This window comes from Panthera uncia, chromosome E1 (genome assembly GCF_023721935.1).
Source record: "Panthera uncia isolate 11264 chromosome E1, Puncia_PCG_1.0, whole genome shotgun sequence".
Taxonomy (NCBI): Eukaryota; Metazoa; Chordata; class Mammalia; order Carnivora; family Felidae; genus Panthera; species Panthera uncia.
The window spans coordinates 17,202,559-17,316,841 of record NC_064814.1 but is presented as its reverse complement, the minus strand read 5'-3'; the positions used below and the strand labels follow the sequence as shown (position 1 = coordinate 17,316,841).

The following is a 114,283-nucleotide window of genomic DNA, read 5'->3' as shown; positions in this document are numbered from 1 at the left end:
CGTGACCTGAGCCAAGGTCGGATGCTCAACCGACAGCCACCCAGGTGCCCCAACTCTTTCCTTTTTACTTGGGAAAGTAAAAGCTTTTCCAGGCATCCCAATTAGAAGACTTATTTACATTTCATTGGTCAGAACTGGGTCACCTGGTCACTCGTAGGCCAGTCACTGTCTGAGGGGATGAGAATATCATGATTAATTTGTATCAAACACAGTTTATTCTTTGGGGCTTTAGTAGTGTCTTCTCTCTGAAATGGGTTCTATCAGGAAAGAAGGAGTCTTTCTAGAATCTGCCACATGTATATTGTCAAATACTGAAGGTTAACGTAAAACTAAACTTTCAAAAATTAGCACATTTATTTTTAAAACGCAAAATAAAATGTTAGATGGCATAATCTAGTGTTACAGTGTATTTTGTGTCTGCTTCTCATAGATAAAAGAAATCTTTAGACTTTTGTGTGCTGATTATGTTTGTGTTAATTATGCTGTCATTACTCGCTTGGCAAAAATTCCAAATATATGGACAACAGTGTAATTGACTCCAAATACTATGGCCCAGCACCAGCAACCATCAGCCTGTGAACATCTTGCTTTCTCCCCCTAACACCACCTTTCCATTCCAGTTTGAAGCAGATTATGGGTATCATTTCGTCTGTAAGGATTTCAGTTAAGTATCTTGTTAACCATTATCCCACCTAAAAACATTAATACTAGATGATATGAAGGAATTATTGACAATTTCCTTGGGAGTCTGATGATGGTATTATGGCTTTTTTTTTTTTTTAAACATCCTTATCTGAAAGAGACACATACTTAAATATTTTTGAGTGAAATTATACGATACCTGAAACATGCCTTAAAATTCTCCAGTTTAAAAAAAAGTGGTGGAATATAGATAAAAAAAAATATCTCTGAGTTGTTGGAGGTGGGTGATGGGTACATGGAGGTTCATTGTAATGCTTTTCTATTTTTGCATATGTTTGAGAATTTTCATAATAAAAAGTTTTTAAAAACAAATTCTTTTTTTTTTTTTTTTTTTTTTTTTTAATGTTTATTTATCCTTGAGAGAGAGCAGGAGAGGAGCAGAGAGAGAGGGAGACAGAGAAGCCAAAGCAGGCTCTGGGCTATCAGTGCAGAATACGATGCAGGGCTTGAACTCAGGAACTGTGAGACCATGACCTGAGCCCAAGTTGGATACTTAACTACCTGAGCCACCCAGGCACCCCAAAACCAATTCTTTAATGTCAAATATCCACTTGATTTTCAATTGTCTCATAATTTCATAAAATTGAAGTTGATTGTTAGGTCTTTTAGTCTCTCTTATCCCATAAATTTGAGCTCTCTCTCTGTTTTTCCTTTTTTAAGAAATTGGGCTGCTTATTTTACAGGCTTTGTCACTGTTTGGACCGTGCTTATTGCATCCCCATGAGGGTTTAACCTGTTCTTCTCTATATATAATTCCTGTAGAGTGGAAGTTGAATCCAGAGGCTTGATCAGTTTCAAGTTTAATTTGGGGGCGGGGGCGGGGAGACAAGATTTTTCCTAGGTTGTGTTCTCCCATCAGGAGGCAGTTAGGTCTGGTGGTTTCTTTTTTGGGGATGCTAGCAATCAATCGTTGATCAATGCTTAGGTCAGTCAGTTCATTAGAGGTGGCAAAATGGTGATATTCTGATTTTCTTACATCTTCATTCATTAGTTAGAATACTTCTGTAAGGAAAAACATCTCTTACTTGCTTAGAGGTATGAGAGAGGTAGGATAAATGCTGATTCGTCCCCTTTAAAGTTGTTCCTTTTGATGTTCAAATTGTCCTATCTTTAGCCAGTGGGAGCTTCTTCAAGTTGGCCTGGAGTCCTTTTGACATAACTTTAGTAGTGTTTGATAGCTTCCTTGGTATCTAATGTCTGATCTAGAAATTGTATATTTCAGAGTTTCTCCAAGAAACCCTGGTTCCTTTTAATGGAAAACAGTATTTGGATGCTGTACTCTGGGTACTAGGGGTACTGATAGTTAGAAAGTGGACTTTGTGTCTAGGCCTTTTCAGTGTTCACAACTAGTGTGTGTGTGTGTGTGTTTGCGTGTTTGTGTATGTATATGTTTTAATCAGCTTTATTGAGATATAATTTATCTTCAATAAATTTACCTATTTTAAATGTACAAATTATGCGTTTTAGGTAAATGGGTAACTACTACCAGAGTGACAATATAGAACATTTCCATCACACCAAAAAAGTCCCCTCTTGCCCTTTAGGACTGCAGGGGTTTTACTTAATCTCTTTTATCAGACATTTATATTCCCATTCCAAAATCCCAGTTCTCAGGACTATTGAGGGTGATGATAAAATTAGAAAGCCACATCTCACAACTGCTCATTTGTTTTATTTTACCTTAATTACATCAGTCTCAGAATTGCAATACCAATATGACCCCTGTATGTCTACTTAAAAGTTTAAATTTCATTTTTTGCAATTTGGGGTTCAATACTTAGTTTTAATATAACTAAGAATTTTTTAAGTTTTAAAACATTTTTCTAAAGCTCTCCGTTGTACTGCCAGGTCCCTTTATTTAGGTACCTTTTCCTTTTAGGGGCCTCAGCCTTCACAGGAGATTGTATTCCTGGTTTGACTGCTAAGGCATCTGCACTGATTGGCAACATAGAATGTTTACACTGCAGGTGAGGTAAGTAATATTTATGGAGGCTTTTCCAGATCACAGATGTCCAGCTGGAGTTCTACATCAGAATCCCCTGTGGAGCTTTTAAAAACCTGAATATATTTGAGCCCTATTCTTTCTGATAACAATCTCTGACCGTTGGGCCCACACAAGTATATTTTTAAAACCTACAGGTGATTTCTGATGCTCACTGCAGCAGCAGTTCCCATTAAATCTGTCCGAGAGCTGCACACTTGCATGGTATTGTTTTGATGTATTTTCCCTCCAATCCAATTATTTTTAATACATTTGTTTTTACCAAATACCCTTCTCACGTATTACACCACACCAATATCTATTGAAAGATGTTACTAAGAAATAGTCCTGTGAACTCATTGTTGATTTAGCCATAAGAGTGTTTTTGGAGGCATTTGTTTGCTGTTATACCACATCGTCCTGTAAGGAAGCATGGGAGAAATTTCTCTCAGATAATTGTGCTCCTCCTGAAGACCGGCCTGTTATTGTATGTGTTCTCTATTTATTCATCTTGTTCATTCAAAAAGGCTTTCTGAGCACCTGAGTCCCAGGGACTGTAAGTGTTAAGGACGTAGTGGTGAACAACACAGACAAGTCCCTTCCAGGGGTGGGCAGGTGGGGACAGATGCTAAGCAGGAGGCACATGGACAATTTCAGGTAATTTCAGATAGTGATAGTGTTGTAGGTAATAGAAAGAACAGGATGATGTGCCAAATCATGGCTGGGTAGTGTGTTTTGCATAGGTTGTCAGGGAAGCTCTGAGAACCTGACCTTCAAATTGAGGCTGAATGATACAAAGGGGTCAGGTGTGTGAAGATCTGGGGCGGTGGGACTAGCAAGAGCCAAGGCCCTTATGAGGGAAAAGGTGTGGAATGATCAAGGAGCAGAAAACAGGCCAGGGGAGCCGGGATAGATGAGCATAGGGGAGATGGGTAGAAGAGGTCAGAGAGGTGGCCAAGACCCACATCCCTTAGGGGCACTTGGGTGGCTTAGTCAGTTGAGCGTCCAACTCTTGATTTTGGCTCAGGTCATGATCTCATGGTTGGTGACTTTAAGCCCCCCATCAAGTAGCCTTATAATGTTTGCAAACCTTATGCGCACCTCTCTTTCTGCCCCCCTGCCTTCTGCCATTTATGTTTACTCTATGAATGTTCTTGAATCTTACACCCTTTCTCTGTGTTCAGGTTTCTTCTTCAAGTATACGGCGTACTTCTTTCACTGAGAACGTGATTGGAAAACCTCCTTCTCAGTCTTTGTCTTAAAATGCCTTCACTGTACCCTCAGTCTTGATTGCTATTTTGGCTAATGTAGTAGATTCTTTGGCTCTCTTGAGTGTCATCATGACCCTCCTATTTGGTGGCATCAGAAACCTAAAAAATTACAATGCCCTTACTGCCAGGGTGTGTGTGGTTGTGAATGTCTTCCATTTAGACACGCGTGCGTGGGATCTGGGAAGTAGAAGGGAAGGTGGTGGTTGTCGCTGAGAAGCAAATGTCTGCGGTGGCAGAACTCCACATCCCATGTCGAGCCTCCAGTTTCTGGGCCTGAGGCTGTTGTGGCAGGAGGCAACCAGGGTAACGGCAGCAGTAGCTCTCCAGTCTCCAGAATGTAAGAACATCTACAGTTAAGTTATTTAAGTTGAAGAGAGTTTAGCAGGGTTGCTAAAGGATACAAAATCAAGCAAACAAACAAACAAAAAAACTGTGTTCTGTATATCAACAGCATGAAATAAAATACAACTTACAGCATCAACATATCAAGTACCTAGGAATAAATAAGATGTGGAACAAAAGATGTGTAAGATGGGTATGCAGGAAATGATAAAATGTTAAGAGAATCCAAGAAGACAAAAGCAGTGAGATGCTTGTAATGTGCAAGACTCATTATTATAACAACGTTAATGCTCCCCAAATGGATCTATAAATTCAATCCAGTATCAATCAAAATCCCTCTAATGTTCAGGGTTTGTTTTTGTTTTTGTTTTCTTTAAGAAAATAACAAGCTGACTCTAAGATTTAATTGGAAATGCAAAAGGTCAAGAATAGCTAAGACATTCTTAAAAAGAACAAGATGGGAAAATTTGCTTTTCCAGTTATCAAAACTTATTTAGAAGAGTATGGTGGCAGGGCGCCTGAGCAGCTCGGTCGGTTAAGCGTCTGACTCTCGGCTTCAGCTCAGGTCACGATCTCACGGTTCGTGATTTCGAGCCCCGCATCGGGCTCTGCACTGACAGTGCAGAGCCTGCTTGGGATTCTCTCTCTCTCTGCCCCTCCCACAATCACTCAGTATCTCTCTCTCTCACAATAAATAAATAAACTTAAAAAAAAAAAAGTATATGGTACTAACGCAGGAGAGATAAGAAGAACAATGAAACAATCTGAAGCGCAGAAGGAAACGCACATTGTACATGGACATTTGATTGTGTGACAGAGACGATATAGCAGTTTGGTGGGCAGAGGACAGCTTTTCAGTGGATGGTGCTAGAGTTGGCTATGTTCGTGCACGGGAGGGATGAACTATGATGTCCACACCACACACATCTGGGTGGATGTAGACCAAAATATGAAAGTCAAAACGCTTTCAGAAAAACAGGCTAAGTAAGGGCCTCAAACAGGGATTTCATTAAAAAAAGAAATCCAAATGACCTATAAATATGGGAAAGTGTGTTCAACCTTATTAGTCTCAGGGAAACGCAAGTTAAAATCACAAAATGATATTACTAGATGGCCACAAGAATGGTTCAATTAAAATGACCTTGCGGGGCACCTGGGTGGCTCAGTCAATTGAGCATCTGACTCTTGGTTACTGTGTAGGTCATGACCCCAGGGTCATGGGATCGACCCACATCAGGCTCATGCTGAGCATGATGCCTCTTTGAGGTTCTCTCTCTCCCTCTGCCCCTCTCTCCCACTCATGCTCTCTAAATAAGTAAGTAAATTAATTAAAAAAATAAATAAATAATGACCCACATCGGACTCGTGCTGAGCATGATGCCTGCTAGAGGTTCTCTCTCTCCCTCAGCCCCTCTCCCCTGCTCACGCTCTCAAAATACATACATACATACATACATACATACATACATAAAATGACATCGTCTACCATTCAAGGGAATGGAAAGGTGATAGAAAGGTGATAGAACCACTTTGGAAAATATAATGGCATCATCTCCTTACATTGGGGATAAACATGGGGATGAATCCCATGACCCAGTCATTGTATTCCTATACATATTCAACATAGTTGCACGCACATGAAAGCAGCAGACATGTTGTTGCATAAGAGCAGTCACAGCTTCATTATTTGTAATAGCCCCAAGTTGACAACAGCCCAAATGTTTGTCAGCTGCAGAATAAATAAGTTACAGTATATTCAAACAATGGAGTACTATTTAGTAGTGAAATACACAATTAAAGCTGCATGCTGCAACTCACAAATCTCACAAATACAATGTTGGGCAGAAAAAAACCAGACACAAGAATGACTGCTCCATGATTCCATTTGTATTCAATGCAAAAACAGGCAGAACTAAAGACAGTATGGAAAAAGAACCAAAGTGAAGCTGAAATAGACCTGAAAACAAAGTAGCTATTGAAATGAAAGCTCAGTAGGTCTTTTCCTTTTCCTTTTCCTCTTCTTCCCTTCCTGAACAATTCAATCCGAAAGCCAGAACGTGTGTGGGGAGCGGGGGGGGGGGGGGGGGGTGGAGTGGGAAGCCACAGGAAGTCGCAGCTGGATGGGGAGGGAATTGTGAGGACTATGGAAGCATATAAGGTACACAAAGCACTTAATAGCAGCTGGACACTGGTATGGCAGTTATTGTTTTCACAAAGGAACTTTGGCGAGATGGCGTAGCCACCACCTCTGTATCTTGTGTCACATCCTCGGGGCCTCACCTCTGATTCCAGCTGCATCTGGGACTTCGTTCACTTTGTGTTGACAACTTCTCACTTCAAGCGTGCAACACATATCACTCATTTTCTGCCCTGGTGCTTTGCAGTGCCCTGCATGAGACGCCCATGGAAACCCACTTGGAATGTCCACATGCACAGCCTAGAGGTCGGGGAGGCATCCCCTCCTGGGACACCCCTCAGCCAATCAGGGATGGAAGTCAATGGATAACCGCTTCTTACTATCAGTCCTTAGGCAGACAGTTCTAAGAAACATCTTCTCATTGCTAAGAAGGTTCCAGTGAGATCAAGCCCCAGTTGCCCAACTCAACAGTACACCCTGGTACTGGCTTTTCCTCCAGTACCTGATGCTTGCGTCACCTCCCAGATAAATTATTTGCACAGAAGGCCTTATCTCAGGCTCTGCTTTCATGGCTAGCTCAGGAAAAGACAGGGTATCAGAAGGCCCTAGAGAGCAGTGCTGGGAAGCTGAATTACTCCTTGGATGGATGGCAACATGTGATGTTGGAAGGGGATGGTGATAACACTTGCACGCCATAGCCTCCCAATTACTTTACAATTACTAAGACCTTCCCCTGCAGTGGGAAAGGGGACAGAGGTAGAAAGTGAAGCACTAGGCTCTTCCATGGTTTTAGCACTTGAAAGGCACAGGGCAATCGTAATTATATGGATTGTGGACTTGGTTGGCTTCTACTAAGTGCTTTAAAAGCTTTGCAAGGAGAAAATGAGAGGCTGTCGATTCAGGGCATGCTGTGAAACCCAGAGGCATTCTGGACTTCAAAACTTCAGAAGGTCTTAACTGGATCAAATCCAATTCCCAGTAAGGTTTCTAGCTTGCTGGCCCCTCCCCGCCCTGAGTTGACTTTCCCTCCTCTGAAATGTTTCACTGTACCTGCTCTCTCGCTCCCAGCGCCTGGGGTCACCTGACATATAGGCTACCTGCACCCAAGTCCTTATCTCAGGCTCTGCTTTAGGAGGGAGCCCAAGACAGAAGAGGCCAATGGTGACTGAGTTGCCAAGTTTATGACCACAAAGACTTCAAGATTTCTAAGGGGAGCAGCCAACTGGTATGACTCAAGAGTAAGCATCATACCACAAAGAGGTAGCCTTTTAAAAATTCTTATTATATGCCTGACCCTGTTCCAAGCCCTTTACATTCATTACCTGAACTAATTCTCACAGTGGCTCCATGATGCAGGTATTTATTTGTCTCCCCCACCCCCCACTTTGCTCTCACCCCCCAGATGAAAAAAAACTGAACCCCATAACTTATCCAGAGTCACACAGTTAAGACATGACTGAGCCTGAATTCAGCTCAGTCTGTTTGACTCCTTACTCTCTTAGCCTCTGTGACATACTGATTTCCCCCAAATACAAATATCAGCAGAGAAAGGGCAGAAATTATGCTCATGAATCCTGCCTTATGACAATACAATCCTCTAGTCTGGACCTGTGTGCACAGTATCCCTTCCCACCCTAAGAGGCATTTCCATGGCCAGTGCTTCTGCTGATCTTTGCTAGGACTGAACTCCCAATTCAACCACCACTAAGCTGTGGGTGACCTTGTAAAATTACTTACCGCATCTGAGTCTAAGTTTCCTTACCTGTAAAAGCAAGTTCATAATATCGGCCTTACAGAATGTTATACAGTTAGTGTCTAATAACTGGTAGCTGTGCTTTTTCTAGTCAGAGGTCCACTGTTGGGAGCGATTAAGACAGAGGTTCAGGCAACACCCAGAAGAAGAGCAGAGCAGAAAAATTTTGGCCATGTTGTTTTGGTTGTCTACAAATGCCTTTTGGCTTTTATTGGATGTTACTAATAACTCCTAGGATGAGAGGCTTAAACTAGAAACCATTTTGTCCCCTGTAGGGGTCTGAATGGGTGGCTCCCCAAAAAGATTAAGTCCATGTCCTAACTCCTGAAACCTGTGAATGTCACCTAATTTGAAAAAAGGGTCTATGCAGCTATAATTGAGGATCTTGAGATGAGGCCATCCCAGATTATCCAGGGGGTTCCGAGATCCAATGACCAGTGTCCTTATAAAAGAAAGGCAAAGGACGAGCAGGCCATGTGAAGACAGAGGCAGAGACTAGAGAGATGTTGCCACAAGCCAAGGAACACCAGGAACCATGGGAAACTGAAGCAGACAAGCAGGATTCTCCCTTAGGGTCTTCAGAGGGAGCCCAGCCCTGCCGACACCTTGATTTTGGATTTCTGGTCTCCAGAACTATGAAAATAAATTTCTGTTGTTTTAAGCCACCAGTTTGTGGTAATTTGTTAAAACAGTCAAAATAATCCATTCTCCTTTCTCCCACACAACACTGTTCTCTCTACAGAATGCTGATGGGAAACATAAAGGTACGCCTTTGATATTAGCTAAGTCTTGAGGACTGAGGAAGTCCATGAAAATCAATATAAATGTTTTTGCAGCCTTCCAAAATCTGAGAGCAAACCAAAACAGCAATGGATAATAAATGTGTACTTGGTGTGTAACTATAGGGACTGTTTTCTTCAGACACATTTTCAAAGGCACCAATTTTTGTTTTAGAATTTAGACACGAAAAGCACAGTGGTCTAACCATTACTCTTTTTTTTTTTTTTTTTTTTTTTTTAGAGAGAGAGAGAGAAAGCATGGGAGGGACACGGAGAGAGAATCTTAATCAGGCTCCATGCCGAGTGGAGCCCCGGGGGAAACTCGATCTCACGACTGTGAGATCATGAGCTGAAATCAAGAGTCTGATGCTTAACCAACTGAGCCACCCAAGACGCCCCACAAGTACTCTTTTTTAATGATGTGGCAATGGGGAGAGAATGGTCCATGCCTAAAAATAGCAAAAGCATTTAAAATCTGTCACCAGTCAGGATCCCACCTGACAAAACTATTATCTGATGACAGGATTGGATGTACCCAAATAGGCCAAAGGAATAGTGTTTGATCATGAAAAATAGTAATTTATTTTAGGTAACCAGTGAGATATTTTTAAGTATCAGTCAAATTTGCTTTTTCTTCATGTAAATCAGCTTCATAAAAAGCATCTTACTCTGAGATGTAGCTTGTAGCTTTAAATGTCATCTTCTGATGAGCTCAGAATAGATAGACCCAGTTTTACAATCATTATAGGCTTCTGAAATATAAAAGAGAAAATAATTCAGTAAAACTAATGTATATATCCATAGAGTCTCTAAAAACCAACCACCACCACCCCTCAAAAAAAAAAAAAAATCTCATTTTAGTAGCTGGGTGGATTGACAGAACCAAGAATTAAGTGGGTTTTTTTCCTGGACTGTATACAAGCAATTTATTCTTTAAGATGGTTTAGGAGTACCCCCGTATCCTCCTCTCTGAGTTTTTTATACGTCACTATGTCACATCGTTCCCTCTTCCCTACCCACCCGTCTCCCGATGTCATTTGTTAGGAGCTGTGGTATTGGTTGCTACTGGTACCCTGGGTGTTCACGTTGCCCCCATCTACCCCGTCCTTGGGCTTCTAAAGCCCCAGAGTATGGTGGCCTCACAGGGACCGCGGTCTCATTTTGTTAGCATCTCTTATCCCAAACTGTGGCTCACCACGACCTCCAGGTGCCACCTCCTGGAACATGGGGGTAGCATAATGTATCTCCTGGGAGTGTCCAATTCCTGGGCAAAAGACAGGGAACAGAGTTACTAGGCCTGTCATCCGAATCTCTGATCACCATTTCGAGGGCAGGGTTTAGCCAGCTGCCCTCGAAATGGTGTGCAGCCTCTGGACTTTTCCCAGAGAGCACTCACCATCTTGGGCTGTGCGAACACACTGCCTTGGTTCCAAGCCTGGCACAGAGTCTATGGGAACGAGATAAATTGGGAGTCAGTGGTGTTTGCATAGTACAGAGCAGGTAATTTGCTTAGCGCCATGCCTGGGGATAAGGCCGGCCCTCAGTCAGTTGGCTGGGTTTATTCTCATCCTTACCAAGGCCCTGCCCTGGGTCTATTTACCATAAAGCAGTGTATGATGCCTGCATTAAGAGGGGGTCATAAGAGGCTCTGGAACACCCTGCGGATCATTCCGAATTGACATTAAAATATCTCCACGATACGTTGTGAAGTGAAAAAAATCAAGGCGTACGATGGCATGGCTATGACCTGCTACCATATGCATAGAGTATCTGTGGAAGGATTTTAAAAACTGATGGTTAAACCGGCAGGGTGGAACTGGAGGTCATGCGTCGGAGGGAGCCCTTGTATTCTATAACTTTTCTTCATTTTTTTTTTTTTTGCTACCCGTGTGTCTGTACAACCTTAAAAAAATTTTAAAAAGACGAAACCTGAAACCAACCAACCAAACCAATCAAAATACCCAACAAAGTTCTCTTACCTGCTTGAGTTTCACAGACATTTGCATATATTCCAATTTCCATGGGTGTATTTCCATTGTCTCTGGGTGCCTGATCTCTCATAGCTTTTCCTACGTAAATTGGTACAGAAACATTAAACCAATTCAGCCATATTTTTCTCATTTCCTCTGCCAAGGAGCCGAATCCCCCAAAGTTCCGAAACAAAGAATGACCCTGCTCCAATGGCCTACACTGTCATCCATTAAAGGAAAACCACGGGCTCAGCGAGGAATCCATATCACCCGCTTCTCCAAGCCAGAAGCCCTTCTGATTTATTTCCCTGGGTCTGCAAGGAACATCCTTTGCCCATCAGATTACGCAGATTACATTTGGGTTGGCCAGAGACACATTTTCTTTCCTTTGCTGAAAAAGAACAGTCTGTAAAAAGCTTTGTAATATCTGCAAGAGACAGTAAATTACCCAGCCGAGTTCTATTGAATCCTGGCCAGTAATCAAGAATGCTAATTCCACTTTTGCAAGACCCTGGGCTTTTGGTAAGAAGGGAAGACAGGTTGTAAAAAGGTATAAGATGTATACATTTTGACATCTAGTTTCAAGTTTTGTGTCAACTGAGTCCCTGACTTCTCTGACTTAAAACTCTCTAGAGGAGGCACAGGGGGAGGCACAGGTGGCTAACATGCATCACTTAGGTCTCTCCCTAGCTGTGACAGTATCTCCCCATTCTACAGGTCAGAACACTGAGGCTCCAGCAAGTGAAGGAGCCTGCCCAACGCCCCTCGGCTCACTGGTACGGAGACATCCTGGTTTTTTGTGCAAATCTTGATATTCCTCCATGCTTGTGGGCCAAGTGAAAAGGCCAAATTTCACAATCTTAAGTAGAGGTGGTCCCGAGAGGTGACTGGTGAAAAGCAGTGCCTGGGGCTTGATGCAGCACCTGAGGTGAGGCAGAGGCATGTTGCTCGAGTTCATCTTCAATTACGGAGCTTCCTCGGAGGGGCAGGGCCAGCAAGGAGGTGGACGATTACAAGGCAAAGCTCTTGCCTTTGCGGAGCTGGCGGTCGGGACCCACCACCTCATTTGCAGGGCCCAGTGCAATGCAAACATGCGGGGCCTTTTGTTAAAAAATTACTAAGATTTGTGTGCCCATGTTTACAGCAGCATTACTCACAATAGCCCAAAGGCGGAAGCAACCCAAGGCCCCACTGACAGATGAATGGATAAATTTAGCGGATATATGTATTTGTATCTACGTATGTATCTGTGATGGAATATTCTTCAGCTTTAGAAATGAAGGAAATTTCTGACACATGCCCAACATGGATGAATCTTGAGGACATTACGCTGAGTGAAATAAGCCTGTTACCAAAGGAGAGACACCCTAGGATTCCCTTAGATGAGGTCCCCAGAGTAGTCAATTCATAGAGGAAGAAAGGAGAACGCTGGTTGTCAGGGGCTGGGGTCGGGGGAGCTGAATGGGGAGGGTTGAATGGGGACAGGATTTCAGTGTTGCAAGATGAGAAAAGTTCCGTGCACGGATGCTGGTGATGGTTGTGGAGCAGTGGCAGTGTCCTTATACTCAACTGTATACTGAACAGTGGTTAAGATGGTAATGTTTATTTTTTTATGTGTATTTTACAATTTTTTAAAAATTTTTTAATGCTTATTCATTTTTGAGAGAGAGAGAGAGAGGGAGGGAGAGAGGGAGGGAGGGAGGGGCAGAGAGAGAGAGGGGGACAGAGGATCAGAAGCGGGCTCTCAGCTGACAGCAGCGAGCCCAGTGCGGGGCTTGTACTCACGAGCTGCGAGATCCTGACCTGAGCCGAAGTTGGATGCTCAACCCACTGAGCCATGCAGGCGCCCCCTTCGTCGTATCCCATTTTTAATTTTCCTTTCCCTTCCTCTTCACCTTCTCTCCTGTTCTCTGTATCCCACGCCCATGGAAAACCGTGAAAAGCTGCCAAAAGAACTTACCTGCTCTGTACTTTGGTAGTATCCAAAATGTCAGAATTGGGATTATTACCATTAGCACCAGCAATAATCCCAGAAGCAGTAGCTGCAGACAGAAAGGACAGCTGCCTCCTCCTGGAAGAAGATAGCGGTTCATTGGTTACCGCACAGCTTTCTTTTCCAATGACATTGAACTGTAGAGTGTTCTGGAAAGGGCAGTTTACAACCGTCTCCTAAATTAACTAATTTAATTGCCTCAGACCACTATGGACACCTGCAACTCTTGAGAGGTAGCTTGTTAGTCAGTGAAGTTGTTAAAGTCACAACCAAATACATCTTCCACAAGGGGTCGCACAAAGGAAGAGAAAAAACAGCACAGCCTTGAACCAGATTCCTGGCAACACTGTTAGAGTCATAAGGCTCAGAACAGCCTGGCCACTTATTGGGCAAAGCCCTTAGTCATGTTGGCATGATTTATGTCACCTAAACAGCTACCATTCATTATTAACTACACGCCAGATGCTGTGTTAAGCACTTTGCGTGCATTGCCTTATTTATCTCATTGATAGCACTCCCATTTTACAAATGAGTAAAGTAAGGCTCAGAGAGGATAGAGGACTTTCCTACAGTCACACAGCTAGTAAATGGAAGGGCTGTGGTTTGTAGGCAAAACCAGGACTCTGGAGCCTGAGTCCAACAGGCTGCCTCATCTGTTAGAACTTACCAAAGAGCAGGGTGTGGGCTCTGTTCTTCTGTGGATGAGGCTAAGTGAAGTGTTCAATGCCCAAGTGTGCCTACTGCCTTAGCTAACCTCATTTTTGTTCTACCCTCCTCCTACCTCGACAAGTGTCCCTTCATAAGGACCTGGAAAGCCAGGTTTGAATCTAGAATTCTCAGACTCCTCAGACTTCTGTGCCAGAATATGGCAGCATGAAGAGAGTCAGCCCTAGCCCCAGGCCCAGCCCAGCTTTCCACTCGGGCTCTGATGTGCACCCCAAGGGGCCTCACCTGCACGTGGATCCTCTAGCCTGCATGTCCAAATGCTATCCACACCCCCCAAAAGCAGCCCCCTACACTTGAGAATAGGGATGCTCCTATCCTTACCCTGGTACAATCTTGGGAGGATGAGCTGGGAACAAGACTTGTGTAGGCCCTGGAAGGAGGGTTCTGATCTGACTGGGTAGGGAATTCAGGTGCAGGTACCCAGAATATGGTTTAGGAAAGTGGAGATACAGGGTCCAGGTGGGCACTTTCTCATGTGCCCCTGGGCCCCTCGGCCTGTGGGAAGATACATGGCCAAGAAGCACCAAAGCAGTGCCTTCCAAAACACAGGACTGGGACAGGGGCCCTTCTCACCACAAGGGTGGTCCCAGAAGTCTAGACTCACCAAGCATTAGTAGTGGGCAAGAAACAGCCAAACGGGAGGGCACAGGCGTTAGAAGTCAATGAAAAAGCAGAAGGAAATCAAGACCGGGCTCCAAGCCCAAGAAAGATGCAAATTCTCATGTGCTAGCTTAGAACCTGGGCAGCGGGAGATCAAGGCAGGAAGCAGGGTCAAGTCAGGAAATCTCACTGCAAGGTTTCTTCCTGACCTAGCTTCTAGGCTTTTCATCTTCTTTTGGATGGCAGAAAGAAACCCCATCAGAATTTGTGTGGAACCTTCCAAAGGAAAGGCCTTTGGATGCATACAGCCAAAGTGGGAAGTGCGTGGGCAGGGGAGAGGCTGGCTGCAGTTTTTGGAAGCAAATCCAGAGCCTGTCAAAAGAGTTCAGGTAGCCCTTACCTGTCCAGGGATTGATGAAGACTGGTTGACTGTATTTTGTGTGGTCAGGCAATTTGTTTTCAGCTTTGCACCTATACTCTTCCCTTCCGCCAGTGCTTTTCTTGGTTAGGTTGAATTCAGCGGGCTCCCTTACGTACTTGGAAATGGCTGGTGATATGGCAGTATCTTTTTCAAAGAAAGTATAATTGATGGGCAGAGAGCCGTTGAATGAGATGCAATGCAGTATTATATGTTGGTCTGTTTCTATTTTAACGACGTTAACATTCAGCACTGGTGTAATCACTGGGTCTAGGCAAATGAAAGTATGTGTTAAAGGGATGAGCAGAATGGATTCACCCACTCAGTCCACCAGCATGGATTGAACCTCTATTCCTGACTGTGGACGCAAAGATAATGACACCCTTCTTGAGAAGCCAGGGAGCTTGCAGCCCAGTGGGAAAGACCGGTGGTATATGGTTAGCTCCACTCAGTGTGGCACAAGCTGGGTGCTGAGAACACCAGAGGGTGGAGGGTGTCTCTTACTTTGAGGAATCAAAGCACAAACTTGCCTTTCAGCAGAATTCTCCATCTGTTTATTGTTGACAACGAGTGTGATTCTGTCAAAGATCTAGTTCCAAGTATGAAGTTGAGAGGCGCTCTTAGTCCCAGTCTTTATAAGGCTACATTGTTTTTTTTTTAATCAAAGAAATCTAAAAATATAATCTTTTCTAACTGTATTTTTATTTATAGAATTCAGCTGAATGATTATCTTCTACTTCCTCCCACAAGCAGGAAGTAACTCTGATAGATTCAAGAGAACTTTTCAACAGGAAGTGTGTGGGTCTGCTTAACTTTGTCAGGGAAAACCCTGTGGTATGGGTATTTTGTGGGAGAATCCAGCTATATTATTTATTTAATAATTCAGTAAGAAAGCAGTATTATAGGAAAGGAAGTATAATTGTTGAGTATCTATCATGTACCAGGCTTGCTATTCACATTACCTCCTTTCACTTTGTAACAACAGTACTACAAGCAGGATAATATCATGCCCATTCTGCAGATGAACCAACTGTGATTCAGAGAGGTAAGAAACTCACACAGCTAGTAAACCAGCAGATCCAGGGCCAACTCTCAAACAGATTTTTTTTTTTTAACAATATCAGTTTGGCACAGAAACAATGACATACAAGGACCCAAGTATAAGTAAAATCAAGGAAAATGATTTAGTCTCCTTGCTCCACCCCTCCCTTGAGCAGAATCCCTGAAGCAACATCCTTGACAAGGCAGCACCTGGTTGGTGATGGTGGCCTCAGAGAGCAACTTTGGGAAGAGCACTGATAGGACATTCTTCCAATGGAACTGAAATCTATATCCTGTAGTGTTCAGGAAGGAGCAGTTGAAACAATTCATGAGAAATCAGGGTGCCTGGACTCCTCGCTGAGATGGGATGATCCAAACTGGACCAAGGACTGATATCTAAAGTGACTGGAAAGATGTAAACTTTCCTGAGAGTTTGTAAAAGGACTGGTAAAAGGGAGTCACAGCATCATAGTGATCAGAGTAAGGGGGTTGCTACTCTTCACTAACCCAGTTATATTTTTAAAAACTTCAAGGAGCCCTTTAAGACTCATTCAGCTGCCCCGTTTCCTTTAAGACTTGCCTAAAGCCTCCAGGCAGAAGTGCTTCCTCTTCTGCCTCCTCTCGTCTTTGGCCCATCCTCTTATATGATACACTTGGGTGTCTCATGGTCCCCTCAAGTGTAATCTGTTTGAAACTGAACTCTAGCTGATTTGCTAGTTAATGAAAAATCAGTAGGTAAACATATAACAAAATCCCATTCTTTAAGAAATGTTTTTATTTAGATATATATTCATTCATCCACCCATCCATTCATTCATTTACTTACTTTACCATGGTAAGAAGAGTTAACAGGAGATCTACTTTCTTAAATCTTTAAGTGCTCAATACAGTAGTATTAACTACAGGCACAATGTTGTACAGCAAGATCTGGAGAACTTACTCATCTTGCATATACCCATTGAACAGCTCTCCATTTCCCCCACCTCCCATTCTTTTAGTTTTCCCCATCTCAGTAAATGCCACACTCCTATCGTGGATCACATTAGATATCTGGAAATCATTTTGATTCCTTCCTCACCTTCACTGCTGTGAATCCAAATCCAATCATCAAACAAATCCTGCTGCTTCTTCCTCCAAAATATACCTGGAATCCATCCATGTCTGTGCGTCCTCACCATTGTTTGTCTCCTGGATGACTTCAAGAGCCTCCTAACCAGTCCCCAACTTCTCTTGCCCTGCCTCACCTAGAATGTACTTTGAAGATGATCAATTGGGTCATAGGCCCTGCCTGACTTGGCCCCTTCCCACTCTAGTCTCACCTGGGGTTACACTCCCCTCATTTGACCTTTGGCCATACCAGCCTCCTATCAGGTCCTTCCCAACCAGCCAAGTTCTTTCCCAAGTTGGAGCCCCTGAACAGGCTAGCGTCCCTTGACTAGAGCCCTCTTTCTCTGTCTCCTTGCATAGCTAACTCCTCATTCTTCAAGGCTCTACTTCAATGCCATCCCCTTTGAGAGGCCTTCCCTAACTACCCTACCTAAGTAGATCACTCCACCATGCCTTGCCTCACTCCATCACTGTGCCAGTTTCTTTTTTCTTCATAATAAGCAATGCCGTTTGTGATTATGAATCTGTTTGGGTACTTGGGTTTTGTGTCTCCCCAACAAGACTGTAAGCTCTACCAGAGCAGAAACTTAATGTATATCCAGGGTTTGGCACATTTGGGATATCATCAAATATTTGATGATTGAGTCAATAATTAGTGAATTTGTGTTCATGGCTCATATCCCTACTGGGCTGGGGACAAGAACATGTCTTAGGCATCACCGAAACCCCAGCAACACCCAATACCCAACACAATTACTTGCACAGGGTAAGCACTCAATAGATATCTACTAATTGGATCTAAATGGGGCTGAAACAGTCTTATAATCTATCAAAATAGTTCTACAGGACAGTGTAGTTACCATGACAAATTGCAGGAAACTTGTGCATTTACTTGGAAGGCAGGATGTGGGAAGACTTTATACATATCTGTGGGACAGAAGCTCAGGAAATGAAGACTTGGGGTTTTTTTTAATCAGCTGATTTAAGGCTTCAGCCATCAAGTTCATAAACCATCTAAAACTGGGCTTATTCCTTACAGGAGTGTAGGTCCCCGTTATTCAAATGGAGGAAACCCACACTAATAGTGGGTCTTGACATCTTTTCTCACACTGAATCTCAGTGATCTGAAGGACAATCGTATGTTTTCTCTGCCAAGTAAGTGCCTGCTCTCCTCACCCCATGCTGCCCACAATAGACTGAGATTCCCACCCAGAGTTAAAACCCATGTTAAATGGTATTTTACCATTTAACCCATTTTAATGATTGAGGGCTGGAGATATAGCAAAGGCGCATCTAAAGGGAATATGCAAAGTTGCACGGGAAGCCAGGGGTGCACAGGTTCCCCAACGCTCACCCCGTTGCTCTTTCTGCAGTACAAGGCGGCTCAGTCCAGCCTGGTGGCCTAGATGGACTATTATCAGCGGAGGGCCTGCCCTCACGTTATGTACCACATCCTAAGACCATGTTTGTAAGGATTTGCCCCTTCTTCACTCTTCTTCTACAATATGGCTTCTGTTCATTTTGGGTTCAAAACTGTCCTAAAATGGTTGGTTTTAACCTGGATCTCCTAAAAGCCTTATGCAGAGATTTGCATCTGTAATCTCATGAATATGTCTCAGGAAAAGTACCCATCACTATCATTCGATTGTTAAGACAGCTATAACCTAAAATGCTAAGAACCCTTGCACTAGAGCAATGGCGCTCAGTAGAACTTTCTGTAATGATGGAAACGTTCTGTCTGCACTAACAAAGCAGCCACCGGCCGGCTGTGGCTATTGAATACACTAAGGAATTGAGCTTTTTGCTTCATTTAGTTTTAATTAATTTGGATGTAAATGTAAATAACCACACGTGGCTAGTGGCTACTATGCTAGACAGCACAGACCTAGAGAATCACTCAAAGATTTGATCAGTGAGTCAGAGCTCTTATGTTTAGAAGCCTCCAGGTTCCATGCCCACATATTACCTGGAAACCCTCTCTCCCTCTCTCAGAAGTCCTTTATCAAGGTCACCTTTATAAATGAGACCATTAATGCTAGGTTGTGAGAGGCTTGGGTGGGAAGATGGGAGAGAAAAATATAGCAGTAATAAGATGTGGTTGGGCAGGAAGAGTGCTGGCTGGTGGGGCACCTGCTGGGTGGTCACTGCAAAGGGAAGAAGTTGGAAAAGACCTGGGGCTTTGAAGACCTTTGCCGCAGGGTCCAATACTGATTCTAAGTCTTCCTGCACCTTCAGAGAAACAGTGGTTTTTGCCTACGTGATGGGAATCCTAGAATAAAGCATCTAGAAAAGATCTCAACAATTTCCCAAATTGTTCACATAAGGTTTTTTGTCTAAGGCAATCAGGCTATCATTATTTGAAATAGCAATGAGTCTTTGGAAGAGGTATGCCGGATTGCCACGATGTCATTCCCCAAATACCAGCCGTGGCGGTTGGCCACCCTGCCTGCTATCTTCCACCCAGCCGAATACGACAGGCACATCTGTGGAAGCCCAGAAGGCGCAAACTGAGCGGTTGGTCATAAGACACCAACCTGGGGCGCCTGGGTGGCTCAGTCACTAAGCTCCCGACTCTTGATCTCACCTCAGGTCATGATCTCACCGTTTGGGAGATTGAGCCCTGCGTTGGGCTCAGCGCTGACATTGCAGAGCCTGCTTGGGATTCTCTCCCTCTCACCTTGCCCCTCCCCAACTCGCACCTTTGCATGAGCGCTCTTTCTCTCTCTTAAAATAAATAAGTAAACGTTAAAAAAAAAAAAAAAAAAAAGATCCCAACCTAAATGGGAGTACTTGCTTCAGTACAACGATCTGAGCCGCAGAGGGCTCACCAAAGATCCTGCCTTAATTCATTGGGCCCTATGCAAGATCAGCAAATATCTATCCCAATCCCAAGACCTCACTCTTAGGAGCTCTGTTAGGAATTGGGTCCCCCTTCTTCTGGTATTATGTTTTCAAAACTGACAGAAATAGGAAAGAAAAACTTATCTAGGAAGGAAAATTGGATCGACCATTTAACATTTCATATTAAGTCTGGCAACGATGACCCTATGTATTATAATAGCTTAAAGAAGTCTATTAATCATTAAAAAAAAAAAGTCTTCAGAAGAGCAAGCAAAATGGAATAAGAATAAAGATCTCAGTGACATACTTTCCAAGCCCTTGAGTGAGTATTCTCAGGAGAGCAGAGAGCCCATTCTAGGACAGGAAAGAATCCCACAAATCACAGCCCCCCCCCCCCCCCCCCCAGGGATGAGTCTCTACTTACCAACAAAGGTGAAGTTGAACTCATGACTGTATTTGATAACTGAACAGTTAGAAACTTGGACTTTGCATTTGTAGGGACCCAAATCATGGGCTTCTGAGACACTTAGGTTAAAAATCATGGGTTCACCTTTGCCTTCCTGGGTTCTCAGGTGCTTCTCATGCCGAAACAAAAGATAGGTGATCTGTAGTGATGGGTTCCGGCTGGAACAAATTAAAGACACATTTTGACCCCTTGTGACTGCATTTGTTTTTGAGTTCAAACTTGGAGAAAGGAGTTCTGGAAAACAGAGTAACACAAGAAAAAAGTCTTTGTTAATGTTGCTTAATAACTAAGTGGTAATCTGGCCACATTTTGTGGGTCAAGGGGTAGAGATGCTCGTTCCTGGAGAACTTTCTTGTTGGCACGGCCAGGCTGACCAGTGTGTGAGGAAAGCCTCAGCACCTACAGAGGCTCCTTCCAGTGACAGATGGGTGGCCTTGACCAGCTCTTCCGTGCTTGCTAGCTCTTCTGCTGGTGAGAGCTTGAAGTGGACACTCTAATTTTTCCTTCTTTCTTTTTTTAAATTTAAATCCTAGTGAGGGGGCGCCTGGGTGGCTCTGTCGGTTAAGCATCCGACTCTTGGTTTTCGGCTCAGGTCACGATCTCGCGGTTTCGTGAGTTCGAGCCTCACATTGGGCTCCAAGCTGACAGTGAGGAGCCTGCTTGGGATTCTCTGTCTCCCTCTCTGTCTCTGCCCCTCCCCCACTCGCACTATCTCTGCCTCTCTCAAAATGAATAAATTTTTAAAAATTTCATTCCAGTTACTTAACGCACAGTGTAATATTAGTTGCAGGTATACAGTTTGATAAAAGACACTCCCTTAAGACTGGCTGTGCTGACTTAGAGATATTAAAATTCCGGGGCGCCTGGGTGGTTCCGTCGGTTAAGAGTCTATACTCTTGATTTCAGCTCAAGTCATGAGCTAACGGTTCATAAGACCTAGCCCCTGTGCTGACAGCACAGACCCTGCTTGGGATTCTGTGACTCCCTCTCTCTCTGCCCCTCCTCCACTCTCCTTCTCTCTCTCTCTCTCTCACACTCTCTCTCTCTCAAAAATAAATAAACATTAAAAAAATTATTTTGAAATAAATATTAAAATTCTAGGTTCTCTGACCAAACATTATGTCTGGTGACCTTTTTGGACCACTATTTCTTTTAAATTTCTTATTTTGAAAAAAAAAATTATTTAAAATTTTTTTAAATATTTATTCATTTTTGAGAGAGGGAGAGAGACACAGAGAGAGAGAGACATAGAGAGAGACAGAGGGCAAGCAGGGGAGGGGCAGAGAGAGAGGGAGACACAGGCTCTGAGCCGTCAGCACAGAAATCCGACAAGGGGCTCAAACTCACAAACTGTGAGATCATGACCTGAGCCCAAGTCAGAGGCTTAACCGACTGAGCCCACCCAGGTCCCTCCCCGTTTTTTTTTTAATTAAAAAAAATTTTTTTAATGTCTATTTATTTTTGAGAGAGAGAGAGAGAGAGTGATAGTGAGGGGGAGACACAGACTCTGACACAGGCTCCAGGCTCTGAGCTGTCAGCACAGAGCCCGACACGGGGCTCAAACCCACGAACTGTGAGATCATGACCTGAGCTGAAGTTGGACGCTTAACCAACTGAGCCACCCAGGCGCCCCTATTTCTTATGTCTTTTTAAATCTGTAGATGTTTCCATCTTTTTGTTTCCCCCTGCAATTTATTTGTGGAAGATGGCAAGCTCTTTGTTCGATAGTGTTTTCCATGGTCTGGATTTTGTTGATCACATTCCCATGGTATCCTTTACCTTGGTCCTTTGTCCCTTGTCCCCTGAATTTAATAAAATTCAGATTAGCTTTTTTTTCTTTTAAGTTTTATTTATTTAAGTAATCTTTACACCCAATGTGGGCTTGAACTCATGACCTCAAGATCATGAGGCTCATGCTTTTCCTATTAAGCCAGCCAGGTGCCCCCAGATTAGCTTTTATTTAGCAAGAATGCATGAGGGTAGGGTGCACTTCCATTACGAAGCACATAATGTCTGGTCATCTCTCTTTTTGTTTCTTAGCCGGCTTTGACAATAATCACTTGGAAGCATTATTTCATTAGAGGTTGCAAAATGGTGATATACTAATTCATTCCTTTTCCATTTATTATCTGAAATAATTCTATAAAGAGAAACTTGCCCCCATCAACTATGGTTATATGGAGATACGGTTTGCATTGAAAAAGCAGGATAAATGCTTGATTCTCTTCCTTTATTGACTGGTTCTGAAAATAATGAGTTGGTTTCCTAGCATCTTGTAACAGGATATTTTTCTTTCACTGTTGTTATTTTTTTGTTTAAGAATCATTATGAACTTGGGGCACCTGGGTGGCTCAGTCAGTTAAGCGTCCAACTTCGGCTCAGGTCATGATCTCATGGTTTGTGAGTTCAAGCCCCACGTCAGGCTCTGTGCTGACAGCTCAGAGCCTGGAGCCTGCTTCGGATTCTGTGTCTCCCTCTCTCTCTGTCCCTCCCATGTTCATGCTCTGTCTCTCTCTGTGTCTCAATAATAAATAAATGTTAAAAATTTTTTTTAAAAAAGAATCATTATGAACTCATAGTTTACATATTTGATGTATTTCAATCCATTGCAATTATTTTTATTGTCCCATTTTTTGACCATGAGAAGCATCTCTATACCAGCTCCTGAGTCCTTTTTTGTTTTGTTTTTTGTTTGTTTGTTTTTAGGTAAGCTCTATATTCAATATGGGGCACAACACGGGGCTCAACACGGGGCTCAAACTCATGACCCCAAGATCAAGAGTCACATGCTCTACCAGCCAGGAGCCCCTCATGAGTCCTCTGACACTAGCTAGTAGTCTTTGATAGCTTGTATGTTTGTATTTTATTATTTTAAAATGCCAAGGAAAAAAGTAACCCTCATCAGAAAATCTAATGTAAAAGAATAACATTATTAAAGAATTAAATATTAGAAAAAGTTTTCATATCACTTGAGAAGAAAAGCTCTTCCAAATAAGACACAAAAATTGGAGCCACAAAGAAAAGACTGAAAAATTGACTCCCCTAAAACTTAAAGCTTTTCTATGGCAAAATTAAGACAACTGACAATCGAAAAGGAAATACTTAACATATAAATGAAAGCAAAGGATTTTTCATGTATATATATTTTCATATATGTATATATATAGATAGATAGATATGTCAATGGCAACTGAATAAGAAAAAGACAAACAAATGGACAAATAATATGAATAGGTAATTTCCAGAAGAATGAATGCAAAAGGCCATTAAATAATGCTAGGGCCATGGGACAGTTTGGGTAGAGGAGGAGTTTAGGCCCCTCAAAAATGTCATCAAGCTCCCTTGCCCTTTTTGATCTGGACAACTGACATTTTCTCAGCTTCTGTAAGCTCAGCTTCAAGATAAAGCCTCTCCTCTCCTTCCAACCAGACGGCTGTCCCTAAATTTCCTTTCCATAGAACTTCTGGAGCTTTCATGACCAATAAACATGAAGAAGATGCTCTGGCTCACAAGTGATGAGGTCAAAACAGCACTGAGATATTGTTTTTTACTCATCGGATTGGCACAAATTTAAAAACAGATTGTGTCCACTGTTGGAGAAGGCTGGGACACACTCACCCTGTGACTGGGTACCCGGTCTGCGTGTTAAGAAGGCAACTTAACAATTCAAATGTACATGCCCTTTGACCCAGCGATTTCACCTCCAGGATTTTATCCTCCAGAGATGCTCTCCCCCTCTCCTGTGTCCACAAAGGATGTTTTGTATGAGGATTTTCATTGCAGCATTGTTTACATTACAAAGAAAAAAATGGATAAATCAGTAAGGGGGGTGGTTACATGAACTATGGCTGAGTCACATTATGAAATGCCAAGCAGCCGTTGAAAAAAGAGAGGTGAGTCTACATCTACTGCTTACAAGGATTTCTGTGATGTATTGTCATCTAAAAATAGGACTGGGCCCCTGGGTGGTTCAGTTAAGCATCAAGACTCTCGATTTCAGCTCGGGTCATGATCTTGAGGGTCGTGAGTTTGAGTCCCACATGGGGTTCCGCGCTGACAGTGGAGAGCCTGCTTTGCGATTCTCTCTCTCCCTCTCTCTCTGCCCCTCCCCTGCTCTCTCTCTCTCTCTCTCTCTCTCTCTCTCTCAAGTAAATAAATAAACTTTAAAATAAATTAAAAAGGACACATCACAGCAGAGTTTGTTTCCTATGGTACCAAATAGAGAATGACTGTTGATAAGTGGTTGCTTCTGGAAATGGAGAATTGGAGAGCACAACAGCACTTTCATATTTCATCTAGTCACAGCAGCATGGGCTGGCATTTAGCGACAGCTTACCACATACCAAGTTCTGTGCTAAGGGACATGGCTTGTCTCACCGAGTCCTCGTAAGAACCCTCCCAGGTAGGTGGTTTTATTATCCTCACATCACAGAGGTAAGAGATTAAGGGTCAGGTGGTTACATCAGACACCCAGCCTGCCTGCTGGAAAACGGTAGAAACCGGGGTTAGGACCACAACCCTGGCTGGTCTAGCTCCATGATGGTAAACCACCTCCCAATATATATTTTTATTTTGTTGCTTGAATTATTTTACAATGATTATGGGTTGATTTTCTAAATTAAAAAAAAAAAACAATAACAACAGAGAAAGAAAGAAACATTTCAGCGTAAAAGCAATCTCAACATTTAATCTCTGAACCTCAGCAAAGAGCCTTCAACTCCCTCCCTCCCATCATTTCCTTTTAAACTGTAGGTAACAGAAAAGGCTTGACTTTGGTTGTTCGTCTAAAAGCAAAGAAAGACTTATTCGTGAATGGTCGTGCTGAAAGCTGACCATCTCCACTTGTCGGTGAAAAGAGTTTTGGTAAAAGAGAGAAGGAAGTAAATGAAACTTACTGTTCCTCCATTCACAATCCAGGGCAGCTCTTTGAACTGAGAGAGAGAAAAGGAACATGAGAAAACTCTTTTTCCACATCACGTTTTGGTTTAGAGACACAAGCTTCAAAATGGCAAATGAGCCATACATGCGAGAGAAGAAAAAAATGCCCTAAAAGAACAGTTTGTTGAAACAGCTCCAGAAGAAATTAGGGAGGAGGACACAGAAGGCATGATGACCCCATACTGATGAGTCATTTAGGGAACTTCCTCTTTTTTGACAACGTAAAAGAAACTGGAGGTGCCTAGACAAGTTTGAAACAAAATATGATTGGTTGGTTTGACCGACCTGTGTTCCCCCAATGAGTTCTTGTACGAAGAGACTGGTGGTTCATGGGTTCAAGCCCCATGTCAGACTCTGTGCTGACAGCTCAGAGCTGGGAGCCTGCTTCAAATTCTGTGTCTCCCCTTCTCTCTGTCCGTCCTCCACTCACACTCTGTCTCTCTCTCAAAAATAAACATTAAAAAAAATAAAAAAAAAAAAGAAATGCCTTGTATTAAATATTATATTAAATGCTGGTTCTTAGGCCCCACTCCAGACTTACTCGGAATAAAACCTGGGACTCTGAATTGTAACAAGGGCCCCCAGCAGTCTCTGAGTCTCTACGTTACAACCCGGAGAGGCTTGTGATTCACTTCTACTCCATCTAGAATTCTCCTGGCTCTGTGAAATGCATGCAGAAGTAGAGTCACATAGCGGCACCTGGGCGGCTCAGCCAGTTAAGCATCTGACTCTTGATATCAGCTCAGGTGGTGACCTCGGGGTCATGGGATCGAGCCCAGGGCAGGTTCCGCACTGAACATAGAGCCTGCTTGAGATTCTCTCTCTCCCTCTCTCTCTGCCCCTCCCCTGCTCAAGCTCGCTCTCTCAAAATAAATAAATAAAAACTTAAACAAAAGAAGTAAAGCCACATATTCCAGTGTCACCAGTCTGAAGTGGGGAGTAGGAAGTGTGAGGGGCTTCCCAAGTGGAGGGAGCTGTGATCTGGCCAGGCCACTTTGGTGGTGATTTCTTTTGCCACTCTAAGGCCTGCCCTATAGGTCTCCCGCTTTTCTGTGGACAGGGGCTCTCTCCGGGGGAAGTCAGTTTCCTCCCCAGGTACATGTCCTTCTGGGACATCGTCCAACCTACTGTGTGCATTCAGTCCAGGTGCTCTTTGCTTGGCCTCCCCACGTCCCATCCTGTGGTGGTGAGTCATTCTGGGTCTCACACCTAGCCAGCCCTGGGGGACTGAGCAAAGCCAGGGTCTGCCACCTGGCCACTGTCTGGAAGCAAATCATTAGTTAACTCTCAGTGCATAGAAGGCCCTTATTCCCTTCTGATAGTAAAAGTTGCTTTTGGGGGGCACTTGGGGGGCTCAGCCGGTTAAGCACCCGACTCTTGATTTCAGCTCAGGTCATGATCTCATGGTTCGCGAGTTCGAGTCCGACGTTGGGCTCTGCACTGACAGTGCAGAGCTTGCTTAGGATTCTCTCTCCCTCTCTCTCTCTGCCCCTTCCCTCCCCGTCTCTCTCAAAATAAGTAAACTTTTTTAAAAAGTTGCTTTTGGGACACCTGGGTGGATCAGTCAGTTAAGCGTCCAACTTTGGCTCAGGTCATGATCTTGCAGTTCGTGAGTTTGAGCCCCGTATCAGACTCCCTGCTGCCAGCACAGAGCCTACTTTGGGTCCTCTCTCCCCTTCTCTCTGCCCCTCCCTTGCTGGCACATTTTCTTTCTTAAAAGTAAATAACCATTGAAAAAAATTTTTTTTCAGTTGCTTTTTGGGCACCTCTTGTAAAAAACACAACAGTGATTGATGGTGATTTTCTTTTTTTTTTTTTAATGTTAATTTATTTTTTGAGAGAGAGAGAGAGAGGGAGAGTGAGGGGGAGACACAGACTCTGACACAGGCTCCAGGCTCCGAGCTGTCAGCACAGAGCCCAACACGGGGCTCCAACTCCCAAACTGTGAGATCATGACCTGAACCAAAGTCGGATGCGCCACCCAGGCGCCCCAGTGGTGATTTTCATGCTGGGATAGTGGTGGTAATTTCTCTTGCTGAAGAGAGGGAGGGAAGGAACCTCACAAGTTTAATCTCTGGTGGGATGATCCTTCTCCATGTCAGAACTGTTGCCAAAGGAAATTGGAGGTTTTGCAGGCATGGCCGGTTTGACACTTTCCCCACCAGTATCTCCTGCATCCTTGCCTGGGTGGTGGGCGGGGCCAGTCCCTGAGGACTTTCATGCCCAGGAGGACTGGGGGGCAGGGGCAGGGGTACATTCAGAAGAGCTGACGTGTCTAGAACATTTTCCCTGTATGAAACTCAGCTGGGTCAGGAAACTTGCAGACCGCAGCTCGGATGCTTAGAGAGCAGAGGAAGTGCTACTAACAGCTGTTGGTAAGTACTGATTGGTAGGGGTGCGTTGGCGAGGCCCCATAAGAGGAAAGTAATTTGTCAAAGGTTACACAAATATATCAAGAGGGAAGTCTCAAATGGAAAGAGAAAAATCCATCCATGGACTTGTCATGCTTACTAATAGTAAAGTCAGTCTATTCCTCTTACCTGAGAACTTTACACTGATAATCTCATTCAATCCTTACAAAATCTCTGTGAGGTATGCGGAGGTATTACAAATATTTAACAACCAAAAAAAAAAAAAAAAAAAACCTACACCCCCCCCCCCAAAAGATTTAACAACCTACGGAGTAATGTAAATAATTATTAACTCAATGCACAGATCAAAAATTTTAAAACACACTCCCCCTTATTCTAAGTAAACTAAGCCATGTGATACAAAGCTACTTAAGAAGTGATATACATATTTCTGCAAATTGTTAATCAAATCATTCTCATATTGTCCAAAATTTGGTTGATGTTTAGAAATGGTTGGTGCAGTCTTTTGATACAGGGCTCACTGTCGGGGATGATCTGATGTGGGGAAGTGCCTTAAACTTTTCCAATGAATTCTTTTAAATAGATAGCCATGGAGTAATGTGTAGTCTCAATAGAGAATTCCTCTTCCCATCAAGGATATTGCTCATGATGTTAAATCTTCAACCCCTGATGACCAATAATAATTACAACTTTTTATTTATTTATTTAAAATGATTATTTATTTTTGAGAGAGAGAAAGAAAGAAACAGAGAAGAAATGGGCAAAAGACATGAACAGACACTTTTCCAAAGAAGACATCAGATGGCTAACAGACACATGAAAGGATGTTCAACATCATTCATTCTCAGGGAAATACAAATCAAAACCACAATGAGATACCACCTCACACCTGTCAGAATGGCTAACATTAACACCTCAGGAAACAAAGATGTTGGTGAGGATGTAGAGAAAGGGGAACACTTTTGCACTGCTGGTGGGAATGCAAACTGGTTCAGCCACTTTGGAAAACAGTATGGAGGTTCCTCAAAAAATTAAAAATAAGGGCTCCTGGGTGGCTTAGTTTGTTAAGCATCTGACTTCGGCTCTGGTCATGATCTCACAAGAGTTCGAGCCCTGCATCAAGCTCCATGCTGACAGCTCAGAGCTGGAAGCCTGCTTTGGATTCTGTGTCTCCATCTCACTCTTCCCCTCCCCCACTTGTGCTCTGTCTCTCTCTGTCTCTGTCTTTCTCAAAAATAAGTAAATATTAAACAAAATTTTTAAAATTAAAACTAGAACTACCCTATGACCCAGCAATTGCACTATTAGGTATTTATCCAAAGGATACAAAAATGCTGATTTGAAGGGGCACCTGCACCTCCATGTTTAGAGAAGCACTATCAACAATAGTCAAATTATGGAAAGAGCCCAAATGTCCATCGACTGACAAATGGATAAAGAAGATATGGTACATATATACAATGGAATACTACTCAGAGATGAAAAAGAATGAAATCTTGCCATTTGTAACAACATGGATGGCATTAGAGGGTATTATACTAAGTGAAATAAGTCTGTCAGAGAAAGACAGATATCATATGATTTCACTCATGTGGAATTTGAGAAACACAACGGATGAACATAAGGGAAGGGAAGGAAAAATACAATAAAAACAGAGAGGGAGGAGGCAAATCATAAGAGACTGTTAAATGCAGAGAACAAACTGAGGGTTCCTGGAGGGGTGTTGGGTGGGGGGTGGGTTAAATGGGTGATGGGAATTAAGGAGCACTTAATTGGGATGTGCACTGGGTGTTATATGTAAGTGATGAATCACTAAATTCTACTCCTGAAACCATTATTACACTATATGTTAACCAACTTGGATTTAAATAACAATAATAATAATAATAATAATAATAACTCAACTCTAGAATATTGTCGGGTGGAGATGAAGTGCCATGGAGAGAAAAAGGCCTCATGGAATCTAATTTCTGAGCGGATTGTTAGGTTGGTGTAACTATTCTCTAAGAAACTGTAATGTTGGATACATGTCATACAGCATTTGTCAAAACCCACAGAAGTGCCCAACACCAAGAGTGACCTTTAACATAAATAAAGGACTATAGTTGATGATAATATATGGGTATTGGTTCATCAATTGTAACAAATGTACTACACTAACGCAAAATGTTAATAATAAGGGAGACTATGGAGTTGGAGGCAGGGTGCGTGTATTAAACTCTATGTACTACCTGCTCAGTTATTCTGTAAATTTAACACTGGACTAAATAAATCAAGTCTTAAAAAAAAAAAAAAAAAGAAACATGCTATCTATATACTGTATGTAAATGAAAGCATTTAAAAAATTCAAAAAAAATGATAAAACTACATATTAAATTGTGTTAAAAATTCTGACAGCATTTTGTGAATATCCTCACTTGCTGTATAGACACAATTTTGATTTGAAAATTTCCAGAATTTTTATCTGTGTGAAGTAGATTTAAGGTATTCTTTTTTTTTTTTTTTTTAATTCAAATTCAAGTTAGTTAGCATACAGTGTAGTCTTGGCTTCAGGAGTAGAACCCAGTGATTCATCTCTTATATATGACACCCAGAGCTCATCCCAAAAAGTTCATTCCTTAATGCACATCACCCATTTAACCCATCCCCCACCCAACACCCCTCCAGGAACCCTCAGTTTGTTCTCTGCATTTAACAGTCTCTTATGGTTTGCCTCCTCCCTCTCTGTTTTTATCGTATTTTTCCTTCCCTTCCCCTATGTTCATCTGTTGTGTTTCTCAAATTCCACATATGAGTGAAATCACATGATGTCTTTCTCTGAATGACTTATTTCACTTAGCATAATACCCTCTAGTTCCATTCATGTTGTTGCAAATGGCAAGATTTCATTCTTTTTCATCTCTGAGTAGTATTCCATTGTATATATGTACCGTATCTTCTTTATCCATTTGTCAGTCAATGGACATTCGGGCTCTTTCCATAATTTGACTATTGTTGATAGTGCTGCTCTAAACATGGAGGTGCAGGTGCCCCTTCAAATCAGCATTTTTGTATCCTTTGGATAAATACCTAATAGTGCAATTGCTGGGTTGTAGGGTAGTCCTAGTCTTAATTTTTTGAGGAACCTCCATACTGTTGTCCAGAGCGGCTACACCAGTTTGCATTCCCACAATGAGATACCACCTCACACCTGTCAGATGTAAGGTATTCTTTTCATTATTTTGCTCACTGACATTGTAGAATTTATTAGAGCAATGAGCTTTGCCAGCATATGATTACCATTCCGATTAAATATATTTAGTATTTTCAACTTTTCACATTACAGCTGCTGAACCCCATTTATTCACAACCTCTGAAGGCTATCCATGTTTTTTGTTACGATAATCCAATTGTTTTTCATCGCACAAGCAGAAACTGTTTACTGTATTTTGTACTTTTCTTGCACAGTGTAAAAAGATACTCTGGGCTGGGCCCTATAGCAGATGTTCTGGGCTGCAATTCGTTATCTGTTTCGTATCTTATTTGTTCCCACGGATTCTGTATTCGATTGACTAGTGCTCCCCAGACTTCATATCTGTCCAGAACCTTAGAATATGGGCTTACTCGGAAGTGAGGTCTTTGCAGATGTAGTCAGTCAAAATGCAGTCGTACTGGTGTCCTTACAAGAAGGAGGCTTTGTGATTCTTCACAGCGGCAGGGTCTGGCAGGGGCTCTGGTAATTTTGTCTGTTTTCCAGTTTTCCTGCATCCAGGATGGCCTGGGCTGCTGCTGAGAAGGCAGCCCCATCCCTGGGTGCAAGAATGATTTCAACTGACCCCCTAACCCCTCCCAGGGAAGGGGCTGCTGAAGATTCTGGGGTGGGTAGGAGGAGTTCACAAGGCCAGATGCAGGCCTTGCCCTCCTTCTCCTGATTCTTCTTGGACTTTCTTCCATCTGTCCGCAGCTGGGAGCAAGCGACTTTGGTGTCCATGCCTGGACTGAGCTGGTGACCTCCCAGTTGTGGGGGTCACCACTCAGGAACTGCATCATGTGACTGAATTCACCAGGGTCTGCCTCTGAATTTGCTGCACACTCATCTAGAGTCTCTCGAGAACCCATGGGGAGGATCTAGCATGTACTGAGCTCTTGCTAGCCAGGGGTCGGTCCATCAGATGGACCAGCTCCCTGCGTCCACGTAACACTGTGAGTTGTTCTGTTTCGAGAAGGGAAAAACCATTCGGGAACAGACGGATCTAAGTCTGCAGCTGGTCGAGGCAGATCTGGGGTACTAACCAAGGTGCCTGGCCATACCTAGCTATGGTAGATTGTAGTAAGAAGACTAAACCACATCTCCCTCCTCCCCTACCTACGATCACTGGGGAACACAGGCCCATCCTCAACAGAAAACTTACTTCAGCAAATGTCAAAACATTTATCTTCTTGGAAGAAAGTTGAAGGGGCTTCTACCACACCTGCTAGCATCAGAATCCCTGCATCCAGAGCTGTGTCGTATAGACCTAGAAATTTCCCTCTCGATCTACACGTGTGCCAAGTGTAGGCACAGGGCATCCCTGCAGTTTTGCTTGTAATCGTGAAAAACTACAGACACTTAAGCGCCCATCGATTGGAAACTAGTTATTTAAATGATAGGCATTCCTTACAATGGTATGTTTTTTGACATCCTGTTCTTTTAAACAGTTTTGCTGAGATATACACACCATAAAATTTAAAGTGCACAGTTTGGGGGTTTTTAGTATACCCACAAAGCTGTGCAACTATCACCACAATCTAACTTTAGAACGTTTTGGGGGCACCTGGGTGGATCAGTAGGTTAAGCGTCAGACTCTTGGTTTTGGCTCAGGTCATGTTCCCAGGATTGTGGGATCGAGCCCTGTGTAGGACTGAGTGTGGAGCCTGCTTAAGATTCTCTCTCTCTCTCTGCCCCTTCCCCATTCACACCCTCTCTCTCTAAATAAATAATAAAATGAGAATAATTATCGTTAAAAAAAAGAGTATTTTTATTACCCCAAAAATGATTCCCATACATAATGAGATCTTTTGGAGACATTTTTAAAAAATAAGGTGATTCTGTATGTATATAAATGAAAATATATTCATAATGGGCAAAAGGTGAAAAAAAAGCACATTGCAAAAATGTATAATATTATCCAGCGGTGCCTGGGTGGCTCAGTCAGTTAAACATCCCACTCTTGGTTTTGGCTCAGGTCATGATCTCATCATTCATGAGTTCAAGCTCCACGTTGGGCTCGGCACTCATAGCACAGAGCCTGCTTGGGATTTTCTCTATCTCGCTGTCTGTCCCACTCGTGGACAAATACTCTCTCCCTCTCTTTCTCTCTCAAAATAAATAAATAAACATTTTAATTTACATAAATTCTTTTTTAAGTTTATTTATTTATTTTGAGAGAGAGAGAGAGAGCACGAGCAGGGGACAGGCAGAGAGAGGGAGAGAGAGGGAATCCCAAGCAGGCTCTGCACTGTCAGAGCAGAGCCCAGCATGGTGGGGCTTGATCTCAAGAACTGTGAGATCATGACCTGAGCCAAAACCAAAAGTCAGACACCTAACTGACTGAGCCACCCAGGTGCCCCAATAAATAAACATTTTTAAAAATAAAATAAAAACTAGCAGTACCTGGGTGGCTCAGTTGGTTAAGCATCCGACTTCAGCTCAGGTCATGATCTTGCAGTTCATGAGTTCCAGCCCCATGTCAGGCTCTGTGCTCATGCTCTCTCTCTCTCTCTCTCTCTCTCTCTCTCTCAAAAATAAACATTAAAAAAAAATTAAATTAAAAATAAATAAAATAACATGGTAAAAATGGTAAATTAAAAAAAGTTATCCTATTTATTTATTATAGTATGTATACTTACATATATATCTTTTTTTAAAGTTTATTTATTTTGAGAGAGAGAGAGAGAGAGAGAACACAAGCGGTGGAGGGGCAGAGAGAGAGAAAGTGGGGGAGAAAGAATCCCAAGCAGGGATTTTGTCAGTGCAGAGCCCAATGCAGGGCCTGAACTCATGAACAGCAAGCTCATGACCTAAGCTGAAACTGAGTTGGACGCTTAACCTACTGAGCCACCCAGGCATCCCTATGCTATATTTTTTAGAAATACTTAAAAAAAAAAAAAAAAAAAGATTAACGTTTATTTTTGAGAGAGAGAGAGAGACAGAGACAGAGACAGAGACAGAGCATGAGTGGGGGAGGGGCAGAGAGAGAGGGAGACACAGAATCCGAAGCAAGCTCTGGGCTCTGAGCTGTCCGCACAGAGCCCCACACGGGGGCTTGAACTCACAAACCCAACCGTGAAATCACGACCTGAGCTGAAGTTGGACGCTCAGCCACCTGACCCACCCAGGGGCCGCTATGCTATATTTTAATATAATTTTTTACATCAATGATATGTTTAGAAACAAATAATAGCCAAGAGTGACATAAGTACTGGAGGTGTCCATTGATAACGAAGTGCTTAGAAGAAGCTACTGCTGATAAATGTGAAGGTAAAAGAAACGATTTTTGTGCCTAACCTAATCTTCCATTAGATGGCGCCATTGTCAAAGGTCTGTAGTTTGAAATGGGCAGGGGAAGGACAGGTGGCACCCATTAACTGTTTCTGCCTGCAACCACGTTGTTTTTGTTATTGCTTGCTTTTCTTTTAAGGCACAGGGTGGGGCTGGGGGTGGGGGAACAAGTTAAATCTCCCTTCAGCTGTGTCCTACTATTTCAAGCCAGAGGGGTCAATGAAATGAATGCTTATTGAAGGAATTTAGTCATTAGAAGAAAAATACAGTCAGATGCATGTAAAGACTGACAACTAGGAACGAGTTACTTTCCCTCGGTCCTGTAAAAAATTCACTACTGATAGCCTGATTATCAGAAGTGCAAAGGGCTGTTTGCTCCTTTGGAATTTTCCGTAAATCTGGGCAGACTGGGGATTTCTACTCTTTCACCATCAACAGCCCCTCCATTATTTTCATTCCACAAATCTCATTAGTGGGATGATTTTATCCCAAACGGCATTAGCTAAATGTTAATGATTTTTCTATTTTGTATTTATGTGTGTATGGATTTGATTGATTAAAGTTTCTAATGGACAGGGAACAACCTTGCCAAGATGATACAGTTCCAGCTAAAAACAGGACGAACTTGAACTGGGTGGTAAGAACAAAAGCCCTTGGGTTGGCCCCTGACCAGCCATGGCACCGTGGGTGAGTTACTGTTAGCTGCACTGACGTAGGACCGGGCCACAGTGCATGTAAAATCATTTAGTGCACTATGATAAAGGGCAGTTACTATTACTGGGTTTTTACTCAGCGTGTGTCACTTCATCCACAGGCAGCCTTCCTCTACCTGTGGTTCTGGCGGCGCAGCTTGGAGGGGCAGCAGGCAAGAGACCAACCCTGGAGCTGGGAATGTGTTTGCAGAGAACCAGCGGAAGGGTAAAGTCCTCCTGCCGATTATCCCTGGCTGGCTTCCTCGTGATTTATCGCTATGGAAACTGAGCTCTTTTCCTCTTCGCTGGCGGCTGCTTGGGGGCTTGCTCAGAGCTCAGAAGTTCCTTCCTCTTTCCTGTTGCAGAAATGCCACAGTGACCGTTGTCCAAGAACTTCAGCTCACACCTGAAGAGCTGGATCTTGGGAAAAACAATCTCATTTGATTCCCCAGGGGTTGTGGGGGCCTTCTGGGTAAGCGGAGGCCCGAGAACAATGCAGCCTCCGGGGCTGAACCAGGCCCCCGCTTTTCCCCTTCCTTCAGCTTTCCTAGCTGCGTTTAAAAAATGGACTTTCAGGCAGTCGCAGGTAGTATTGTGTTAACGGCAGAAAACTTAAACTCAAAGTCCCTTTGTGTGGGCAGAGCCTTTCTACAAGGGCCAGGCAGATGTGATCTATGGGCAGCGCAGGGTCTCTTCCACGGCAAGTGCCTACCCACTCGCGGAGACCCCCCCACCCCCAAGAGCAATCTGTTCTTGGAGGGTAAGGCTTTGCAGATGGAGGGCAGATGCGGAGGGAGGAGGGGGGAGAGGCAAATGCCTGGGTGATTGGTATTTAGAGGGCAGGCATCCTGTGTCATCACTTCCACATTTATGTGAGTTTCAGAGGTTGTCACCTGGTGCTTGGTGACAGCTGGCTCTGCTGGGGTGGGCCCAGCACTCAGGCCATTCTTCAGAAGCCAGCACCTGGCTCAGAGCACCCTGGCCCTGGTATCACACACACTGTGCCAGGTTCTTGATGTGAGGACACAGGGCAGGTGATGAGTGGGGACCCCAGAGACAGTGAAGGAAGTTCCCTGGCCAGGAAGGAGTTCTTGAGACACTGTCAGGCTCATCAGGCCCTTCTGTGGCTGCCCGGGTAAGTCATGGCCAACCTCAGGGGCCGTCTCTGTAAGCCAGCTTAAGGGATGGCATTTTGGCCTCATCTATGGGGGAGGAAGAGACTAAGGACACCGTACATTTATCCTTTCACTGTTCCAGAGGTCCACGTGAGGATAATTTTCTGGTGCAACTGATCATGAAATTATCTGGGAGGGAGACATCCCACTTAGGAGCTGGGGCATTTTAGTGCATCTCTAGAATAATGTTCAACCCCCCCCCCCCACCCGCTTTACCTCCTTGAACATCCACGATCTTTCCTAGGTCTCAAAATGTTTCTGTTCACTTTCCACCTAGAATGTCCCATTATTTGGAACATGTTTGTTCCTTGTCACCCTGGGAGAAGATTTCCGAGTTTTTTCCAGGTTGGAAGTAGCAGTGTGAACATTCATGTTTTATTTTTGTCAGTGGAGTGGCCTGGACCCCTAGATCCCAGGAGGGCCCCAGCATTAGGGAGAAGATGGTAACAGACGTGGTCTTGCCACATGCCTTCAGAGCAGCTCAGATCACCTCTTCCTTTTAGTACAAGAAAAGGAGCCTCTTGGAGGAGAGCATTCGGGTTCTCCCTGATTTGCTCTGTGCCGGTGGGACCAGCAGAAATGGAGGACCCTCGGGGCACCTGGGTGGCTCAGTCAGTGAAGCGTCCAACTCTTGCTTTCAGCTCAGGTCATCATCTCAAGGTTTTGTGGGTTCAAACCCCGAGCGGAGCCTGCTTGGGATGCTCCCTTTCTCTGCCCCTCCCCCACTCGCACTGTCTCTGTCTCAAAATGAATAATTAAACTTAAAAAAAAAAAAAAAAGAAATGGAAGGTTTTCACGTAATGCTCAGCTTCCCTGTCACCACCTGGCGTCACTCCACACAAGACCCAGGAGAACTGGAGGGTGGAAGGCCATAGCATATTTTCCTGGAGATTTGCTCAGTTTGTCGTTAATAGTTTGTTCCTTTTTATTGCTGAAGAATATTCCATAGTATGGATATACCGCTGCTTAACCATTCACCCATGGAAGGACATCTGGGCTAATTCCAGCTTTTTTTTGGAAAAGTTGGAATTATAAATAATTCCAGCACAGCTGCTGTGCACATTCATGTACAGATATTTGTGTGAACACATGCTTTTTTTTTTTTTTTTTTTTGAAAGAGAGAGAAAGAGAACACCAGCAGGGGAGAGACAGAGAGAGAGGAAGAGAGAGAACCCCATGCCCAGGCTTCATGCCCAGGGAGGAGCCTGATGCAGGAATTGATCTCACATCTGAGAGATCATGACCTGAGCTGAAATCAAGAGTCAGACACTTAATTGACTGAGTCACCCAGGTGTCCAACATGCTTTTTATTTCTCTGGGCAAATTGGTGTCTTTTTAAACAGCTCTCATTAGATCTCATGGTTCCTGAGATCCAGCTTGGGACTCTCTCTCCCTCTCTCTCTGCCCCTCCCCAGCTCATGCTGGCGCACGCATGCGCTCTCTCTCTCTCAAAATAAATAAACATTTGGGGTGCCTGGGTGGCTCAGTCGGTTGAGCGTCTGACTTCGGCTCAGGTCATGATCTCGCGGTCTGTGAGTTCGAGCCCCACATCGGGCTCTGTGCTGACAGCTTGGAGCCTGGAGCCTGTTTCGGATTCTGTGTCTCCCTCTCCCTTTGCCCCTCCCCTGCTCATGCTCTGTCTCTCTGTCTCTCTGTCAAAAATAAATAAACATAAAAAAAAATTAAAAATAAATAAATAAACATTAAAAAAGTAAACAGCCCTAATTAAAGCAGGTCATTGAGGTTTGTGAGGGATCCATTTAGAAAGCCCCATGTGTTCTCACATTCTCAATATTAGAAATGTTTACACGGGCTCCCAGCTTGGTCCTAAATCACATGAATCTCATGTCTGTCTATTAGCACTGTTTCCTGTGCATATTCTCATACCCTAACTTGGCTGGCTTTTTTATTTGTATGCATCTATTTATTTTAATTTTGTTTAATCGGGTAGTGAAGTTATAAAGAAACAGGAAACAGCAAGACAGTTGTATAGAACAAATTGAAGGATTACATCCTAGAATAACCTTGGTAAATAAATATTTTATACTCTGTGTTCTTCACCTTTTTCACACTCTGACCTCTTTGGTATTTGTTCAAAGCTGAAGATTTTCCTATTGTGGGGCATTTCAAGAAGTCCTGAAATGTTTTTCTTCTTCTTCTTCTCCTTCTCCTCCTCTTCCTCCTCCTCTTCCTCCTCCTTCTTCTTCTTTTGATTTTTTAAAACTAAAAAAAAAAATTGTTTTTCAACATTTATTTATTTTTGAGAGAGAGAGAGACAGAGTGCGAGCAGGGGAGGGGCAGAGAGAGAGAGGGAGACACAGAATCCAAAGCAGGCTCCAGGCTCTGAGCTGTCAGCACAAAGCCCAACTCAGGGCTTGAACCCATGAACCGTGAGATCATGACCTGAGCCGAAATTGGACGCTTAACCCACTGAGCCACCCAGGCACCCCTGAAATGCTTTTCTTCTAGAGGCATTTGTACAAGGAGTTCAGGCCTTGGAGTCAGGCATCCAACACTCCAACAGACTTGACCACTTAAACTGACTGTGGGACCTTGGGCAAGCATACTAACCTCTCTGAGAGTCTTGTTTGTCTCCTGAAAAACCCCTCTCCAAGTCAATTAGCAGAAACCCCTCTCCAAGTCAATTTAAAATAAGGCAGGGCTTCACTGGAGGTTGTTTGAAGGGGACTTAGAGGGGAGAATCCCACTTCCCAGAGAAAGCCCCAGTACCGAGGCCTTTCCCTCAAAATCAAGTCCAGGCCGGCCCTCTCAAAGTCAACCAATCAGTCTTGCTCTGCCTCTCTCACTCCCAGATGGGCTCCTTTCTTCTTGAGTTTTGTGTGGCACATCCAGAACTTTTGTTATTCTGCCACCCTTGCTGGCTTCACATGAGACTTGAGCTCTTGGGCTACATTTTGTTTTTGCTTTTGTTCCTGTCCTGCTTGCTGTTTGAGTGGTCAGACAGATCTGCTCAAGTTTCTACAATGAGGACACAGATGCATGTTCATTGTTGCATGGCCCTTCCTAGCATCCAGCCAGAACTGTGACTACCCCCCCTCCCCCGCCACAATCAACAGAGGCCACTTAACCACGTTCACAATGACAACAGCTTTCTTCTTTCCTTTCTCTTTGTGTTTAACTTTGGCAATCAGCAGGAACACTGCTCTGACCCACCAGGTGTTGGTTTTGACAAATATTTGCCTTCTTAGTAGCTTATTTATCAGTAAGATGAAGAGATGTTCAACAGGTACACGTTCCCCCTGGAGAGGAGAGTGGCTTACATGGCCGCTGAGTCCCCGGGGGAACTGGCCTGCACACTTGCTTTCTTGCTGGAGGCTGTGTTGCCCAACGTTGGCCCAGAGGGTACTCCACAGCCCTCTAGAAACATGCCCTCCCTCCCTCAGCTGTCTTTAAAAACCTTCCCAGGGGCGCCTGGGTGGCTCAGTGAGTCGAACGTCCGACTTTGGCTCAGGTCATGATCTCACGGTTCATGGGCTCAAGCCCTGCTTCGGGCTCTGTGCCTACAGCTCAGAGCCTGGAGCCTGCTTCAGTGGTCTCTGGGAACTAAGGTCAGAAGTTTAACTTTGTTTTTAATTTTTTTTAATGTTTATTCTTGAGAGAGAGAGAGAGAGAGAGTGACAGAGCATGAACGAGGGAGGGGCAGAGAGAGAAGGAGACACAGAATCCAAAGCAGGCTCCAGGCTCTGAGCTGTCAGCACAGAGCCCGATTCGGGGCTCGAACCCAGAACTGTGAGATTATGGCCGGAGCCGGTAAGTTGGCCGCTTAACTGACTGAGCCGCCCAGACGCTCCTGATTAAAAACTCTCCTGATTTAATTGTCCCACAAGTCGCAGATTGCACATACTTCTCCACAAGGGCTTCGGGACAGACCTGGCTAGATGTCTTGCTAAAATCGAGGAGCCCTGTACCTACAGGATTTTATGGTTTTGACAATCTAGTGACCCTGACAACAAAAGAAACCAGGTGCAACTGTCATGACTTATTTTTAGAAGAGCCTTGTCGGTTTCTGGGCATCTCCAACTCTTGCCTGGAAGCCGCAAGTGCTCTCTGCCGACTCCTGTAAGAGTTCTGATGTGATCTGCACCTGTCTGTTGTCGGTCCTTGCACTGGGCACTCCTCCTGTTCTGCCTACTTCATGACCCAGGCCGTGTCTAGCCCTTAACACCTGGCCTGACCCTTCCGGGGCGTGACCTTCACAGGCGGCTCTATCAGGCCTGGCCCAGACTCCCCATCCTCCACCCTTCCCTGAACTCTCAACAGCTGAGGTCTGGGCCCTCTCCCTAATTTCATTTATTTCAACAAGGACTTTATTGAAGCTCTATACACTTCTTGATTGAAGTGTGAGCCATCATAACTCACTAGGAAAAGATTGTAGGGGATGCATAGACACAACATGAAGTTTTTACATACCTAAGAAATAATCTGCTGGAGCTTTATGGAGGGTAGATGTCACGGCCCCTGTCATCTATGGTTTTAGGATTCCCTATCTCCCGCACCTTTTTTGTTTTTGTTTTTGAAGGAGAGAGAGAGACAGAGCATGAGCAGGGGAGGAGCAGAGAGAGTGGGAGACACAGAATTCGAAGCAGGCTCCAGGCTCTACGCTGTTAGCACAGAGCCCGATGCGGGGCTGGAACCCACGAACCGTGAGATCATGACCTGAGCCGAAGTCGGACGCTCAACCGACTGAGCCACCCAGGGGCCCCTCTCCCCCACCTTTTAAACTCAGGCCATTTTGGGGGTTTCAGGTTAGATACTGGAAGAGAACAAGGTTGCCCTTACACTTGCAACAAGGGGAGGCCCAGCCCAGGGATAGCACAAACCTGCCTGGCCAAAACAGTGGAGAGGGGAAACCTCTAAGAGGCAATGTGTTAGCAGGAGCTATTAGTTCCTGTCAAAGCAGGCGATGGAGGGATCTGCTGAGAACTGAGAACATCCTTGTGGCTCAGCTCACATCGTTCCCGGCTTCTGCTTTCTCCGCAGCTCCCCCAACCAGATTTCCTGTTCAGACCGAGGTGATGGTTGGTCATAAGAAGCCGACCTACACTTCTGCTGGCCCCATGAGAAAGGACGAAGCAACACATGCACACTGGACTGGGAGCCACCCCGGTTGGTAATGTTTTAACTATTTCTAAGTGCTTTTCTCTCTTAGATCCCCAGAGCCTATGTGTACAGAGAACAAACTGTAAAGGGATGCTTGTGAACAGCAGCCGTCAGCCAACATTCCTATCTCTCACCTTCTGTGTTTTCTGCTACTTCTCTTCAATCTCTAGTAGTAAAATATTAGGAGAAGGGTGGATTTCTAGAGCCTAATGCTGTGGGTTTAAGAAGACAGTTTGGAGAAATGGCTGCCACCTGTCCCCAGGCAAAATGAGGCTCTGGCACCCATCGAGATGGGAATCTACAGACACTGATGGGGTGACATGAGGAATGGGGACACCGTTCCTGCTGGAAAGTCCGCCAAAAGAGGGGACTACGTGCCATGAAAAATGTCCTTAAGTTATAGACAGTGGGCTTAAAAATAATCCCTGCATACAGGCAGCTGCCTGCTGAGTCCCACGTGCAGAGGAGGGAAACTGCCCAGACCTCCCCCTGATAGGAAGGGGCTCAGAGCTGGGAGCCCGAAGAAACTTGGGGCTCAGTTACAATCTCAGCCTCACTGCCGGTAAAGGGCTTGTTGGGGTTGAGCAGGGAACCTAATCAGTGTTTGTCAGACTGCTTTTCGAGTACATTTTGTATTTGCTCAACAGCCAACTTGAAAACAAACTTCTGGATCAAAACCTGATGATAAGCTGGAAACTGCCTGTACTTTAAACCGAAGTCACTCTTTGTATCTAAAATTCGTTCTACTGATCTCTAGATAAACCATGACCATTCCCCCCCCCCGCCCTGCCACCCCCCACCCCTGCCCCGCGCACACTCCCCAAGAGTTGTTCCTGGCAGGGTAATTTTTCCTTGAACTTAAGATAAACCGATTAGGGTTTCCTCTTATTTTAGTGAAGTTTACTGCGTCTTGGATAGAAAGGACAACAAAGGAGAGTGAAGACAAAAAAAAAAATATTCTCTTATTTATTATTGTTATTGTTACCACTGCTGCCTGGATGGTATTGAGAGTGATCACCCTCTAATGGAGCTATAGTTTGCTAGTACTTCTGGATTTGATCAAGGCACCTATGATATCGTCCTGAGGAAGCCTCACGTCCTCATGGAGATGGGTGGGATACATGACGGCAGAGGAAGGGGATTTGTAGCTTGCTGAACATTTATATCAAAAGAATTTTGATTAGGATCAGCCTGGGGCAAATCTGTAGAGTGCTGTAGGGTTGTATCTTCACTCCCCTACTGAGTATTTTTATTAATGACTTGGATGAGAACCCTGCTGACCTTCTGATAAAATCTGTGGATGATCCAGGGGCACCTGGGTGGCTCAGTCGGTGGAGCGTCTGACTCTTGATGTCGGCTCAGGTCATGATCAGGATGAAGCCCCGCGTCGGGCTCTGCACTGACAGTGAGGAGCCTGCTCGGGATTCTCTCTGTGGATGATTCAAAACTGGGAAGAAGGAGTCAGAGGATAGTCAATTGTCAAGAAGATGGATAAAGACCCTGGTTGTAGAAGTAGATATCGTTTTTCCGCTTAGACTGATGGGGAAAACCAGAGAGAAATATCCAGGGAAGACCACCTCTGGCCACCTCATTTTCTGTCTTCTGCGGGGAGCTTCTCCCAGCACGCCTGACTCTTTGTTGAACCGTCTGTTGATAAATCAGCCTCCCGACCCCTCGAGGGCAGGGCCAGGACTTTGTCTTTCCTGGTGTTTAGCAGGGTGCCTGCTTGGGATGAGGCCATCCCTCTGCAGGCACATCTTTGCTGTTTCATTAGGTGGGGACTCCTAGAAGACACTGCCCTCCTGGTCCTGGGCCGGGCCTGGAGCAGAGCATTTCTGACCCTCCCTCCCATCTGCAGCCCCACTTAGTGCCTGTTTTCCCTCATGTCCCTTCAATAACTTGAAAAAGAAACGCATGGGAAACTTCACTGCTTCAGCCCCCTGAACGTTCTAGCGTTTCTGCACCTGACTCTGGTTTGGCATAAGTGTTCCTGAAACAGAGGGGGTCCCGAGTGATGGTTGTCAGGTAAAATGCCGGATGCCCAGGTACATCTGAATTTCAGATAGCCCAAATCATTTTCTAGTCTGTCCTGTGCAATATGTGGGACGTACTCCTATTACAAAATGACTTGTTGCTCTTGTGAAATTCAGATGTAAGTCGGGGTCAGGCATTTTTATTTGCTAAAGCGGATCAGCCCTACCAGGGCGGCCTCTCAGGATGCCTGGCCCAGCTCATTTCCAACCCAAACCACCACTCACACAAGAGCATGCAGACCCTTCAAACCACCCCTCCCCCCCCATACACACACACGCTTCCTCCTTCACTCCGATGGGCTCCTCAGTCCCTGGTCTCCTCCATTGGGGCCTTGGGCCTGCACCCCGCTCGGGGCTGCATCTTGCCTCATCGGGCTAGGGGCAGACGCTGGCTTTCTATCAGCTCCCACTTAGTCTAGGTCAGCCTGAGGCCAGCCATGGAGAGCAAATCCGCTCCTGTGGCCCATGCATCGCCATCGTACATGATGACTCTTTACAACCCATCTGCCCTTCCAGCACATTCCCTCATTTAGCAAATATGTACGCAGGGCCTCCTACATCACAGGCATTGTGTTGACTGCAGGGACACTGCAGTGAGCCCAACAGACCCACATCTGTCCTCACAGAGCTGACAGCCTAATAGGGGCGACACCTCCTGAGGCTCACACAGGGACACCTGGGTGGCTCAGTCAGCCAAGCGTCTGACTTTGGCTCAGGTCATGATCTCGCGGTTTGTGAGTTCGAGCCCCGCGTCAGGCTCTGTGCCGACAGCCCAGAGCCTCGAGCCTACTTCGGATTCTGTGTCTCCCCCTCTCTCTGCCCTTTCCCTGCTTGCACTCTCTCTCTCTCAAATAAATAAACATTAGATAAAACTTTGTAAAAAATAACAGTTTGTGGAGATGTATTTCACACACCATACCATTTAACTTTTTATAGTGTACAATTCAGTGGTCTTTAGTCTATTGACAGAATTGTGCAACTATCATCGCACTCAACTTTTAGAACTTATTTTTTTAAGTAGGCTTCACGTCCGGCACAGAGCCCAATGCAGGGCTTGAACTCACAACCCTGAGATCAAGACCTGAGCAGAGACCAAGACTTGGATGCTTAACCAGCTGAACCACCCAGGTGCCCCACCTTTGAGAACTTTGTAATCCCTCCTACGAAGAACCCTCATACCCATTCAGAGTCACTCTTATTTCCCTTCACTCCCCCGGCCTTAGGAAACTACTAAGCTACTTCTCTCTAACTATAGATTTGCCTACTTTGGACATTTCATATAAATAGAATCATATACATGTGGCCTTTCATGTTTGGTTTCTTTCACTTACCATGATGTTTTCAAGGTTCATCCATACTGTAGCAGGTATCAATCCTTCATTCTTTTTTCTGCCAAATAATATTCTATTGTATGGATATATCACTTTTATTTATCCATTCGTCAGTTGATAGAAATTTGAGTTCCTCCTGCCTTTTAGGTATTATTCGTAATGCTGCTGTAAACGTCCACATACAAGTATTTGTGTAAGCGTGTTTTCATTTCCTTTGGGTGTATATACCTAAGAATGGAATTGCTGCTGGATAATATGGCAATTCTAGTTTTTAAGCTTTCCAACATGGATGTATCATTTTACAATCCCACCAGCAATGTCTGAGGGGTTCTAGTATTTCCATCCGCACCAACATTTATTAATGTCTGTCTTTTTTTTTTAATTTTGGTTTTACCCTTTTTATTTTATTATTAGTTTTTATTAAATGTTTATTGGGGCGCCTGGGTGGCTCAACCAGTTAAGCATCCAACTCTCGATTTCAGCTCAGGTCATGGTCTCACGGTTTGTGAGATCGAGCCCTGCATCAGGTTCTGCTTTCACAGTGCAGAGCCTGCTTGGGATTCTCTATCTCTCTCTGCCCCTCCCCCCATCTCTCCCGCCCCCACCCCCTTCTTACCCAACACCGCTCCTAGCTTTTCAGAAGAAGCACTTCCTGAGTTGTTGTTTTGTTTTGTTTTTTTTCCTTATTACAGCAGGCAGTTTTTTCCTGTGGTTAATGAATTGCTGTGTTACACATTTGTGTGATTTTCCTGGTATTTGGGCAGACGCACAGCATGTAGAAACCACTCTGTTCTCCTTCAATTCCCTTTACCGAAAAGAGGAAGAAGGGAACAGCACCGTAAGGAGAAATATAGTTTCTTAATTAGTTACCAAACAGCTAAAATAGTTTCTGGAACTTTTTTTTTTTTTTTTTTTGATTATGGAGTCCACTGAGGACAAAGAGCTAGAAAGGGAGAGATACGTGAGGGCCACACACATATAAAAAGCCACTGAACTGACTATTTTTTTAATGTTTATTTTTGAGAGAGAGAGAGCTTGCAAGCAGGAGAGGGGCAGAGGAAGAGGGGGACAGAGGATCTGACGCAGGCTCCGTGCTGACAGCAGAGAGCCCAACGTGGGGCTTGAATGCATGAACTGTGAGCTCATGACCCAAGCCGAAGTCTGATGCTTAACTGACTGAGCCACCCAGGCACCCCTTAATTGATGGGTTTTAAAAAGCGGAACTAGAAAACATTCCATTTATATATTTTTAATTTTGAATAAGACATTCAGACTGTACAGATAAAGAATAAGGAGCCTGATCATCTTTTCGATGGATAAAATAAATGAAGGAGAGTATACAGTCCAGTTCTTACATCATAGCTGGGGGAAGAGAGGAGGAAGAGATTGCTGGATAACTAGAAAGAGTGGGTCCCATAGAAAGAGACTAAGAGGGAGGCAGACCCATAGTGAGTGGGGGTGGGGAGGCTCTCCTGTGAAGGATCAGCCTCATGTTGACTTGGCTCCCGGGGGGCCTCAGCACAAGTCACCCTGTAGTATTGTCTGGGCCGGGGTGGTGGGGACAACAGTCATTCCAAATAATGTCCAGCACCCAAGGCACAGCTTTTATTTTAGACTTTAATTTCTTAGTTTGATTTTTAATAGGTAATACATTTACATGACTTTAAAACTAAAAAAGACACGAGGTTTCTAAAGAAAAGCACACCGGAAACTACAACAACATTGCTGTTTGTCAAGAGGTATGCTATGTCTGTGGGCCAGAATACTCTAAGACTAAAAGGTCACTTCTCCCCACAATGCTTTACAGGTTCAATACCTTCCAGTCAAAATCACAGAAGGCCTTTTTTTAGACAGAGATCAAAAAGTTGATTTTATTTTTTTATTAAAAAAAATTTTTTTTAAGTCTTTAATGTTTATTTGTGTTGAGAAAGAGACAGAAAGCAAGCAGAGGAAAGGCAGAGAGAGAGGGAGACCCAGAATCCGAAGCAGGCTCCAGGCTCTGAGCTATCAGCACAGAGCCCGATGCGGAGCTCGAACCCATGAGCTGTGAGATCATGACCTGAGCTGAAGTCGGAAGCTTAATCGACTGAGCCACCCAGGTGCCCCTGATTTTATTTTTTTAAGGATTTATTTATTTTGAGAGAGAGCACAAATGGGGGAGAGGCAGACAGAGAGGCAGAGAGAATCCTAAGCAGGCTCTGCACTGTCACCACAGAGCCTGATGCAGGACTTGAACTCACCAAGTGTGAGATCATGACCTGAGCCGAAGTCAGAGGCTTAACGACTGAGCCACAAAGGTGCCCAGAGAAATTGATTTTAAAATGCACAGGGAAGGACAGAGGGCCTAGAATAGCCCAAATTGAGACAGAGCAGCGATTGGACTCCAGTGCCCTCAACCCAGACCACAAAATCCAGCGTTCCTTGATAACTGAAACCCAGTGCCTCCTACTAGCATATCTTGCAGGAATGCGGAAAGAGGCTGCCTCCCAAAGGAGGGACTCCCCCACCAAGACTGGTGAAGACTGAACCAAACCAGTCTGCGCTAGAGTTGGGCCCCTGGCACTGAACTGTCACCGACTTTGCCCCTCATTATAATACTAAAAATCAAGCCTGGTGGAGATTTAACATGCCATTGAGACGTGCCATGCATGACAAAGCACGTTCTGTCCACTGCACCTGTGCGCCCAACTTCCTGTATCTCTCCCCACCTTTACCTGTTGCACCGCACTCCTTTCCTGCCTCAGCCTCTTTAAAAACTTTCCCCAGCCTTTGTTCAGAGACCCAGCATGAAGACCCTTTCCTCTGTGCTGTCTCCCTCTAGATCCGGCATAAACCGGAACTTCTAGTGAGGCCTCTAGAAAATCTCTGTTCCTTGGAGAGCCCAAGGACCGGAGTTGGTAACAGATAGGGAACAAGTGGAACTCTCATACCTCACTGGTGGGAATGTAAAATAGTATATAGCCACTTGGGAGAACAGTGTGGCAGTTTCTTAAAATGTTGAAACATACGCCTAGCATACAACCCAGGCATTCTACTCCTGGGTATTTGCCCAAGAGAAATCAAAGTGTGTGTCTGTACAAAAGCAGGTTCATAGCAGCTTTCTATGAGCTCAGAATTGGAAACAACTCAAATGTGCATTGATAAATAATGATTAAAAAAAACCTGATATATTCATGCAGTGGAATACTACTTGGCAATAAGAAGAAATTAATAATTGACTATGCTGATAAGAGAAGATAGACACCCCCCGCCACATATTACATACTGTATGATTCCATTTTTATAAAATTCTAAGAATACAAACTAACCTATAGTGACAGAAAGCAGGTGTTTGCAATGCGGAATGGTGCCTGTGGGGTGGATATTAGAGAGATTACATGTTCATTTATGTATTAGAGAGGTTAGCTCTTTGTCGATGATGTGAATTGCAAATATTTTTTCCAGTTTGTATTTTTTCTCTTGACTGACCTTTTTTGGGGGGGGGAGGGGCAAAGTAGAACTTTTTTTTTCATGGAGTATAATTTGTCAGTCTTATTTTATAACTTCTGGATTTTAAGTCCTACTTGAACCAGCCTTTGCCATTTTGAGGTCATGAGGAATTCTTTCACGTTTTCTTCTAGATCTTCTACGGTTTTGTTCATACCTTCAGAGGGTCAGTCCATTTGGAATTTATTCTGGTACATGGTGTGAGTTGGGGGATATAGTTTTTTCTGCTTTTCTTTTAAAGTATTGGGGCACCTGCCTGGCTCAGTCAATTAAGCATCCGACTCTCAGTTTCGGCTCAGGTCATGATCTCACTCACGTGTTCGTGGGTTCAAGCCCCATGTCGGGCTCTGAGCTGACATGTGGAAACTGCCTGGGATTCTCTCTCCCTCTCTCTCCTCCTCCCTTACTCACGTTGTCTCTGTCTTTCTCAAAATAAATAAATAAAAATTAAAAAAATAATAAAATAAACTATCAACACTTATTTTAGGTCGCCTGGCTGGCTCAGTCGTTTAAGTGTCTGACTTCGGCTCCAGTCCTGATCTCACAGTTTATGGGTTTGAGTCCCTCTTTGGGCTGTGTGAAGAGCCTGCTTCGGATCCTCTGTCTCCCTCTCTCTCTGCCCCTCCCCTGCTCACTCTCTCTTACTTTCTCTCAAAAATGAATAGACATTAAATCAATAAAATATTAGCATTTATTTTGAAAGGAAGCTTTATTTTCTCATGGTGTGCTAAAACTATTAGCATTGTATATGAAACAATGACTAAGTTTTAGAAGTTTACTTTGGAACTTAGGGGCATCGGGTGGGACATTTATCACCATTGCTTGAAAGTCACCTTGAGAAGCACAAGCTGGTTACTCCACAGTATACAAAAGTTATCTTTGAAGCCAACCTTTATTTGAGGATTCATGGTGTTTCTTTTTTTCTTGCCAAGTAGAAATTTGGTAGATGGGTGGGGCGCGGGGAGGGGGGGAGGGGGGGTTTCCAGTAGGTTGCTTAAGAAGAGAGTTTACAGTGGGGAGGGGGATAGAGGATACAAAACAACAAAAGTAAATAGCACAATAGAAAAAGTTCTGTTGTGTTACATTGTTCTTTCACAGCTCTTATCATCACTTCCATTGAACTGTAGATCAGAGAGAGGAATTGTTTTCTAGCTGGAAGCCATCCCTTCTTGGTATTTGCCCTGCAGCAGAGAAGTCTTTGGTTTCCATTGTCCCAGTTTGAACCTGACTTAGATTTACCCTGTGTCAGTATCAGAGAGTAGCATTTCAGAAACAACACTGCCCTCAGACCTCAAGGCAGTAATAGTCTAATTCAGACAATACTGTTAACTTGTTTTCATTCACCCGATCATCCACTCTATTAATGTTTTTTGACCAGACACTGTCCCTGCGATCATGCAGCCAGCCAGCCGTCCTGTCCACGTGGGTGAGAACAGGCCATTATCGCATACTGTAGAACATGTCTCAGCCAGGGAAGCCCAGGGGGGTGAGGAATGTAGACAGGGATGCGGAGAAAGGGTGGTTCAGTGTGGGAGAGACAGAGGAGAATTCTGGAAGAGTGGATACCTAAACTGAGTTACGACACCTGGGTAGGAATAGGTCGGAAAAGGAGAGGGGATGAGTACTCTAGGGAGGGGTATGGCAAAGGTAAAGGCCCAGACACGTGATGTGTTCTGGGAACTATAAATTCTAGCAACCAGAATATAGGGGCAAGGAGAGAATGGGTGACAGACCCGGCTGGAGAGGTAAGCAAGGGCCAGATTGTGGAGGATTATAAACTGACTTTCCCTGGAGAGCAGTGGGGAGCCATTCCAAGGTTTCAAGCAGGGGAGTGAAAGGACCTGATTTATGTCTCAGAAAGCTCCCTGTGGCCTGATATACTCTGATGTTTAAAGGCACAGGCTGGAGGGGAACCACCAGAAGGCATGGATACCGCAAAGAGCTGCCTTCCTTCATGCTGAAACCAACCGCAGAAGCCAGGGAGAGCCTCCTAGGTCCAGCAAGTTCCAAGCTGAGCTTTCCCCAAGGTGGCAGGTCTGTCTGGTGAACCTGCAATTTTCTGGAAAAGTCAGCCCTGTCCGATAGCATTGCCAGAAAAGGCAGGAGGTCCAAACTTATGCTGTGTAGACAGGCCCATTGGGTTTGGGGTGGCAGGGTGGGGGAAATGGCTCAGGAAAATCAAGAGATCTTGTTGGGTGTCCAAAGAGAGAAGTCCTTTGGGTAGAGGTTGGAAAGAGGGAAGAAGCCTCTCACCCTGCCGTGAGAAGGGGCTCTAAACCCAGGTGAGACAGGAGGGTCAGGAGCACTAAGGCAAATGTCACTTGTAACTTTAAAACAAAGAGTCTGCATTCAGCGGCCCCCTCAGGAAGGCCAGTCATTTCCTGAGGGGATATCGGGCCGCCCCATGCTTCATTGTTTCCAGTTTCCAGCAATGGCAGCCATTACCTGATCAGCACTATAGTCAGTCTCTGCTTGTGGTGCCAGAAGTTACTAGAGTGCTTTTCTCTACTTTCACAGGGCAGATTTATCTGTGCCACGAGGGAAGTGTCTTCTGCCCCAGGGGCATGGGCCAAAGGCAGAACTAACTGCCTGAAGTCTTTGCTCTCAGGATGCAGCTGGAGACAGCCCAAGACGGCAAGATGTGGCTCGGAGTGCTGCTGGCACTTATGCTTTGTGAGTTTTTATTCTCTTTCCACAGTCCTTAAACTTCATGAGAATCAAAGCTGAGGAAATGAACATATTTCTTCTGTCTTTTCCAGGTCCAGGCCTTGAAGGACAAGAAAACCGTAAGTTGTACAGTTTCTACCTAGCTTCACTGTGTCTTTTCAGGATTCTTAAAACTCACAACGAATTGCTTGGGTTTCATGTTTATAACAACTGAGAAAAATATTGAGAGCTAAAGTCTATTTCTTTCTGGCATTTTTAGAAGGCTTTTAGAATAAAATGCTTCTTCTAAGCCAAGTTCTAATCAGCGTGTTCTAGGAGTCGCATACATTTTCTCTAGAAACAAGTGCATTGCTATTTGTGAGGATTGGGGAAGTGATAAAAAAGGAGTGATTTCATTACTTGTTTTACCATAAATTTCTTAATTTCATATTCTCCCCTATGCCCCATTGTTTTTGTTCAAGTGAGACATAATCAATTTGTTAGATTCTTGAAGACAGAACATAAATTGTTGTTACGACTTTTCTTCTAAATGATCTGAAACATCCTGGATTTCACTTCCCATCGGCCTGGGAGGCTATGATAATTGTAATGTTTTGTGCTTGTGGACAGGAAGGGGGGTTGCTTCTGCCTATTTTGGAAGTCTGGTTTATCATCCACTTTAGAGCTAATTTTGAATCTTTAAGACAAGATCAGATGCTTGACGGGGTCTGAGGCTAAATGGAGGGAGAGCCCACAGAAGAGGATCCCCTTGTCGCTCGGCAAAAGAACGGGGTTGACTGGATTGCAGACAGTTGTATATTTCTTTGGAGATGATGTGCGCGGATGATGGTAGTTTGCTGAGCCCAGGCTTGGAGCAGTGGCTCTGGGATTGGCCAGTGAGGCTACTAACAAAGCCAGTCTGCTGGTCTCCTGTCCATGTGCTCTAGTGGGCATTTGACTCCCAGGGCAACTCATGGAGACAGGATATCCCTGATCTTTGTAAGCATCCTAATGGACCGATGATGTCTCTATGACTCCAAGAAATAACCAACTCGCCCAGGTGAGAGCCAGTTAGCAGGGCATTGGCACTAGAACTTTCACTGTGTAAAATATGGCTCTCCGTCTAGAGCCAGAGGCCCAACTCAGATCTTTTAAAAAAAAAAATTTTTTTTTAACGTTTATTTATTATTGAGAGACAGAGAGACACAGAGCATGAACAGGGGAGGGGTAGAGAGAGAGGGAGACACAGAATCTGAAGTTGGCTCCAGGCTCTGAGCTGTCAGCACAGAGCCCGACGCGGGGCTCGAACTCACAAACTTCGAGATCATGACCTGAGCCGAAGTCAGTGGCTCAACCAACTGAGTCACCCGGGCGCCCCCCAACTCAGATCTTTAAAGCCACTTTCACTTTGCCTCTTTGAGCCTTTTCTCCCCAATCTGTAGAATGGGGATGATAAGAGAATTGATCCCATAGAGTCTGTATGAGGATGAGATTAGATAAAAGGAAGTGACTTACCTGCATGGCATGCAATGACTGACAATGGTTTAGTATCTGGTCTTAGCCCTCCACAATCATGGCTCCTGCACTGCCCCTGTCTGTCCGTTGCTGTTCACATACCTCAGCTCTCGTCCACACCATGCCCTGCAAACATGCAGGTTGCTGGGCTTCTGCTTCCCAGGACCTCCAGTCTCTCCCACCTCCCTACCTCACATGGGAGGGTATCACTCCCTTCCCAGGGTTCCTGGAGAAAGGCCTCTGTATCCAGGGAAGACCTCAGAACCATAGGACTTGGAGCAGGGAGACTCTCCCACTGCTTCCTCAGGCCATCACCTTGTTTTACACTTGAGGAGACGGAGGCTCGGGGGCCATGAGGTACTTGTGTGTGGTCAATGCTGGGTGTTAGCAGAGTGAAGACTAGGACCGGGTCTCCTGTTCCTCAGGTCACCCAAGACCGTGCTGACCACACGTTTGACACGCATGACGCCTGCTTGCTCCACATTGCCTGCTCTGTGGTCGTACTGCTTGGTCAGCCTTGGCCCTTTGCCTTCCTTTCATCCCAGTCTCCCCCACTCAGCCCCAGCCCGCCTGCCTGCCTCAGGAGATGACCTCAGCTCCATCCTTCACCTAGAAAACACTGCTGTCTGCAGGGAACTCCCTCTAGTTCCCGCCCGGCCCTGTCTACAGGCTTATCTGTCTCCCCACCCATCCTCCCAGCTTCCCTCCCTGCTTCAGAGATGTCAGTCCCTGTGGCTGAACGGGGCCAGCCTGTCCACCTGGGCTCTGAGCCCATCGCTCATCCGCCCCGATCTCCCTCTACCATTTTTTTAAAAATATTTTTTTATGTTTATTTTTATTTTTGAGAGAGAGAGAGACACAGGGCACAAGTGGGAGAGGGGCAGAGAGAGCGAGACACAGATCCAGAGCAGGCTCCAGGCTCCGAGCTGTCAGGACAGAGCCCGAGAAGGGGCTCGAACCCACGGAATGCAAGATCACGACCTGAGCTGAAGTCAGACGCTCAACCGACTGAGCCACCCAGGTGCCCCTCGCTCTATCATTTATTTAGTCCACCACTCCACTTTTAGGATCTCTGTTTCCCACTCCGTTCGGGCTCTTTCTCCTCAGTCTACAAACACAAATGGTAGTTTTTGGTTTGTTTGTTTTTGTTTTTAGGAAAAAGAAAAAACACAAACAACACACCTCCCTTCATTATCTTGTGTCCCCCCCCCCCCCCCCCCCATGAATCCGCTCCCTTCCTCAAATTTCTGTCAAGGCTGCTTTATAACTGCAGTCTCTGCTTCCTCAGCTCTTAGCCTGCCCTCACTTAGTGCTCTGGTTTTAGCCCCCACACCCCGCTGCCACCAGAATCCTCTCATTACGGGCTCACCAAAGACCTTGTACTACCAAATGCCACGAACACTCCCGTCCCTCACCTTTCTGGACCCCTTTGCTGCCTTTGCACAAAGCCTCCTTCCTTGACCTTCTAGACTCTTCCTTGGTGTTCTCCCACCCCTCTGACAAACCCTCCGCCTCTATTATTAATGACAGTACATTCATAATGTGGTGCAAACATCTCCACTGTCTAGTTCCAGAATATTTTCATCACCCCAGAAAAAAAAGTCCTTTCTCATCCATTCAATATTCTCAAGTCTACCCCTTCCCCCAGTCTCACTGCACCTGCCCCACCACAGTCTTTGTAGATGCCAGCTTGCTCCACATTGCCTGCTCTGTGGTCGTACTCCTTGGTCAGCCTTGGCCCTTTCCCTTCCTTTTATCCCAGTCTCCCCCACTCAGCCCTGAACCATGGTCCAGGATGTTTATAGGCCTCTGGTCTCTCCCTCCAGCCCATAGTGATCTTTCTTTTTTTTACTTTATTTTTTTAAATTAAATTTTATTTTTTTAATGTTTATTTGTTTTTGAGAGAGAGAGACAGAGACAGAGCACGAACAGGGGAGGGGCAGAAAGAGAGAGGGAGACACAGGATCCAAAGCAGGTTCCAGGCTCTGAGCCATGAGCATAGAGCCCGATGCAGGGCTCGAGCTCATGAACTGTGAGATCATGACCTGAGCTGAAGTTGGATGCTTAACTCACTGAGCCACCCAGTCACCACCTATAGTGATCTTTCTAAAGCTCCAATGTCATTCTGTCACCCCAACCTCCCCCCACCCCCCGCCAAATACCCTTAGGCAGCTTGTCAGCACCCTAAGAAACACCCTCCATTCTGGCACCTCCTACCTAGCTTGCCTGGCACCCTCGGGCCCCACATTCTGGTTTCTGTAATTGTATGTGCCCAGAATACATTGATGTCTTGGTTCTAGGTAGTTTTGCCGTAAACATCTTTGCTATAAGCATTTTTGCTGCATAACTACTAGGCTGGAAGGTAGTTTTGTCATGCAAGGCTAAAAAAATAATTGGTTGACAGCTGGTTTTAACAACTGGTTGAGTTTGGTTTCATTTCTCCATTCACATGGTGCTCTGTTTTTATGTTCTATAAATCTTAGTCTTCATGATGGTCTATACAGTCGTGTAGAATTTTGAACCCACACTTCCCATAGAACTTTGGAACAGCTATCAATGGACATGTGACAATCTTCCAAGAACAAACAACAGGATAGGAGGCAATACACTTTCACAGTGTAGTACAAAACTCTGTTACAAATATGCGTCCTAGTATTTGGAAACTATACCTCTCTCTCTCTTTTACGTTTTTTTAAGGAGGCTCTACACCCAATGTGGGGCTTGAACTCATGACCCAGAGATTAAGAATTGGATGCTCTAGGGGCATCTGGGTGGCTCAGTGAGTTAAACATCCTACTTCGGCTCAGGTCATGATCCCAAGGTTCATGAGTTCGAGCCCCGCGTCTGGCTCTGTGCTGACAGCTCAGAGCCTGGAGCCTGCTTGGGATTCTGTGTCTCCATCTCTCTCTGTGCCCCTCCCCCACTTGCACTATCTCTCAAAAATAAACAAACGTTAAAAAAATTATTTAAAAAAAAAAAAGAGTTGGATGCTCTACCAACTGAGCCAGCCAGGCACCTCAAAACTATACCTCTCTTAATGAGGAAGAAGCTTTAGTAAAGAAAGAATGAGGAGACCCATCAATAAGCAAAAAAAAAAAAAAAAAAAGTATAACACTATGAACGAAAGACTTTGAAGACAAATACTTAGGTATAATCCACGAAATAAAATCAGTTATTTACATAGAATTGGCATGAATCTACACACATTTTAAATGTATTCAATTATTTTTTTATAATAGTTTTTCTGATTTTGTTGTTCATTTTTCATGTTTTGTTATGTCCTCTTACATGAATGTCCCTCTTTTCTTTTCCGTGATTTTATCTTTTATGGCCAAATGGCTTTAAGACAAATTAGTTATGTGTTGAAAATGTTTGCAGCAAAGATCCTTACCATGAAAATACCAAACATGTGACCTTTCATGCCCCTGTGCCCTGGAACATGCTGTTCTCCTGCCTGGAGCACCCACCACCCGTTCTTGGCCTGATTCAAGCTTTGGTTCAAGGGTCACTTCCTTCACACTTTCCTTGGCCTCCCTAGAGCCACCTTTTTTTTTTTTTTTTTTTTTTTTTATTTGGTGCTTAATTCATTGTACTTTGGTCATCTAGGTCCCCATCAGCCCATATGGTCTAGGACAGAGGGGATGATTTCTTACTCATCTTGTAATCCCAGCACCTGACATAGGTGCTCACTAAATGTTTCACTGAAGGAGACCCCAACTGAACTTGGAGATGCTTGAGATTCAGATGAGATGGGTCCGTGCATTCTCCGCTGAGCACCAAAGTTCATCAGGGGCTCCCTGCTAACCGGCTCCCTGTAATTTTCCTGACTACAATGGGGGGGCACCTTTCCTCCCCCCATTTCTGAGTCATTTCCATGTTGGCCAAGACACTGGCTGAGTCATGATGCCTCATCTTCCCAAGAAACGTGAGCATCCGCTCACGGGGAGCTCGAGGTACAAGGAAGCAGCCCCTTCTTTCAGGGTCTGGGCATTTGGCATGATGGTCCCTTATCTGGGCTGTGGTGACCTTGTTACCATGGATCCCCCTCCATCAGCCTTCATCTGTCCAGGTTGAAAAGATCTGACCTATTTAGGCTGCTGCCTAACCCCAATCGTTCATCACAATGGTTCGGTAAAGAAAGCCGTGGATCCTTTTCTCTAGAACAAATGCACACTTGCATCTACTCGAAGGTGGTTCGTGGGTCCCCTACCACCTACCCATGAGCCTCAGGAGGCCCAGGGAGCCCAGATGTGAACACTCACTCTGTTGCGTAAATAGTGAGACCTATACATGGTAATCCAGCTTGGCTCTTCCTGGACAGTTTATTCACAAAGAGGACAATGTTTTCAGTATTATCTTAATAATCAGGTAGAGATTTTTAAAGATTAGTTGAGTGGTGTACTACTGCTTAACAAATTACCCCGGAATTTAGTGGCTTGAGATAATGATTTATGGGGCACCTGGGTGGCTCAGTCAGTTAAGTCGACTCTTGATTTCTGCTCAGATCATGACCTCACGGTTCATGCGTTCATGCTCTGTCAGTGCAGAACCTGCTTGGGATTCTCTCTCTCCCTCTCTTTCTGCCCCTCCCCGGCTTGCATGAGCACACATGTATGCACTCTCTCTCTCTCTCTCTCTCAAAAATAAATAAACTTAAAAGATAACAATTTATTATCTCACACCTTCTGAGGGTCAGGAATCTGGGGAGCTCTGGCTCAGGGTCTGTCAGGAGATTGCCCATAAAATGCTATTCAGTATTACAATGATCTGAGGGCTTCTTTAAGGCCAGGGGATTTGCTTTTAAGCTCACTCATGTGGCTGTGGGCCTCTCTATCGGGATGCTCAGGGAGCAGCTGATTTTGCACAGAGTGAGTGATCCCCCAAAAAGGAAAGAGTGCTCAAGACAAAAGTTGCAAAGTCTTTTATAACCTAAACTCAGAAGGAGCGAACAAGCATGTCAATATTTTGGGGTCACAAGAGTAACCCTGGTATGATGTGGGAAGGGATAAAATGCACGTGTGAGGGGCGCCTGGGCAACTCGGTCAGTTGAGCATCGGACTTCGGCTCAGGTCATGATCTCATAGTTCGTGGGCTCGAGTCTTGTGTGGGGCTCTATGCTGACAGCTCGGGGCCTGGAGCCTGCTTCAGATTCTGTGTGTCCTTCTCTCTCTGCCCCTTCTGCACTCGCACTCTGTCTCTCTCTCTCAAAGATAAATCAACATTTCAAAAAATGCAGGTGTGAATAGCAGAGGGCAAGGCTCAATGGGCGGCAACTTGAAGGCTGGCTTCCACAAGGGTTGTGGTGGCGGTGGTGGTGTCGAAACTCTGTGCTGCTTTTGTTACATCATGTCAGTGAGGTTTTGTGTTTTGTCACAGAGCTGGGTTTCATAAATCTACAATAAACATATTGATCAATTTTGTAAAATGCTTTTCCTTCTTCCATCCTGCTGTCCTTTCTTTCTTTTTTTTTTTTTTACATTTTATTTATTTTTGATAGAGAGAGACTGAGCACAAGTAGGGGAGGGGTAGAGGGAGAGGGAGACACAGAATCCGAAGCAGGCTCCAGGCTCTGAGCTGTCGGCGCAGAACCTGAGGCGGGGCTCGAACCCACAAACTGCGAGATCGTGACCTGATGCTTTAGCCAAGTTTGCTTTGGGGCCCCTGTAAGATGGAAATGAACGAGGCCCGGTCAGTAGGAGGCCCACGCAGGGATGGTGCTGAGGCCGGAGGTTCCCGAGTAGAGAAGAACCGGGAATGCAGACGGTGAGCTCCAGGGGGGCAAAAACTGTGCCGATCTCACTCTTCCCTGAACCCCCCACTATTAGATACGGTGCCTGGCACAGAGAAGCCCCCTTAAATGTCTGCTGAGTGCCAAGGAAGAGGGAAGAGAATGTCAGCCAGGGCCAGGCATTGGGCAATACACACTCTGTCCCTTCAGGGCCCTCAGCCATCTTGGTTCAGTCATTACTCAAGACAGAAATAGGAGGGAAGGCAGGTACTAATGTTCCCACTTTATAGGAGGAGAAGTGGTAGCTGAGAGGGGTTAAGTAACTCCCAAGAGCACTCAGATAATGGCTGTGGAGACAGGGGTTTGGACCCAGACATGCCTGACTTGCTTTCTTCCTGTATCCGCCCAGGTCTGTGTCCCAGTCTAGGGCATGGCCAGCCACGGGTGTGTACTGATGACACAGTAGGCTGATGACACGAAGTAGCCTAACACGGCAGGGACGACTAACCCTGGGAGTCTGAAGAAGCCACTGTAATTAACCTGGGAAATCAAGAAATGGTTTTCTTTTGAAAAAATTCATTAGCCAAAGGAGTAGATATCGAGTTTCAGAGACCTCAAGACTCAAGTTGGGTTTTATATCTGTGACTGGCAGACAGAAACCTAGCTAACATTTCTCAAGCATTCATCTGTGCTAGGAACTGTGTTCCCAGTACTTAAACTTGGGCTCCCATTTACACTTACTATTGTTATGTCCATTGTGTGGATAAGCAAACTGAGGCTCAGAGAAGCTCAGGAATTTGCCAAAAGCCATACAGTTTGTGACCAGAGGTGGGATTTGGCCCAGGCAGTGCGGCTCTGCACGTACCTTCTTCTCCTGTTAGAATCACTGTACTAAACAGCATGGCTTAAAATGAGGAGGAGGTGATGAAGGAGTAGTGAGATGGCCTGTCCCTACCTGGAGGGGACCATATTAATGGATGGGAAACTTCTGTTCTGAGAGCTCACCCAGCAGGCTCCTCAGACCAGGAGCTGGTAAGGAATAGCAAAGACAAAAAAGGGAGTTCTAAAGATTAATGCTGCGGGAAACAACTTGCATTTTAAACAATCACCTCGTTTCATTTCATGGACTGATCAGATGCTGTTTTTTGTTAAATTAATTGCTCAGAAGAAAGGGACAGGTGTGGACAGTTGTATTCCTTTTAAAACCTGAGACATATTAGACACAAAGTCTAAAACTGTTCAGAAAGACTTGACTTTTAATAAAAGAGAGAGAAAGAAAGACAATTTTTGCCAGTCTCTCTGGCCAGCTAGCTAGCTAGCTAGCTATCCATTTTCTTATTTGAAAAATGATTTGGGACCGCTTATAAAAATTATGTGCTGTTGTTCATGAGGAGAACATAAATGAGGAAATCAGAGTGAAAGGTAAATAAAGGCAGGCCAAAGAAACTATGAGTCTTTAAACACACAGAAATTCATCCCAAAGTTTGCTAGAAGCAGAGGTGAAATTTTGGGTTAATGCTTCTTAGCAGTCAAAGCCAAAAGGAAAACAAGATCCATTAGAAAAATTTTGTGGGGGCGCCTGGGTGGCTCAGTCAGGTAAGCATCTGACTTTGACTCAAGTCATGATCGCGCGGTTTGTGAGTTTGATCCTCACATCGGGCTCTGTGCTGACAGCTCAGAGCCTGGAGCCTGCTTCAGATTCTGTGTCTCCCTCTCTCTCTGACCCCCCCCCCCCAGCTTATACTCTCTTTCTCTCAAAAATAAATAAACATTTAAAAAAAAAAAAAGAAAGAAAAATGTTGGAATTTACAAGATAGAAATGAATAAACACAGCTTTTCCTGATGTAGTTGAAGCACTATGTGAAATCCTGGACAACATCCCGTTGGCATCCTAGACTAGACAATATCGGGTTCCATAAGACAATTTCTTACCAGCATCTATCAGTTTCCTAGCTCTACCACAACGAAATACCACAGACTGGCTATCTTCAACAACAGAAATTAATTTTCTCACAGTTCTGGAGGCTAGAAGTCCAAGACTAAAATGTCAGCAGCTTTGGTTTCTTCTGAGGCCTCTCTCCTTGGCTCACAGATGGCCGCCTTCATATGGTCATCCCTCTGTGCACATGTCCGTGGTCTCTCTTTGTCCAAATTCCTTATAAGGACACCAGGCAGGTTGGATTAGGGCCCATTTTAATTTAATCACCTTTAAAGGCCTGATGGTCAAGCACAGTCACATTCTGAGGTACTAGGGGTTAGGTTTTGAATATATGAATGTTGTGTGTGGGAGGATGCAGTTCATTCCCTACTAACAGCGTCCCTTGGTAGAGGGCCAAAGCTTCATTCCATTAATACTAGTAAACGAGGGACCGTAGCAAAGTGGTCCAAGCATGCAGATTTCTGAGACCTTCCTCTGTCCAAGGATAAGGAGATTGGGGATATGTAAGGAGACTCAATAAATATACATTCATCATGGCCCATGAATATTTTTATTATCAAAGTATCTGCTAAGAATTGATCTTTAGGAGCCTTACCTAAGCCACAGGACCCTGTTTTGCTTGAATAACACCTGGTGTCTACAGCCCCACACTATTTCTGGCCCCTAAAGCCCTCATGGGCCACATAAACTTTAGGTAGGGTGCCAAACTCGATATATGAAGACCTACCTCTTAAGTAAAAGATCAGGAAAGAGTACGTAAGACTTTATCTTTGTATTTGCTTATAGATGTGTACAGACCATCTGGAAGAAACTAAATTCAGTGGTTATTTCTGCAAGGGGAGGTGGGAACTGGGTGGGCAGGACAAGAATGGGAATGAGACTTTACACTGTATCTTTTCCTTTTTTTGTTTTAATGTTATTTATTTTTGAGAGAGAGAGAGAACAGGTAGGGGAAAAAAAAGGGGGGGGGCGTGGAGATAGAGAATCCCAAGCAGGCTCCATACTGTCAACACAGAGCCCGATGAGGGGCTTAAACTCATGAACTATGAGATCATGACCCCAAATCAAGAGTTGGGCATTTAACTAGCTGAGCTACCCAGGTGCCCCTATCTTGTATCTTTTCTTCGTACAGAAAATACATTTTCTTTTTTGGGCCTCAAGTACACAGAATTGGATTGATTATAATCCCTGGCTCATAACATACTCTCATCTTTGATCTGTGCACAATTACCTTTTGTTTTATTTATATATGCATGCTTTTAATAACATAATGAATTCACGTGACCCCACCACCTAACCTGAAAATTAGAACATCACCAATACTATATCACCCCGTGTATTCCTAATCCTACCCTCCTCTTCCCTTCAGAAGTGACCACTACCCTGATTTTTTTTTTTTTTAATCTTAAGTAGGCTTCACGCCCATCGTGGGGCTTGAACTCACAACCTTGAGATCAAGAGTCACATGTTCTACCAACTGAGCCAGCCAGGTGCCCCCACTATCCTGATTTTTTAAATATTAGTTATATCCACCTTTTTTTTTTTTTTCCCCCATCCACTTTTCTAAACCTGCATTATTTCAAATGATCTATCTTTAGGCTCTTTGGGGTTTTTCACATAGACGTCATATCATCTGCCCTTGGGGATTTTGAAACATTTGACTGCACTATCCGCTCAGAAATGTACATAAAATGTTTATAATCTCAGGATTGTTTTATTCATACTTCATGGACATTGATGCGAAAGGAGGCTAACAAAGCATGGGAGACACAGTAGCTCTTAACCCCAAGTCCTGATGCTAGATAGATAGCCTCCACGGCTATCACATACCATCCTTGACTGTCTGGTCCCTGTAGGCACTGGGATCCCTGGACACTACACTGCAGAGGATGTGAGAATACCAATCTACTGCAATCTGATGTGGTGTAAAGGTCACCAGGATGATGTTTCTGAGATAACGGGTGTGTCTGCTCTCCTTCCCTTGGCATGTAGCCTTCACCATCAACTACATCCACATGAATATCCTGCCAGGACTGGAGGTGCAAAATGGGGAGAACCTGACCCTGCAGTGCGTCGTTGACATCAGCACCACCTCCCATGTCAAGCCTCAGCACTGGGTGCTGTTCTATAAGGATGATGTGCTGTTTCACAACGTCTCCTCCATGAAGAACACGGAGAGTTATTTTATTCCCCAAGCCCGGGTCTATGATGCAGGGACATATAAATGCACCGTGATTCTGAACAACAAGGAGAAAACCACATCGGAGTACCAGGTGTGGGTGAAAGGTGAGTCCCTGCCTTTGAACGTAGCTCAAGTGGATGCAGCATAGTGCACGCGGTAGCAGGAATAGAAATTGAATGGAGGCTAACACTGGACCTCCCTGCCCATCCGTCACCCTTGTCACTTCTCTGCCTGGCATTTTCCTAACCTGCAAATGTAGGCATTAGACATGCTCCCAATACGCCGGGCTGTTTCTTACCTCCTTGCCTTTGCGTACACTATATTCCCTCTCCTGGGAATACCCTTCTTCATCTTCTCCCTCCTTCAAGACTCAACTCAATCATCTCTTCTCTGACACTTTCCCAAGCAAAACCAATCTCCCCCAGGGTCCCGGTCCTTACAGCTCTTATGCAATCTGGACATTCCGTGGCATTTGTATAAAGGCCACAGGCCGAGTGTTCACATTGGATTCTGCAGTCGTTCTGCCTGGAGTCCGGTCTGGGCAAGTCCCTTAGCCTCTGTAAACTTTAAAATTCTCATCAGTGAAATGAAGATAATAATAATACCCAGCTCAGGGAGTGATTGCAAGGATTAAAAGTTACCTTCTAGATAAAGTGCTTAGTATAATTTCCAACACATAATTAAGTTCCCCCCAAATGGCAATTACTGTTTCACTCAATTGCAAATGTTTCTCTCACACCTGTCTGCTCTACTGTGAGATTCCCAAGGAAAGAGATGGTGTTCGGTCCGTTTTTGTATTTCAAACAAAGAATCTGGCTTATAGTAGGCACTCAGTAAATGATTGTGGAATAAATTAGGCAGATGAAAAAGGGGAAGTAGAAATGGATAGAAATGCAGAAGTGGGAGGGAAATCATGGGAAATTTGGGTTCTGAGATATAGGATTCCATCCAGTCACCCATTGCTTTGCTCCCTCAAGAAGCATTTCCCAAGGCTGCAAGTCAGGAACAAAAACCAGGTGCAAGACATGAAAATGCGTCGAGTCCAGCTCTGGTGGCGGTCACTGTCTGGTGGGGAAGAGAGACATTAAAAAAATAATTACGGTCTAATGGTCGTATGATCTGAGTGCCTTGGGAGCACAAAGATGAGAGGCAACAATTCTTCCTAGAGAAGTTAGGGATGGCTTCCTGGAGGAAGGGACTTTGAGTCCAGATACAGAAGATCATGGAGGAGTTTGCTTGATGGTGAAATGGACCAAGGGCAGAGAAATGGAAATGTCACATGAATGGAAGAGCAGAGGCTGAGAAAGAGCAGAGTATCCCAATAGAGTTGCTCTTCAGTGAAATACCCCAACCTTTGGAGTCTTCATTTCCTGTCTTTAAAATAGAGATCACTAGGTAGCAACACGTACCCTTGAAGGTTGTTTTGTTTTGAGGATTAAATGTGATAGCATCGAAGTGTGCTTAGTAACCAAGTATTGAATGAATGAATGAATGAATGAATGCCCATCATGTGTGAGGGGTTCAGCTGGGCCATCCTTAGAAAGGGATAACCCTTTCAGCATATAGGAAGCAGGAAGAACCAGCAGGCAAGTGTTCGGGGCATTTTCCTTTCATGAGCATACAATCTCTGGCCACATTTTTGGTCAGGCCTTTAGGCTTACTTGGGAGACTATGACATCACCCTCCCCCAGGCCAATTCCCCCATGGGTGTCCTTTGGACAGTCAGGGACATGGCTGGCTAGACATCCCTCAGAGTCGCCAGGGGCAACAGCCACAGGGATGCAGACCAGCCCTTCTAGTTTCCACTGAGGACAGGGCCTTGCCTGGCCAACAGCTCCCAGCACTGACTTCAGTGATAAGGAAAGATTGACAGGCTGAATTTGGGCAATGTCTGTTGAAAAGAAATGTGCTGGCAGGCTTTAGAAACTTAGGGTGATTTTTCTTAAAACTTGGATGGTTTAATGGATTGTTAGTGAATTGAACCCTGTGCTTCCTTGACAGCGACTGCCATAACGGTCGTTTCTGCATTTTGTGTGCTCACTTTTGTCATCAGAATAGTCATTCACTCTATTGTTACTTCCAATGATAAGAACTGTCACCTATCAGACCCTCATGGGGTAAACGGTTGTAAGTGCTTCACACACGTCATTTAAGCCCTGCAATAGCGCTGAGAGCTAAATGTGACCCTTTCCAGGTGCAGACACAGGCCCAGAGAGGTTGAATGGCATGTTCATGCCTTGAAGTTCCTCAGAGGCCAAGCTGGTTAGAACCAAGATCTCGTTGACTCCAAAGCTGGCCTCTCTAACTCTTAATTATTATTCAGGTCTTTGAGGTAGACCAGAGGCCATTCATTCATTCATTCATTCACTCAACATGTATTGAGTCCCACTCTGGGCTAGGCTGAGGAACCAACAATGAGTAAGATGTGATCCCTTCCCTTGGGGAGATCCGTGTGAAGCAGGGGAACACCTTTGTAAACAGCTGCCACCACAGGTGGAAATAGTGGTACGAACACAGTATAGGTCACCTTCCCAAGAGGACAGCCCATGATGTCCGAACTGGGTGCGTTGAAACAAAGATTCAGAAGAGTCATAAGCAACTAGGTGAAGTGGGCAAGGTTTAGGATACCAGCTAGTCTGTCTGACTCTTGAGGTGGACCTCATGACCACCAGACCACGGAGCCTGGACAAGACATCTAGTCTCAGCTAGACCATCCTAGCTCCCCCTCATCTGACCCTGGCTCACCACCTACTGTACCTCTCCCCGCCCCCCTTTCTTTGTTCTAGATGGCCCTCCCAAAAAGTCTATCGTATTCCTTGACACAAGCAGTCCCTGTGCACATGCACCCTGAAATCCCTGTCTTTAGCCCCCAACCTCATCTGTTCTTAGCCCCCACTTCATCTGTCCAAATAACAAATAGCCCCCACCTCATCTGTCCAAACAACAAATAACACCCTTCCTCCAAGATTACTCTCAGGCACTATTCCCTTCTAGCATCTTCTCTGATCCCTCAGGCAAAGAGGGCCTCCTTTTTTCCTGACTGCTTCATCACTCATTATCTCTACCACACATTCTAATGGTTAATTATTTTCAGCTTCACTTTGTGAACCAGGAGGCGACATGTCCTTCCTCTCTCCCACCTCCCACCCCAACTCCTGGCTTTGGAGTTAGACAGACCTGGAATCGAATCTCAGTTCTGCAACTTGCTGGCAAGGAGCTTTTGGATGAAACTTGGACCTCACTGAGCTTCACCTTCTTCAAAATAGGCATACTTTTATCTTTCATGTCCACCCTGGAGATTTATTATGAGAATTACATGGGGTCATGGATAAAAAGTCTAACCTAGGTTGTGGTTGGCAGTCAATAAATTATAACACCAACCACAGTAATGCCTATAGATATGGCTGTTTTGTTTTAATTGTATCAGTTGGCAAGACTTGTCTCCCCAGTGGGACTGTAAACTTTGAAAGCACCAACCCCATCTGAAACATATTTTATATTTTTCAAAGTAGCTGGTATAGCTCTGGGAACATACTTGCTCAGTAATCACCTGGTAGGTAGCCCTGGGGTTCTGGGAACAAAAGAGAAGACTCTCAGATGGGTCGATCACAGTGGTGCAGCCGAGGTAGGCTTGAATCACTAGATCAAACTGATACTAATGGACTTTCTCTTTCCCCAAAGGAGTGTCCAATCCCAGAGTGACACTGGACAAGAAAGAGGCAATAGAAGGTGGGGTCGTGACGGTCAATTGTTCTGTCCCAGAGGAAAATCCCCCAATATACTTCACAATTGAAAAACTCAAGCTAGATGCAAAAGGTTTCAAGCAAAAAAGAGAAAAAGTTTCTCAGAACCAGAATTTTATGGTGATGGAATTCACAGTGGAGGAACAGGACCACGTCATACTTTTCCAATGTCAAGCCAGGATCTTTTCTGGGACCAATGTGGAGATCTCTAAAGCCATCAGGAGTGAACTGGTCACCGTGACGGGTCAGAGTCCTACTCTCCTTTTCATCACTCTCTGGTTTGCTGGTTGGGATGGGGAGAAAGCCCAGAAATTGGGAAGGGGCTGGGGCCTTCTGACTGGGCTGCTGTTTTCAAGACTGTTCTTAACCACTTACAAGCCATGCTTTTCAAACTTTTTGACTGCGATATAGTTCAAAAAATTGTGTGTGTGTGTGTGTGTGTGTGTGTGTGTGTGCAAAATTTCCCAAGCAAAAGTTTCACAACTAATCCTTAATGTATGGAGCATTTTGTTATTTTCTATTCTATTCTATTTTGTTTTTTTAAAACACTGACCTTGACTCAGTGAAATGATGCATTGTGTGATTTGCAGTTTGGAAAACACGGCTTCAAGCCAATATGGGTCAGACACCAGGAAGTGGAGTCTGGAGGGGTTTGGGAGGGAAGGGGGTCCCTATCCCCAGCCTTCGCCTCCCACATTTGAGGAAGGACTCCCCTCTTCTACCCACCCTCCATCACCAAGATGTTGGACAAATAAGAAGCAGATGAGGTGGCCTGAGGAATGCTCTTCAGAGAGAAAGGAAATAGCAGAGGGAGGCCCGGGCGTGCGTGTCCAGGATGAAAAGAGCTCCAGCACAGGCAGCCTGTAGGATGGCACGAGGACTCGTGAGCAGGGGAGAGTCAAGGGAAGGCATATTCTAGCGCAGTAGCCTCGAGTCTTTTCTATAGGAGCCCCAAAGTTTGTCATGGATACCCTTCTGCTTTTGGTACCTCATTTCATTCCCACCCGTTGTGTGTGTATATATGTATACATATGATATTATGTATATATCATATTTTTCTGATTATAATACATGGTGTGGGTTAAATTTCCAGAATATATGGCACGGTATAAAGTATCAAGTGACAATCATTCATAGCACCAATACTTAGAGAATCACTTGTGTTGTCCTAGACTTGCTCTACTGTTATGTTCATGCACACACACAAAATTTTTGTTTGTTTTTCTTTGTTTTTACCAAAAATGTGACCTGTCAAACATAACTGTTTTGTAACTTTTCCTTAACTTAACGGTATGTCATAGACCTTTGTCCATATCAAGAAATATAGATCTACGTCCTTTTAGTGGCATCTCGGAATCCTATTATAGGATTACCTCATTTACCTAATTTACCCCATTTTTCTAATATAGACTTTTAGGTATTTTCCCAGCTTTTTTGCTCCCTCTTTTTTTTTTTTTTTTAAGAGGGAGGGTGAGAGAGCACCTGTGTGAGGGAGGAGAGGGGCAGAGGGAGAGAGAGAGAGAGAGAGAGAGAGAGAATCCCAAACTCAGTGTGGAGCCTGATGTGGGGCTTGATCCCACAACCCTGGGATCATGACCTCAGCCAGAATCAAGAGGCGGACGCTCAACTGACTGAGCCACCCAGGCACACTGTCCCCCTTACTCCCTGCCAACCCAGTTTTTTGCTACTAAAACAATCCTGCAATATACAGACTTATAGTTTGTATACTTCTGTGAGTATTTTTTTCATTGTTATTTATAAGGTTGATTCCTGGCAGTCAAATTGTTGATTCAAATGTTTTGTGCATTTTAAATATTGATATATATTGCCAAAGCACTCCTCAAAATGGTTGAACATTTCCATCAAAACTGATGCTACTGTTTATTTTCCCACATTCTTACTCTTACGTAGCATTATCAACATTTTCTTGTTTATGACGATCTGAGACACAGTGATATATCATTGTTCTTGTGATTTATATTTCTTTGGTCTTTACTGAGGTCAAGTATGTTCTTGGTGTTTATTGACTTATTACATTTCCCCCCATAAACTGCCTGTTTATATACACTTGGCCCATTTTTACTGTTTCTGATTGATTTGTTTGAGCCCTTTATAAGTTAAAGGCATTAGCTCTTTGTCAAGTACTATGCAAATATTTCCCTGAGTTTGTCATCTGTCTTTCTTTTATGCTCAGTTTTCAGGCAGAAGCGTTTCATCCTTATTGAATCAAATTTGTCCATCTTTTTCTTTTTTGGCATCTCAGTTTCATGATTCACACCTAAAGCTTATTAAAGATAATTAAAGGAAAAAATGCACGTATGTTTGCTCTTACTGTTCCTGTAGTTTAACTGTTTGCTTGTTTTTTTTTTTTCTGCGTTTAGATTTCTGGTGCATCTGGAGTTAATTAGGATGTAAGAAAAAAAAAAACCTTTAGTGATGATTACCCTTCTCCAGAGGACATTTGTTGAGTATCCTAAAAGATGCCCTCTCTTGTTTTTTAACTTCCATTCAGGGAAGTAGCCTATTTTTTTTTTTTTTAATTTTCATTTAAATTCTAGTTAGTTAACATCCAGTGCAATATTGGTTTCAGGAGTAGAATTCGCAATTCATCACATACATACAACGCCCAGTGCTCATCACAAGTGCCCTCCTTAGTACACATCACCCATGTAGCCCATCCCCCTCTCCCATCTCCCTTCTCTATTGTTAAGAGTCTCTTAAGATTTGCTTCTCCTCCCCTCTTTTTTTCCTTCCCATATGTTCATCTGTTTTGTTTCTTAAATTCTACATAGGAGTGGAATCATATGGTATTTGTCTTTCTCTGACTATTTCTCTTAGCATAATACTCTCTAGCTCCAGCCATGTAATTGCAAACAGCAAGATTTCATTCTTTTTGATGGCTGAGTAATATTCCGTGTGTGTGTGTGTGTGTGTGTGTGTGTGTGTGTGTATGCCACATCTTTTTTTCTTTAACATTTATTTATTTTGAGAGAGAGAGAGAGAGTGTATGTGTGCGTGAGCAGGAGAGGGGGAGAGAGACAGGGAGAGAAAGAATCTCAAGCAGGCTCTGCACTGTCAGCTCAGAGCCCATTATGGGGCTTGATCACACTAACTGTGAGATCATGACCTGAGCAGAAATCAAGAGTCAGACGCTTAACCAACTGAGCCACCCAGGTGCCCCTATATGCCACATCTTGTTTATCCATTCATCGTCGATGGACATTTGGGCTCTCTTCATAGTTTGGCTATTGTTGATAATGCTGCTATAAGCATTGGGGTGCATGTCATCCTTCAAAACTTTTTGTATCCTTTGGGTAAAATACGTAGTAGTACAATTGCTGGATCATAGGATGGTTCTATTTTTAATTTTTTGAGGAAACTCCATACTGTTCTCCAGAGTGGCTGTACCAGTTTGCATTCCCACCAACAGTACAAGAGGGTTCCCCTTTCTCCACATCCTCGCCAACATCTCTTGCCTGTGTTGTTAATTTTAGCCATTCTGGTAGGTGTGAGGTGGTATCTCATTGTGGTTTTGATATGTATTTCCCTGATGATGAGTGATATTGAGCATTTTTTCATGTGTCTGTTAGCCATCTGGATGTCTTCTTTGGACAACGTCTGTTCATGTCTTCTGCCCATTTCTTTTTTTTTTTCAACGTTTTTTTTTTTTTATTTTTGGGACAGAGAGAGACAGAGCATGAACGGAGGAGGGGCAGAGAGAGAGGGAGACACAGAATCGGAAACAGGCTCCAGGCTCCCAGCCATCAGCCCAGAGCCTGACGCGGGGCTCGAACTCACGGACCGCGAGATCGTGACCTGGCTGAAGTCGGACGCTTAACCGACTGCGCCACCCAGGCGCCCCTCTTCTGCCCATTTCTTAACTGGATTGTTTGTTATTTCGGTGTTGAGTTAGATAAATTCCTTACAAATTTTGGATATTTACGCTTTATCAGATATGTCATTTGCAAATATCTTCTCCAATTCTGTAGGCTGCCTTTTAGTTTTGTTGATTATTTCCTTCATTGTGCAGAAGGTTTTTATCTTGATAAGGTCCCAATAGTTCATTTTTTTGCTTTTGTTTCCTTTCATTCCCACGACGGCAGACTATTTTTTTTTTTTTTAACGATAGCTATTTATTGTGAAGTTAAATGACTTTGCAGTAAAAAGCTAGCAAATTAGGAGCACCTGAGTGGCTCAGTCAGTTAAGCGTCCGACTTTGGCTCAGGTCATGATCTTGCTGTTTGTGGGTTCGAGCCCTGCATCAGGCTCTGTGCTGACAGTTCAGAGCCTGGAGCCTGCCTCGGATTCTGTGTCTCCCTCTCTCTGCCCTTGCCCTGCTTGTGCTCTCTCTCTCAAAATAAGTAAACATTTTAAAAAAATTTTTTAAAAAGACAAGTGAATGAAAGTATATCACTCTAAATTCACTTTTGGCTTCATTTTGCATAGTTGGCAATCTGTGTGTGTACTCTAATGGTCTGCAATTTTTTTATTTGTTTGTGGAAGCAAAGGCTGATCCCTACTTCTCTTACCATCTCCTGATGATCCCACACCCTGGTATCTGACCAATATTTTATTAAAACCGTGTTTTTCAAGCTGCATGAGTCATGCAATCAATTTAGTCAGTCACAGCCAGCATTAAAAAAAAATAGAATAGACCAGAAATCAGTTTTGGGGGGGGAGGTGCATATCGTTATTTAAATATGCATTTCCATGAAATGGCACAGTTTACATCATTGTCACTTTAGAAAACTATGGAATATTTGTGCTGAAATGCCATGGTTCCATGAAACTATGTGAGAAGAGCCTAGAAAATCTTTAGTGGACAGGGGCAAGAGTCTGTTTCCAATGCTCTGAAGATTTTTGAGGTCATTTGAAGAGGATTCTGCAGATGAGATCTAGAGAAGGTGGTTTTGGCTTTGGGAAGGTCAAGGGAGATTGCAGCTAAGAAGGCTGAAGTTGCAAGAATGAGTGAGAAGCATCAGAGCAACTTAGGAGAAGGTTTTTAAGGGAAAAGATTGAATTTGTTTAATTAATAAGGAAGAATAGTGTTGGCAACAAAAAAGATCACAAAAGGGGAGGATGTAAATGCCTCTTCCGCTCACTCAGCTTTGAACCTGAGTCCAACCAGCTTGTCCTCTTCTTGTAGAATCCTTCTCTAATCCCAGATTCCACATCAGCCCCAAGGGAGTGATCACAGAAGGAGATCAGCTCAACATTAAGTGCACCATTCAAGTGACACACCTGGTGCAGTCATTTCCAGAAATCATAATCCAGAAGGACAAGGCGATTGTAGCACACAAGACGCATGGCAATGAGGCCACCTACTCAGTGATGGCCATGGTGGAGCATAATGGCAACTACACGTGCAAAGTGGAAGCCAGCCGGATATCCAAGGTCAGCAGCATCGTGGTCAACATAACAGGTAGGGCTGCTGCTGGAGGATGTGTGAATATGGTAGGCTCAAGCAGCCACTGTGCTGGAATCCAGAATGGCCAATGAGAGCGGATATTTCTGCTCCTGCTTGTCTGAATGAATGTACTCAGGTGGGGGCGTGGTGCTCAAGGGGAAAAGTCAATGCAGAGTCAGTAAGCAGTTAGCTGTGGTGGTTGAGGGTGCAAGTTCTGACATCAAATCCCAACACTGCCACCCACTACTTCAGTGACCTTAGGTGAATTACTCAGCTTCTCCTTGGCACAGCTCTATGAGATGGGGATAATGACAGCACTCACCTGTAGGACTGTCTCCGTGATGAAATGACATGACTCTGCTATAAACAGCCTCATACAGAATAAGCACTCTGTGTGAATGTTAGCCAGTGTGTCTGCTATTATATTTATCTTTCCTCTGTGCCAGGCACTATGCTAGATCCCAGACCCAGGTCCTAGGACTGGGTCAGGAGTGAGAAAGCATTAGCAAATTCAAGAACAATAGCAACAATTCCCTTTTGTTGAAAACTCTATGACTGGTTTACATACATTTGCATTTCACGCTCATAACAATGCTGTGAGATAGGGATCATGATTCTGGTTTTATGGGTGTGGAAATTGAGGCTGAGATGTTAGGTAACTCACCCAACGATTATAGGGTTACCAAGTGGCAGAACAAGAGTCACCCCAGGCCCATTTGACTTCCAAACCCATGCACTTAAAAGTTCTATTGGACTCCTTTCCCCCTTTCCTGGCTTTACTTCTCTCCATAGCACCTATTACCAAAAAAATATATTCTATCTCTTCCTGTTTATTGTATGTATCCAGGCACTGGAATGCAAGCCTATGAGACTAGGAACGTTACCCATTTTATCCAGTGCTATGTCCTTAACACCTAGAATAGAGCCTGGCACATAGTAGGACTTAAATACATATTTGTTGGATGAATGAATGAACATTGGACGACTGTGTTTCAGAGGGCAGAGAGAGTCAGCACTTCGTGGTTGCCATGTGAAGGTATTCATTCATTTCTTCATTTACTGAAAGCCTTCTACGTGTAAAGCACTGAGTGTAGTCACAGGGACAGTCCACAGTATCATAGGAAACTACCCAACTGGGTGATTGGCATATGTGTTGGATCCCACTGGTCTATAGTGTGTACTAATAATTTAGTTTATTATTGATAATGATAAATATCTTGATGGTACATGATATTTTTCGCCGATCAGACATGTATTATCTCATTAGAGAAAAGTTTTCAATTCAACATACATTGAGTACCATCCGCATGCTGGGCAACTTATTGGGGATAGACAGCTGCCTAAGGTCAGGCTTTGCTCCTGACAAACTCACAGGCATAAATAGACTATTTGAATGCAATGCAATGAGCAAGTACAACAAAGGGATGGACATACTACTGTGAGAGCAACAGGGACCATGTGGCGGACCAACTGACGGTTGCATCAGCCAGAGCAGCATCTTTACCCCTCGGGCCAGGCTACTTTGGGAAAGCATAAAGCATCATTGGACCCTAGGATACTACTGTTGTAGGTGATCACCTACCCCCAGAAGTCTGTATCGGGTGGGGTATACAAGCCATTCAGTAGATCAGTCTCCCTGGCCCAAGATAACAGAGTGTTACACACACCCTGCCCTTTCTGTCCTTTTAGCCTGAGTGCTCTGTGATCCTGAGCTCTGCCCTTTCCACCCAGAGCTAACTGAGCCACACCAGGGCTGGCAGGCAAGTACCCTCATGTTCAAGTTCCACCAGGCCTTTGGAAAGCTCTCCAGGCCCACTGATGCATCTCGTGATCCATGCCCCTGTTGCTATCAAGCTTCACTGTCAATGGCTCTATTGAGTGATGTTAGCAGCTCACAATAGATTTATGAAAATAGAAGTCATTGAATTAGTCATTTGTCTTTGGATAGAAAAGACACCTTCATCCCCCACTGTCTACCTTTTCAGACCTGTTCTGTCACCAGGTGTTGTAGGTCTTTCAGCTCTGTTCTGTCTTCTTGTCTCGGTAATCACACCCTAACACTGGCCCTCACACCAGGATTACCTATTGCAGGGGTTTCCTGGAGTATCTCTGTTCCAGTTCATTCTTCAACCAGCTATAGGAGAAGCCCTCCTAATATGACCCCTATTTGACATCACTGTTCATGAGCTTCAACCCTGAATGGTCATGATCCTTCACTTTGACCCCATCCCCTTCCCAATGTCCCTCCCACTCTCCCTGGGCCACTCTTTCCCCTCAGCCACTGAAAAACTCCTGTTGTCCTTAAAGACCAAACCCCAGATCTCCCTCGGGGGTTCCCCAGGACAGTTCCATGGTCACACCTTAGTTCCTATCACACTCGGTTTCCATCTTTATGTCAGCAGTCACTACAAAGGTCTAGAGTCTGCCATCACCACTTTGGGTAAGCTCTTGAAGGACCAGATCTGTGCCTCAATTCACCTTACATCATTGACACTTAGCACAGAGACTGGCACGTTGGAGGAGCTCAGTAAGTGTTCATTCAACAAGTGAATAAAAGACTAATTCTTATTAGTCTACGTGATGGTCCTGCTGGTCTGTTACATTACCTGCAAATGGACCATTTACAAATGGACTATTATTTCCTTACATTTCATTCCTACAGACCATCTTGCACCTACTTCTGAAAGATGGTTTCTATTTTTCACATTTTCGTTTACATATTTTTAAATAGTGAGTCATTTCTTTGGAATTTTTTTGCTAAGTGATTTTTTTCACATTTTTTGGTATCTGCCCACTGGGATTGTAAAGGCTTTTAGTATGTCAGTTTCTTTGGTTTCTTTTTCCCATTCCTAAACTAGAGCTTTTGATGGTGCTAGGAAAACAGATAAGTCAATGCTTATGTGGAAGGAAGGATGGAATGTGTCTTAATAAAACATAGATTAATTATTGGACTACCACCTTACTTGAAGTTTTATTTTATCCCCTTCTGAGGAAACTAGGAAGGCATTGGGGATTGATTTTGATGGAAATAACTCCTATAGATAGCTACTTAACATCAATGACAATGACAGTGTTGATTTGTACCTCCCAAAAACCTGTATGGCAGGTAAATTTAGAACCAAATGTAGAATTTGATTCCCTGACTCCTGGCTGCACTCTCAAGCCTCTAGCCCAAGAAGCTTTCCAAAGAGGGACTTTGGGTCTCAGTTCCTCTCTCAATATGAAGATAGTTTCAAAAATTACTGACTTCATCCTTCTGCATCACAGGGAATAATCTTGAAGCCAGTGTGCATTTGCTTACATGAAGGACCACTGCACAGTGGTTAAGTAGTTAATTAGTAATTTTCCAGTAGCTGAAATTAAAAACATAGTCCATGACTATGAAATCTTGATGTATTTCAGGGAATATTCAAATAAGATGACAAGACTTCTTAAAAGTCAACTTCTGTCTTTATTGCTATTGACATCCAACCTCAACTGTGGTGCTAGTGACTCCTTAAAGTGGCATAGAATGTTACAGCTTACAAAGTACGCAACCTCGGGTGTTATCTTCTCTGTGGGAAGTGCTGGAGGGATGGTGACCAGCTGCCACTTCTCCCCAACCTCATGCTCTCTGCATCAAGCCTGCACTTCATCCTTCTTGCTCCCAGTCCAGGCTCTCAGCCCCATCCATTCTCCCTCCAGATATCTCCCTATTAACACACATCTGATGTCATTCCCCCAAGCCAAACTCTCCATGGTTCCCATTGCCCCAGGATACAATTCACACTTGTTTAGATGGTTCTCAAGGTCCTTCAAGATCTATAGGTCTTCCTCTGGCCGCTTCTACTCCCACTAAGTTCCAGGACTTTCAGGTGCTCCAACTTCCTGCCAGGACTTGCATTGGCTCTTCTCTCTGCTTAGAACACTCCCTGTTTGCCTGGATAGTTCCTGTAAGAGTCCTTTCCTGATTCCCCGAGCCTAGGTTCAGCTATCCCCTCCATGGGCTCTCCTGCAGATAACCATGTCTGAATCACCCACTAAACGTAAGCACCTGGAAGTCAGGGACTTTTTTTTTTTCACAGCTATCTCTGATGCTAAGCAAGGTACCCAGTACAGAGAAAGTGTGTACTAAATACTTATGAAATAAAGCATATGAGTGAATGAATACCTGGGTGAATGCATGAATCATCACTGCTGCATTACACAGTGAAAAACTTTTCTAATTCATTTTTATGAAATAAATTGGATTAACAAGGGTAGAAAACCTGCCATTGCAATCCCAGGCAAAGAATGAACCCTAACTCTTGAATTGTGTGATTATTGGGTTTCATGAGAAGCTAAAGAGAAATTTCTGCAGCAAGTTTGGGGATTCGCTCTGACAAAAGCAGCTGGGTCAAGGGTCTCTCTGTTAAGAGGGCTGCGGGAGTGGTGCCCGGAAACGTCTCACCTCCTTCCACTCACTGGTCTTCCAGAGCTGTTTTCTAAGCCGAAGCTGGAATCTTCCACCACCCGCCTGGATCACGGTGAAAGCCTGAACCTGTGGTGCTCCATTCCAGGAGCACCTCCAGCCAACTTTACCATCCAGAAGGAAAACACGATTGTGTCACTGTCTCAAAATTTCACCAAGATAGCCTCAGAGAGGGACAGAGGGACATACACCTGCAATGCAGGCATTGGCAAGGTGGTCAAGAAAAGCAATGCAGTCCAGATAACTGTGTGTGGTGAGTACATCCTCGCTGGCTCAGAGAGTCTTGGGGTGGAATGAGAGAAAGGCAATTTATCACCAGCTGCCACCCTCTTCAGTCTGAAGGCAGATCAGACTGAGACAGGGTAACAACTTGGAGGTAAGAGGAAGCAGTGATATCAAGAGACCAAACAAGTGTGTATTCCTTCTTGGAGGACAGGAAAGAGGCGGTACAAAGAAAATGTTGGCAAAAATCAAGTTCATGGCTTTATTGTGGCTGCATGCTGTTGATGGGGCCGAGTTGGCAAGATTCTGGCTGCTGGAACAGGCACCCTCTAAAAGGTCAGGGAGGAAACACTGCTTACTCAACACTAAATTTTAGGATCTCAATTCCATATCCTGATCCATATCCTGGCTGACCAGCAGGGCTGGGACTCCTGGTGGGCCGAACATAGGTACCAGAACCACCTACGGCCGTGCTTCTCAGAGTGACTGTGCATGCAAAACCCAGTTAGAACACAGTTCCGGTTGGAGCCAGATTCCACATCTCTAACTAGATAGAGCCTTGGGGATGCTGGGTCCTAGACCACCCTCTGAGTAGAGGGGTCTAAGTGAATGGAGAGCTCTGGTCAAGCTGTCACAGGCTCTGTTGTTATTCAGTCACTGTCCTTCAGTTTACCCTGTGGCTGTGGTTTTAGCCAGCCAAGATTTTAGTCTCAACTCAACAAGGATTGTAGTCTATTGTCAACTCTCTCATCATGGAAATCCAAAGGAAATAATGCAAGAGACAAATGTGGGCCATTACATTTTCATTTTCTCTGTTGTTCTTGGAAGGAGGTCATTTCGTTTTATAAGCTTTATAAATAAGTGAACTTCTAAATAAGGACCTAGTAGAATTCTTGCTTCTTGGGGCGTGCAGTTTATGATCAGGAGAGGCTGAGGCACTGAGGATTTGTTTTCAAATAAAATCTGTTTGGTACTTGTTATATTTTTAATGCATTTCCTTATATCTTTTCTCAATATAACTGCCACAACATATGGATGTGTGTGCATGTGAGATGCATGGAAATATAAAAACGTATTTATTTATTTATTTATATTTTATTTTTGAGACAGAGAGAGACAGAGCATGAATGGGGGAGGGTCAGAGAGAGAGGGAGACACAGAATCTGAAACAGGCTCCAGGCTCTGAGCTGTCAGCACAGAGCCCGGCACGGGGCTCGAACTCACAGACCGTGAGATCATGACCTGAGCTGAAGTTGGCTGCTTAACCGACTGAGCCACCCAGGTGCCCCTATAAAAACGTATTTAGGGGGATGTCATGTTTTTCTTGAACTTGTGTCATCCTTTTTTATTGATAGCATTCATTTCCCCCCTCCGTCCTCATCTCACACACACACACACACACACACACACACACACACACATTACTTGCCAATCTTAAAGGAGTCCTATAAAGGTAGATAAGGCAGGTAGGCATTTAAAATTATAGTAAATGCGCCTAGGGGGGCGCCTAGGTGGCTCAGTTGGTTGAGCATCTGACTTTGGCTCAAGTCATGATCTCAAGGTTCATGAGTTCGAGCTTCACATTGGTTGTCTGCTGTCAGCACAGAACCCACTCCAGATCCTCTGTCTCCCTCTCTCTCTGCCCCTCCCCTGCTCATGCTGTCTCTCTCAAATAAATAAATAAACTTAAATAAAATAAAATAAATTATAGTAATGTTAGAGTTTGGAGAAGGACCCTCTTAGGCTGGATGTTTTGTTTCTGCTTTCAGTCGTCATTCAGGTTGTCTCTCTCTCTCTTTCGTTCTAGAAATGCTCTCCAAGCCCAGGATTTTTTATGACTCCGGCCCTGAGGTGATAAAAGGACAGACCATAGCAGTCAGTTGCCAGTCTGTAAATGGAACCGCACCTATTAGCTATCACCTTGTGAAAGCAAATAGCATTTTGGAGAGTTGTAACATGGACTCCAATGAGCCTGCAGTATTCAAAGACAAGCCAACAAAAGATGTAGAATACCAATGTATCGCAGATAATTGTCATTCCCATACTGAAATGATCAGTGAAGTTCTGCGGGTCAAGGTGATAGGTAAGTTGCATGATCTTGAGTTCAAGCCCCACATTGGTCTGTGTGCTGTCAACGCAGAGCCCACTTCAGATCCTCTGTCTCTCTTTTTCTGCTCCTCCCCCCTCATGCTCTTTTAAAAATAAATAAACATTAGAAGAAGAAGAAGAAGAAGAAGAAGAAGAAGAAGAAGAAGAAGAAGAAGAAAAGAAAAAGCTAATGCAGAATGCCAAGTGAAACTGTTGGTTTAAACTGGGTCAGCATTAGTGGCTAACATTTACTGACCCCGACTATGTGCCCAACCCTGTGTGAAGTGTTGTAGTAAATTATCCTCATTAATACTTACAGTAGCCATGAAAGGCCCATGATCATATTATCCTTGTTTTATGATGAGACAACTAAGGCTTAGGACAAACAGCTGGTGGGCAATGGGGCTGGGAATTAAGGCCAGGCAGCGTGGCTCCTGAAGCTGGCTTGCCACCACCCCTTTGTACTTTATCAGGAGAGATGCTGTCGAATCAGGCTGCACCCTCTGGGATCTGCCCTTGTGGTGGAACCCCACCCTCCCATCAGGGGCCTGGTCCTCCCTTTTTGTGAGAGCAGCAGCTCCGTGGTCTAGTGACGTACTGTACTCTTCAGGGAGGTGATTCATGGTCAGATGCCAGTGTGCTGACCAGTCAATTCTCACACCGATAGGAAGGTCTGCTTGGGAAGACAATTGAGGATCAAAATTTCAGTAATTAAACATGGAAAAGATATAGGGGAGGACATCGAGTTCTGCTTGGATCTGCTGGGAATGAGAGGCCGGCAGGACTTCCAGGTGGAAATGCCCAGGTCAAAATCCAGACCTGGAATTCAGGGGAGTAATTGGACTAGAGCTATATATTTAGGCATTAAATGCCACATGCTTACGTGTTAAATGCACAAACAGAAGCTATAATGTGCGCGAAATCACCAGAAAGGAGAATGGAGATGGAAAGCTGAGGACTGAATTTTGCAGAAAGTCCATATTTAAGGAGCAAAAGGAAGAAAAACTAGTGAAAAAAGAGGGAGTGACAGGTGGGAAGGTAAGAGAATCTGGGCAGTGAGACATCATCGAAGCCCCAGAAGAAGCTGGGTAGCAGTTGAGGCCACAGGTGGGAAGGTTAGATGGGAGCCTATGAAAGGCTGGATTTAATCTGCTGGAGACTCAGGGATGGGATAGTCAGGGGATTGGTGACCTTTGGGGTTTCTTCAAAACCAGAGATAGAGGGCAGTTTCCGAAGCAGAGGACTGAAAGTCAGATGTCAGGAGTAGCGAGAATGTGGGAAAACGAGGAAGTGAGAATGATTGGTTTAGAACATCTATAAAAGGAAAAGGAGAAAACCAAGAATAACTAAAGGTGGTGGATCAAGATTATTTGTTCATAAGATCTGGAAATGCCATGCATCTTTGTATGCACAGGGAGTGAAATCTCTCTCTCTCTCTCTCTCTCTCTCATACACACTCACACAGAATAAAAATCAACAGGACACAGAGGTTAATCATATCTTCAGGCTAAGTGTGGAGTGAGGGGACGTGTCCATAGCATCTTGTGTTTAAAAAACACGTGGGGACAGGAGGCATCAGTTGCTGCCCTTATGGGCTAAGGGGGAGGAGAGGCTCTGAAGAATGTGGGATTGATGGGGCAGGGAGGGTGGTGGGAATGAACTGAGTAAAAGGATCCCAGTCTTGGTCACAGTGCAGCAGCAGGACAGCCATGGGCAGTGCTGTGTCATGTTCATTCTCTTGTGACCCCCCTGTTCTCAGTGCTGTCCCTTTCTCTGCCTTTCAGCCCCCGTGGATGAGGTCAAGCTCACTATCCTGCTGAATGAAGAGGTGGAGTCTGGGAAGGAGGTTGTGCTTCGGTGCTCCGTGAATGATGCCTCTGGTCCCATCACCTACAGGTTTTACAGAGAGAAGGAGGGCAGTCCCTTCTACCAGATCATCTCAAATGATACCTACGCCATGTGGCACAAGGAGAAGGCTAGCAAGGAACATGAGGGACAATATTACTGCACAGCCTTCAACAGAGCCAACCTTGTTAAAAGCAATCCCCAAAGCAACATACTGACAGTCAGAGGTGAGTCAGGGTCTCAACAGTGAGATATAGTGTGGTTTCCAAGAGCAAAGCCAAAGTCTCACCCCTTGTAAGAGGAAATGGGTGGCTGTTTAGCTCATTTCACTGAGGGTTGAGAGACCAATGTTCTCAAGGTTCTTTTATTGCAAGTGACAGACATGCACCCAAATTAAATATAGAAGAGGAATTGGTTATTATAAAAATTAGAAATTTCTCATATAATCGTAACTCCAAATTCTTGGTAGAGAGATATCAACTGGCCTGTCTTGGGTCAAATGTCCACCCATGGACCACCTGTGGCCAAGAGGATTGGGTCATGCAGAAGGGACATAGTTTCAGGAACCCACCAATGTGGGTAGAGGTGGCTTCCTAGTGAAGGAGAAGGGATGAATAGACCCCCAAAAAGTAATCTACTTCAGTCCAATGGTCCTTTAAGACCATAGCTGTAGCAAAAAACAAACCAAAAAAAAAAAAAAAAAAAAACAACCCAAAAAACAAAAAACAACATTTCTGCACCAGCTATGAACACAAGAGTCCTTTGGAGGTAGATGCTCATGTAAGATGCTGGATACAAGGACTATAAAATTCAGTCTTATTTGTTGCTTAAATTTGATATTATTTCTTGCTGACAGAGCAAAAACCTGTGTGTGCGTGTGTGTGCGTGTGTGTGTGCGTGCACGTGTGTGTGTGTGTGTGTGCGTGTGTGTTTCTTTCTTCATTTCCAGTCTTTCTTGCCCCATGGAAGAAAGGACTTATTGCCGTGGTTGTCATCGGAGTGATAATTGCCACCTTGATACTTGGAGCCAGATGCTGTTTTCTGAAGAAAGCCAAGGGTAAGTACAATTCTTTCACTGCATTCTGGCAGGTCGCCCTGGCCAGGAAACTGGCCATGGATGTGAAATGCTTCAGCTTCATGGACAGCTGGTGCTCTGCCCCAGCGGGAACTGAGGAGACAATTGTTTTTCTCCTTGGGGGGGGGGGGGGGGCCCCTTGATAACCAAAGATTTGAGCTACAAAGCTTTTATTGCCCCTTGGATTTAGCTAGGCACACGTGAACGCAATGGTTCTTCTAGTTGGACAACCCAGAAAAGATGAATCTGGAAGATTGCATCTACATGTGATCAGAAGAAGCTGTTTCTGTGGATTTGGCCACACCTAGTCCTGCAGTTGGTAGAGTGGGTTGTGAGTGCTATGGAGACATGGAGACACGCCCCCCCCTCCCCCCCAACACACACACACTGAATGCCTCCCAATTAATCTGCCACTTGTGCCGTGATTTCTACCCTGTGCTTGAGGTTAACCATGCACGGAAGGGAAGCCAGGATCACCCACTGACCCTCAGAAATCAGAGTCAGCTAGCCTGAACTCAAGGAAAAGGGCACAGTCCCAGTAAATTCCGCAAAAATGTTTGCGGAGTAAGGCTACTACCTGGGATGGGTGGGGCAGATGGATGAGGTGGGGCCCTGGGCTTTTTCTGGAGCAAGAAAGTTGCCACCCTTCTGGGAAGACGGGCTCCAGAACCAACCCCTTCCTAAGGTTGACCCTGGCCTTGGTCTCAGGCCGGCTTGGAATTAAAAGCAGAAGGATTGACGTCACTTTTACTTTCTGAAATCTTCTTGAATCAAAGCGATAATTGCCTGTATATCTGGCTTATCTGGTTCCTTTATCATTATCTTCATCTCGATCACATTCCACTAAGGAAAATCGCTCCTGGCTAAAACAGTCAAAATGTCAGATTCCTGAAGGAAATGATGTGAAATCTCTCAGTATAAGAGCAAGAAAAGACCTACTTTGTTTATGTGTTTATTTTCTTCCCTTTTAAAGGCAGGAAGAGATTTGGCTTTCTTTTCTCTTTTTATGGGTATTCAGCCTTCAAGAAAGTCAAATATGGCCAAGATGAGTGTTCCTATCTGGTATGGACATGGATATTTTATACTGACTTTGGATTTTCTCTTTCTCTTTTAAAGCCAAGCAGACGCCAGTGGAGATGGCCAGGTCAGTATGCGTATTTGGAAGAGACGTGGGTGGCTCTGTAGACATGTGGAAACTGTAGGGAAATTCTGGTCATCAGGAATTTTTTCTTGGGAAACTCAGAAAAATAAGGTCTTAGGTGTGAGTAGTGGAGGTGTGCGTGCGTGCGTGTGTGTGTACGTGTGTGCATGCGTGTGTGTTTGTCTCCGTGGAAGATTGCCAATCGCCCTTCCCTGGGAAAGAATGGCCTTATTCTGAGGCCACGTCCTTCCGACACTCTTACCTGTCAAATCCCCTTTTCCTTATGAAATTATACTGACGGTAGAGGGAATTTTTAGAATTTACTTTCTTGGTAAAATAGAGTTGGCCTAAAAAAAAAATGGTTGTAATCATTTTACTGTTTTGAAACCTCAAATCCAAAAGTATGGAAATGATAGCTCTGATGGTTCTGGAGAAAAACAGTAGCACAGGCTGAAGAACTCAGAGGGGTGGGATTCGCCTGATAAAGGCTGCCTGCAGTTCAGGTTCCCTTGGCCCTGACATTTATTTTAACGGCAAAAAGTTTTTGTCAAATAATCTTAGAGCTGAAAACAATGTTAGCTTTCCACAGGAGAGGGTAAAGTTTTTGTAACTGCAGAAAACTCTTTAAAGAAGAAAAGAAAAAGAAAACTCTTCCTGGTTTTCTCATGATCTTTCCTTGGTTATTTTATTAGTTTGAAGTTAGAGCCAAAAAAAAGTCATCTATTCTTTACTTTTTAAATTTCATTTTAAGGCCAGCAGCGCCACTTCTGAACTCCAGCAATGAGAAGATGTTGTCAGATCCCGATACCGAAGCCAACAGACATTACGGTACGGTCTTGGTTTCCCCTAGTTGCTAAGCGTTTTCCCCAGCTGGCTACACACTCCCCTACTGGTCTTAGAAGCAGAATATGTAGGTAATGGGGTTCAAGTTGGAAGGGAAGCCCTGTCCTCAAGCAGGGGCACTTAATCCAATCAGTCATGGAAGGGTGAGTTGATAAATAAACCAAAAACTTCAGAAGACAGGCAGAACATTTTATCCTAATTTTACCACCTTCTAAACATCCCAGGGAATGTGGAGAATAATTGTAATGCCATGGGTACCTATCCTGGGTTATCTTCCAAAACTTTGAACAGTGCCCAAGTATAATCATTATCCTTTTGTTAGAGAAGAGACCAGTTACCAAATTAGGGCACTGGTAAAACATCTTCTCGGATGGAATTGTTTATTACAAGCACAAGACAGTTTCCTTTCAAACTTTGCCACAATTAATTAAAGTATTTCTCTGATAGTGGAGGCATTAAAAAAAAAATGTTACAATAAAGGAATGCATACTTAGAGGCTGAGTGAAAGCTTGAAAGTAAGCTCAGTAGGGTGGGGAGCCAATCCCTGGAGTTCTTAATCCCATTAAGTCTAGGAGAAAATTGCTCAAGCCTTTGAAGAAGGGTGCCAGCCACTTCCCAGAGGGGTGGTATAATTACATCACGCAAGACATCCTGTCCCAGACCACGTTGGGGGCAGTTTTCTTTATCAGCAGTTCTGAGAATAGAATTCTCATGTTCTTTTCTAATTGTGTTAAGTGTTTCACAAGAATGAGAATTTTAGGTAGGATATGCCTTTTACAGGGCATACTTGAGAAACATGTTTTAAGAATTGAGCAATTCTTATAGTACCAAACCAAACCTTTAAAAAGTCAATAAAACGGCCTGGTTGGCTCAATCGTAGAGCATGCAACTCTTAACCTCAGGGTCATGAGTTCAAGCCCCACATGGGACGTGGAACCTACTAATTAATAATCAAACAAACAAACAAATAAATGGAAGAAGCTGGGAAACTGTATTCCTGAAGGCCATCAAATAGAACAGGAACTAAAGAAAGCACAAAATGTGAGACAATCCTTACTAGACAGTGAATAAAACATTTGCAATAGCAAAAGTAATGGGCCAATAAAGAGAGAAATGGGCAAATATATCATTTAAGAAACTACATACAGAAACATTTGGTGAATATTTAGTAAAAAGTAATCCAGTGTTATAGAGAAAATACCTTTTTGTGGTTTAAGGGGGGGGGTTCTTTTGGTGATTTATACTATTTACACCTAAATACATAGACACTTTAAATTAAATGCTAAGAAGTATATTAAAATAGGATTTTCCCCCAAATTTCCAAAATGCAAGAAATACTCTAATTCTTATATTGTCTCTCCATGGATGATTTCACTTTATAAAATATTTTAATAATCACGATAAGTAATTAGTTTTAATACATAATGGAAAATCATATGTTCTTCAGAAGTATCATTTATAACACCCGTAAGAATTATTATTATGTTTTTATTCTTGAGAGAGCATGTAAGCAGGGGAGAGGGAGGGAGAGAGAGAATCCCAAGCAGGTTCTGCACTGTCCGCGTGGAGCCCTGTGCAGGGCTTGAACTCACAAACTGTGAGATCATGACTTGAGCTGAAATTAAGAGTCAGACACCTAACCGACTGAGCCACCCAGGTACCCTGAGAATTATTTTTAATAAAGAATAACTTGATTTTTAAAAATGTTAAAAAATTTTTTTACCCTGAGGTGGCAGCCTGAAGGTACCGTAATTTTTTAAACCGTGTTCTCATGCATTCAGTCCTCCGGTTGGAGCAGGCGAGTTTGCTACTTTCTGGTTATGGACCCCTTCCTTTAGAATTAAGCTTAACCTCGGGGCCCCCGGGTGGCTCAGTCGGTTAAGCGTTGGACTTCGGCTCGGGTCACAATCTGCTGATCTGTGAGTTAGAGCCCTGCACCTGGCTCTGGGCTGACAGCTCAGAGCCTGGAACCTGCTTCTGATTCTCTGTCTCCTTCTCTCTTTGCCCCTCCCCCACTCACACCCTGTCTCTCTCTCAGAAGTAATAAACAAACAAACAAAAAAGGAATTTAGCTTCATTTCTAATGAGGTTGCTCAACGTGAACAATTCTGAATTTTGAACAACCCATAGGCAGAAGTTTTCCTCCCATGGGATGGTAAGCGTGTTCCTGGTGTTAGAAAGAGACCGCACAGTGGGTGGGATGGGGCTGAAGGGGGACCAGAAGGGAATCCAGAATCAGATACGCTGCTGGTTGCCCGCTATACTGAAGAAGTTAGGCCTGACTTTGTTTCTTAGTGGCACTAAGTTGTTGTTGTTGTTGTTGTTGTTTTTTAATGTTTGTTTATTTTTGAGAGAGAGAGAGAGAAAGAGTGTGAGCTGGGGAGGGGCAGAGAGAGAGGTTAGACACAGAAACCAAAGCAGCCTCCAGGCTCCCAGCTCCCCACCCATCCCCATGTGGGGCTCAAACTCACAAACTGCGAGATCATGACCTGAGCTTAACCTGAGCACTTAACTGACTGAGTTACCCAGGTGCCCTGTGGCACTAAGTTTTTTAAACATTATATGAGAAGCTAGAATTGCCATTGCCATTCATCCTAATTGTTATTTTTCAACTAGGTTACAGTGAAGATGTTGGAAACCATGCAATGAAACCAGCAAATGAAAATAAAGGTAATTATCTAATTTAAAAAAGTTTTTTTCATTAGAAACTTTACGTTAAAAAAGACCCCTAGGGAAAGAGCTAAAACTGTTAAGGCCTGGGGATGTTTCCCCACCTCTCTCAGTGACCCTGTCCCTGGCCACTGTGTATAAATGGAGATGGCTGGTTGCTTTCTCCAAAGATGCTATCTTGTGTCCTTAATGGAAAGTAACCAAAATTCTAGTGGGAAAGAACTGGGTTATACCTAACAGGGAACTGGCTGATTCAGAATGGGTTACTGAGTATTGTAGAGGACCTCCTTTCTTTTGGCTGGTAGAAGCAGGGATGTTTTTTATTTTTATTTAGTTAGTTATTTTTCATGTTTATTTATTTTTGAGAGAGAGAGAGAGAGAGAGTGTGTGAGTGGAGGAGGGACAGAGAGAGAGGGAGACACAGGACGCGGGGCTTGAACTCACGGATCAGGAGATCATGACCTGAGCTGACGCTGGACGCTCAACCGACTGAGCCACCCAAGCGTCCCATGTATTTTATACATAACTTAAAAATATTATTTTGTGTCTCAATATTAATAAAAATAAAACATACACTATAAAAAAAATAAACTAGCATTGCTGCTAATTTTTAAAGACAATTAACAGTAGATTCCCTGCTACGGTTAAACCTCAGAAGGATTGGGCTAAATCGTAAATCGTTTCTCAAAATTCTTCCCCCCCACCCCGGGGCTCTATCACAGGAACTAAATCTAAAGAAGTAGGGTCGCCTGGGTGGCTTTGTTAGTCTGCCTCTTGATCTCAGTTCAGGTCTTGATCTCTGGGTCATGATTTCAGACTCTGAGCGGGATGTGAAGCCTACTTAAAAAAAAAAAAAAAAAATCTCAAAAAGTAAACACCTGTGTCCTTGACCACATATCGATGTTTTCAGTGCTGGCGAGAAACCCCAACTCTGAGGCTTCAAAAATAAAACAATAATGTAATTTTGAGTTGAGACAAACTAATTTACTGGATTTCACTCTAGCGGCCCAACTGCTCTCATTAACTTGTTTTCCTATGCGTGTGGCTCATACTGTCAGAGCATTTTTAGGCGGGGGACCCTGTTCCCCATTTCCTGAGATCCTTTCCATCTTGGAGATAGCTTTCTATGCCTGTGGCTGTGGAGGAGGCTCCTAGAGTTAGCTGCCATGGATGATACTGGCTGTTTTCTGTGTCTACTGAGCTTTTACAAATCCTTCCCCTGTAGAAACAATGGGGACCTGGGCCGGAGGGCCTTTCCATATCCTGGAGAAAGCAGGACTTGTGACTGTCTTCTCTAGCCCAAGATTTCTCACCTACTTAGAATGGCATTAGGCCTGTGTCTGGCTTCCTCCTCGAAATATGGAATGTTATAATCATTTGAGTGGAAATCTCTAAGGCAGGCTGAGGCTCCCCAAGGAGATTTTGTCTCACCGGTGCTGTGGTTCTTTTGAGCAGAGCCTCTGACCATGGACGTGGAATACACAGAGGTGCAAGTGACCCCATCTGAGCCTTACCAAGGTAAACACCATCCCTGGAGCGATTCCCCATGTTTTGCTCTCTGCTTGGGTGTAGACAACAGAGTGAGGTGTGCTATGACCCGGGGACAAGGGTCCCCTCAGTCGGTCAGAAGGGGGGTGGTCAGCAGACAGGCCTGTTAGACGTGCCTATGACAAGAGCAGTGACCCCCCCGCCTAGGCTTCTGAGGTGTAACATTTCATTAATTATTGTTTACCTACTACTAACCATGAGTAAGTTTTATTGAGCAACTACTAAGCGCTAAGAAATGTGTTTGGTGAGAGACTTTGAGGGCAGCCTTACCCCTGGGCGTTTGGACTTTCCTCCAGAGGTATGTTCCTTGCCCAAACCTAGCATCGTCCTGAAAAAGTTGCTTGCACACTGAGCTTGTGTAAATGAAATGCACGTTTCGAGGGCTTGCCTCTTTAAAGGCATGCTTGGGTAAAGGCTCTTGAAAGTACAGAGTACCCTGCTGTGTAAACAGTGGCACTAGCTTCACACTTTAGGTTTTGTTTTCATGCGTGTGGTTCTCTCAGGGGCGGGCTGGCCTGGAGGCCACTAGTTCTGGTTCTGTGCTGGTTGAGACTGACTCAGAGTGGGCTGGTCCATAGCAAATGCTAGAACAGCAATTTCAGTTGCTTTTGGTCCCACAAAAAACCATGCATACCTTCCTAGCTCTCCACCCTGGCTTTCCCACAGGCCCCTGCGCTCAAAGGAGCTCTCCAAAGCCTTCCTCCCCTCCTGGGAAGCTCATTAGGGCTATTGTCATGCACCCCCCCCCCCTTCCTGCTGAGGCTGAGGCCACTGCTGTGTCTATTCTGCCTGGCAAGCTGAGGGCCAGACCAGGCATTAGCCAGAGCCACACGGCAAGGGCATCCCTTTGTTACCTCTAGCTCCATGATTTGGGAAGAGTTTGGGGTTCTTTCTTTCTTCCCTTGCTTAGGTTCTGGGTACCATGTCAGCAGCTATGAGCACAGAATCTTTCGGTAAGGCAGTCCCCGAAGGCCCCTAGGCTGTGTGCCGCGCAGTGGGGCACTGACCCTACAGTCTGCATTCAGAATGGCCCCCTAGAGTTGGTACTCCCCGATCTGCACAAACGCTACACAGGGCGTCCCACTTCCAAGACTGGACTGGACCTGGGAATGGTGGGGGCCATGGCAGGCCTGAAATTCTCTTCTTCCTTATTTCATGGTGAAGTGGTTTGCCTGTTGGCAAGTTAAGGGCGGTGTTGGACCAACCCCTGTGCCAAGTAGCAAAGGTACGCGTGCAGCCCGCGGGGCCTCTGAGGTTCCCTTTGCAATTCTAGTCTCGGTGGAGCAGAAGGCCTTTAGACGCCTCTAAGCAGGAAATTGACAGGTTCCATGTGGCTGGTGCAGAGGACAGACTGAAAGCAGACAGGGATGGAGACAGAGAGGCCCGTGTGTTAACACCGGGCAACAAGGGATGGGGGCGGAGCCAAAGTGCTGGCAGTGGATGGGTTCCAGATCTATTTTAGAGACATCACAACACTGGATGAATTTTATGGCAAGGACCAGGGAGACGGAATCACTACATGTTGTGTGAGTGGACAACTGTGTGGATGGTCATGAGGTCTGAGACAGGGAGGAACAGCAGGTTCAGCTGGGTTAAGTATGAGATGCCCAAGAGGAGACAGCACAGGGCTCTGGTGCCCAGAACTGAGTATGGGTTGGCTCTGGCTACAGGGGCTGGAAGGGGGCTCCCCTCCAGCCTTCTCTGGTCCTGCCAACGCCTGATGCACATGCCCGTCTGTCACTTGGGCTCAGTCCTGTGAGTAACAGCTTACTTCCCTTTAAGGGGACTTCAAACTCAGAAGGAAAGAGGAACCATAACAGGAGGGCAGGGCTGCCCCAGGGTTTTGATGATGTGTAGAAAAACTCTGCTGTCCCCACTGACCCTCCAAACTCCACTGGGAGCTCAAGGAGACAGTCCTGAAGCTCCTCACAGAGGGCCAGGCCCTGCCCCTCCGGGGCTGCTAGTCAGCTCAGGGCAAGGTGGCTTCATGAGCGCTCTGCCCAGTGCCTGGGAGGCCTTGGATTTAAAGTAGCTGATGGAGAAAGGAAGCAGGGTTTCTCCTTGGAGAAGCATCCATTTTCCATTCTTTTGGAAATGTTTCCATGTTAGAGTATCTGGTTTTCTTTTTCTTGCTTGAAGGTCGGGGGCGGGGGGGGCTTTCGAGGGAAAAGAAGTCCCAGGACGGGGTGAGGAGGGAAGCTTTTCTTGACAAGCTGTGTGCAGGTAGCCAGCCAAGTGGTTACCTTTCCCCAGGTTGCTGTGGGGGCCTCGGGAGAGCTAAAATGAGTGCCTTGTGGGTGGAAATGGAGAGTTTCTAGAAGATTCAAGTTGAGCTTTCAGAACCCAGCCTCGTTGGTGCTAAGGGACAGCAAGGGTAGGGCAGTCCTGAAGTGGGTGGGTGAGGAAAGGGCTCTGTGGGTTCAAGGCCAGTGATGAGTAAACTTGATCTGGTCTTGGCCAATCCAGTTCCCTGTCCTCAAAGCTCCCTCTTCTACAGCTGGGGTGGAGGAGGGGCTGGGAACCCAGTCCAGCTCTGACTCTGACTGGGCAGTTGCCCAAGGAGTCACTCGGGGGATGGAAGCCGGGTGGGAAGGAACTCGTTAAACCGTTTTGTTGCTTGTTTGCTGTGAGGCTAATTGCTGGGAAAACCCCATGACGTTGAAGACTTCTCTTTCTCTGTTAACAGAGAAAAACAGGAGCCAAAATAAAGCACCATCCGGAAACATCCCTGACAGCAGAGACAAACAGCCTGCTGGCCTGGGTTAGTCATTAGCAGGCAGCTGCATTGCAGGGGAGGTGGTGGCGAGCGGCCGGGGTGGGGGTGGGGGTGGGGGTGGGGGGGCTCCCGCCCATCACCGAAGGGCAGAGCAGGGGGGCAGCGGGAGGAGCCGCTGGGGCAGCTGCAAGTGTAGCTGCTCAGCCAAGGACGGAAACCAACAAGCTGATCTGCAGTTATAAGGAGGAAGGGAGTCAAGCGTGACTCTTGAGTCCAGAGGCTGTTAGCGTGTCCCCAAGGTGGCCAGAGAGGTCTACCAGCAACTCTTGTGTTCCGGGGGGCGGTGGAGCTTACAAGGGTGTCCAGGCCCCCACGTTGGCCACCCAGCCCCCTCCCTCGATTCCTTCCCTGTGGCCCCCACTCCCATTGTGGGGCGGGGTCGGAGGAGGAGCTGGCAGAGACCCCAGAGCACCTATATTGCTTATCACAGCATTGTCTGTCCCATGGCCTGGGGCTTCTGAAAGCTCCAGTGTGGGTGTGATTTGCCTTTTCCCTCCCGCTTCAGCTTCAGCTTCAGCTTCCACCTTGTCCAGCAAACAATAGGTGTCAGGATCATACTGAAGGAGTGACTTCCCCGGGCCTGACATTGAGCAGAATCCCTTGGGAATGTGAGAGATTCCCCAGGAGATATGGGAAACCCTGGAGCTTCCCTCTACACCCCCAAATCTGGTGCCACGGAGGGAGCCTGGTATAAGCATCTCTGCTGGCCTCTTAGAGAATGGCAGGTGTCCGTTCTCTAAGCTGAGAGCACCTGGTATCTCAGTCACTCTAGTGAGTACCAACTCCTGTTTGGTGCCCTGGGCGGGGGCCCATATGAAGACTTGTGCGAGGCCCTGGCCACCCAAAATGTCCCAAGTTCACCTGCTGGAGTCTGAAACACCCCCTCAGGCTTCCTCCTGGTGCTCAGGTCCTGGCACGGGAACCACCGCCATTCAGTGTCTAATGAATGACCATGATTTCAGTTCTAAAATCTAAAACCTCAGGGAGCAAGCGGATTATGCCAAAGCCTTCCTGAGGCTCGGGGGACCTGAGATAGAGGCAGCCGCAAACTCATTGACTGGTGCCGTCACTATCTCGTGAAACCTTTACGGGTGCCTCCAGGTAACTGCATTGACTGGGAGGTGCACCAGACCCCTGGAGAAGCTCCGGGCCCATCAGGGGACAGGCAGTCGTGGGGACAAATAACATCAGCGTGGTTGTGGACAAGTGTCCCCAAACTGCCGTGGGATCACAGGGGACCTAGCAACTGCCCTGGGCCCTGAGAAGGGGTGCATGTGTTGGGGTGTATGCAGGTGTGTGAGGGTATGTGTACCCAAGTGCGGAAGCAAAGCCTGTCCTGAGACTCGGAGCATGAGGAGGAATGGGGCAAAGAGAAAGGGCCGGGCCAGCGGTGAAAGGGTACGTTCAGGGTCAGGGGGCATCCCTGGGGCCTAGGGAGTCAAGAGTATCTTGGTGCAGTTAGAGTCCGTGGGCATGCCCCAGCCACCTGCCACCAAGAAAAATCACATGGCGCTGAGCATGGTGGCAGGAAGCATCTTACCCGGTCTGGGGCTTCATTTCCGGATCTGTAGAAAGAGAATGTTGGCCTCATGGCGTGAGCCACCTTTCTACAATGAGGCTTCCTTGTCCTTTGTGCAGGTGAGAGGAGGTGGGGGAAGAAGTGGGGTCCCATCCTGTTTCCCGAGGGTTCGTGGGTGTGTATGTATGTGCATGCTGTGTGTATACACCCTCTATGATTCATACAATGCATGTAGATACACTACGAGTGTGTGTACAAGTGTGTGTATACACAACCTGTACACCTACTTCAACTTAAACAGATGACCATATGGGTGCTTTGTCCTCCAAACCCTGGGTCTCCCCTGAGTGTGATCCATACCCTGGCTGGTCATCTGTGCGCCAGTCCAAAAGAGTCCAGACCAGAGGATCTCAACCCCGTCTGCCTATTGGAATCCCCTGGGAGCTCTTAAAACCCACCAATGCCAGGGCCACTCCAGAACTAATCAGAATCAGAATGAGGCCCACGTGTTGGAAATCAACTAGCCCCGCTGTCAAGATTTTAAGTGGTTCTCAGTCCCAGCTGATCCTTAACATCACAGATGAGGCCCAGGCTCGAACCCAGGCCTCGGGTGATTGGGAAGTCATAGCCCAGCCTCCTGGGAGGGGCGGGGAGAGCAGTTGGACACAGGAACGCACTGGCAGGGAAGGAGGTATGGGACCACTGAGCAGGAGGCTGCAGGCCTATGCTGGGAACCCCTCCCCCTGTGAGTGGTCCAGGTGGACCCATAATGGCCTGTTGACTTCATACTTCCAGACAGAGAGTGAGGCTACTTAGACCAGGATCTTGTAAAGCCAGGGAATGGCCTGGACTTAGTGGCATTAAGGTCTCCAGGGCTTGCTGGAGACAGGCACTCGTGAGGTGGGGTCGTGGGTAAGCAGGGAGCCTCAGACACTGTCTTGCTTCGGCAGTGGGCCGACCTGGTGCCCGGAGGCAGCTGTTGACCTGTGCTTGATCACTTTCCAGGTCTGGAAACCAAGGGCACAGAGACGGTGTATAGTGAAATCCGGAAAACTAATCCTGGTGAGTGAGGGCTTCTGACTCCCCGAGCCTGGGGGACGCTTCCTCCTGAATCATCCACGTGGGCCTTGGGAGTGGGCAAGGAGAAGGAGCAAAGGAGGCCCCTTACACCGAAGTTGTTGACTGTCTCTCCCCCACCACTCTTCAAATGTAGCCACGTGTTACATGTGCTATAATTTAGTCAATGAATGCTTATTAAGTGCCTGCTGCAGGCCAGGCAAATAGGACTTTGCATATTCGTACCCAGCTGATGGGATGTGCCCTGGTGCCACTGTGTGCTCACGTGACCCCGAGAGAAGCAGTGCGGCCCTGCCTGTTCTCGGAGGCCAACCAGTGCACCTCACCCGCCCCACTCCCCAACGGGCCCTGGTGCACGGGACCGGGGCGGGGGTGCCCGAAGGTCTTAGTGCTGTGCTTTGAAGACCTTGGGTAGCTTCAGCCTTTCTGAGAACCCCCTTTCTGCCTGGGGGTGGGGTACAGATCTGCCCCCATTTCCTTTGATTCTTCCTTTCTTTGATTCTAGACCCCAATTCAGTTCCCATCTCCATTACTTCCTCATGAGGAGCTCCCCCCAGGACTGAGCACAGTGCCCAAACAGTCATGGGCCTGGGGAAGCTCCCAGCAATAACGTGTGTGTGTGTGTGTGTGTGTGTGTGTGTGTGTGTGTGTAATTATTCTATTCCATCCTGGGTAAATGAATGAATACAAAGATTACTTTTAAATTCTGAAAAAATAGGGGCGCCTGGGTGGCTCAGTCGGTTAAGCGACCGACTCTTGATTTCGGCTCAGGTCGGGACCCTAGGGTCGGCTCCGTGCTAACAGCACAGAGCCTGCTTGGGATTCTTGCTTTCCCTCTTCCTCTGCCCCTCCCCTGCACTCACGCTCTCTCTCTCTCTCACTCTCTCTCTGTCTCTCAAATAAACTTTAGGATAAGTAAATTCTGAAAATCAGTCACAATCCAAAGGGCATAAGATTCTGGGGGAACTAGTCACTGTGAGTGTATCTTGCTTTGTATAACAGACCTGTATTTAAGTGGAAACTTTGGGAGAGCCTGGCCATTCCAAGTGCCGTCCCCAGACCAGCAGCCGTGGGTGTCTCCGGACCAGCCCAGCCCCACGGAATCAGAATCTCCAGAATCTGAACGCTAACAGGCTCCCAGATATCGCTGGTGCTGCCAGCGTTTGAGGAGCGCTGTCCTACCAGAAAAGCCTACTTTTTATCTTTTTATATTTAATATATATATTAATATATTTAATTTATATTAATTATATATAATTATATTAATTATATTATTATAACATTATATTATATTATAATATAATATATAATATTTATATTATAATATAATATTAATAATATTATATTATTAATATTAATAATATAATACTATATTAATTATATATATATAATTATATATATAATTAATATAAATAAATAAAATATATAATTAATATATAATAATTAATATAAATAAAAAAATAAAATATATAATTAAATATATTTTAATATATTATTAAATATATTTTCATGGGTAGAGCAGAAACCCAGCCTCCTTGTGGAACTTGACACTGACTGACTGACTTTCAGAAACCATCCCCTGGGGGCGTTTTTGGCCTCAGTGTCTCATTTTGTATTCTCAAAATATTCAGAGCCAGCAAAATGCAAATTCAGAAATAAATAGGCCTTCTCTGTCCTTCCAGTGTAACAAAAAGCTAGAGTTCTTGTAGGGCTCATGCTTGGTCCTGTTAGGTAATTTTTTTTTTTTTCCCAAGACATTCTCTTATTTTTTTTTTTAATATGAAATTTATTGTCAAATTGGTTTCCATACAACACCCTGTTGGGTAATTGTGTGAGAATTGTATGAAACCCCTCTGCTCTTCTTATGGTCCCTGAAATTGTTCATTTTGGGTCGCTTTGGTTATGCAAAACCTCACATTTATTGAGCGCTTACTGTGTATGCCAAGTGGTCTGTGTTACAATATCTCTTTCAATCCTCACATTTAAGTCCCATTTTACAGATGAGGATACTGAGGCATAGAGCAGTGAAAACACCTGACCAAGTTCACACAGGAGGCAAGTCCCCAGACTGGCCCACCCTGGACCTGAACTCCAGGCTCCTGATCAGGCTCCCGCAGGGATCCCCCACCCCAGGACCAGAGGCCTGGGGGTCTGTGGTGGCCTGGGCCAGCAGCTGGAGGTCCTTTACAGCTGGCTGGCGAGGGCCACACCCAGTGTCAGTATGAGATGCCCTGCCCTGAGACTGACAAAAGACAGATTAACAAGGAGAAAAACAGTGATGAGTAAGTCCTCAGTGTGGTTAGAACTGGGGGCTTCTTTAGCACGTTAGGCAAGAACAATACATTTGTGGAGAAGTGACAAAACAAATGGGAAGGTAAATATCTGGGGGAAACAAATGGAATAAGGTTTGTTTAGGCAGGTCCATCTCAGCACCGCCTTTCTGTCATCTTGGAGGCCAGAAGCCTTCCCTGGGAGAGGGACTCATGGCTGTCTTCATTTCCCAGGAACTTCGGCTTCTGGTCAGATAAGGGAAACTCCTGGAAGGCTTCCTTCTGCATCCTCCGGCCCCAAATAATCCTGTGCCAGTGTGGCATATTCGGGGGTGGCATTTACACCTGCTTTAGGGCAGCTGTTCAGACGGTTCTCCGTGCCTGAGTCCTCAGTCCCCCACCCTGGGAATCTTGCTGCTCCCTCTGGTCTAGGGCAGGAATGGACCCCAGGGGTTCAGGGTGGTGAAGGGCCCTGTTTTGCTCGCAGACATCTGAGCCCCAGTCCTGGTGCTGCCCCTTAGCAGCTGTGTGACTGTGACCAAGATGCCTGACCCTTCTGAGACTCCAGGTTCTTCAGCTGTTGCATGGAGATGATATTAAATGAGAAACAGGGGGTGAGGTTAGCTTGGGGGGAGATGGGGCTAATTACCCCAGGCACGAGTCCGTCTACTATCCCTACCATACGGCGAGCGTCCAATCCGTGTTAGCCAAAAGATGCAGGAGAAACTTGAGCCCTAGGGTTCAGGGCAGGGACCAGGCACAGCCGTCTCCCTCCCCACCCCGACTCCCAGCCAGAGCCCCACTTGGGCCATCAGGAGTCAGCTGGGGCTGGGACTCCTCTGTAACCTGGTCTCTGAACAGGCAGCTGGCTCCTGCCCCAGCGGTTGCGGGTAGAGAGAGCCCTGGGTGTTGTAGCCAAAACCACAGTGCTGCTGTGAAAGTCTGTGTGCTCACCTTGCCTAAGAGGCTCCCGTCCTGGAGGCCAAGGGAGCTGCTGTTTCCCAGCATTTCCTGCTCGGTGGCTGCTCCAAGGCAGGAAGCTGTAAGCTCCTCAGTCCTCTTCCTGTTCTTTCTTTCTGTCCCTCTTACTGCGAGACGCCTGCTCTTTGTTCAGTCCTCAAAACCATCCTAGGGTTGATGGAGGTTTTACTACTGTTCCTGTCCTGCAGATGGGAAAATGGGCCCGGAGGCTAAGTAACTCATCCCAATCCTAAGGCCAGTGATGGCAGAGCAGGGACTCGAATGCCAGGAGCCCGGCTTCACGTTTCCTCCCGGTCCTGCCAAAGGGACTGCCTGCTGCTGCCCTTTCCAGCTTTGTTTGGTTTCACATTACCATCCGCTTAATTAGAGGATTCAGTTCTATTAACAGCCTGGGGGTGCCTGGGTGGCTCAGTTGATTGAGCGTCTGGTCTTTGACCAGCTCAGGTCAGGATCTCACAGTTCATGAGTTCGAGCCCCGTGTCGGGCTCTGAGCTGACAGCCTGCTTGAGATTCTCCCCCTCTCTCTGCACCTCCCCAATTCACACGATCTCTGACTCTCTCAAAATAAATACGTAAAGTTAAAAAAAAAAAAAAAAGAGAGAGTAACAGCCTGGTATGGTCTGGGTGACCCTGGGTGAGTCGTGGAACCTCTCAGAACCTTGGTTGCCTTGTCTGTGAAATGAGGGGCAGGGGCTCAAATGTAGATGGAGCATTCTCCAGGTGTGTTAAAACACAAATGGTGTGGTACCACCACCCAGACTTTGTGATTTCAGTAGGTCTGGAGTGGGACTAATTTGTATTTCTTTTAGTATTTTTTTAAAATGTTTATTTATTTTTGAGGGGGAGAGTGAGCAGGGGAGGGACAGAGAGAGAGGGAGACACAGAATCTGAAGCAGGCTCCAGGCTCTGAGCTGTCAGCACAGAGCCCGACGCGGGGCTCGAACCCACGGACCGTGAGATCATGACCTGAGCCGAAGTCGGACGCTTAACCGACCGAGCCACCCAGGCACCCCAATTTGTATTTCTAAAAAATTCTCACATGTTGCTGCTGTTGTTCTGGGGACCACACTTTTAGAAGCATTTTCTAGATGCCCTCACTTCCCTTCTGATTATACCTCTGTTATGTTCTGCTTCTTGCTTGAAGAGGTAGGGTCTTTCTTACTCCTCAGCAATCCTGAAAGGATACTGGAAGGACTGGCCTCAGGGTTGGCCAGCAGAGAGAATCTTCCAACTCACGTACATACGTGCGTGTGTGTGTGTGTGTGTGTGTGTGTGTGTGTGTTGGGGGGAGGAGGGTGACACACAATAAAATAAAGACCTTGGGGGAGGTGGGTCTCTGGACAGGTCGGTGAATGGGCTGAGTACAGAGCTAAGGCTTATCTAACCTTTCCTTCTTAATTTTTTATTCTTCCCATCTTAATTTCTTAGTTCTCCCCACCTTCCAACCAGCAGCACGTCAGGGCTGACTATTTTGGGAAATGGCTCACAGGGCGTAGTTCTGGCTCTTAAACCCCCCTTTTCCCCTGAGTGATACAAAGGAAAACTGCTCCTCTAGATAAGGGAAAGGGCATTGGGCAGGCCTGCCTCCAAGGAACAGCCCCAGGGCGGGAATCTGGACAGGACCAGCGTCCTGGAGGGAGCGACGTGGACTGCTGGCTCATGAGTGTGGGGGCATCTGTAGGCTGTGGGGGGAACCAGGTCTTTGCAATCTTGGCTTTAGGCTCTAAGCTCACGGCTTTGGTTGTGTGTTTTAACTGTGACAAAATACACATAACACCTGCCATTTTAACCACTTTTAAGTGTACGTTTTGGTGGCATTAAATACATTCACGTAGCTGTATAACCATCACCATCCATCTCCGGAACTTTTTCATCTTCTCCAAATGAAACTTTAGACCCAGTAAGCAATAACTCGCTACTCTTTCCAGCCCCTGGCAACAACCATTCTACTTTGTCTATCTGTGAATTTGAGCAAGCTCAGTGCTTCTGTATTGAGTGAGGTGGTTGAATGGATGATCTTAAGTTGCCTTCCGGTGATGACGTTTGGAGTCTCAGTGTCTTGGCATTTGGAAGTCATGGTCATTTGTCTATGCTTTGGTCCATCCAAAACCATCCCTCTAAATGTTTTGTTCTAAGCAACTTCTAAGAGTCACTTCCTAGGTCCCTTGGAGGCAATTCTAATCCTTTACTCACCCTTGACTCCAAGACCCAATAAGTATTTGCTTCTACTAAGCCTGAGTTTTCCCTCCGAATCTGAATTAAATCATGGAGCTCAGGGGCCAACTCACTGTGCTTCTGGTACGTTTGTTTTGGCTGGAGTCCAGCTGGATGGTTCTTTGCACTGTAACCCTAAGAGGAACACCCTGAGTGGAAGATAGAGACTAGGGTTTGGTCTCAGCACTGCCCTTACCCAGTTATATGACTTGGCTCCCGACCCTTACTTCTCCCCAGGACATCAGTTTTCTTATTAATTTTCAATAAAATGTCCCTCCCCCATATGGAATTGTCACAGTGAACACCGCAGTGTTCCTCGGGAGTGTGTGTAGGTGGATAAGCACTGCGGTGGGCAGGTGGGTTCAATAAAATTGGTATCTCGTCCAACTGAGTATCCTCTGCTGCGTCGTGGCCATGGTTAGACAGGTCTGCTCTTCTGTTGGGAGCCTACTGTTTTGTTGATGGAGAGCTAAGTTAACATCTTATCCCAGCAGTCAACTCAGTCTGGGACAAAGAAACCTCTGATCTTTGAACGTTTCCCTTTCCCAGCTGTTAGGTGATTCCTTACAAACCGTTAGGGAAAGAAGGAGAGGGGTTCTCAGTACTAGGAAATTTATATCCAGAAGAGGCCCAATTGAGAAAAGCCTAAGTAGAAGGGACAGCAAGCCCTGGAACGCCCCCAGAACTGGTTGAGAAAGAGCTTTTGCATTTACATAACCATCAGCTTTCTTAAGGTAAAGGAAAACTTGCCGATAATTTCTGGTAAGTTAGATCTGCAAGGTTAGCACTTCAGGCTCTTTGAAGTACTTATTCCCTTTTCAATGACTTGCCTAAGATGAGGATTTGGAAATTCCAGGCAGCAACAGTAGCTCTGGTTATGACTTGCGGTTTGGCTTTACAGAAATGGGAACTAAGCCTGTGTTTATGCCTCTTCTTAAGCAGTAATGTGGGTGGTCCTAAAAAGTGAGCATTTGAAGGAAGTAATCCAGGTTGGTTTGGTACCTTTCTCTCTTGAACACTTAACTGGAACCAATTTCCTCCCATCCCCTGTAACCTTGGACTTCATACAGGATGCTCTGTTACTCACCTGAGTTCTCTTGATTTAGATGGTGGTGTCCTTCAGGGCTTGCTCATAGCTTAGACACTCTCGGTTGTGGCGCAACCTGACATCAAAAGCCCCCCACCCCACCCGCAAGCACGCGCCCCCCAAACCTCTCTTTTTACCTGTCATCAACTTCCTCCTTCTCTGACTAATCCGGGGAAAGGTTTGATTTTCTTCTCCTCCCCTTGCTTTTCTGGTGACAAGAACGAAAAGAGAGCAATTACAGGCTGTCTATGGCTTTCTCAACAACTTCACTCAGCCTGGCTGAGCCTTGTAGGAACCGCAATTTCTGGCTCATCAGGAAAGTTTGTATCTTCACTCCGATTCGGGACTTCACCTTTTATAGTGCTCTGGCTTATTCTGAAAGTACTTTGTAAAATGGCCCGCAGGTCATCCAAAGCAAAACCTACTAATGTATATTTACACTGGATTTTAACAGAAGAGTGAAGTGGTTTACTACAATCAGCAATGCAGTCAAGCTCTTTCACTATGAAAGAACTCAGGTCTAGGAGTCATCGGCCCGGAGCACTGGTTCACAAGGCAGGAGACATCTTTGGTTGTCATAATTGGGGGGGGGAGGAAAAGGGGTGCTATAGCATCTAATGTGTGGAGGCCAGGAATGCGACTTAACATGTTACAATGTATGGGACAGTCCCCACAAGAAAGAATGATGCAACCCAGAGGTGCCTGGTGGGCTCAGTTGGGAGAGCATGCAACTCTTTTTTTTTTTTTTTTTAATTTTTTTAACGTTTATTCCTTTTATGAGAGAAGGTGGGGGAGGGGTAGAGAGAGAGGGAGACACAGAATCTGAAACAGACTCCAGACTCCAAGCTATCAGCACAGAGCCCGACGCGGGGCTCCAGCTCCCGAAGCATGAGATCATGCCCTGAGCCAAAGTCGGACGCTTAACCAATGGAGCCACCCAGGTGCCCTGAGAGAGCATCCAACTCTTGGTCTCAGGGTCACGAGTTGAAGGCCCACGTTGGGTGTAGATATTGCTAAAAAACAGTATGTAAACTCTAAGAAAAAAAAAGAAGAAGAAGAAGAATGATCCAGCCCCAAATGTCAGTGTTAAGAAACCTTGGCTTCTCGTAATTCACCTCCTTGTGAGTCCTCCAACAGGAGAATTGGTTTTCCTCTCTAGATGCCCCGTGCCCACCTCCACAGGTGTCCTGGGCACATCCCACTTGACAATGCCAGGCCCTGGCAGAGATGCCGGGTCCTGCTCCAGACACGAAGTTATGCCTTTTGGGGTTGGACCCAGCCATCTTCCCACCTGAGGATCTGCTCACTCGGCCTTCACATTCTGCTCGCTCTTTGGTGTTCCGAATGTTTCTAAAGGGGCAGAAGTCTAATATACTAAGAGTAGCTGTCATCAAGAAAGAACCACAGTGCGGAGGGCCTCTCACAACCCCTGTGGGAGGGAGAAAAGAGCACTTGAGAGCCGGTCCCCACCCATCCTGTGTGGCACTGAGCCAGCCAGCCTGGCGGACACTGCCAGCCCTGCCCCCCTCCGGTGGGGGGGTGCGTTTCTTTAGTTCAGAATCTAAGAGGGTAAAAAAGTAGTCTGTGAAAAAAAAAAAATAGGTACTACCCACCAGATTCTATTTTTGCAGTGATTGCTCTATTACCAAAAAGAAAGTAGCAAAAACTACAAGTGGGCATAAACCTAGGGTTTCCTTGAGTATTATTAGCATATTTGAAATTTTCCGCCTTTTGTATTCATATTACTAAGACTAAGTAATAGTCTAAGACTATTACAGACCTACAGACTAAGGCTCTTTCCCTCTTAAGTCTGATTCCAGAGCCCTCGGGGGTTTTGGGGGAGTGGGCAGCACGGGGTCCTTCAGGTCCTCCCGGGTCGGATTTGGGCTGCAGGTGGGAGCCTTGCCCGAGCCTCACTCAATGCGTGGAAGTTTACACAATGGCTCGACTTCGTGTGGTCCGGCTGATTCATCCATTTGGCTGTTTGACGTCTGCCTCTGGCCCAGCCAGGACAGAAGGGGGCCCCTTAGGAACTTCTGGCCCCGTTCCCTCTCCAGGGGACGCACAATAGGGCTGTGATAAGACAGGGCTTGAGGGGGAAGTGGACTTTTGGAAACAGGATATTTTTAAATTAGAGAGAGAAACAGAAGGGTTGTGACTCCCGTTGTGACAGGTGGGCCCCAAGACTGCCCAAGACTCAGAAGGGACTGGGTTTGAGGTTGGGCGGCCTCGCAGAGCCCGAGGCCCCTTGGAGTGCATCCACCTAGTAGCCCTGAGGACTCAGGTCCGGTAGGTTATGGCCCTCCTGCCATTGCCTCTTCCACCTTCAAGACTGGCTGCCACCCCAACACCCACATACGCTCTAGGCATCTTTCCCAGACAGCAGGAGGTCCCCATGGTTTCTCTGTCTTCAGGTCTGTGTCCAGCATGGACTGTTTGGGGAATCAGCCCCGGCCGTGTGGGCCGCTACCCGATTAGAAACTGCAATGGGTGGGGGCCTGCTCCTTTCCAAGGGCAAACCACAGCCCTCTCTCGCCTGTTGTAGTGAAAACCGGCTCTAACGAACAGTGGCGGGATGGCTCGCCCCCCACACGACACCTCCCGTTCTCCTTGGCCTTTCTTCACCTCGCTCCGATCTTCCTGACATTTGGAAGGACCTGGCAGGCCCATGTTCATCCTTGCAGCCTGGCTGGGCCAGCAGGTCCTGGCGTGCACCCTAGCAAGAAGACAGGGGGGCCTACAGGGGAAGGGGGAAGAGGTGGCCCTGTCATTCCAGGCAGCGCTTGGGCTGTCTATCCCGAGAGTGGTGGCAGTGTTTATACCTTCTCCTCCCCTGCTCCCACTTGTGGGGATGGAGAAGCTACTATGAAATAAGGAAATAGCCTTATTCCCAAAGAGGATGTGGCAGCACTATTTACATCTTTTTTTTTTTTATTAAGTTTATTTATTTATTTTGGGAGAGGGAAAACATGAGCAGGGGAGGGACAGAGAGAGAGAGAGAGAGAGAGAGAGAGAGAGAGAATCCTAAGCAAGCTCCACGCTGTCAACACAGAGCCTGACGTGGGGCTCGAACTCAAGAAACCGTGAGAGCATGACTTCAGCCGAAACCGAGAGTTGGACACTTAACTGACCGAGCCACCCAGGCTCCCCTGGCAGCACTATTTAAAACAGCAAAAACTTGGAAAGAACCTAAATTTCTAAAGTAAGGAGCTGGATGAGTAAACAATTGTACACCCATTGAATGATTATTACACAGGCCACTCCCAAGTATGTTTAAGAAGGTACCAGGAAATGTTTATAAGATCACGTTATGTAAAAAGGATAGGCTAGAAAATGGCATATGTTGTATGTTATGACTCAGAACCAAAAGCCTACGGGAGAGCAGAAAAAAACTGGGGGACAAAAGTGTCAACAGGGTTTAAAGAATGGAACAAGAGATCATGCTTATCGGCTATTTTCTACTCCTCTATAGTTTTCAGTTTTTTTCTTGAAATAACCTGAAGTACTAATTAAAAACAAGAGCAAAAAAAACCTGCTGGGATGCCTGGGTGGCTCAGTCCATGGAGCATGCGACTCGGGTGTTTGCAGTCATGAGTTCCAGCCCCACATTGGATATAGAGATTACTTAAAAAATAAAATAAAATCTTTGGGCACCCGGGTGGCTCAGTCGGTTAAGGGTCCTATTTCAGCTCGGGTCATGATTTCACTGCTCATGGGTTCGAGCCTCGCGTCAGGCTCTGTGCTGACAGCTCAGAGCCTGGAGCCTGCTTCAGATTCTGGGTCTCTCTCTCTGCTCCCCACCCCTGCCCCCCCCCCCCCCACCAGCTCACGCTCTGTCTCTTCTCGCAAAAATAAACAAACATTTAAAAAAAAATTAAAAAATAAAATAAAATCTTAAAAAAAAACTGTTTAAAATGTCCAGTGAGCTTCCAGGGATTTTAATATGCTTGTCACATGGAGTGTAGAGCCCAGAGGAAGCTGTCTGTGGGCAAAGGAGCCATACAGCTGAGCACCCAGTAAAGCTCTGGTGTCTCCTTCTGCACCGCCCCCACCCCCTGCCTTTATCCATGGGGTTCCTGAGATGGTTGGGGGGTGGGGGGAGCCTGATGTACTCTCTGAATCGCTCACCCTCCATGTTATGCTTTGTTTTGCAGATTTCGTGGAAAACAGATATTCTGTAAGTACACATTTCACAAACAATTTTTTAAAATGGTCCGTTGAACAGTGAACTATTTCCAAACTCAGCCAGGTTCTGCATTCCCACAAATCACACCCCTACAGCGGCCTGGTCTGTTTTAGACCAGGAGCCCCGGGCAACAATAGCCTAGATGTTGTATGGAGGGTGTTTGGTCATCGGGCTGGCCAGGTTTTCTGGGCCTGGCGATTTCAAATATTCTCTCCCACTGTTTCCATCCTTGCATCTCAGTCCTCATACGAAGAGAGACCCCCTCAAAGGATCAGGAATCTAGAACATATAGCCCCCCTTGAGCGAAGTGCACATTTCCTCCTAGTTCAGGTTCAGGCTTTGGAAGTGAGGCAGACATTGTTGTGGGGTGGGGGGAGTGCTTGGAGGAAGGGAGGATCCAACAGTGCATTTGAACTTTGAACTCTGAGAGCCTATGCCAGTCACCCTGACACACCAGGCCCTCTGCTGCAGAGGCCACTCAAGGTCCTTGACCCACAGAGGGAATCAGATGAGTTAACACGGATGAGAAAGCAAGGTGATGATAGCTCACCAGAAGCTATGGAAATGCAGAAGAAAGACGGTTCTGGTTAGGGTCTCCTCCCCACGGAAGGGGTCACTGGGATAGGCCGTGAGGAAGGGGTCCAACCACAGCAGCAGACCCAGGTAGAAAGATCAGCAGGAGTAGAGCCACGAGGGAAGGAACAGTCCAAGCAGCTCAGGGTGATAGGAGAAAGGACATCCAGGAGAAGCACTAGGAAGAGGTCAGTTAGGGCTTACATGCAAAGGACTCAAACACCTCATTATGAGGTTTTCCTTTTTTTTTTTAAATTTTTTTAATTAACATTTATTTATTTTTTGAGAGTCAGAGAGAGAGACAGAGCACGAGCAGGGGAGGTGCAGAGAGAAGGAGACACAGAATCTCGGAAGCAGACTCCAGGCTCTGAGCTGTCAGCACAGAGCGTGATGCAGGGCTCAAACCCACGAACCGTGAGATCATGACCTCAGCCGAGGTCGGTCGCTTAACCGACGGAGCCACCCAGGTGCCCCTGAGGTTTTCACTCTGTAGGAAATTGGGGATTCAGGATGCTGCTACTTGGCAGATGGAAATATATATATTTTTTAATGTGGAGGTCCAAGTTCAAATTTTGCTAAGATCTGTCTCCTCCTATCTTCCCACTCCCAACCTTTTGATGAACTACCCAGTAGTTTAGGGGTTAACTGGGCAGCTGGTATCTTGAGAAATGAGGAGCTGCTGCTTTAAGGTCTGGGAAGAAAGAACCTTCGGCAAGATTGCTGGTAGCCTTTCCAATGGGCCCCCTGGCTTCCTTTGTTTTGCTGGAGTCTGAATTCTTATAAAACAGAGAACTCATTATGCCTTTGACGGCAGGAAACCACTGACATTCTTCTTATGGAGGAAAGCTATCAATTTAAGGAAAAGAGGGATAAAATGAAGGTCTTTTTCTAGCCTAAACCCACCCCGACTCCTGAAACCAGTGACTTGCCTTGGCAAGGGTCCGGAGCCCAATTTATAGGTGCAAAAACTGACGGCTGAATCGGCAGAACAGCCTGGCTGGGGTGTCCCAGCCAGGTAATAGCAGAGCCAGGACTAGAACCTAGGTCCCCAGATTCCTTGGCTAGTCCACAACACAAGACTCCCTCCAAGAAGTGACATCATTGTTTCAGCTATCATGGCCTTGAGGGAGTGGAAAGTGAGATCTTTGCTCCATAGGCAACGTGGGACCCAGAAAAAGAGATGCTCTCCTGCTACAATAAACATAGCTGTGTCCTCCCCAGGCAAGTCTGTTGAACCTGCAGGACTGACTTATTTACTTTGTCTGCAATCCAAACGGTCTCTCTGGACAAAGGCTCTGAGCTCCAGGACAGATAGAACTTTCCTTTTCCCCCAGGAGCTGGCCCGTGGATCCAGAAGTCTGCTCCCAGGATGCTCCTGAGAGCTCCCCCACCAGCTGGTCCTGCCCTCCCAAATAATAAAGACTTTTGGCAGGAGCTCAGGGGTTCCCAGCCGTTGGGAGAGAGATTTTGACGCTTTAAGCGAATACAATTTGTTTAGAAAAGAAGGAGGTATAGTTTTCCTAATAATCAGCTGGTGAGGGTCAGGAGAAAATTAATCGAATTGCCCAGCAGGGAAATGGGAGGGGATTTCCTTCCTGAAATCAAACCTGGCGATCATTCCCAGTAGTTTAACGGCCGTTGCTTCTGAAAACACATTGGAGGAAATATCTTAACAATGAGATAGCCGCTTAGCCAAATACTAATTTAGTATTGTTTGACTTGCTTCAATGGCACATTCTGACTTCATTTTTCCTCTGCCATTTTTGCCTTGTTTATAAATTGTGTTTGTGGCCCAGGCAGACAGATAATGTGAAAGAGAACACCTTGTACTTAAAAGAAAGGGGTGAATCTGGACCTTCGTGGGTCTCGGGATCTTGGAGACAGCCTTGTCTTCTTACGGAAAAAAAGGAAGTTCCCAGTTACAGCTCACCCCCTTCCCTCCTGGGAGCCAGCAGTGGGAACTGGAGTCTGAGCTTCAGCTCTCTGGCCATCTTTTGGGTGATCCTGCCCTCCTCCAACTAAGCTTTCCAATTCGTGAAACAGAGATGGTGAGACCCCCAAACACAGTAATAGCTCCCTACTAGAAGTTTCTTAAAGGTAAAATGAGGAACACGTGTACAAAGCATTTTGCAGTGTACCACATAAATGCTACTTGATGGTCTGTTTAAAGTTCTTTTCATCACTCTGGCAGTATGAGGCACGAATGGGAGACTTACTTCATCTTGGCCCTGAAAGGCCTCTTCATGGGATTCACCCAAAGCCAGGCTTTGACTTGGGAATCAGACACCCAGCTTAAAACCTAACCTTTCCATGATTCGCTGTTTACCAGCTGAGTCACGCTGGGCAGATGTCTCAGGGCCTTTGTTTCCTCATCTGGAATTGGAGATAATAACCACCCCCACCCCACCTGGTTGTTGCAAGGATTAAATGAGCACCTATCACAGACTTGGTTTATTGGAAGTGCTCATAAGGGGCACATTCTATTTTTATTTTAAGTTTATCTATTTTTTTTTAATTTTTTTTAACATTTATTTATTTTTGAGACAGAGAGAGAGCATGAACAGGGGAGGGTCAGAGAAAGAGGGAGACACAGAATCTGAAACAGGCTCCAGGCTCTGAGCTGTCAGCACAGAGCCCGATGCAGGGCTCAAACCCACGGACTGTGAGATCATGACCTGAGCCGAAGTTGGACGCTTAACCAACTGAGCCACCCAGGCGCCCCAAGTTTATCTATTTTTTGAGAGAGAGAGTGAGTGGGCAGGGGCAGAGAGCGAGAAGGAGAGAGAGAGAGAATCCTGAGCAGGGATCTCAGTCCTGGGCTTGAACCCATGAACTGTGGGATCGTGACCTGAGCTGAAACCAAGTGCTTAACTAACTGAACCACCAAGGCGCCCCCCCCCCCCATAAGGGGCACATTCTAGAATCGGGAAGTAGAAAACCCAGGGGTGTTAGAAGTAAAATGACCTTTGAGAGCATCTATACCATGTTCTGGCCCGAAGTGGGGCGATTTCATGGCTGTTCTTGGGTGGCTGACAGCTGGCCTCTGATTTAGATACAAGGAAGGACAGGTCTTGGATGTGAGTATGTTAACCTTTACTTCAAGGTCCGGTTGACTGTGACCCAGCCCTTCCCATCCGTGGGGCCAGTCCTCCTGCAGCTACCGAGTGCTCGCCTCGCCTGGCAGAGGAGAGCAGAGGCGTTTAGGGAGGGACTTGGTCTGGGGCCTGCAGGAAGCCTGGACACCAGGGTCACCCCTCTGGGCAAAGCGGAAGAAATGAAGGTAGCTGCCAGCGCTGGCGGGCCTCCAGCCCCTTGGGGCCAACACAGCTCTCTTGGCCCGCTTGCCAGGGTCTCTCCTGGCAAAGGCAGAGGCAGAGCCGTGGCCTGCCAGCTGGAGCCCTTGGGACCCGCATCCTGTTCTCAGAGGCTCCTCAGAGGCACAGGGACCAGAACAAAACAGGGACCTCAGCCCCCACCATCAGAGAGCCAACCAGCCTGGCCATGGGGCTCCCAAGACGCTGGCTGATCCCCACAAGTGCCCCCACTTGTGTGCCCACGAGGTCCACCTGCACTCACAGAGGATCGGGTCACGGACTCATTTGCTGCCTGCCCCTTGGGGCCCAGGGCGCCTTTGCTCCAGCATTTCCATCTGCCCTGCTCTTGCCCCCGCGCTGCAGCCATTCATCCAAACCCGCCTCACCTTGGAGGCTGGCTCCACGAAGCCTTCTGTGATTCCCTCGTGGCACAGCGAGGGCGTCTCGCCACCTCTGAACTCCTGCAGTTTGTTATGACCTTTCCCACGTGCTAACACTGTTTGTCAGTAACGGATAGGATATAAAATTCCTGGCAGGTTCTTGCGTCCTCGGTATAGATAACAGTACTCGGGTCAGATGGGGGTCCAGTTACTGGTGGATACGGAGGTGTCAACAACATCACACAAAGCAGTTAGAGAACACTGCAGGATGGCGTGCGGAATCTGGCTTTTGTTTTTGTTTTGTTTTTTTACTTTTTTTCTTGGGGAGGGGGCAAAACACACAACAGCAGGTACCATTTTAACCACTGTTAAGTGTACCGCTCAGTGACCTTAAGTACATTCACATCGTGTGCAACCATCAGCACCCTCCACCCACAGAACTTTGTCATCATTCCAACCCAAAAGTCTACCCATTGCACACTCATTTCCCCCTTCCCCGCAGCTCCTGGAAATCACAGTTGTCCTTTCTAGCTCCATCAGTTTGACTACTCTGGGTACCTCGTGTAAGTGGAATCACACAATATTTCTTCCTCCTGCGTCTGGCTTCTTCCACTTCATCTTTATGACGATAAACATCCTCAGTGTTTATCCGTGTTAAAACTCTTTGATTTTGCGATTAAAAAAGAAAATGGGCTGGGTGGGGGGGGGGTGCCTGGGTGGCTCAGTCGGCTGAGCATCAACTTCACCTCAGGTCATGATCTCACGGTTTGTGAGTTCGAGCCCCGCGTCGGGCTCTGTGCTGTCAGCTCGGAGCCTGGAGCCTGCTTCCCATTCTGTCTCTCTCTCTCTCTCTCTCTCTCTCTCAAAAATAAATAAAAAACATTAATTAAAAACATTTTTTAAAAGAAAACGGGTGTGCCCGGGTGGCTCAGTTGGTTGAGCGACCTACTTCCACTCAGGTCATGATCTCCCAGTTTGTGAGTTCGAGCCCCATGTCAGGCTCTGTGCTGACAGTTTGGAGCCTGGAGCCTGCTTCGGGTTCTGTGTCTCCCTCTCTCTCTGCCCCTAACCCACTCGCAGTCTGTCTCTGTCTCTCTCAAAAATAAATAAACATTAAAAAAAAAAAAGTTGAAAAAAAAAAAAAAAGAAAAGAAAACAGACCTAGAGAAGCCTCAGCTTGTGTTAGAAGCAGAGCTGGAGCAAGAAGCCAGGTCTCTCTTAACTCTACTAGTCTTGCTCTGTAGGTAAGTGTGGCACCCACGGGGCAGAATGCTGGGTGTTCAGTGGGTGCTTGACAAAGTTGGCTGATAGCCTGATGTGCAGTGCGCGTCTACAGGCAGTGGAGGTCACAGCCCTGGGTGGAGCTGGTGTGGAGAGAAGGGAGAAGTGAATGTGGGCAGGAGCTGACCCCACAGGGTGGAGGTACCAGCGGAAGACGGAGCTGTCAGAGAGCCTTTGTGAAGTGCTTGCTGCAATATTGCTTATCCCTCCTCCAGGCCAGTCTTGAGCCCTGAAGGGTGTGACCATAGCTTGTCTTCTCTTGTCTCTGCAGAGAACGGAAGGCTCCCTTGATGGAACTTAGGGCGGCGAGGACAGATGTTCCTCCTTGGAAGGACACCCATGTTCCAAGAAGAGGAGATCATTCCTGTATTCCAAGAGCTCTGTGCATTTATTTATGAACCTGCCCTGCTCCCACTGAACAGAGCAATTCCTCAGGCCAAGTCACCAGTTCTGAAATCCATCTGCCTACATTTATGGGGGGTATAAAGAGATACGGAGGGGCTGGTTAAGTCCCCCCACAGCGCCCCCCTCTCACCAAGCTGGGGCATCCTCAGGAGTGGGGAGCCGCAGAAGGAGGTTCAGGGTTAAACGGCCATTGGGATATTTTGAAACTTGAATATTTTTGTCTTGCACGGAGATCAAGAACTTGTCCAAGTATCTTCACACACAGAAACCATTTTTTTGTTTTGTAGCCAATCGCTTCTAGCGAATGGCTGGGCTGAGGGGCTATTTCTCTCTCTCTCTCTCTCTCTCTCTCTCTCTTTGCCTTTGGTCCTTCAAAGGCCTGTGGTTCTGGGTGGTCCTTGTTCCTCGGAAGTGAACAGCACTGACCAGACAGCGCCCCCTGTTCCCTCCACGACCTCGCCTGCCACAAATGTCACAACAAAGCTGCTTGGGAGCGACCCCTTTGAGATGCCAACCTGAAGATCAGGTTCATTCGGGGCAATGCACAGAAGAGAAAATGAAGTCGGACAGAGCACAGATGTTCTTATGCTGTTTTTCTATACCCTTTCTTTCTTTTCCTTTACCATGCTGCAGGCTGCAAGATGGGAAGATGTTTGCCTACAGCAACTATTGTTTTTAATAGAAAAATGAAATGCGTATTTTTCTTACTAATTTTTTTTTAATTTATTCCTTGCTAAAGAAATGGTCCCCTGAGGTCTTACGATATTTCTGAGGGTGTCTTGAGGGGGTGGACGAGTAGCCGCGGCCATTTTGCGGGGGAATTTCACTAGTGAGCACACCTAGCTGAGATCATTTTCCCCCCACGTCCCGTCCACCTCAGTGACACAGCTGCAGGGTATTGCATTAAATAAATTTGATCTTTACTCTTCACAGACCTGTGAAATGTCATCTTCTAAGAGGACACATACACATAGAATGTCTGTAGTGCTTGAGGACGCCTCGGGCCTTCTGAAGTCACAAAGAACCAAGCAGGTCTTATCAGGTTGTCTCACACAGGCCAAGGGCCTCCGTGGCCTTTATTGAAGGCAGGGCCAGAGGTAGTCTGAGCATCAAACACTGAGTCATTAATATCCATTGGCTGCGATTCAGCGTTTGCTTCCCAGCCAAAGACTGCCAGGCTGTCCCTGGCAGATAGGGTTGCCAGGTTGAGCAAATAACACCAACAAAAAACACCGAAACACCCAGGGTGCTCAGTTAAATTTGAATTTCAGAGAAACAATGAATCTGCTTCGGGTGTAAGTATGTCCTGTGTAACATTCGGCTTATACTTACACTGTAAAAGTATTCATTTATCTGAGAGTCAAATGTAACTAGGCATCTCATTTTATCTGGTAACCCTACTGGCAAAGCACCCCCTCCTATCCCTCTAAGCCATCCTCAGTGGCCTCAGAACAGACCTCACTGCCCTACAGCCCAGGTCCCCATCAGAACAGCGCCCCACTGGGCCTGAAGGCAGAGGGAGATAGGAGTGTATGTCCTAGTTCTGCCACATTGCAGCTGTAGGAACTTGAAGGAGCCTCTTAACCTCTGAGCTTCAGGTTCTTCACTTCTACAATGAGGAGCTTGGACCAGGGGTTCTTAGTATCTGGAGGGTTTAGACTCCTTTGAAAATATGATAAAAGGTATGAATCCGTGTGTGCGCACACACAAAGTTGTAGCACGAAAATGTTATATAATTTCCCCGGTTCCAGAGCCAGGCATGGACTCAGGGTGGAGCCCCAGAATGTGATGGTCTGTATTGAACTTCAAGCCTGAAGGTTGATGTGTTGATGATCTGGGGAGAGCCCAGAGCCTCCATGTCAACTCCTCAGTCCCTGCTGTCACCAGAGAAGGGCCATTGCCCTGGAAGCTGGGAAGACCCTGTTCCTGATGCTTATGACTTATTTATGGAACACAAATGGATCTTTGTTTTCCCCCTCTTGTCTATATTTCTGGGGCGGGTGCGGGGGAGGGGGGAGCCACACACACAGGGATCTTTCGTAGTAGATTCAGAAAATAAAAATCCAAGACTCTGGTTCGGCTGTCCTAACTCTAGGGCATAACCAAGCGCCTAAACCTCCAGAGCTCATCACTATGGAAGAGCTTCAGTCACCCTTTCTGGGAGTGGCTGGTTTTCCTCTGTGTTGGAACTTGTTAGAGCTCCCTCTCGTGTCCTTACATCGTTATAGGTCATTAAACGACTTAACCACTCTTTTGCAAACATGTAATAGATTTTGGTGGGGGGGGGGGCTCTTTTGAAGATCCACAAGAGGTCAGCCACCCATTTCAGGAGCCACCCACTCCATCAGCATTAATTGATTACCTGAATTTTCACTCCCTGACATAGATGCAAGATCGGCAAAGTGACTCCAAGGTCAGCATTCATCCATTAAAGCGGTGGTTTTCTATCAGGGTGATTTTGCCTCCCAGGGTCACTGGACAGTGTCTGGAGACATTTTTAGTTGTCACCACTGGATGGGGCGCTACTGGGATCTGGTGGGTAGAAGCCAGGGACGCTGCTAAATGTCCTACGATGCACAGGACAGTCCACCATAACAAAGAATTATCATGTCCAAAATGCCAATAATGCCTGCGTTGAACCAACCGGTTATTTATTTATTTTGATTCCATCACGCTCTATTTTCCTGACACTGTTGGGAATAGGCCAGCTTATAAGAATCACTTGGCCTCTACTCCTCCTGGAACACACAATCCAGTAGAGCTACAGATGAGTAGAGTGCCCATCATAGCAGGCAGGACAAGGACTGCAGTGGAGAAAGTCAAGGCCAATGGGGCATAGGGAAAGGGCTCCTCGAACACTGACATTAGGGAATCAGAAAAAGCGTCCAAGGGGAAGTTGTGTCTAACCAAAGACCTGAGGGTAGGGAGAATACCAGGTGGAAAACGTGGGGGTGAGCATGGCTAACCAAGGGGGCAGAGTGTGTGTGCTAAGACCTTGAGGCAAAGGAGAGGACAGTGCCTTCAACATAGCAGGAAAACAGCCTGTCGGCCCTGGGTCCATTCCAGCCCAAGGATCAATTAGTCCTCTTCAAAAAGCCACCATTGTCCCCTGAAATTTCTGCCAGGAACCCCACTGGCCTGACTCAATCTTTGAGAGTCTTCAGGAGAAGCTTCCTGAAAGTTGCTCAGCCAGCACTCAGTTCCTGAGCACGGTTGTTTTTAAGACTCCCCGTGTGTGTTATTAATATGTTGGAGAGAAATTCTCTGCTCCAGGATCAGGTTCTGTCTTTGCTCACCACCACATGGCTCCAGTGAAAAGGAGAACTGGGGGGAAATGGAGGCCCAGCCACTTGAGGACAGCCTCCACAGCGGGGGTCCACAGAGTGGGGATGGTGGTAAGGGACAGTGTCTGTGAACACGGTGAGAGTAGGGGCAGGAAGTTATGAGAACATGCCATTTTCTGGAAGACGGTCATGGTTTTTATCAGTTTCCCAGAGACATGGTCCAAAACAAGGTTAAGAACTACAGAATCATTAACAACTCAAGTGTGCTCCATGTGATGTGATGTCTGTTAAGAACTCCAAAAGAGTGGTTAACCCATTTTCTTCTCAAAGAGTCTACTTTGTGGATTGTTCTAAGTCCAACATCCCCAGAGGAACTTGGCTTGCCTTCAGAAAATGGCTCAAAATAAATAAACGGTGATCTCAGTGTTAAAAAGAGACAGCCCTCATCTCCCAAAAGTAATGAGCTATTAGGTTATTTTTGGTACACCAAAGGAATAGGCGGTGCATTAATTTAAAACTTTCATAGTCCAAAGTATTTCTAAAACTTTCATACGGATTTCACAATTCAAACTGATAAAAGCCAACATGCACTGATAAAAGTTTCAACACGAACTTGGAGAGGAGAAGAGGAAAATGATTTCCATGTTTGCAGAGCATGAAGGAAAAGGCAAGTTGCAACAGGGGATTGGCTACCAGTTGATTCTGTGACCTTGAGCTGTCACACATCTTAGAGTTCTTCTACAAGAAGTTGCATTCATTTTCTAGGGCTATCATGGCAAATTATCACCAACTCTGCCTTAGAACAACAGAACTTTATTCTCCCACTGCTCTAGAGACCAGAAGTCCCCAATCAAGTTGTCCACAGGGCCGTACTCCCTTCAAAGGCTCTAGGGAAGACCCCTTCCTTGCCTCTTCTAGCTTTTGGTGGTTGTTGGTAAGCCACAGCATCCCTTGGCTTGCAGCTACATCACTAATCCTGGCCTCTGTCATACGAGGCATTTCTCCATACGTAACTGTGTCTGTGTCTTCACATGGACTTCTCATAAAGAAAGCAGTCATTGGATTTAGAGCCCACCCTAATCTAGGATAACCCCGCCTTTACTACTTACATCTGCAAAGACCCTATTTCCAAAGAAACTCATGTTCTGAGGCTCCAGGTAGACATGAATTTTGGCGGGGGGTGGTGGGGGGGGGACACTATTCAACCCAATGTAGAAGGAACGTGACAAGATGAGCTCAACTCCTTGCAGGTCTGATTGTCCATGTTTCTAAGATGCTCCTATAAATAGAAAGGTACAGCACCGGTGATTTACCTGCACATAACCTAGTCTTTTGAGCCATCGCAGTCTGATGTTTGCTCCCTGTGCTTTGCTTTCGTGTGTTTGGTGTCTCTGCCTCTGGGATCATCACTGTGCTTCTGTCTCTAACCTTCTTCATGTCCTTGCTCTCATCTCCCACCCTTTTCCTGCTTCTTCTTTCCTTTATCCCCTCCATTTCATCTTTTTCCTTTCTCCCTCATCCACAATTACTTGACCATAATACAGAATTGAAGTTTACATACTTCTTTTTTTCTCTTTCTTATTCCTTTATTTCATTGTGAAAGTTTTCCTTAAAAAAAAAACCCAAAAAACTGAAGTATAGTTGACACAGTATTACATTAGTTTCAACAATTCTGTATATTATGTTGTACTCAGCACAAGGGTAGCTACCATCTGTCACCATGCAACGCTATTACAATACCATTGACTATACTCCCCCTGCTGTACCTTTCATCCCGGTGACTTATTCATTCCATGACTGGAAGCCTGTATCTCCCACTCCCCTTCCCCCATTTTGCCTAACTCTCCCTCCTGGAAACCATCAGTTTGTTCTCTGTGGTTATGGGTCTTTCTGCTTTGTTTTGTTTTTTGGATTCCACATATAAATGAAACCGTGTGGTATTTGTCGTTGTCTGACTTATTTCACTCAGCATAATGCCCCCTAGGTCCAGCCATGTCGTCACAAATGGCAAGATGCCATTTTTTATGGCTGAGTAATATTTCACTGTATATACTCACCACATCTTCTTTATCTATCCATCTGTTGATGGACACTGGACT

At 45.5% G+C, this 114,283-nt stretch overlaps 2 protein-coding genes and 1 pseudogene across 14 annotated transcripts; 2 read left to right on the top strand and 1 right to left on the bottom strand.

Moving 5' to 3' along the window:
- Positions 1 to 1,018: 1,018 nt before the first annotated feature.
- MILR1 (mast cell immunoglobulin like receptor 1) lies at positions 1,019 to 25,237 on the bottom strand. 3 transcript variants are annotated; one of them, XM_049637669.1, is made up of 9 exons: positions 25,023 to 25,237; positions 20,086 to 20,361; positions 14,655 to 14,942; positions 12,896 to 13,006; positions 10,945 to 11,034; positions 10,362 to 10,412; positions 10,161 to 10,229; positions 9,634 to 9,717; positions 1,019 to 4,301 (listed from the first exon to the last, which is right to left on the bottom strand). In XM_049637669.1, exons 1-8 carry the CDS (start codon positions 25,150 to 25,152, stop codon positions 9,662 to 9,664), a joined length of 1,071 nt encoding a protein of 356 aa, XP_049493626.1. In that variant the 5' UTR covers positions 25,153 to 25,237; the 3' UTR covers positions 1,019 to 4,301; positions 9,634 to 9,661. The 3 variants fall into 3 exon arrangements, with proteins under 3 accessions (XP_049493626.1, XP_049493627.1, XP_049493629.1); XM_049637672.1 differs by lacking the exon at positions 1,019 to 4,301 and having other exon boundaries at positions 9,285 to 9,717; positions 20,212 to 20,361; positions 25,023 to 25,218; XM_049637670.1 differs by lacking the exons at positions 1,019 to 4,301; positions 10,161 to 10,229; positions 10,362 to 10,412 and having other exon boundaries at positions 9,254 to 9,717; positions 25,023 to 25,227.
- On the top strand, positions 19,009 to 19,927 carry LOC125927367 (NADH dehydrogenase [ubiquinone] 1 beta subcomplex subunit 4-like; annotated as a pseudogene).
- A 10,309-nt stretch (positions 25,238 to 35,546) lies between the features above and the next one.
- PECAM1 (platelet and endothelial cell adhesion molecule 1) lies at positions 35,547 to 109,607 on the top strand. 11 transcript variants are annotated; one of them, XR_007459312.1, is made up of 20 exons: positions 35,547 to 35,784; positions 40,826 to 40,951; positions 50,313 to 50,468; positions 50,555 to 50,581; positions 61,616 to 61,909; positions 65,487 to 65,792; positions 70,695 to 70,970; positions 75,410 to 75,658; positions 77,435 to 77,710; positions 79,500 to 79,787; positions 80,510 to 80,617; positions 81,752 to 81,779; positions 82,528 to 82,604; positions 85,236 to 85,289; positions 86,745 to 86,807; positions 89,524 to 89,598; positions 92,138 to 92,194; positions 102,916 to 102,938; positions 105,317 to 105,568; positions 108,767 to 109,607. XR_007459312.1 is itself a non-coding variant. In XM_049637649.1 (19 exons), the coding sequence occupies exons 3-19, from the start codon at positions 50,405 to 50,407 to the stop codon at positions 108,794 to 108,796; spliced, it is 2,295 nt and encodes a 764-aa protein (XP_049493606.1). In that variant the 5' UTR covers positions 35,549 to 35,784; positions 40,826 to 40,951; positions 50,313 to 50,404; the 3' UTR covers positions 108,797 to 109,607. The 11 variants fall into 11 exon arrangements, 9 of the variants coding, with proteins under 9 accessions (XP_049493610.1, XP_049493606.1, XP_049493613.1 ...); XM_049637649.1 differs by lacking the exon at positions 105,317 to 105,568 and having other exon boundaries at positions 35,549 to 35,784; XM_049637650.1 differs by lacking the exons at positions 35,547 to 35,784; positions 105,317 to 105,568 and adding an exon at positions 39,258 to 39,393.
- Positions 109,608 to 114,283: the final 4,676 nt, after the last annotated feature.

What these genes read in the sequence shown, in the direction of transcription:
- PECAM1 (XM_049637649.1), top strand. Translation starts at nt 50,405, where the DNA reads ATGCAGCTGGAGACAGCCCAAGACGGCAAGATGTGGCTCGGAGTGCTG. An exon ending in CAACATACTGACAGTCAGAG is followed by an intron (nt 79,788 to 80,509) that starts GTGAGTCAGGGT and finishes CTTCATTTCCAG; the next exon opens with TCTTTCTTGCCCCATGGAAG. An exon ending in ACGCCAGTGGAGATGGCCAG is followed by an intron (nt 81,780 to 82,527) that starts GTCAGTATGCGT and finishes TTTCATTTTAAG; the next exon opens with GCCAGCAGCGCCACTTCTGA.
- MILR1 (XM_049637669.1), bottom strand. Translation starts at nt 25,152, where the DNA reads ATGTATGGCTCATTTGCCATTTTGAAGCTTGTGTCTCTAAACCAAAAC. An exon ending in TGTCTGTGAAACTCAAGCAG is followed by an intron (nt 10,413 to 10,944) that starts GTAAGAGAACTT and finishes TCGTTCCCATAG; the next exon opens with ACTCTGTGCCAGGCTTGGAA. An exon ending in TGTTCGCACAGCCCAAGATG is followed by an intron (nt 10,230 to 10,361) that starts GTGAGTGCTCTC and finishes TCTTTTGCCCAG; the next exon opens with GAATTGGACACTCCCAGGAG.